At 40.6% G+C, this 140752-nt stretch overlaps 1 protein-coding gene, 1 long non-coding RNA gene and 1 other non-coding gene across 4 annotated transcripts; 2 read left to right on the top strand and 1 right to left on the bottom strand.

Moving 5' to 3' along the window:
* The first annotated feature begins 37362 nt into the window (after positions 1–37362).
* On the top strand, positions 37363–135136 carry TRIM33 (tripartite motif containing 33). 2 transcript variants are annotated; one of them, XM_028502696.2, is made up of 20 exons: positions 37363–37929; positions 74705–74823; positions 75221–75365; positions 75530–75662; positions 96673–96789; positions 99976–100090; positions 102982–103128; positions 103562–103679; positions 104967–105241; positions 105845–106009; positions 109124–109321; positions 117009–117141; positions 118574–118637; positions 120892–121051; positions 122164–122513; positions 124909–125032; positions 126662–126736; positions 128381–128533; positions 129999–130049; positions 130129–135136. In XM_028502696.2, exons 1-20 carry the CDS (start codon positions 37404–37406, stop codon positions 130339–130341), a joined length of 3381 nt encoding a protein of 1126 aa, XP_028358497.1. In that variant the 5' UTR covers positions 37363–37403; the 3' UTR covers positions 130342–135136. The 2 variants fall into 2 exon arrangements, with proteins under 2 accessions (XP_028358497.1, XP_028358498.1); XM_028502697.2 differs by lacking the exon at positions 129999–130049.
* Positions 96799–98805, top strand: LOC118498142. The gene is made up of 2 exons (XR_004900662.1): positions 96799–97451; positions 98261–98805. It is a non-coding gene; the product is annotated as an uncharacterized LOC118498142 (long non-coding RNA).
* Positions 125122–125252, bottom strand: LOC114489277. The gene has a single exon (XR_003683846.1). It is a non-coding gene; the product is annotated as a small nucleolar RNA SNORA44 (small nucleolar RNA).
* Positions 135137–140752: the final 5616 nt, after the last annotated feature.

Below are 140752 nucleotides of genomic sequence, written 5' to 3'. Positions count from 1 at the left end.
ACTGTAATGGCATAAGCAATAAAATATATTTTTAAAAAATGGGAAACTGGAGAAAGCAGTATATGAAGAAAATCTACTTTGTTTTGTAAGAAATACACCCTAAAAAATACATCAGAGAAGTAAGAAGATATTATAGCTATAAAATAAAAAGATGCTGTTTTATTAAGGAACATTCAAAGAACAAAACAGCTCTTAGAACTTAAAAAGCATGGTAGCAAACATTAAAATGCAGTAGAAGTTAGGAATTAATGTTGACAAACTCTCCCCAAAGTGGAGCCAAAAGGCAAAAATGGAAAATAGAAGAAAGAAAAAATAGGACTAGTCCAGAAGTTCAAATAATTTGAGATTTAAAAAAGATAGAATCAAAACAGAAGGGAGGAAATCTTCAACAAAATAATTCAGAATTTCCTAGAACTGAAGGATATGAGTTTCCGGATTCCAAAGCCCTAACGCAATGGGCAAAAAGAAACCAACTCCAAAGCATATGGTTTGTGAAATGTTGGAACACCAAGGACAAAAAGAAGATTCTTCAAGATCTGGGGAAAGGGAGTTTGTTACATATTTTTTAAAAAAATCAAGAACCAAATTTTTGAGGCTTCTTTCTGTCAACTCCGATAGCTAGAAAGAACATAATGGAGCAGCGCCTTCAGAATTTTTAGGAAAAATTCCCACCCTAGGACTCTCTCTATAGAGTCGGATTGCACTTAAGTGTAAGGATGGAATGAAGACATTCTCAGCCATGTAGGATTTCAAAAACATTTACTCCCTGAGTATCTTCTTTTTAATTTTTTTTCTTTTTTTATTGATTCCAGAGAAAGGGGAGAGGAAGAAGAACAAAAGAAAGAAAAGGAGAGAAACATCACCTCTCATATGTGTCTTGACTGGGGACAGAACCTGCAGCCCAGGCACGTGCCCTGCCCAAGAATCGAACCCATGATTTTGCCGTTTGGGGGACAGTGCTCAACTCACTGAGCCACACCAGTCTGGCCCTAAGTATCTTTTCTTAAGGAGCTACTGGAGGACGTCCTCGTCTGAGCCAACACAGGAAAAACAGAAGGGTGCTCTCCCAGGGGGAGGGGGCTCCCAGGATAATATCCGTACACTCAGTGGAGGGCAGCCCCATCATACTGGAACAGCGTGACTCCTGACACAAACATTCTGAGAGCTGGCTTCACAAAGACACTCATCACCACTGTCCCAGCTTTTTACACTGAGCAGCAGAACGCCCAGGGGACCGTGTCCCACATTACAGGAGTTCATGCCCTGAACTGATCCCTGCCCAATGCGCAGCACCAGCCTGCCTGCATTCTAGCCTTGCCAGAGACCCCAGAACAAGCGCTTGTGGGCATCAGGAAAGCTGAAGCTAAGCTGTGATCCAGAGTGTGTTCCACTTACTATTTCCCAGGGACCTCCTCCAACCACAGAAATACTGCCTTGTGCTGTAGAACTGAATATTTGTGTCCCCCGCAAATTCGTGCATTGCAACAATCCGCAGTGTGATGGTATTTGGAGGCGGGACCTTTTTGGGCAGTGACTAGGTTATGAGAGCAGGGCCCTCGTGAATGTGATTAGTGCCCTGAAGAAAAAAGGCCCCAGTTTCTTATGTCCTTCTGCCAGGCGAGGCCAGAGAGTCTAGGCACCAGGAAGGGGACTCTCATCAGACACCAGGTCAGCTGACCTTGGTCTGGGACTCGGAAGCCTCCAGAAATCAATTTGTGGTTTAATCCACCTCATCTGGTATTTTTGTGACAGCACACAAACGGACTAAGATATCTTTTCTTTTCAGTTTTGATATTAATATGTTATATGTATATTAATCACTTTTCACATCGTTTCCATGTAGACAGTTGTGGTATGCTGAATAATGGCCCCAGAGATGTTCATCCAGGTCCTAATCCCTGGGATTTTACAGATGTGGTTGAGTTATGGTTGATGAGACGGGGAGATGATCCTGGATTATCTGGGCGGCCCAGTGCGATCACAAGGGTCTTTACAGGAAGGAGGTTGGAGTAGGAGAAGAGAGGATGCTGAACTGCTGTCTTTAAAGATGAAGGAATCCCTGGCTGGTATGGCTCAGTGGATTGAGTGCTGGCCTGCCAACTGAAGAGTCCCTGGTTGGAATCCCAGTCAGGGTACATACCTGGGTTGTGGGCCAGGTCCCTAGTAGGGGACACATAAGAGGCAAACACACACTGATGTTTCTCTCCTTCTCTTTCTATCTCCCTTCCCCTCTGTCTAAAAATAAATAAATAAAATCTTTAAAAAAAAAAGATGAAAGAAGGTGGCCAGGAGCCAGGGACAGGCAGCTTCTTGAAACTGGAAAAGGCAAGAAAACAAATCTCCCCTAGAATGTTCTGCCAAAGAAATAGCAGATCCACTTTAGACTTCTGTCCTCCAGAACTGTAAAATCATAAATTTGTTTTGCTTTAAGCCACTAAATTGGTGATAATTTGCTACAACACCAATAAGTGTTGTATGATCGTAAATAATAATAACTGATTAAAATAGTCAACATGCTTATTATGTAAACAATTGCTTATTATAGACAATTCAGACAGTGCAGACAATAAAGAAAATAAAAATTACCCATAAGCCATCTTCTCAAAGATAGCCCCTGTGTGTATCAGAAGGTACTATTTATATTTAGTTCCAGAAAAGCACCTAGTCATTGAAGAAACCCCACATTTCATTTAATTGTAACACAGATTTATTGAATATCATGGAATCAAAAATGAGTAAGATGTTCTAATGGGAGCCCTGGCCAGGTAGCTCAGTTGGTTAGAGCATCGTCCCAATACACCAAGGTTGTGGGTTCTAGCTCCAGTCAGGGCACAAACAAGAAGCAACCAGTGAATGCATCAATAAGTGGAATAGCAAGTCAATCTCTCTCTCTCATCAATGAATAAAAATGTTTTTAAAAAAACATGGACTAGCCCTGCCTGGTGTTGGTCAGTGGATTGAGTGCCAGCCTGTGAACCAAGAGGTCACTGGTTCGATTCCCAGTCAGGGCACATGCCTGGGTTGCAGGCCAGGTCCCCCATTTGGGGGCATGCAAGAAATAACCACACGTTGATGTTTCTCTCCATCTCTTTCTCCCTCCCTTCCATTCTCTAAAAATAAATAAATAATATCTTAAAAAAAAACATGGACTAGTGGGACACTTTGTAAACTTATTTATGCGTGGAAGTTTATAATTCTGTTTTACCTTGCATTAATTACCCTAAGGAGTAGCATTAATTACATTTGATCCTCTTTGCTTCCTTCATCCTTAGAATGTACTTCTGCATAGTGGGACTATATTTTTAAGTGACAGAAGCTAACTAAAACAGTCTTAGGCAATAAAAAGCTACTTATTTGTTCGTGTAACTCATAAGGACAGAGGCTGCAGTTGGCCGCAGGGTCAACTAAATCCAAGAATTCTTTGTCATTTTAATTGTTTTTCATCTCTCTTTTTCTGTCTCTGATTTTCTGGCCTATTCTGTCCTCCAACAGAAAGGTTCCCATGTACAACAGGAACCAAAGCCCCAGCAGCCTGAGATTTACATGGCCCCACGTTAGCCCTCTCAGAGCTAAGCAGGCGTGTCAGAACATACAGCACAATTCAGGAGAAGGATTCGGACTGAGCTGATTGGCCTGGCCCAGGTCACGTGCCTGTGGTCTTGGTGGCAGAGTACTATAGTGGGCAGTTGACTGGATTTGAGTGATAACTCCCCACAGTGAGATGGGGATGGGGGTGCCACAGCCAAAGGAGAGAAGTTGTGCAGATAGAAATAGCAGATCTATTATACATCGAATGCTGTCTAGGTTAAGAGATAACCCCTTGCACTTAGCTAGCCCGGTATGATAAGCAGTTCTCCCACCTACTCTCCATGATGTTTTTCTTTTTCTTAAAAAATATTTTATTTATTTCTTTTATAGAGGGGAAGGGAGGGAGAAAGAGACAGAGAGAAACATTAATGTGTGGTTGTCTCTCTCACACCCCCTACTGGGGACCTGGCCTGCAACCCAGGCATGTGCCCTGACTGGGAATCGAACCAGCAGCCCTTTGGTTTGCAGACTGGTACTCAATCCACTGAGCCAAACCAGCCAGGGCCATGATGTTTTTCTTTACAGAGTAATGTGTACTAGACATGTTATATTTATTATGATGTAATTTTGGTAGTGGAGAATTGGGATGTTTTTACTGGTCTGTTTTATCATTAAGCTGGGAAATAGCCATAAAAGTCTACAGCTCCTAACTTTGCTGTCGTGATTTGTTGTAAGATCAAGGATTAGTAATTTGGTATTAACAGTATGTCAAGATCTGAAGTTTTTACTGACTTTTACATTATATCATACACATTCAAGTTTATCTCTTTCGTGACTCTCTCATTTGGTTGGATTCGTGTATGTTTTTTGAGAGGAAAAGGGTTAAACCCGGAGCTTACTCTCTCATTGACTTATTGTAGCAGAAACTACTTCATGTTCCTGTAATACACGCTATTCTCTTCTATAGTAATAGGAGTTTTAGCGGGGCATGTGGCAGTTCAGCTGAAAACTTATGCCCTCATTTCCCACCCAATCCCGTGCGTACACCTCGTGGGCAGGCTGTGTCCAGAGAGCTAGGAGCTGAAGTGTCATGTGCAAGTGGCAAGTCATACCCTTAGTTTCCACATTTTACCAGCCAGGAATCTTGCACCTGGGTAGTGATGACTTGCTTAGCATCACACCATAAATTACTGTCAAGCTAACATTAGGAGATAAGGTGGCATATGGACCAAAAAGAAAAAAAAGGATACTGTGCTGATAATGATGCGAACAATATGCTTAGCGTTTATTTTACTTAAATGATTAAATAGTCTGTCTGTTCACAGTGGCAGTCAATTTCCATTTTAATGAGATCTGGATACAACATAGCAATTTATAGTCATTAAAGTGAGATTTTACTGTACGGTAAAAACCATTAACACCAACTGCAGTGTTTTGTGTTACCTTAAGTTAAACTTTTTTTTCTCAGAGCTGATTTTCACCATCATAAAAATAATTAATTACAAGAGAATGGCAAACCAGTTGAAGAGAATATTTAAAAAGACACTAGTAATATTAACTTATATATAATTTGCTACAGATAGAAAGGCTTTTAAAATAGACATCAACATTTTGTTAAAACCAAATTTTGTTCGCGTGAATACATAATCCCAATGTGCAGAAGTCAGAAATGAAATGCAAGGCACTGCAAATGTTTCATTATATCTCAATAAGTGAAAAGGCGTACCTTAAATACAATAGGAGAAGGATAGGTGTTCATACAAAACTTTCTTTTTCTAGATCTTAAAAAATTCTGGTCAAGTCATTCGGTGTGGATTTTAAGGTTATGTAATTCAGGACAGTGAAAAGCTCCCCTCCATCTGACCTCAGTGTTCCCCTCTTTTTCCATACTATGCAAAAAAATTCTTTCAAGGGAAAAGCTTGTATACAGCCTAGAAGACAGCTTTCATTTTTTTACTAGCTATTATTATTATTATTCTGAGAGCTGATTTCTCCTATATTTGCTTTTTTTAAAGATTTTATTTATTTATTTTTAGAGAGGGAAGGGAGGGAGGGAGAGAGAGACAGAGAGAGAGAGAGAGAGTGAGAGAGAGAGAGAGAGAGAGAGAGACATCAATATGCAGTTGCTGGGGGTTATGGCCTGCAACCCAGGAATGTACCCTGGCTAGGAATCGAACCTGGGACACTTTGGTTCCCAGCCCGTGCTCAATCCACTGAGCTACTCCAGCCAGGGCTTATATTTGCTTTTTTAAAAAATTTATTAAATTTAGTGGGATGACATTGATTAATAAAATTGACATAGGCTTCAAGTATACAATTCTATAAGATGTCACCTGTAGATTGCATTATGGAAAATAACTTTCTAAAATTGACTTCTGCTTATGATTATATATGTTTGGCTTTTGCTTATAATTATAATCTTTTTTGAAAAGATTTTGTTTACTTATTTTTAGAGAGAGGGGAAGGGAGGGAGAAAAAGAGGGAGAGACACATTGATCCGCTGCCTCTTGCGTGCCCTCAGCCAGGAACCAGGCCCACACCCCAGGCTTGTGCCCTGACCAGGGATTGACCAGCAACCTTTGGCTCTACGGGACAACGCTCAACCCACTGAGCCACACCAGTGGGGCCAATTATAATGAACTCTTAACCACTCATTAAATTGGCCCTAAGAATATCTACTTAGCCACATTTTAATGTTTTTGCCTTGCTTTACATCTTGTACTTTTCACACTAAGTTTGAAGTTATTCCCTTCAATCCACATTCCGCTATGCTCTCCTACTTTTAAGAGAACTGCTTACCCCTTGCAGTATGTTCGTTTGACCATAGAGGGCACAAGGTGACTAAAAAGTTCAAGAAATGAATTCAGTGCAGCAATTCATAGTACCTGTCTGCTCTTCAGACCATGACTTCGGAAAATGCAGATGATTCCTCTACTCCGGTGTTTCACACATTGAAGGATCTTTCTGGGTTTGTTTTTTTCTCTTTTTTCCCCCCAGAATTTAAATTCAGTCTCATGTAGCCTCCACTTTCATTGTTAAAAATATAAAGGGCACCCAACTCACCAGAAGAGTGTAAGATGATCAACTCGTCCTGCTACCAGGGGTGTCCAACCCGCGGCCCAGGACAGCTATGAATGTGGCCCAACACTAAATCGTAAATTTACTTAAAACATTATGAGATTTTTGTTTTCTTTTTGTTAGTGTTTGTGTATTTAACGTGTGGCCCAAGACAACTCTTCCCCTTCCATTGTGGCCCAGAGACGCCAAAAAGCTTAGACACCCCTGTAACTGTCAAATTCACGCTTTAGAGGTCTGCAAAGAAGCAGAGTTCTACCTCATGCAGAATAGCAATTACCTCTCCACCTCTATTTCTCAATAAAACCTCGATTTCTTTCATCTCAATTTGTAACAAAAAGTGAGCGACAGTGGATACTGATGTGCTCCACTTATTACAGTTTCTTTTGCACTATTTTGTTCTATTAAAAAACGCACACACCTAAAACGAAAACAAAATCATGTTGCATGTAAATTGTAATTTTACAATTGTTGAAAATGCAGACAGTATTCCAATAGCACAGGAAAAACAGATTCGAAAATGAGAAACCATAACAGCATAAAACAGTGAAAAATGGTAGTAGCACAACTAGATAAAATTTCATCATGGGTAATAATACAAATTTCCAGTATTCTTCCGCATCCACTGAACTGAATCAATTATAAAAAGGGGTTTTGAAGAAGAACCAGATATCTTCAGACATTAGAGCTTTCTGGTGGAGTAAGAAAGTATGGTAAAATGAGCACATCTTCTTATGTTAATACCAACTAATCAATTGTAATTGGCATAATTACTACTTTGCTATTTTCTCCTAGTATTCATTATTGCTGAATACATAATTACAGCACAGGATATAATTTATTCTTTGGCAATATGTCAATTACAGACCCGGCTTTCCATACGTTTCCCTTTGCAGAGTCTGCGTTAGAAAGAGCACCGCGGAAGCCCCTCCGACTCAGGGTTCAAAGCTCGAGCATCTCAGTGAGGACTGGGTGTTGCTTGTTTCTAAACTACGTCTGTTGATCTTGTCCAGGAAGGACATTCTGAGAAACAAAACATCGTAAAGATACAGCGGCGACATAAACCACCAGCAACGCCGATGGCAATCTCTCCAGTCCCCTTTCCATACCACTTTCTTCCCTCAGAAAGCTGCCAGACTGGTCGTTAGCTTAGCAAGATAGTTTGCCCGGGTACTTGGAGGCCACAGACCCTGAGGCGACCATTCTACCAGTGCTAACCACCTTACAGGTGACTTTAGAATGACAAGGCTTTGTTGCCTGTTTTTAAATGCCAAGCTTTAAATTTCTGAATTTTATTCATGACGCTTTTAAACGGAAGGAGAGGAATGTGCTTAGCTGAAAACCATCTGGTAGCGTAATGGGTGGTGATTTTTTAAAAAAATGGTGCTGAGTGCAAAACATATAAAAATAAGGCATTTTGGACAACTGAAAAACAAAACAAAACAAAAACAAATGGTGGCACAGCTTCTTTGTGACCTGAAGCAGCAGTCCATGAAATGTCCAGCTCTTGGGTCAACCTGTGCAGAGCACCTGGGACCTGCACGTGTTTTATTGTACGAGACACCCAGCAATTGCTCCGTTAGCCAAGGGTGCATCCTGCCAAGACAGGGCTACCACCGACCGACCCCATCATTTCCTTTTGGTTGGTGTTCATTAGCTATACTTGGCTGTTTGTGGCTACCCTCTCTTCACACCTGACCTGGTGTACATTGCCTAAAGGGGTATGTGAGTTTAGGTCCTGTGGGTTTTATAAAAGGTTACCTTGGTGTTTGAAACTGCAAAAGGCAAAGAGACATTTGCTTTGAGAACAATGGCTCAAAGCAAACTCTGCACTCACCAAATTTTCTGCAATTAAATTGTTCAGGAGCAGAGAGGAGAAAAGTTGAGTGAAGATAAAATTAGCAGGTGTGTTGCAGTTTGGCGCTCCAGGGAAAAAGCCCTGAGATGGCAATCAGCATACAGGAAGTTGGTTAGGGAGAGTTCCCGGATTCACACCTGTGGGGGAGTGCAGGAAGAAGGCCTGGGCTGGAGGAGAACCTGAGCAAACCAGAACCGGGATGCAGTTGCAACGAAGGCCTCGGTCATCGCTCCTGGGAGCTCTGCTGCTGGGGTGTCCTTTCTGAGTCTTTCTGAACTGGGGTGGGCTGGCCGGGCCTTTGTGAACACCGGTGACTGGAATGTGCCCTGCTCCTGCTGTAGTGGCGTGACTTTGGCCAAGGCGACTCTCTCCCGTCGGGGGCGAGTTCCAGAGAGGGGCTGAGCTGAAAGTTTCCACGCTCTTACTCGGTTAGAAGCTGCAGTGCTTGAGACCTAGGCAGGGAGTGCCCTGGACAGCACACAACGTAATTCACTACCGTGTGAGATGGGCAGTGGGAAAACTGTCATGGCAATAAAACATTTTGGGCAGTAAAAATGGCTGCAATCAAATGACCTGTGTCCTGCTCTGGCTGGTGTGGCTCAGTGGAGTGAGTGTCAGCCTGTGAACCTCAAGGTCGCTCCTCGATTCCTAGTCAGGGCACATGCCTGTGTTGCAGGCCAGGTCCCCACTTGGGGGTGTGCGAGAGGCAACTGATCCAAGTATCTCTCTCACACTGATGTTTGTCTTCCTCTCTTTCTCCCTCCCTTCTCCTCTCTCTAAAAATAAATTTAAAATATTTTTTAAAAATGGCCTGTATCCTGTACTTTATGTACCGTATATCACACACCGGCCCAAGAATCTACAGTAACTCTACTGCTTCCACGTCACTTCGACACTCCATCCTCTGGAGTATAAGACCCACCACAATCTGCCTTACCTTATGTAGCTAAAACCCCATTTCCCACAAATTTCTAGCTGAGACCTCGAAGTTCAGCCAAAGTAAGTGGACTCGCATCTTTATTTCTGTTCAGGTTTTTCCTCTTCTCTAGTTAAGTCCAGCCCGTCCCCACGCTGTCTGTCCATGAAGCCTCTACACACACATTACTGTGCTCTCCCTCCGTCTCGCATTGGCAGCTGTCGGCTATGCCGCAAAGCTCTCCCCTTAGAGAGGCTGTCTGTCTCCGGTGGCTGTGTGAGTGTGTGTAGGCGAGGGTCCCAGTGGATTGCAAGCTCCTCCAGAGCAAGGGTTGCACCTTGTGCCTGTCCACGCTGGCGGGCAGGTGATAGGCGTTAAATAGACACAGAGGTTTAGAGACAAAAGAGACTGCGGGGACCACTTAGTCCAACCTAATTTCACGGATGACTTAACAGAGGCTGGGGAGCTTATGTTGTAATCTGCCTCTTAACTCCCACATTCCTTTGTTTGTACTTCTTTTGTGGTATTTATGGCTTTCTATTTTTATGTTTATTATTTTCTACCTGTTGTACCAGTCGTCATCCGTCCTTTTGTAAAATACTCCTCTCCTTCCGCCTGTTGCTTCCACTCGGCATTCCCAAGGGTGTCTATTCCCATAGGCCACAATTACCCAGATGGATGAGCCGGGTGACTCACTAATCTGTTATCGTTGGCCCAGGGCAGTCCCTAGGCGCCCCTGCCTGGGTGTTTTCCCAGATTCTCAGACGCAGCCTGTTTTAACACCTCCCCAACCCATACATTCTGCTGGCCACCTAGCCCTGGCCGTTTTCTTTGGAAATGTCACACTAACCCTGAGCTCCCTGTTTTCATTGCATCTTGTCAGGAATTCAGGTCCTCCTCGTCTCTGAATGTCGGGAGGGAGCTTCTTCCCTGCTCTCCTGGTCAACACTCTTTTCCCACTACTTCTCCCTCAGGGCTGCTACCAAGCTAATATTCCACCCCCCAAAGTTAATCTATTCATGCATTCCTTTCTTTAAAAATCTTTATTTGCTCTTTGTTACCTATAGTTAAAAACTAAACTTGGCCCTGGCTGGCGTAGCTCAGTGGATTGAGCTCGGGCTGCGAACCAAAGCATCGCAGGTTCGATTCCCAATCAGGGTACATGCCTGGATTGCAGGCCATGGCCCCCAGCAACCTCACATTGATGTTTCTCTCTCTCTCTTTCTCCCTCCCTTCCCTCTCTAAAAATAAGTAAATAAAATCTTAAAAAAAAACAACAACAACTAAACTTGCTCTGGTGGGTGTGGCTCAGTTGGTTGGAGCATCCTCCTGTAAACCGAAAGGTTTTGGGTTCGAGTCCTGATCAGGGCGTGTGTGAGAGACAGGCAATCAACATTTCTCACAGCAAAGTTTCTCTTCCTCTCTTTCTCCCTGCCTTCCCCTCTCCTTGGGTGAGGGTTTTAAAAAATACATACATAAATTTTAAAAAAATAGTTTTCAAAAGCAAAACTGAATAACATGGCATACAAAGCTTCTCAGAGAAGCAGGTAGTGAGCCCACCTGTGGTCCGACTTCCAGGAGTGAACTCTGATCGCCACGCACAGCTCTGCGACCTCAGGCAAACTTACAGCTCTGCGACCTCAGGCAAACTTATGTATTCTTGGTGCCTGCGCCCCATGTGAAAACACGTGCACAAACATGGAACCTGTCTAATAGGGTTGTTGTCAGGAACGCGTGAATTAATACACACCCCGTGCATACAACAGTGACTGGCACGGATTAAGTTCTGCTATGATTTCTAAATCTAAGGCAAGTTTTCTTTTAAGTCTCACCTACCAATTCAAGAAGTAATGGCCGTTTCATTATTCTCCAAACCCACCGTGACACACTCTTTCGTCATTTTGTCCCTTTCCGTATGTTTTTTTCCTCTTCTTAGAATACCTCCCTCACTTGGCCGCTGAGGAATCTGTGTTCATCCTTCAAACAACAGGTCAGGGGCACAGCCTCACCGCAGCCTTCCCTGCCCCCTCCTCCATGAGGGGGTTACATTCCTTTTCGTCTATGTTCTTCTTTTTTTTAAAATATTTTTATTTATTTATTTTCAGAGAGAGGAGTAGGGAAGGAGAAAGAGAAGAAGACAAACATCAATTGATTGCCTTTTGTTTGCCCCCAAATTAGGACCCGGCCCATAACCCTGGCATGTACCCTGACTAGGAATCGAACCAGTGACCTTTCGTTTTCACAGGCCATGCTCAATCCACTGAGCCACACCAGCCAGGGCCAGAAGAATTTTAAGTACAAAGCATGCAGCTGTCCTCCACGGGGAGTTGTCGAGATAACACTCCTCACGGCAGCAACGTGCGACCTTCACGTAGAGCACCGCCAACCAGTGAGGTTCACGCACGCTCTGGAGTCCAGAATTTTCACTGGGCTCAGTTATGTAAACATGGCTGACTGTCTGCAGGGCTGACCTTAGTCTCCAGCTGCCCTGGAGGTGGAACTGATGCTGCATGGTCTAACCCTCCCCTTCCCCCCATAAATCCCACTGTTAGCGTAGAGCAGCTGGCATGGTACCCAAGGCCTCTGGGTAAACAAGACTCCCTTATCTGGCAGGACATTCCAAGGGCTTAGAGATGACCTCCCAGGAGCTGGGGACAAAGGTCAGGCCTCTCTTTGGGAGGGGTTAACCCTTCAGTGCACAGACAGGATGCCAGGAGGTGAGGACCACCGGCGTGTCCTGGAGCCTGCCCACCACGCCCACCCCTCAGAAAACTTTCCCCACAGGAGCTCCTGATCAGATTTTTAAGTGCCTTGTTCTTTTTCTCTTCTTGAGGGCCTCATTCTAGTCTCCAATATAAGAGGAAGGCCAAAACAAACCATGAGGGAAGAAAGAATTAACTATATTTTATAACTACACAGTATATGGAATTAACGGAAACAGACAATTCAGGTAATAAAACTAAACTTAACTAAATTAAAAAGACAACCAACCAGCCCTGACCGGTGTGGCTCAGTGGGTTGGGTGTCACCCCACAAACGTCTCACAAAACGAAGGGTTACTGGTTCAATTCCCAGTCAGGGCACATGCCTGGGTTGCAGGCCAGGTTCCTGGTCCCGGCATATAAGAAGCAACCAATCAATGTTTCTCTCTCACATACATGTTTTTCTTCCTCTCTTTCTCCCTCCCTTTCCTTCTCTCTCTAAAAATCCAAACAAATAAACAAACAAACAAACAAAGTAAACCCTACAATATCACCTCAGAGGTGAAATATTGCACCCATAAAACAAGAGAAGCAAAGAAGATAAGAAAGAGCCCTTGAAGTTAAAACATGGTAGATGAGCTAAAATTTTAAAGCGTAATAAAACTAAGGGAGATTGGGGAGGGGAAATGTGTGTGTTCTGGTGTGTGTGGAAGGAGGTGAGGTATGTTAGCTAAATCCTCATCATCCGAAGTTAGTAGTAAACCAGCAGTAAACTGGCGGGTTTGGGTTTTGTAAGACCAGAAACTTACACAGTTTGAGAGGTGCCCTTTAAGAACAGTAATGCAAAATTAGGTATTCGAAGTTAAAGATGAGACCTTGGAAAGGGCTTGTGAAAGAGAAGGACCCTGAGACTGAAGCTTTATTAGCTTCACAATAAATCTCCCTCTGTGGTCAATGAAAAACATATAAAATTGGAAAGCCAAGGAAAAAGAATTTTAAAACTTTAGAAATACAAGATAAATACCAAAGGAAACATCTGGAAGTGTGGCATGCAGCAGACACAATAATGGCTCCTCAGAGATGTCCACGAATAAACGCTTGGGGATGGCGAACATGTTACATATTACACAGAATATGTCGCATTGCCAATGGAATTGAAGCTGCTAATCAGCAGACATTAAAATAGACACATTCTCTTGGATTTTCTGGGTGACCCGGTGTAATTCACAAGAATCTTTTTTTTATATATATATCCATGTGCAGTTGCTGGGGTCTGTGGCCTGCAACCCAGGCATGTGCCCTGACTGGGAATTGAACCTGCGACACTTTGGTTCACAGCTCGTGCTCAATCCACTGAGCTACGCCAGCCAGGGCAAGAATCTCTTTTTAAAAGATTTTATTTATTTATTTTTAGAGGGAGGGAGAAAGAGGGGGGAGAAACAGCAGTGTGGGAGAGAAACATCAATGGGACCCGGCCTGCAACCCGGGCACATGCCCTAACCAGGAATCAAACCAGCCACCTTTCAGTTCATAGGCTGGTGCTCAGTCCACGGAGCCACACCAGCCAGGGCACAAGAATCTTTTAAATGTGAAAGAAAGAGATAAAAAAGTCAGAGTCAGAGAGAGAGATTTGAAAACATTCTACTGTTGGCTTTGAATGTGGAGGAAGGGGCAATGCACCAAGGAGTACAGGCGACCCCTAGAAGCTGGGAAAGGAAGGAAGGAAGTTTTCCCCCAGTCTCCATAGAGAAGACAGCCCTGCTGGCACCTTCATTTTGGCCAAGTGAGACCCACGTCAGACTTCGGACCTCCAGAACGGTAAAAGGACACACCTGTGTTGCTTGTGTCACTGAGTATTTGTGTGGTCATTTGTCACAGCGGCAGTAGGAAAGTGTTACGGGTGGTAAATATTTTCACACTACATTACTTTACATAGAAATCACACTTAGACTTTAGAAGATTTTAAGCAGAAGCCAAAACAGTAAGAATACTGGGGTTTTTCCTAAGTTACTAAGAAAACTCAATTACCAGAATACTGTACTTCATAAGCCCTGTAATAAATTAAGTTTGTGCTGAACTCTAACGAAAGTAGGTGTAGTGATATTTTTAAAATCACTTTCGTAATTTTTAAATCACTTTTTATCATTACTCTATTACAGTTATCCCAATTTTCCCCCTTTGCACTCTCCCATCTACCAGACCCCCTGCTCCCACAGTCCATCCGCACGCTGTTGTCCCTGCCCGTGGGCCACTCACACAGGTTCTCTGACTCGTCCCTTCCCCTTCTTTCCGCCATCCTCTCCCTCCCCTCCCCACTCTGGTCACGGTCAGCCGGCCCCATGTTTCCGTGCCTCCGGTTCTATTTTGCTCATTAGTTTTTGTTGTTGTTGTTGTTCATTAGATTCCTCTCACAGGTGAGAGCATATGGTATTCGTCTTTCACTGTCTGCCTTATTTCATTTAGCAGAATATCCTCCAGTTCCATCCATGTTGTCACAAAATGCAGGAATTTTTATTTCATCCTGTTTGTGCTTTGGATCCTAGTGTCTGATGTTCTTAATTCTCTATTTTTCTCCCTAGAATCTCCCATGGCAAAGACAATTGAATTTATTTGCGAAAACACACTTCCGGCAAGATGGAGGAATAGGTGGACGCACCGTACCTCCTCGCACAACCAAGAACAGAACTACAATAATTTACAACAATGATTTGCAGTCATAATATCAGAACTGTCAGAGGATTTATCTAAATGGAAGTCGGACAGCCAAGAAGTTGAAGTAAACCCGTACATCCAGACTGGTAGGGGACGACGAGCCCAGCGAGCGGGCACGGGGCTGGTGCGGGTCGCAGGCGCGCGTAGGTCGGGGGAAATTTGTCGCAAAATCGGCGCAACAGCAAGCTGGGACGCAAGAGCGCAGTGGTGCAGTGGTGCAGTGGTGCAGTGGTGATCCCTGAGTACGCAAGCAGCGGCTGGGGGAATCAGTGGGGCAGCGATTGTGGACCAGGGCAGAGCTCACGGCCCAGAAGCCCAGGGAAGTGTCTGACTCCAGGAGAACGGAAGGGTCGCCATTGATCCCTCCGGTCCCTGCTCCCGCCCCTGCCCCCACATATAACGTCACAAGCTAGCGACTGGGGCGCCCAGCCCCGGTGAACACCTAAGGCTCCGCCCCCCACCGTAACAAGAGCAACCAGGCCGGAGAAAAAAATAAATAAGTAAGTAAAATAATAGGAGAGACAGGGAAAGACATAAGATATGTTTCCAGCAGAACAGATCAGTCCCCCAGGACTCATCCTTTTGAGTGACCAAGAAATAGCCAATCTATCAGATGCACAGTTCAAAACACTGGTGATCAGGAAGCTCACGGAACTGGTTGATTTTGGATCCAAATTACATGAAAAAATGCAGATTACCATAAAAGGGATGCAGGAAGACATACGGAGGAGAGCCAATTGTGAAAGGAAGGAATCGGAGTCTCAAAACAACACAGTGGACTGGAAGGAAGATAGAATCAACCAAGCAGGAGAGCATGATGAAATAAGAATTCAAAAAATCGAAGAAAAGCTTAAGACCATCGAGGACACCTTTAAACGTTCCAACATCCGAATTATAGGGGTACCAGAAGGGGAGGAGCAACAAGTGGAAAAGTTATTTGAACAAATAATAAAGGAGAACTTCCCCAAACTGGCAAAGGGAACAGTCTTCCAAGAAATCCAAGGAGCGCAGAGAGCCCCAAAGAAGTTGGACCCAAGAAGAAACACACCAAGGCACATCATAATTACATTAGCCAAGGTAAAAACGGAGGAGAGAATCCTAGAAGCAGCAAGAGATAAGGGGACAGTAACCTACAAAGGAGTTCCCATCAGACTGTCAGCTGATTTCTCAAAAGAGACCTTACAGGCAAGAAGGGGCTGGAAAGAAATATTCCAAGTCATGAAAGACAAGGACCTACATCCCAGATTGCTCTATCCAGCAAAGCTCTCATTTAGAATGGAAGAGAAGATAAAGTGCTTTTCAGATAAGGTCAAATTAAAGGAGTTCATCATCACCAAGCCCTTACTTTATGAAATGCTAAAGGGACTTATCTAAGAAAAGAAGATAAAGAAAAGACATGTATAGTAAAAGGACAGCAAACTCACAATTATTAACAACCACACCTAAAGCAAAACCAAAAGAAACTAAGTAAACAACTAGAATAGGAACAGAACCACAGAAATAGAGGGCACAAGGGGGGGCTAGCAGTAGGGGTGGGAGGAGGAGAGAGGGGGAAAAGGTATAGAGAATAAGTAGCATAGAATGTAGGTTGAAAATAGATAGGGGGAGGGCAAGAATAGTACAGGAAATGTAGAAGCTAAAGAACTCATAAGTATGACACATGGACATGGACTAAAGAGGGGGAATGTGGGTGGGAGAGGGGGCACAGGGGGGAGGGGAGTGAAGGGGGAAATGGGACAACTGTAATAGCATAATCAATAAAATATATTTAAAAAAAAAAACAGGCAGACAAGAAACTTGAAAAAAAAAAAGATACTATTTGGGTGTCTGCCTGAATCGATGCTTCCAGAAATGCAATTCTTTGATACCCAAATAAATGCATGTTGCCTCTCAAAAAAAAAAAAAAGAATTTATTTGCTAAACCAGTTCATTTTCCTCATGAGCATCTGAACAGAGTACATTTCCCGGCGGATCTTTCCACTAAGCGCGGCCACGTGACTAGTTCTGCTCACCTGCCTCTCCCTTCTCAAAGGTCTTAAATGTGCGGGTGGCTACTGTATGAAACCAGCCTGAATGCATCCCCGTTCCCAAATCCTGCATGCCTGCCCTGCACGGCACTGAGATCCGAAAGAGGAAAAATACATTTTTACTTAATTGGGCTCAAACTGAGAATTTTGGGATTGTTATACCAGGTAGCCTGCTCGAATGTATATTCCAAAATTTTCTCAGTCTTTAAAAATATAGTATCTACATATATACCTACATGTATATATCTTTGACTTATGATTTCTGTATTAGTTAAAACTATATTTAGCTATAAGTTACCAGAAAACCTTCTTAAATAAGAAAGAGGTTTATTTGTTTATTGCTTATAGTCCAGGATGGCATTAGGACTTTAAAGATGACATCAAAGAAACAGTCTTACCCTGGCTGGTGTGGCTCAGTGGATTGAGTGGTGTCCTGCAAACCAAAGGGTCACCGGTTCGATTCCCAGTCAGGACACATGCCTGGGCTGCGGGCCAGGTTCCCAGTTGGAGGCACATGAGAGGCAACCACATGTTGTTGTCTCTGTTCCCCTTTTTCTCCCTCCCTTCCCCTCTCTCTAATAAATAAATAAATAATAAGTCTTTTTTAAAAAATAAGGTATACTTAAGAAAAAAAGAAGCAATCTCCTTCCGTCTTCCTGTTCTGCTGTCTCACTAATAGATGCTGTGCATCAGATATTCTATACCTTGCAAGTGGGAAGGAGGGAAGGGAAGAAGCAGCAGCCACTTTCCACTTGAATCTCATTACCCAGAAATTAGTCACATGGTCACACTTAACAACACGAGGGCCCAGGAACACAAGCCTCTATGTTAGACTAAGGCACACAAAATAAGGGTTTGCCATGGAGGCTGAGTCAACCAACCTATGTATCTGCCACTACTTCCTTTTTATTTTCATTTTTAAAAATTTCTTGTTGTGTTTTTTCCATTACCATTCATTCCCCTTGTAGTCCCCACCCTCTGACTACTTCCCTATGTGTGAATGGACAAGAAACTAAAGAGCTAGCAACAGCATTTTTCAAAATTATTAAAATAGTTACAGTAAAAGCAGCCTATTTGTGAAACAGGAGCCAGGCCAGAAGAAAATTTAGTGGACTGTGTTGTACTATGAAGCGGCTGTCTGTACAAATTATCGCACCACGTGCCTCTCCCTCTCCCTCAGGTCAGCAATAGCGCTCTCTCTAGCTAGGAAGCTGCCGGTTCGTGCTGCGATGTAGCCCAGTTTATAGCCACCAACAGACAAAGTCAGTTAGACCTGTTCCCCCCGCAAACACAGCAAACCACACAGTATATAATAGGGTGACTCTGTGGCCTGGTTTCCCCAGGACCATAGAAGTGTAATTATGACTAGCATTCCCTTCCATTCTCCAGTGCGTAGCTTAGATGATAAATGATACTCTTTCCCTTATATCTAAGGAAGGAGGGCAAATGAGTTGTTCCACGTGGGGCTGTTAGTAATGACCTAGAAGGGGTCAGTAAAGACTTTGCTTTCTGGAGAGGAGCAAATCACACTAATGTTTCCTTGGAAACCCTCAGGACTTCCCTTGCGCCAACGCAGAAGATCAGAGGGCGATCTTCAGTTCTGACATTCCCGGTAGGCATAGAAAAAGTCAAAATTTCTGTAGACTTGGAAATCCCCGTTCCTCTCTGTTCTTTTCTTCTTATCATTCAACTTTGATACTACTTTTTTTTGTTAAGAACAGCTGACAGAATTTCCCGCAATTTAGGCATAGTTGGGGGTGGAGGGCAGTGAATGAGCATGTAATAATATAGACGTTACAACAGAAGGAAAATCTTAGAACTCCATAAATTTGGAAAGCATTGTGTCTGTCAATGTCTTTTATTAAATTCTTCTCCAAGACACAACTAGTCCACTGTACTCTGAACCGTATGTATTATTTAACAATGTTACAACAAATATTCTATCTCCGAGCGCTCGCCCAATTATTTCCTTAGAAATCCCAGTGCTATTTGTTTTCTTAAGTAAACAACCATATATATTAATTTTAATATATAATGACAATTTGTTGTACCTCTTAACTTACACAATATGGAAACACATTTTTTCTTCATGTCTTTGTATTCAGTACAACACTGGATAATATCTTCTTTTTTTTTTAACAACTTTTTTTTTTAAGATTTTATTTTTTTATTTATTTTTAGAGAGGAAGGGGAGGGAGATAGAGAGAGAGAGAAACATCAATGTGCAGTTGCTGGGGTCATGGCCTGCAACCCAGGCATGTTGGGAATCGAACCTGCGACACTTTGGTTCGCAGCCTGCACTCAATCCACTGAGCTACGCCAGCCAGGGCTAATAATATCTTCTTGGACCATGTGATCTGTGACAAATGATATCACATTTTATTTGTATAACTTTTTGATTACCAGTGTACCTTAAACATTTTTATGCACTTAATGGCCATTTAAGTTTATTCTTCTATAATTGGTTGGTCATGCTTTTTATCTGTTTTTTACTGAATGCATTTTTTTCCTTAATTTTGAAGAGTTCTTCCCATACTAGTGTAACTAGTATGATGGACTCCACAAACTTGAGGTACAAATGTGGTCAGTTATAGCTGCCAATTTTCTCTGTAAGAGTTGATGCTTCCCACTCATCTTGTTAGAAGTGTAGTTTTTCCCATCGTGGGTTTTCCTTCTCTCCACTGATTGCCCAAGAATCTCAAGGGGGCTTACTTAGTCCAAAGGGCAATAGAGTCTTCTTCTAAATGCCAAACACGGAGAGTACTGAAACTGGCGTTCATTCAGTTCTCCTTTGCCACTGGGCCTTTGCACATCCACTCAGAGTCTCAGCTTCAGATCTTGGTAACCGGAAACTGGGGTCTTCATCCCCTCTTTCCTATAAGATAGTGGGTTCCTAAGGCAAACTGATCTACCTCCTCCCCAATGGCCAGCTGTGCAATACTGAGGGTGAGGCAGATTTCCTGATTCAGAAAGATACACACACACACACACACACACACACACACCCAAAAAAAGTTTTGCTAGAACCTTCCGGCAGGACAGTGGGTGCCTTCACCAGTTATGTTTTCATAACTAAGACAGCCGCTCAGTTGACTCTGCACAGAACAAACACCATCCTCACCTGTTGAAATGTTTAAAATAAACAAAAAAAATACTCTTATGTTAAGAGCTACAATACTAATCCTTTATAATGTACACTGTATGTATGTTTTTGCAGTTGTGGGTTGCTTTTTAGTCTTGCTTATTTTTTAATTAAAAATATTTTGGGGGAAGGAATGTTATACCTATTTTCAATTTTTTATGTAGTCAGGTGTACAGCCTCAACTTTTATTTCTGTTTTAAATTTTTAAAAAAAGATTTTATTTATTTATTTTTACAGAGAGAGGAAAGGAAGGATGAAGAAAGGAGAGAAACATTGATGTGAGAGAGCTATATCAACCGGTTGCCTCTTGCAGGCCCCCAACTGGGGCCCTGGCCCGCTATCCAGACATGTTCCCCGAACAGGAATCGAATTGGTGACCTTTTGGTTTGCGGGATGATGCTGACCCACTGAGCCACACTAGTCAGGACTCAAATCTAATTTTCCTTCTGCTGCAGATGACTAGCCAGTTGCACAAACATCACATTAGGAGTCCAACTCCCTCCCAGACAGGAAAAGCTAAAGGAGTTCATCACAAGAAATGTTAATGGGACCTCTTTAAAAAGAAGAAAAAAGATAAAAAATATGAATAATAAAATGGCAATAACCACCTATCTATCAACAAATACTCTAAATGGAAGTGGATTAAGTGCTCCAATGAAAAGACAGGGTGGCGGGATGGGTAAGAAAACAAGACCTGTGCATGCGCTGTCTACAGGAGACACCTCAGAGTGAAAGACACACACACAGACTGAGAGTAAAGGGATGGAAAAAGGTATTTCATGGAAATGGAAGCAAAAAAAAAGGAAGAAAAGTTGGTGTAGTAATACTCATGCCAGGCAAAATAGATTTTCAAATGAAGACTATAACAAGAGACAAAGGACCCAGCAATTCCACTTCTGGGTAATTATCTGAAGAAAGCCAAAACACTAATTTGAAGACATTTGCACCTCTCTGTTCACTGCAGCAGCAATTACAATACCCAAGATATGGAAGCAGCCTAAGTGTCCACTAATAGATGAACGGATAAAGAAGAAGTGGTACATCGCCCTGGATGGTGTGGCTCAATTGGTTGCAGCATCCACCTGTAAACCAAAATGTCGCATGATGCATTCCCAGTCAGGGCACATGCCTAGGTTGTATGTTTGGTCCCAGGGAGTCAGGGAGAGTGCGAGAGGCAGCCCACTGATGTTTTTTTCCCTCTCTCCCTCTTTTCCCTTCTCTCTAAAATCAATGCGCATGTCCTTGGGTGAGGATTAAAAAAAGAAGCGGCACATATAAATGATGGAATATTACTCAGCTATAAAAAAGAAGGAACCTTGCCATCTGCAGCCACATGAATGGACCCGGAGGGTGTAAGACAGACAGAGAAGGACAAATGCCTTTTGCTTTCACGTAGACATGGAATCTAAAAAACAAAATAAACGAACAAACAAAACAGAAAGAAACTCATAGATTCAGAGAACATTTTGATGGTTGCCAGATGGGAGGGGGTTGGGGGAATGAGTGTAAAAAAGGAAGGATTAAGAAGTACTAAAGGGTAGTTACAGAATAGTCATGAGGATGTAAAATACAGCATTAGAAATATAGTCAATAATATTGTAATAACTATGTGTGCTGCCAGACTAGGTTTATTGGGGTGATCATTTTGTAAACTATGTAAGTGTCTTATGACTATGTTGTATAACTGAAACTAATACAATATTGTATGTCAACTGTAATTTAATAATAAAAAGTTATTCAAAAAACAATCTGACTCTTCACCAAGATTGAAACTATCCCTTTGTCACATTCAGGCAGTTCTCACAGCAATTATTCCAAAACTTTGCCACTGTTTCAGCCCTTATAAGCCACCATTCTGACATTCTTGGCAGACCACTCTTCAAAAATACTGAACTCTGTCAAAAACCCCTTTAACTTTTGCCACGCCTCCATTCTTCACATGCACGCAGACCACCGATTTTCAATCATTTTCGTCTCCCGGCACACGTAAACTAATTATTCCAATTCTGTAACAAACCAAAAAATATATTTTTTGCAGGTCTGACAAAAAAACTTAGGTGTAATTTTGATCCAGTCATATTGGATGGCTATTGTTGTCTTGGCTGTTGTCATTATTTATTTATTTATCTATTGATTTGAGAGAGAGAGAGACATCAATCTTCATTGTTCCATTTATTTATGCATTCATTGGTTGACTCCTGGCATATCAGGATGAGCTACCTGGCCAGAGCTGTTGTCGTTTTTTTATTTGACAGTCTGAGAGAAAGGAGGTCACTGTCCCTGACTCTAGAGTCAGGCATTGCACGCTTTAAAAATCCATCGGCGTGTCCGAGTGCAGCGGCGCGCTGCCGAGAATCGCTGCCGCAGACTGCTGCCTGCCTCCTGAACGGGGCCTGGCCCGCATCTTCTGTAAGTGGACAGAGAACAAGTCTTTCAGACTTTGAAGGCCAAGAGACAAAGTCAAGGATATCATATAAAAGATATACCATAAGAAGAATGGATTTTTTAAGGAATAACATTTCACTCAGTTGGGGTTCAAATCACTTGCAAATATTCATCCACTAAAACCATCTTCCCTCCTGAGGCCATGCAAAAAGCAGGCCAGATATGGCTCTTGACCTTGAACATCTTCCCTCAGTCCATTAAATGAGTAAGAACTGCCCCACAGGCGTCCCTCCTACCCCCCCAGGGCCACTTCCAGATGTCATTTCTTCCCTGCTTTGCAGTGACACTGACCATACGTGTACTTAGGGCTTCTGTTCCAATCCCAGACCAGCTTCCGGTGATTCATTTGTGTATTCACACAATGAAAAGATCACAGGATAAGGGGCAGAAAATATGAAACTAATTCAAAATAGGTAGTAATTCCTGTTTGACCATAGTATGTTTACAACTAAAGGAAGTTATAAAGAACAGCCTCTAGCAAATACACACATTTCTCTAACAAATATAATACAAAATATCAAAAACATTAAAAAATCATTTGTAGTTAGTTTTAGTATCCAAACACATTTTTTGCCCATCACTCTAGCTTCCCTATTTTTATTCTCATTTCCTTGTTGTTGACTTACAGATGTCTTTCCTAAGGACACATTGTCTGCAGAATGGTGACTCATAACACAGCAATGGGCTAGGTACGCAGAAAAAGCCAACATTTAACAAGTAAAACCCCATGTATCCAAAATACAAACTACCAGTGGAGTATTTATTGTGTTAACATTGCATTGACTATACTGGAAAGTGCTCCAGATGGTAATCCCGGAGCCCTGTCCTGAAATTCTGATGCTAAAAATAATTCAGAATTCATTTTATCACCTGTTGAACAGACGGCTGCATTTATTTTTTATTTTACCTTGAAAACATTTTTGGAAGTCATCTCAAGCAGACTGAAGCGATAAGTACAGCGCAAAACATTTCTTCCCCTCGCTCGTTTGAGAGCAAACAGCAGCTATGATGCCCCATCATTCCCAAACATTTCCGTATATTTTCTACAAACAGGGAGATTCTCCGAAATAACTACAGCACAACCAGCAAAATCAGGATACTGAATTCGTACATTTCTACTGCCTCAGACCCCATTCAAGTTTTACCAGTTATTCCAGAAATGTCCTTTGCTTCAAAGCACATTTACCATTTTAACTGTTTTTAAGTGCACAGTTTGGTGGCATTGTGCATTCATACTGGTGTGTGACCATCACCACCAGCCGTCTCCAAAACGTCCATCTTTCCAAAATGGAACTTCATACCCATTAAACAGTAACTCACCATTGTCCCCTTTGCCCAGGCCCTGGCAAACACCATTCTGTTTTCTGTCCCGATGAATTTGACTACTTCAGGTACTTCACATGCGCAGAAACATGCAACATTTGTCCTTTTGTGTCTGGCTTATTTAGTTTAGCACAGTGTCCTGAGGTTTCATCCACTTTGTTGCACGTGTCAGAATTTCCTCTCTTCTCCAGGCCGAGTAGCACACCGCATTGTGTTCATCCATTCATCAATCAGCGGACACTTGGGTTGCTTCCAGCTCTCAGATACTGTGAATGAAGGGGTTCAGAACAGGTCTCCTCAAGATGTGCCACTTTTTAAAAAAGTACTTTTTTGATTGATTGATTTTTAGAGAAAGGGGAGGGAAGGAGAAAGAGAGGGAGAGAAACATCAATGTGTGAGAGAAACATCGATCTGTTGCCTCTTGCATGCCCCCAGCTGGGGACCTGACCCACAACCTGGGCATGTGTGCTGACCAGGAATCAAACAGGTGACCTTTCGGTTCTCAGGCCGGTGCTCAGTCCACGGAGCCACCCCAGCCAGGGCAAGATGTGCCACTTTGGCATAAGGATTATTTTGAGCTCAAAACAATCTTGTCCCTGCAGGCTCAAGAGCAACTTTACCTCTATGTTAAAGAATTTAAATGGAGGGCCTTGCCCATACTTAGAGTTATTGCCAGAAATAAATTTTTATGACCTATGTATAGGGCAGGACAAACATCTAATCACTGAGTATCTGCTTTTCTTACCATCCTGTGAATTACCCTCTCTCCTGCCTGAGCCTCAGGCCCCATCCCACTCCTTGGCTCCAGACAACATATAGATCTCATTTTGCTTTCTGTCTTCACACCTCTCCTGTACGTGGGGTTCCCATATGTGTGAAGTTAAATTTATTTTTCTTCTGTCAATCTGTCTCAGGTTGATTTGATTATGAGACCAGCTGAAAGAACCGTTGTTTGGTAAATTTTTTTCTCCCCAACACGAATAATGCTGCCGTCAACATTGGTGTATGAATACCTGTTTGCTTTCAATTTTTTTTTTTTTTGGTATATGCCAGGGTGGTATTGCTGGATCACATAGTAATTTTCAGTTTCATTTTTTGAGGAACTGCCACACTGTTTTCAGAGCAGCGGCACCAATTCACCCTCCACCAGCAATGCACAAACGTTTCTATTGATACTTCATCGCCACCACTTCTTTTCTTTTTTAAAAATGATAGTCATCTCCCCTGGCTGGTGTGGCTCAGTGGATGGAGTGCCAGCTTGCGAACCACAGAGTCCCTGGTTCGGTTCCCAGTCAGGGCACATGCCTGTGTTGTGAGCTAGATTCCCTGGTGCAGGGCACCGGGTCATGCAAGAGGCAACCACACATTGATGTTTCTTTCTCCCTCTTTCTCCCTCCCTTCTCTTCTTTCTAAAAATAAATAAATAAAGTCATAAAAAATATACTATATAAAAATGATAGTCATCTTAGATATGAAGTGGAATCTCATTGCGGTTTTGATTTGCGTTTTGTCATTTCTTCTTAATTTCCTTCAGTTTAGAACAGTTTCTCAGTTTTTCCTTGAAATTTATGACCTTTTTTGATACTTTTGATACTTTTGATACTTTTTGATACTGAAATTTATTGATACTTTTGGGGGGGTTCCCTCAAAAGAAGAGTGGCTCAGGCAGAAGTTTTGTTATCACACCCATAAATTCCCAAATCGATGTTCCTGATCAGTAGGTGGTGGGTGATTCAGCAGCCCAGCCCTCTTCCGTCTTGCAGCTTTGCCATCCTCACACATGGTTTCCAAGTGACCTTGAAACTGTTGCAGATTAGAAACGTTATTTTTGTAGAGTATCTCTCAATTTGTTTTTTCTGATGTTTCCTCACAATGAGATGCAGGTTGTACAATTTTAGCAGGAGTGTAAAAGAAATGATTCTGTGTTCTCATGGCATCCTAACACAGTGTTAATTTGTGTTATTACTGGTGACTTACATTCAATTTCTTAGCCCTGGCTGGGTAGCTCGGTGGGTTAGAGGATTGTCCTGATACGCAACAATTGTGGGTTCTATCTCCAGTCAGGGCACATACAAGCAGCAACCAGTGAATGCATCAATAAATGGAACAACAAGCGTCACAGGTTCGATTCCCAGTCTGGGTACATGCCTGGGTTGCAGGCCATGACCCCCAGTAACCACACACCGATGTTTCTCTCTCTCTCTCTTTCTCCCTCCCTTCCCTCTCTAAAAAGAAATAAACAAAATCTAAAAAAATCTTTAAAAAATAAAATAAACAAACTTATTTTAAAAAAATAAATGGAACAACAAATTGATGTTTTTCCCTCTCTAAAAGTCAGTAAGTTTTTAAAGAATTAAAAAAATTCAATTCCTTGATTAAGGCAGTGTCTGCCGGGCTTCTCTACTATAAAGTTCACTCCTTTTCCCTTTGTAACTAGTAAATATTTTGTGAGCAATACTTTGACATACATGTAAGTGTATAAATGAGATAGGAAATCATGCAAATATATAAATGTTGAAGCTATGTTAATAAAACTTCCTCAACAAACTTTTAATTTATTCACTTGTTTTTACTAGTTTGGATTCATAGTTTTCTATTGTAGTCAGTGGCTTGTAATCTACTCCTATCTTTATTTATTATGATACTCAAGTTGATACATAGTAAATACTTTATTTATTATGATATGGTCCCGATTTGGCTTATGAGAGCCCAATGACCTTTTAATGTGTCACCATCATCCCATGAGGATTTCCTTACTTCCTGCAACAGCAGTATACTCCAGGCTCATCTTGTATTTTCCCTGCCCTTGCCTGGGAACCAGCCATTTCACGGAGGGGCTATAGTTCTTTTTAAAAGAGAAGGTACTTAGAAGCCAAGCTCTGGCCAGCTGCATTTGTTGCCCTTGGGGTACTGTTGCTCCCAAGCCTGCCTGCTGGTGGGCAGGCCTAAGAAGTATACGTATTTACATACACATTGATACACACACGTGTGCTTATGGCATATAGATTATTTTGAGCAAAAGGCATTTCAAAAAACGGCAGGTGCAAGACGAGTGCTCTGACTTCCCTTTTTCTTCCTGAAAACAGAAGATGAAACTCCAATGTGAAAGATGCCCTCCCCGTATCAGGAGGAAGAACCATTTTATCGCCAGACACAGGGAGTCAAGGCTGAGAGAATTCTGTACAAACAGACCTCAGGAAAATAATTCTTATTTCCCTTTAGTCCCCCATATATTGTAGTTGCTTTTCCACAATTGCCTCTCTTTCACCCTAAAGCCCTCAGGCTTTCTCACTACTTTAGTTCTTTACTTCCTTATAAGAGCTTCCATGTCACATAAAACTTTCTTATTTAAAGATATTATTTATTTATCTTATTTATTTATTTATTCCCCTTTTAGACAGAGGGGAAGGGAGAAAGAGAGGGAGAGAAACATCAATGTGTGGTTGCCTCTCCCACAGCCCCTGCTGGGGACCTGGCCTGCAACCCAGGCATGTGCCCTGACTGGGAATTGAACCGGTGACTTTCTGGTTCACAGGCCAGTGCTCAATCCACTGAGCCACACCAGCCAGAGCTCATGTCACATAAAACTTAAATAAAATGGTATGCTCTTATTCTCTTAATCTGTCTAATGTCAATTTAATTCTCAGGCCCAGCCAGAAACCTTAAGAGGGTAGAGTGAAAGTTTTTGTTTCCCCTACACATACAAACACATTGTTGACTGTATTTATTTCTGTAACTATCTCTTGTATTTTGACACCCATGAGGACAAATAAATACCTCAATTCCAACCCAGCACTGCAGTGTTCATTCTCGTTTTCTCTTTGCATATTTGTAGCTGAGGAAGTGTCGGGAGCAAATACTTCACGATCTAGTCTTCCCTGTAAATCAGCCCTTGACTTCCCTCCAGGCTCTATGAATCAAAAGTGCGGGGCCACCTATTACGGATGCCAGCACTCCAGGTAACACTGGCACCAAGGAGTAACGATGAGTCAACCCAGGTGACTCTGCTGTTCACTCAGCTTTTATTAAAAATGCAGATTGGATCCAAATCTGTAATAACCTAATAACACTAATTATCACTCAGAAACAATCCGCAATAACATCACACAAGAGACCTGGGGGATAACGAGCCCGACTCCCAAGACTCCAGATCAGAGGCCGGGTCTGGGAGGCAGCCAGTCGGCGTCTTGGAGGGCAGATTCCGAGACAGCTTTAGGGTCAGCCGGAGAGAGCCGGGTCAATCCCAGCAGCAGCGTGCAGTGCTCTCCCTCTCGGTTGCCCTTCTGAAGGCCGTGGCTTTGCTATTCTTGTAGGATGTAGTGCTGCATCAGCCTTTGATGAACACGTGTTGTCTTGTGCGACCTGGATAAGCACATGTTGATTATGTCACTCCACTGTGCATGCTCTGAGAGGGCAGTGTTACCCCTCAGATAAGTACACATTGTCCATGTCACTCCACCGTGCATGCTCTGAGAGGGCGGTGTTACCCCTCAGATAAGCACTTGCTGTCCTCCACGTTGTACTGTGCATGCTCGAGGAGTCGCACTATCCCTCCGAGTCATCGCTCCACTGCGCATGCTTCTGAACACGGCTCCTTGGTTGACAGGACTGACGCCATCTTAGTTCAGTCCTGCTCTCCACAGGGAGGTACTTTGTTTTTAATTGTTTGCTTGTTTGCTCAATCTACCTGTATGTCAACCATCGCTTCCCGCGGCAGTCACCTCCCACCCTCTGTGGGTGCCCTTCTTACCCTATTAGGGCTCTGACATGTTATGAAGGGTCTTGCTTCTGCACTGATACCTTCCTTAACCCCCTGGAGTTACCCCATGCTGGAATACACCCCCCTCCCCCATCTCAAAGCTGTTCTCCTAATGGATGTCTTCCTCACCTCCTCAGGCTTTAACATCCTTCACTGGGCCTTCCTCCTACACAGATGCCTTTCTCATCCATCTTGGGCTCTGATACCAGGCCCAGGCCATCCCCCTGTGCCTGGCCACCCTCCTCACCCTGATCCCGCCACGTGCTGGGTGCCCCCTCCCACCCCACGTGGACACCCTCCTTACCCTGCTCTGGCTTGGACTGCCTGTACTGGATACCCTCCTCACCCTGCTTGTGCTCTAAACTCCTAGATGGCCCACCTTGCAATGCGGAAGCCTTTCTCCTCGCCCTACCCAGATTCGGCGCCCTGCATGAAGACGACCCCTGTCTTTTCGGGGACACCCTGTTCCATCTCCAACTCTCTGCTGTGGGCCGCAGCTGCCCTCCCTGCCAGGCCTGGGTACCTACATTGTTGATCCACATTCTGGCTTCTGGACTGAGTTATTGGGGAAAGAAGAAGAGCTTAGTGACTATTTTTAATATTTATCAGTTGTAACAGCCAATGTTGATTGTCTTCTCAAAAACAATTCTTCCCACATCTTTTATTCCTTGCAGCCAAAGGAATTCTAACTGCCCAACGAAACTTACAGATGCCCCATTCTCTCTGGTTACACCATGCTTCTTTCTCAGAGGCTGCAACCTTTTCCTGCCCTTCGACGTCTGAACCACAAAGTTACCTACATCTCCACAGTGGTCTCCTTTCCCACAGTTTTGAGGCGGTGATATTCTTTCTTTTATCTCATCTGTGTTCTGTTCAGTACGTCCTATTTTCTCCCAGGTGCTCAGGGAGACTGCTTTGTGAATAATTTTACTTTCTCTATCTCCACACTCGGGATTATTGTTAATTCTTTCCTTTAAGCAGAAACATGATTAAGTCTCTCCCATCTTATTAACGAAATAAACCCTCCTCCAAACATTTGGATAAGTATCAGAAAACATGTACTATGTGCAAATGTTTTGATCCAATAATTCTAAGAATCACTTACTAGTTTATCAAATATGTATGGGTACCTTAGTACCAGGCACTGGAACAAAATGGTAAGCAGAAACCTAGCATCCCTTGCTTTCATGGAACTTAACGAGAGAGACAAATATCAATCAGATAATCACACTAATGAATGCATTATTGCAAACTGAGACCTTAAGGATTAAATGAAATATTATTTACTCACATTTGCTGGTCCCTATTCCAAACTTTTTCCTTGTATTAATTTAATCATAAAACAATATAATATATGTATAGTTTTATTATGGCCACCACTATTAAACCCACTTGCAGACAAGGAGACAGAGGAAGAGAGAGGTTGAGTAACTTACCCAAGGTCACACAGCCAGTAAGTGCTAGAGCTGGAATTCAAACCCAGATAGTCTGGCTTCTCGCAAGCATCTATGAAGGGCAGAAGCAGGGATCTATGAGGACATTTGACAAAGAAACCTGATCTAGACAGGAGCTCTCTGAGGAAGTACTGCTTGAGCTCAGACCCCAAGTCTGAGTAGGCATGAACTTTGCAAAGCAAGTGGTAGTAGAGAGAATGATCATTCTAGCTAGAGGACAGAATGTGCAAAGGCCATGAGGCAAGAGGGAGCATGGCACTGTGAAGAATTAGAAACAGCACAGCTTGAATGTAGAAAGCAAGGGGAAGGTGGGATATCACGTAACTAGAGAGGTATCCAGGCCAGATGAAACAGGGTCCTACAGGTGGCTGAGGACTTTCTTTTCATCGTAGGAGCTGGGGAAAGCCACGGAGGTGAGGGTTGAGGGAGCAGGGGTCAGTTTCCCTTTGGAAAGGTTACTCTTATTGCAGTTTCCACAGTGCATGACTGCAAGGGGGTCACAGCGAAGGCAGAGGGGAGGATGGTGGTACCTTGAGGGTTGTAAATTGACTTAGGGTGGTGATGGTGGAAATAGAAATGGAGGGATTTGGAGAAATATTTAAAAAGTCAGATGGGCAAGACTGCGGACTAGGTTGGATATGTGGGGTGAGAAGTTTTAGGTTTCCAGGGTGACGTCTTCCTATATCCAACCTGTCAAAATCAGTTAATTTATGTTCTTAATACCTTTATTTCTAGAAAATAAGTGAGTGGTAACACTTTTCATTGAGATGGGGAGTGTGAATGAAGATGAGGAGATTTGGGGAGAAGATTAGTGAGTCTTGGATGTGCCGAGTTTGAGTGCCTTTGAAATGAATACTCCCGGGGCTCTTCTGCGGCCCCGGCGAGAGCTGCTGTGATAGAGTGACGGGCGGGGCGGGGAAGCCCAGCCGGAGCGGCTTGAGGACCAAGTGGAATGTGCGGAGACAGAGACCGAGAGAGAAACAAACATAATCGGAAAAACAAGATTTTATGTTCATTTATCTTTATTTATTGTAGCAAGAGATATCAATCTAGGTTTCTGATAACCTAATAGGAACCCTTTGATTTTATATATTAAAAACTTTTCACAATAGGTATACTTATTGAATAAACAAGTCTGTTTTTAAGAATATTCAGAATAAATAATCCTAGACCTGCAAAGAGTTATTCATCGCGATACTGTTTATAATAAAACATTGAAAACAACCTTGCTGTGTAATAACAGACAGCCACTATGTTACAATACACTCACATTATGAATGCTGTTTATTGTCTAAATTGGGATGTATCTCACTGGTTGCCAGAATCAGAAACATGTGTGTGGAAGTAAACTGCACACTGCTGTTCAACTGTTGTGCTTGCTGGGATGACCCATGTGCCCCTGGACGGTGTGAGCGGTCCAGAAAAGCCGAGAGTTAGCCATTACACCCAGCGCTCCGCCGTTGCTCCTCTTGTCTCGGGGAAAGCGGTTCTCCGACTCGGGCTGACCACACAGAACCCGGAAGGCCAAGTGCACTTTGCACAGCATCATAAAATGCTGAGAAGTGAATTCTATTACTTTCCCTATGATTTCCTTTTTAATGATCTTAAGTCTTAGGATCATGTAATTTACAAACTTGTGATGTCATATCTCCTCTACTTTAATCCTTCTAATGAGGTGGCTAGAACATCCTTACTAATCACACACATATAGTTCTACAGGTTCTTGGAGTTTTGAATAGCTGTTTAAAGACAATCCTGAATTATAATTTTGACTTACTTAGCTAGAGAATACTCAAAAGCAAAGACTAACTTGCTATTGTATCTTGTCATGTTGACTTTTAAAAGCACCTGACTGTATAGATTATCTATACAATGTGAGAAGTGTTAAATATTCTTTGATAGTGTACATATACCACACTAACGTGCCTGTCATTAAGTAAAAGGCAACGTTTTAGGTACAGGGAATTTTAGATTGGCATAGGTAAGACCAAAAAGATAAAGTGGATATTGCAACCTTATCTTTAGCTCTTTTACACCAGAATGAACACAAATTGAAAAACAGCTGAGTCTTGCTCAGTTCTATGAGACAGTGAGTGGGTTTCCCCAGTATTTAAATATTATCTACTTATACAACCAATTACATCAATCTAAATAGAAAACCAGTGTATAGATTTTGAGATGTCATTCACTGTCTTTGTGAAAAGTTGAACATTACTAATCATGTCCAATCATATCTTTAGAATAAGAAAATAGTGATTGGTAGTATTTGCTTAACTGGAAGTACTATCGATATTTTAAAAGCTAATTATATCAACTAAGAAGAAATAAATCTTATTTCTTCTTAGGAGAAATCAGGACTGCCTGGTAAAAATATTCTATCTGCCCTTCATGATATGAATTTTTGTGTATGAGGTCGACATAATATGTAACACATAAAAGAATTCAAGACATTCTTGTTTGAAACAAATAAGCCAATGGTCCATGGTTACTCATGAGCACTTGGAGATAAGTGATCAAGCCTGCCCTTTCTGCCTGCTTAATGCCAGCAAAGATCATTTTTGTTCCAGGGAGGTCCTTCTTGGGATTTTCTACACATTTCTTCTCAGGTGATGCCTTTTTTCTTGTTGGTGTGAGTGTAAGAAAATCCAGGGGACTGACCTATCTTCTGCCCAAACAGACCATTTCTCTTCTTCTCTCATTTTAAAGTGTATATTTTTAACCCTCACCCAAGGGTATATTTATTGATTTTAGAGAGAAACATTGATGTGAGAGAGAAACATAAATCTGTTGCCCCTTGCGTGCTCCCTGACTGGGGATGGACCTGGACAACCTGGGTACCAGTATGTGCCCTGACTGGGGGATCAGACCCCTAACCTTTTGGTGTATGGGATGATGCTCCAACCCGGCCTCCTGGCCAGGGCCCGACCATGATTTCTGGTGCTTGCCTTCCTTTTCCTGGTGTGGCACCCGCCGCACTTCAGAACAGAAATCTTGCCCTTTTAACATCTCCCATTTCCATTTTGCTCTTTCAACATGTGTGTTAGGAAGGTCCCTGCTCTATAGCTGGACATCCTAAGTCCAAGGACACATGCACCTATGTACCTGTGCTCAGAGAAGTGAACTTGAAATCACAAAATGTCACCTCTATACCCTCTGGCCTCATCCACACCTGACTGCAAGTATCTCACATTGGTAGAAATGCCCCATGTCTCATCTGCAGCTCAGCATTCCTCTGCTGGTCCTCATGAACTCTTCCGCTCCTGCTGTTGACTGAGGTTGCTCCACCCAAGAGTTGCAGAACGGGCCTTACTGTTGCCAACCTCCCACACCCAGTTGATGGATTATGCTCTTACCAATGCTCACCTGTTTCCCTCCTAGTTCTCCTTCTCTTTTCTGAACAAGAGGGAAAGTTCCTTCCACTTCTGGTTACTAGCAATTTCTAGGGGGTTTTCTCCATGGCACAGCTGCTAGGTGCCTACTGATAGCTCTCTCTTTCATTTCAGAAACGTGTTTTTCTCATAATGCTCAGGCAGGCGGGTTGGGGTGAAAGATAGCCTGTGTCAGGGGAGTGGCTGGATATGGCCTCTGTAACCACTGCTCATTTCAGCCCATCTCTAAGGTGCTTTTGTTTCTCTCTCCAGTTCTGGCCCTCTCAGGGATCTTCAGGTCTTCTTTTACATACATTTCATGTTTACCTGATTCCAGGTACTGATAGCATTTTACAAATATTTTGTCAGAAAACCTTGAGGTGGGTCCTACTAGTAACAAATGCTCTTTGACAAATGAGGAAACTGAGGGAAGTTAAATAAGTTACCCTAAATCACACAGATAGCAGGTGGTGGTATGAGGCTTCAAACCTGTAATTTTGCCTTCAGAGCACCGATTCACTAGCCACACCACGCAGTCTCTCCACCACAGATTTATCAGTATATCAGCTGCAAGAATGACTTGTTTCTCCTGCAAGATTTTTGGGCTCCCACTGCCAATCAGGGATGTAGCTAGGTACCTTTTAACACCCTAAGTACTCCACGACAGTTCAATTCCAGGCACTGCCTTCTCAGAGCTCACGATAAAACTGCATGGCGGAAAAGGGGCTAGTCCTCTCTATAAAATTATATGGTTTTCAAAACCGTTTTAATCTAGATTTTATTAAAGGCAAGCAGTAGTAGGCATCAAAAGGTTAAGAAAAAATTCAAAGATTTTGATTGAGGAGTTCAGCCCATTAACATTTTTTTGCAAAGTCAACTTGGAGAAGAGCATTTGCTTCTTATTAAATATGCTCCATCTTTTTCACCAGCTGCCCAGAAGCCACCCTGGTCCGATCAACCATGATTGGATTAGCAGCCTAACTGGTGTTCCTTCTTCCACTCTGACCCCCGACAAGTGACTTCTCCAGGAAAGCCATAGTGATTCTTTTCAACGTTGAGTCTTTGCTCAAAACTGACCCAAGGGTTCCCTTCTCACTCAGCATCTTAAAACTTGGGAATGAGTACCTTGGGTACTCCAATGGGGAAAGTTTTTCCAAGGGATACACAAGTATGTATATAGCTATAGTTTTTGAATGTAGTGTTGTTTTTTTTTAAGAGTTTATTTATTTTTTAGAGAGGGGAAGGAGAAAGAGAGAAAGAGAGAAAGATCAATGTGCGGTTGCTGGGGGCCATGGTCTGCAACCCAGGCATGTGCCCTGACTGAGAATCGAACCTGTGACACTTTGGTTCACAGCCCATGCTCAATCCACTGAGCTACACCAGCCAGGGCGTGAATGCAGTGCTTTTGTCTATAAAAATGAAAAGTGGAATTGCTACAGGACCCTGTCTCTTAGTAATTTTGTATACACCCATCTCTACATGAACAAATTGGGGAAAAACAAAAGTACCAGCCATTTCATTAAAACATTCCCAATAACACTTTACTTTTATGTTTTTTTATTTAATAAAACATAACATTTTTTATTATGTACCTTTAAAATGGTTGCTAGTGTTTAAGCCACTTTAGTGTTTACTTTCCCACTGGGTAGATTTAAAAGTAATGTAACAATTTAAAAATGTTAATACTGCAAAATGGTGGAAATTGCACTCTGCAACTATTTAGACTCATGATGAAAATTTTAGAGTCAAGTTACAATGTTTGAAAGAAGAAAATATTTTTTCCAAGTTTTAGCCAGCAACCCAGGCATGTGCCCTGCCTGGGAATCGAACCGGCGACCCTTTGGTTTGCAGGCCAGCCCTCAGTCCACTGAGTTACACCAGCCATAGCTCAAAGTTCTTTTCAAGGGCATAAATGTTAAAAAAAAAATTGAAGACCATTTCTGTGTATGACCTGGTCTCCTCAATTCTCTTATCTCACGTTGTACTACTCTTTCCCTTGTTGCAGCCACTCCCACCATACTGGCTCCTCACTGTTCCTCTAACAGTCCGAGTATCTCTGTCTGCCTCAGGACCTTCCCTTAGTACTTACTGTTTGTTCCTCTGCCTCGCACACTCTTCTGCAACAGAGCTACAGGCTCACTCTCCTATCAACAGAGGCTTTCCCCAATCATCTCTAATTGCTTTTACTCTGCTTATTTTTCTTCATAGCACGTATTACTTACTACCTGGCATAAGTTTATTTTCATTCTTCTCCCATTAGTGTCAAACAAACTCAAAGAGTTGGAGGCTTTGGCTAGAAATAAATGATAGATTTATTCAAGGGTCTTAAGGTTTGCAAATGGGAAGCACAACTAGGAAAAAACCAGAAGTGCTCTGAAGAAGAAAGAAAAGTTGAGTTCTTATAATAAGAAGTGAATGCTTGCCCTGGCTGGTGTGGCTCAGCAGATTGAGTGCTGGACTGGGAGCCAAAGGGTCACCAGTCCGATTCCCAGTCACGGCATATGCCTGGGTTGTGGGCCAGGTCCCCAGTTGGGGGCACCCAAGAGGCAACCACACATTGATGTTTTTCTTCCTTTTTCTCCCTCCCTTTCTCTTAAAATATCCCCCCCCCCCCCAAAAAAAGTGCATTCTGGAGTATAATGAGTCCTGTGTTCTTAGCCCTAAGATTGGTCCAGGATGGTTATCAGTCAGATAGATGTCAGGCAGTCCACACTGATGAATCCTTCAGGGGGTTATCTGGAGGTCTGATGAATATCCAGGCATTGCTGCAGGACTGCAACGTTCAAAAGTTTACATTCCTAGGCTAGTTAAAACAAGAATAGACCTAATTGATTTTAGTAATTTAGTCTTTCACTCCATTCTTCATTATGTGGAAACTCCTTGAAGGCAAGGACCTTTTTTGTTCTCTGCTGTTATCTAAAAGTCTCTAAAACACTATCGATACATAGCAGAGGTCAATATTTTCGAACAAACAAAAATGTTTCTGGGTGATTTCCCTTAAGGATTTACGCATCAGCCCAAAGAGTAAATTTTTGGGGGAACACTGTCAGAACACAAAAGCACTTCATGATCCCAACATAAAAACAATTGCTGCATTACATAACAATCCCCAGAGTACTTGTTTCTCGAATAAAGACAACCTTTCTGAAAGCTTGTTACCAACATTGTTAGGGCATTCGTAATCCCTAACATTGGTGACTCCGCAAACTGACGCACATAGCAATCAGACCAAGTGACTTTTCAACATCCTTCAGCTTCCCCACTTCCTGATGCAGGTCTGGGGTGTGGTCCTGCTATCTGTCTCTCTAGCTCGGAAAGAGCCCTCAGTTGATTGGTTTTCTGATACGAAGCCACGTCTGAGAATCAGCTACCTTAAGAATCTAAACACAGCTATAAAAGAGTTTCTTCCTCACCAGGTCTTTTGAGTTTATTTCTGGTAGGCCTCCAGTTCAAAAAAAGCAAGCAAGCAACCCCCTTAACTGCTCCCCTGAGGAACAACCACTCAAGGGAACGCAGCCGGTTAAAGCAGAGAGACCCAGGAGGTCAGCACCTCGGAGCCGGAGGCGCGGGCATCCGACCGTGCAAGTGACGTCTCTGCGGAGACCCGCCCGCGTCTGGGGACCTCGCCGCCCGGGAGACGCTCGCTCTGCGGGAACCAGTTCTGGCCTCCTACTCGCCATCCTTTCCACTCTTCTCCCAGCTCGACCTCCACGTCCCAACTCATAACCACCCCCAGCCAAAAGTAGTGCGGCGCCCCATGCTTTCTGGCTTTTAAAGCCAGCTGAACCACCGCGCCGCAACGCAAGCCGCGGGACCGCAGGGCGGAGGGGCGGCGAGGACAGCTTCGCAACCGCGCCCTGAGTTCCCGCCTCCCTCTGAGGACGTCCTACGTACGTGCGCGCGCCGCGCCCGCCCCTCTCCCACAGCGCGACGCGAGGGCGGGGGCGCCGCGTGCGCGCGCGCTCTCGTCCGTTCGTTCGCTCGCTCGCTCTCGGCGGCCGCTCTTCTTGCTGCGGCTGCGGCTGGGGCTGGGGGCGGTGGCGGCGCGGGCGGCGGGCGGCGCGGGGCGGTCCGGCGGGTTCAAAGAGGAAAACATGGCGGAAAACAAAGGCGGCGGCGAGGCTGAGAGCGGCGGCGGGGGCAGCGGCAGTGCGCCGGTAACTGCCGGGGCCGTCGGGCCCGCGGCGCAGGAGGCGGAGCCGCCTCTCGCCGCGGTGCTTGTGGAGGAGGAGGAGGAGGAAGGCGGCAGGGCCGACGCGGAGAGCAGCGCGGCCCGGCCCGACGACGGGGGGGTGGCCGCGGCCTCCTCAGGCTCGGCCCCGGCCGCTTCGGCCCCTGCGGCCTCCGTGGGCCCTGCGGTTCCCGGGGGGGCGGTATTGACGCCGGCCCCAGCTCCAGCCTCGGCTCCCGCTCCAGGTCCTTCCGCGGGGCCGCCTCTCGGACCTCCAGCCTCGCTCCTGGACACCTGCGCGGTGTGTCAGCAGAGCTTGCAGAGCCGGCGTGAGGCGGAGCCCAAGCTGCTGCCCTGTCTTCACTCCTTCTGCCTGCGCTGCCTGCCGGAGCCGGAGCGCCAGCTCAACGTGCCCATCCCGGGGGGCAGCAACGGCGACATCCAGCAAGGTGAGCTGGAGGCCCTGCCGGAGGTCTGGGCTGAAGGGGCTTGACGGGGGCCGAGGAGGAGCTGGGGACGGAGGAGGTGCTCGGGCCCGGGGCTGCTCCGAGCGGAGCGGTCTCGAGGGTGGTGAGGTGAAAGACACGGCCCCTGGGACAGTTTCCAGAGCAGCTGGACCGCCGGAGATACGAGGACGGTGGAGGGAGGGGGTGCCAGCTGCGGGAGACTGGGGGAGGGGACATCGCTCCAGGGGAGGTTTGTGCGGTGCGGATACACGCCGGGAAGGCGTGGACTCGGGGAGGGCGCAGGTTCGGAGAGGAGAGGGGTCTGGGAAAGGGCTGGTGGGAAGCGCTTCGGGTGGGAAGGCCCAGAGCTGGGAGAGGTGTTGCGGAGGGAGTAGGTAAGAGATGAGGGCTGTGAGGGGGAATTGTCCTAGTGGAGAGGACTTGACCTGTTCAAGACTAGAGGGTAGAAGGACTAGGGATTAAATAGAGGAGAAAGGGCATTGGAGACTTTGGGGTTAAGAGGAGGCGTCTGGTAGAAAGTAATTTTAAGATGACATTGGGAAGGAGAAACTCTGGTAGGGAAATAGCCCTGAGAGGCCTGCATGGTTAGGGAAAAATACTAAGGTTTAGGGGTGAAGGAGAAATGAACTTTGAAGGGAATTGGAAATTCGGGAGAGCTGGGCCTGAATTTCAGTTCACTGTGCATTAATGAGCCCCTGGTGTTCCGGACACTGTAGGATTGAATGAAATTCTTATTGAGCTTATTCACCGTCTAAGGGAAACAAATACAGAACCTATAGCAGTAGAGGTGGGTGCTTGCTGCAATGGCGTGGCGCAATCTAGAGAAGGTCAGGGAAACTTACTGAACAGAACACCCTTGGGCAGGTTTCTTGAAAGGTAACTCACAGGGCACCTTACGCATCCCTGCATTTAAGGGATGTGTGAGGTGATTGGTGGAAATCAGGTTAGATTGAGGGCAATCCCTTATCTGAAACCCTTCTGAGTAGTTTGGAAATATTTCTTCCTGGTAAAGTCTTTAATGCCCCAGCAGGGTCTGGGTTAACAACACATCATCAAACACAATATTTCTGTAGTGAAACATACAAATATCATGCTAATAGGGTAGACAATAAATAGCCTTCCACAATTCAGGGTGGGTTTTGTTACAAATTTATGAAAAAAATTCACAAAGCTTTTGAGGTTAGGAGCTGCAAGTAATAAGGGTTTGTGGATCTGCACAAAAGCATTTGGGATTTGTCCTGTAGGGTGGTGTATCCTGTGCAGTGTAGACTGAAGGGAATTCTGAAGCACTTTGGCACATTGAAGGGTAGAAGAAGGCTAGGCTGGAGGCAGGCCCAGTTAGGAGATTCCTGGAAGTAATCTAGGTGAGAAACTAGGGGATAGGTAGTGAAGGGCTGCTGTCCTGTACTGAAGAAGGAAGCATTTTGCTTCAGGGTAATGGGATTGACTTTGGGAGACATATGTGAGTTTAGATGTTTACTTTGTCACTTCCTGCTTGTGACTTGGACAGATTAATTTTTCTTTGTCTAAGTTTTCTCTCTCGTTGGTGAAACAAGGACAGAATTACCTTCCTCATGGAGTTATTTCATTGATAGAATAAAGTATGTATAGTGACCAGTACATGATGATTATTAATGAAATGGCAGCCAATGTATTAGTAGTAACTAATTGTAAGTAGCCATGGTAATGGAGATAAGAGCATTGAGAGTTCCAGGCTTTTAAATTTAATTATTTATTGCTTTTTGAGAGGGCAGGGGGGAGAGTTGTTGTTCCACTTATTGATGCATTCATTGGTTGCTTCTTGTGTGTGCCCTGACGGGAGATGGAAACTGCAACCTTTGTGTATGGAGTCGACGCTGTAACCAACTTACCCACCCAGCCAGGGCCTGGAGTTCCAGGTTTCTTGTTGGATGAGTGGCAGTGCTGTTAATGCAAATAAAGTAATTCAGGCACAGAACAGGTTGTGTGTGTGTGTGGTGGGGGGGGGGTGATATAATTTTTCAGTGTTAGATATTTTGGTTTTCAGGTATTGAAACATGCAGGAAAGGATGGTAAGAATAAGGGAAGGGCTTGATTGATGGCGAAGATAGTAAACAGTAATGGGCGTATAGAAGGCAGATAATGGGTGTGCAGGTAACTGCCTGTGGCCTCATGAGTGCAGTAAGACATTTGGGATTCAGTGTTCTTTTGGGAACCTGGATTAGGTGAGAGGTTTAGAGGGAGCACAGGATGAAAATTGGGTTTCACTGCTGTGGCGGAGGGACTGAGGTAATGCTGTTGGCTCTCTGATATTTGTGCAGGTGAGAGAATAAGTCTGTAAATTCCCACTTCATTTCTCCATCCTTTGTTTTGAAGTAGGAGAAATAAGTAGATGGGTGTAAGTACTGTTAGTCTTGAGGAAATACTGCACTCTGACCAGTATCTAGAACAAGTGAAGTCTGGCGGCCACCATGTTTTTAGGCAAGGAGTTTAGAACATAATGTTAGTATTAACTCCTGCTACCTCTTTTGCTTTGCTCTTTAAAAAAGTGAGCATGCTCTTCTGGAAGAAACACTGGATTTGGAGTCGGGGAACATAGTTCTGCCACTTGCTTTCCGGTTCCCTCAGGTTCATAATGTTTCTGTCCTTCAGTTTATCTCTCAAATGTAGCTAATAGTCCTTCACTTACATCTCACTAAGTCAAATTAAATAATACATGTGAAAATGCTTGTGTAAGTTGTGAAATGCTTTGCAAATGCAAGGTTTTATTGAACAACTTGTGGTTCCATCTCTGGTCTGGGAAGCCAGAGCTGGTAGTTTTTCATCTTAAGTGGCTCAGAAACAATGACAGGTACGTTTCCCTCCCTTCTGACTGACCTTCTTCTGTCCCCCTAGCACACCGAAGTTGTTCACGTTCTTTAGCTGATCCCTGTAGATAGATGGTTCTCCGAGTGTAGCTTCTGGACCAGCAGCATCAGTATCACCAGTGATCTTGTTAAGAATGAAATTTTGTGCCCGCTGCAGGCCTTCTGAGCAGCGGTCTGTTTTAACACGCCTCTAGGTGATTTTGATGAACACTGAGTAAGTTCTTGAGTGAAGGGCTCCTCACTTCACGTGTTGCCTCCTGAGAAAGGCTTTTTCTGAGTACTTTTTTCTTTTTCTTAAATGCTTTATTTTTCAAGAGAACTAGTAGGGTTGTAGCAAAATTAAGAGGGAGGTATGGAACTTTTAAATGAAAATTAGAATCTTCGAAAACTTTATCTGCTGCCATGAGCTTGACAACTTCTCAGTATATTTAAAGGCATTTATGATGAGATTGGTAGTGATAGCACTTTTTTTCTGGAATATTGTTTGGTGAAGTGTTAACATAGTGAACTAGTATTTTCTAGATGACCAAAATGCATGATATTACAAAATCACGTGTAGAAAAAAGGTGTAAAGTGCAAAATAGACCAGTAGATTTTAATATAAAAGAAGTAAAAGGTATCAGTATGGTTTGACGTTCCACACTGCAGCAGACATTTAAGAAATAAATACGCTTTTTGCCCTGGTTGGTATGGCTTAGTTGGTAGGATGTCGCGGTTTGGTTCCCAGTCGGGGCACATGCCTGAGTTGCAGGGTTGGTCCCTGGCTGGGTCTCCATCGGACTCATCCGGAAGGCAGCTGATCAGTGTTTCTCTCTCACATCAGTATTTCTCTTCCTCTCTTTCTCCCCTCCCCTCTCTCTCTCTAAAAAAAAAAAAAGAAAAATAAATACACTTATATATTTTTATTATATCCAAGAATGGCCACATATTTGTCCGAAAAGGCTACTAAAATACTTTGCCCTTTTCTTAAATACACAGCTGTGTGAGGCCAGGTTTTCTTCGTATTCTTCAAATAAAACAACCCATCACAACAGATTTAGTCATCTATTAAAGCAGACATTAAAGAGAGATTTAAACATTTTAAAAGTGTCTCTCTTTATTAAAAAGACACTTTTTTGTTTCAGAAAATATAGTTATTTCTAATATTTAAGCAGGTCATGCATTTATTTTTAAATAAATTAAAACAATATTTAATTTCAAATAAAACTATTAACAAATTGAAATGTTTTTTAAAAGATTTTATTTTTAGAGAGAGAGAAGGAGGGAGAGAAACATCGGAGTGTGGTTGCCTCTCGCGCACCCCTTGGGGCCTGGCCCACCACCCAGGCACGTGCCCTGACTGGGAATTGCACTGGAGACCTTTTGGTTCACAGGCTGGCCCTCATTCCAGTGAGCCACACCAGCCAGGGCAACAAATTAAAGTATTAATGAAATATTTTAAATTTTTTCTAATACTGTACATAATGATGGGTAAAACCCATCTAAATAAAAGCTCTTGGGGATTCTCAATTATTAAGAGGAAAAGAAGGATTTTGAGATGAAAAAGTTTGAGACCTGCTCTCATAAAGGACAATCCAAAAACGATAATGTAGAGTCATTGGGAGGGTGGTCAGACCGTGGAATAGTAGAAGGTTGCAGATTTGTACATTTAGAGTTCTTCATCTTGGGGTACCCATTACAGTTTATAAAGAGCTTGCTAAAAAGAACGTAAAGGTGGAAAAAGTGCTTAATAACTGGTTGACCTTTTATAAATTCCTCACTGTAGTTCTTATTCCCCCCTACCCCACACATTAAGACTGGTTCACTGGGTTGTATCATTTTACTTTTCCTGAGTCCGAGATTGGAGGTTGAGCTTATAGTATTGGATAAATTAACCTATGTTTCTTCTGTGGCCACAAACTACCTACTAGGGAGTCAGCTTCTAGAATGGACATTGGTCCCAAGGGAAAGAGGGGAAAAAGACCAAGGATGAATGAATATAAGTAGATTATTTTTAGAGAAATATTTGAAGTCTGTGCTTTAGTGATGGGTAAATAGCATGAATTAATGTGGTACTAATAAATAACACTTTTGAATGCTGATTATATGTGATTTATGTTGCTGCTTCTCTGAATTGCTTGTCCCTGTGTCTTCTATTGTTTTTTAGCTTGTTTATATTTTTTGTTTTGATTTATAAGGATTCTTGGTAAGTCCCATATACTGATCCTTTGTTAGTTACGTAAGCTGAAAATTTATTCTGAGCCTACCGTGGCTTGGTGTGGTAGCTAGCCTCCAGATGCCCATGTTCCTTCCTCCTGGTATTCACGCCCTTCTGTAGTCTCTGCCTACAGTGACTGGCTGGTCTGGCCAAGAGACTACGGCAGAATTAACAGTGACTTCTGAGGCTAGGCCATTAAAGGCATACAGCTTTACTCTTAACTCTTTGGATCCTGTGTTGTCGGTAAAAACAACTGCTATTCCAGCAGTCCTATAAAAAAGCCCATGTAGAGAAGAACTGAGACGTTCTGCCGACTTCCAGCACCAACTTGCTAGCCATGTGAGTGAGGCACTTTGGAGCTGGATGGATCCTGTAGCATGGTCAGGCTCTCAGATGACTGTGGTCCTGGCTGACACCTGACTGCAACCTCCTGAGAGGCACAGAGACAGAGCCACTTGCCAAGTCACTTCCAAATTCCTGACTCTAAGAAACAGAGCTAATGAATTACTGTTTTAAGCCACTAAGTTTTGGGGTAATTTGTTACGTAGCAATAGATAACTAATACACTTGACTTTTTTTACTCTGTAGAGCGTTGTCTTTTGGTATATGACAGGTGTATTTTTTTTATTAACCCCCCCCTCAATTTTTCTGATTTTATTGTCTGTTATAAAGCTACAGGAAACTTTGTAACAGGCATACCTTGGAGTTATTGCGGGTTTGGTTCCAGACCACCGCAGTAAAGCGAATATCACAAGTTTTTTGGTTTCCCAGTGCATTTACAGTATTTACACAATACTGTAGTCTTTTAAGTATGCAATAGCATTGTGTTTAATAAAGCAATATACATACAGCTTAATTAAAAATACTGCTTAAAAATACTAATGATCATCTGAGCTTCAGTGAGTTGTAATCTTTTGCTGGTGGAGGGTCTTGCCTTCAATTTGTAGAAAAGGCAAAATTTGCAAGGCACGGTAAAATGAAGTCTGCTTGTGTTCATTAAGGTAATTTCATTCCTCTCCATGTATACCTTATTCATCATCGAGATTATTTTGACTTATATTGACTTTTTGCTCTTACACATTTTAGAATCATCTTGTGAAAGTTCATTAAAAAAACTTGTCAGTATTTTTGTTGGAATTGCTTTGCATATATAGATAAATTTGGGAGAACATTCTTTCTTTACAGTTTGGTGTCTGCCTATTCATTAACATTGTATGCCTTACCATTTACTGAAATCTTCTAGTTTTCAATATTATGTAGCCTTTTCCCCTAGAAAGTTCTTTCACATCTTTTTGAGTTATTCCTGTATACACAGGGTCCCTGACTTTTCCATAGTGTGACTTAAACGATTTTTCTACCATACCATGGCATGTAAGCAATATCCATTTGGTAGAAATTGGTCAGGCTAAGCTATGATGCATGGTAGATTAAAAGCATTTTCAACTTAATGTTTTATACTTACAGTGGGTTTATTGGGACATAACTCCATTGTAAGCTCAGGAGCATCTAGGTGTGTGCCCTGACCAGAATCAAACCAATCATCTTTCAGTTACAGGCTGATGCTCCCAATCAACTGAGCCACACGGGCCAGGGCTGTACTTTATGTTTTTACTTTTAATGTAAATGGTTTGTCTCAAACTACACTTAGCTGTGTTTGCTTTGTCTTCTCATTTTTCATTTTACATTTTAAATATCTAAAGTATATTAATTTTATATTTGTATTTGATAATTCCATCATCTGAGGTATTTGAAGTCTTATTTTACTACTTCTAGTTTCTGCCTCATCTTTTTTTCTTAAAGATTTTTATTTATTTGTTTTTAGAGAAGTGAAGGGAGGGAGAAAGAGAGGGAGGGAAACATCAATGTGTGGTTGCCTCTTGCATGCCAGGTATTAGGGACCTGGCCTGCAACCCAGACATGTGCCCTGACTGGGAATTGAACCAGAAACCCTTTGGCTCATAAACCCATGCTCAATCCTCTGAGCTGTACCAGCCAGGTCTAGCTTCTGCCTAGTCTTGATCATGGTATGGTAGATGGTGTGTTCCAATGTTTTATAGATTTTGTTGGTAATCATGTTTACCAGGACTTTATGTATGAATCCGGTCAGCTGGTTTGCTTCCAAAGAGTGTTTTGTCTTTGCTTCTTTCAGGTGCCACCAACACAAAATCACTGAAATTAAGTTTGGTTGGTCTTTCTTAGAACTGGCATAGGTTGATTTAGGGTTTACTTTGTAGGCTGGCCTGTGTTTGGAAATTCTCAGGAGGGAAGTTCTTTCCTCACTCTGAATTAAGGCAGTGACAATTTTATTTCTGAGCTATTGGTCAGATTAAAAAAAATTTACTACTTTTATTTGCTTATGCACCCTTCTGAGAGTGTAATTCGGGCCTGCTTTATGAAGAATCGTGGTTCTACCTACTTTGCATAAGCTCTAGTCTCCCACATCTTCTCCATTCTCGGTTCACTACCCTGTTTGCACATCCTCACTGTTGCTGAGAATAAAATTTCTGAGCCTTTGCATTTTCAAAGTTCTCTTTATTTTACTCTTCTGCTTAAATGATAGTAACATGACTGAATATGAAATTCTAGGTTGAATGTATTTTTTCCCTCAGAGCTTTGAGGAAAGCTCTCTTGCAGAGTCTCAAAGAAATTAGTATTGCCAATACTAGTCTGATTGTTTTTATTTACTCTTCCTGGAACCTTTTAATCTCTTTATCCTTGTTCTGAAACACAGTGATGTGCTTCTATTGATTTGTTTTCCCCTTCCATTGTTTTTAATAGTTCACTGTTTTCTGTTAGTCTTGTGATCTTTGTTTGTAGTAACACATTTTAAACTTAAAAATTTTTAGCCCTTACTGGTGTGGCTCAGTGGATTGAGCGCCAGCCTGTAATGGAAAGGCCGCTGGTTTGATTCCCAGTCAGGGCACATTCCTGGGTTGTGGGCCAGGTTCCCGGTTGGGTGCATGTGAGAGGCAACTAAACTTGTGTGTGGCATACATTGATGTTTCTCTTCGTTCTCTTCCTCCCTTCCCCCTTCTCTAAAAGTAAATAAATAAAATCTTTAAAAAAAAATTTTTTTATAAGGATACCCTTCTTCCCTCACCCTCCACATCCCCCCAGACACTTTTGGAACTGTTTCTGTTTTGAGGTTGGTACTTTTGAGTTCATACTCTCTCTCCTACCTTTTCTCTTCTGTTTTCCTTCTCTTTTTGCTTTCTTATTCAACTCACATTTTGAAAATCTCCTTGACTTTGTTTTCTAATCTTTTTTTCTTTTATGCGAATTTTTTTGCTCCTTTTTGAGCTTCCTCAACTGTTAGATAATCCTTGTACTCACCCATTTGAGTGAGGCAAGCAAATGCTGATTGGAGGCTTTGTACTTGTTTATGGTTGAACTTCACTTTAGATCACTGAGGGGGGTTGGCAGACTGAGGCCCATGGGCCAAATCTAGCCTGCTGCCTGGTTTTATATAGCTTATGGGATAATGATTTTTATATCTTTAAACGGTTGAAAAAATCAAAACAATATTTTGTGGCATGTAAAAATTATATGACATTAAAATCTGTGCTATAAATAACAGTTAAAAAAAGATTTTATTTTGAGAGAGGAAGGGAGGGAGAAAGAGTGGGAAAGAAATGTCAGTGTGAGAGAGAAACATCAGTTGGTTGCCTCTCATACATACCCTTACCAGGAACAAACCCACAACACAGGCACGTGCCCTGCATGGGAATTGAACGGACAACCCTTCACTTTGTGGAACGATGCCCAACCATCTGAGCCACATTGGTCAGGGCCATAAGTAACATTTTTGGGACACAGCTATGCTCGTTTCTTTATGTATTATCTGTGACTGCTTTCATGTTGCAATGGCAAAATGAATAGTTGTGATGAAGACTGTATGTGGTACTCATTGCTTTGCACTGCGTTTTGGCGCACTAGAAATTAAAATGATGCGGTAATAACTTAATAGACATATATGTATGGCTGTAGCATGACATTCACGAAAATATTTTAATGTTCGGTGCATACCTATCATTCGAAATAAGAAAAGTGAATTTCACATCCTGCTTTTAATGCACAGTGGGGTGTGAGTTATTTCTTTTTTGAATTAGTTGGCAAAATGTTTATTACTCACTTTTACTATAGTTCTATATAGCTGTATATCTACTTGTTTACATAACAGTACAGCATATGGACAATACCAGATTAAGTACTAGTCATGATATTCCCAACTCACAGGAAAGCAATGGACAGAGAAATTAGAAAATTTAAAATGGATTATCTCATCACAGCAGACTTTGTTAAAAATTAAAAAAAAAAGAAATCAAGGTTAGTTTTTGCATGGATTATTTGTTATCCAGGCAAGGAAAAACTCTTCAGTGATGATGAGTTAATTAAATCCTCCCAGTTAAGTAAAACATTATCTTGTCCAAAGAATCTCATCATTCTTATTAGTAGATTTGTATTACAACAATATTTACTAGATTATTATTATGAATTTTGTGAATGAAAGTTGGAAGTTTCTTTTCTTTTTTACATCCATACCTACACAGTACTCTTGATACTGTCTTTGCCCACAAAGCAGAAAATACTTACTGTGCTTTCTGATGCCAAAGCCTCACATTGACTGCCAGATAAAAATTCTAGACCACTGTGGCCTGTCATCCCACTTGTGGTTTATTAGAACGCTAATATCCAAATTAAATATTTTTCTCTTTGCTCTGGCTGGTGTGGCTCAGTGAATTGAGCACTGGCCTGCGAACCAAAAGGTTGCTGGTTTGATTCCCAGTCAGGGCACATGCCTGGGTTGCAGGCCAGGTCCCAGTAGAGGGCGAGTGAGAGGCAACCACACATTGATGTTTCTCTCCCTCTCTTCCCCTCTGTCTGAAAATGAATGATTGACTGACTGACTGAATGAATGAATGAAGATGTACATGTGGCCAATAGCACATGAAAAGATGTTGAGGATCACTAGTTATTAGAGATGTAAATGAAAACCACAAGATACCACTTCTTGGTTGTTTCTAATGAAAAAATCAAAAAGTGTTGGCAAGGATGTGGAAAAATTAGAACCCTTGAACATGGCTTGTGGGAATGTAAAATGTGCTGCCATTGTGGAAAACAGTTTGGGTGCACTGCATTCTGAATAATTATTGCTACAGAATGAGATATGTGAAAATGGTAAAAATGCTAAACTTTATTTTGCCACAATAAAAAATACTTTAAAATTGTTTTCTCTTCTAGAGATTTTAAAACTATATAGAATCATTTCTCATTATTTGTGGTTCTGTGTTTTAGAATTCACCTACTCACTAAAATTAATATGTAACCCTAAAATCAATCATTGTGGCATTTTTTTATTTGTGGGCATGTGCAAAATGGCAAGTACTTGAGTCACCCAATGCATGCCTTCCCAGCTGAGGGGGAGCAAGGTGATGCTCTGCCTTCCCTCATCTCTCATGTTGGAAATTAATACCCTTCGTATCTCTACTTTGTGCCACGTTTTTCTCATTTTTGTACATTTTGTTGATTTCACTGTTTAAAATGACCAAACGTAGAGCTGAACGTAGAGCTGAAGTGCTGTGTAGAGTTTCTAGGTGCAAGAAGACTATGTATACTTTATGGAGAAAATACATGTTAGATAAGCTTTATTCAAGGCACTTACATTGTTACTGGAATTACAGTGCTGATGGCTTGATTTCAGTGTTAGTAAATCTAGAATACATATTAAATTGTGTTTAAGAAATACACATAAAAAAGATTATATTTGATTGGTAGATGAAAATGTGCCAGTGTCTTGCAGGAACCAACCTCGAATTTCCCCTAGTGATGGTTTAATATCTGCTAATTTATATTTTGTAGCAACTTAATCAAACATAACTACTGTAAATAATGAGACCTGACTGTATGTAAATGCAAATAAAACCCATTTTTCTATTATGTAAATAGCCACATTTAATTTTTTCATTTAAAAATGTATCTTGGAGATATTTTGTTTTTTGTTCTGAAATCTATTTGATCTTAGTATAGCTGTTCTTTAAAAAATATGAGGACTTTATTGAGGTGTAATTCACAGGTAATACAGTTCACACAATTGAAGTGTACAGTGGTTTCAGGTATATTCACAGAGTTGTGCACCCTCACACAGTTCCGCACTCAGTTGGTGCTCCCTCCCCATTTATCCACAGTACCCTCTCGCATCACCACTGATCTGCTTCCAGTCTCTTACAGATTGGCCTTTTCTGAACATTTCATATAAATGGGATCGTAGGCGGTCTTCAGTCACAGGCTTCTTTCATTCAGTACAGAGTTTTCAAGGTTTGTATATGCTGTAGCACACGTTGACACAAAATTCCCCCCCCCCCCCCCAAGATTTTATTTATTTATTTTGAGGAAGAGGGGAGAGAGGGAGAGAAACATAGATTGGTTGCCTCTTGTATGCACCCTGAGTGGGGACCGAACCTGTGACCTAGTTGTGTGCCTGACTGGGAATTGAACCGGCGACCTTTTGGTTTACAGACCACACTCCAACCAACTGAGCCACACTGGCCAGGGCAGGTCATCATTCTTTTTGGGCTTGAATAATATTTTGTTTTGTGGTTATACCACATTTTAATTATCTGTTCATCAGTTGATAGGCACTTGAGTTTCCCCCTTTTTTTTTACTATTATAAATATGCTGCTATGAATGATTTTAACAAATTTTTGCATGAACATGTTTTCACTTTTATTATGTGTATGTATGAGAATGGGATTTCTAGTTTGTATAGTAACTGTATTTACTCTTTGAGGAGCTGCCAGACTGTTTCTCAGAGTGGCTATACCATTTTACGAGTATGTTCCTATTAGCAACATGTCCCAATTTTTCCATAATCTTGCCAACAGTTGTTATATCTTTTGTATGGGTGCCATCCTGGTGGGCATGAAGTAGTATCTCATTGTGGTTTTAATTTGCCTTTTCTTGATGGCTAGTGATGTTGAAAATCTTCTCATCTGCATTTTATTTGTATTTCTTTGAGGAAATGGAACTTGACCCTCTAAGCCTTTCACCCATTATCGAAGGATTTAAAAAAAAAATAGTTTACTTATTTTTAGAGAGGGGAATGGAAGGAGAAAGAGGGAGAGAAACATCGATGTGAGAGAGAAACATTGATCTGTTGCTTCTTGCATTTCCCTGACCGGGGACAGAACCTGGAACCCAGGCATGTGCCCTGACTGGGAATCAAACCTGCGACACTTTGGTTTGCAGCCCACGCTCAATACACTGAGCTACGCCAGCCAGGGCTAATGTTGCACAAATATTTTTAATGCCTTGCTATTTTTTAAAAACTTCTCTTTTATTGTAAAAAAAAATATGTAAGAAAATTTGCCATTTTATTCATTATTAAGTGTGGAACTCATTGGCATTCATTGTATTCATAGAATTGGCAGCACAAAAGTTGTGCTGAAGTCCTATTTCAGTGAAGTCCAATTTCAGTGAAGTACAGTTTATTTTGTGTGTGTGCATGCTTTCGTGTTTGATACCATATCTAAAAAGCCATTCCCTAGCCCCAGGTCGCAAAGATGTACTCTTATATTTCCTTTTAAGAGCTTTACAGGTTTAGCTTTTACACTTGGATCCATGATGTAGTCAAGTTAATTTTTTGTGTAAAATTTGTATGTGAGGGTAGGGTCCAGCTTCATTATTTTGCATGTGGACATCTAGTGTCTCAGCACCAATTTTTGAGAATACAGTTCAGTTGACTGTTCAACAAAGTGAAGATTAGAGGTACTAACCCTCTGCCCTTGCCTTTACCCCCACTGCGGTTGAAAATCTGGGTATAGCTTTTGATTCCTCCAAAACTGAACTACTAATAGCTTTACTGATAACATAAATAGTAGGTTACACACACTTTGTATTTTATATGTTTTATGTGCTGTATTCTTATAATGAAATAACCTGGAGAAAAGAGAATGTTAATAAAGTAAGTCATAAATAGAAAACACACTTATAGCACTGTACTGTATTTATCAATACTGTAAGCTTACAGTGTCTTTACGAGATGAATTGTCTGTCAGTATCTACATCCACATTGTCTTATGTTGTAGAAAACACTGTAGATGCTATATGTACTACTAGACATCAAAAAGTGAGAAGATAATGTGAAAAAGATATTCCTGTTTATTTACAGGTGTAATAATTCATGCATTGGTAATGAAAAAGCAGCAATATGATTGATGGTAGCCTAGTGTAATTGATATAATTGCTTCATAGTAGTAAGGAACTCTCCAAATAAAAATTACACATACATTTATTGAAAAAAAGTACACATTTAAATGGACCTGTGCAGTTTAAACGTATGTTGTTCAATGGTCAGCTGTACTATTCTTTCCCTGTTGAATTGTCTTAGCACCCTGAGTGCTAACTTGAAATTTTTATCTCCGGACTCTCAATTCCATTCTGTGGATCTACATGTGTCTCCTTTTGATTGTAGCCAATTATCTTCCTTACTGTAGCTTTGTATTAAGTTTTGAAATTGGGAGCAAGTCTCCTCCCCTGCCCCTTTTGTTATTTTTCAAGATTGTTTTAGCTATTCTAGGTCCCTTGACTTCCCATATATGTAAATTTTAGCATCAGCTTGTCAATTCTATAAAAAACGTCAGCTGGGATTTTGAAATCATGTTGAATTTGTATGTCAGTTTTGGGGACTATTACTATTTTAACAATATTAAGTCTTCCAATCCACGAACATAGGATGTCTTAACATTTATTTAGGTCTTCTTTATTTCAACTGTGTTTTTATAATTTTCAGAATATATATTTTACACTTTAAATTTTTATTTCTGAGTATTTCACTCTTTCTGATGCTTTGTGAATGAAATTTCCTTAATTTCATTTTTTTGGATTATTTCTTCACAGTTAGTATTCTTTCACTGCATGAAACTGTAACTGAGTTTTGTACATTGCTCTTTTATTTCTCAACAGATTCTGAGGATTAGGAGGTCAGATGTTTTCAGAGGGCCTTTACTCTGCCTGCTGAAACTGAGAGCCGGTCCAGCTTTCCCATGGTGGCTGTTTGCGCGATACATCTTTCCCACCTGTTTACTTTGAGCCTATTTATATACTGAATCTAAATTGTGTCTTTTGTAGACAATGTATAGTTGGGTCCTATTTTTCTTTTAAATCCATTCTGACAATCTCTTGTCTTTTGGTTGGGTTGTTTAATTCATTCACATTCACTGTGTTTCTGTCTAGTTGTATTTATACCTGCCATTTTGTGTCCCCCCGCATATGTCTGATATCCTTTGTGTCTTCACTTTCCACTTTCGCCTTTTGTGGTACAGATCTCCCTGTCCCTGGGGCTGCCAGGTTTGTTTGTTTTTTTATTAGTAACTTCACTGGGTCATTTTAGTGAGGTCAGGTTTATTTTTCACTGTAGTTGCCGCAGCACTGTAGTGTGAAGCCTCTGATGTCTCTTGTCAGAAGGCATAACCTTGGACATGAGTGGTCACCCTGGAATACTATGGTTTTAGGAGGGCTCATTTCCTTGATCTGTGTTGAGTTCTCTGCCTCTGTGGGCATCACACGGAGCTGTTAGGCTCTGCTAATGGTGGTCTGGTTACTCTGTTGTTTTTGACAGTTTTATGGGACATAACTTTTCCAGGCTGTTGTAATTATATTCAAACTGCTGTCAGAGGTAGTTTTTGAAGTTAGTTTTTGAGGTTTGTTATGATCCTAACAGGGCCTCTTTTTAGGTTCTTTGGGTCTGTACAGTAAGCTAGCTAGCCTGTGGTTTAACTTGTTCTCTTGGAGCTGCTAGCTTCCTCTTGTTCACCACCACCGTTTTAAGAATGCAGTTAGGTTAGAACTTTTACATACTCTTCCAGATCAGTTCTCTTGGAAAAAGCTTCAGCTCTCTTTCTACAGTCTACCTCCCCCTCTGGGCAAATTCTCTGAGCCACTGCTCTGGAGCTGTAGGTAGGGCCAGCGAATGACTCACTTCTTGCTGTGCTGAGGGTGCCGGCTGAGGTGCAGGAGCCTCTGGTCTTACTTGCATCTCCTTAGGCATGGGACCTCTGCCCTACATGCTCGTGAGCCAGTTGCCCCAGTATTCTTGTCCTGTTGTACCTGGGGGAAGGAGCTCCTGATTTCTTGGCCACAGTGCCTTGAATTTATTAGCTTTTGCAATCCAGAGCTGTGTGAGATCAGAAATGCTAGTGGCCTGCCACCTCTTGGGGACTTGGACCTGGTGGGAGAGGTCTTTTTGGCCATATCTACCTGAACTGTTGTTTTCTTCATGGTGATTTGGTGGGGAGGGGAATGGGTTGTGGCTTAAGTCCCACAGACATTTAAAAAAAAAAGATTTTATTTATTTTTAGAGAGAGGGAAAGGGAGGGGGGAAGAGATGGAAAGAAACATCAATGTGTGAGAAACATCAATGGGGCTTCCTGAACACCCCCAACCGGGGACCGCCTGGTTTGCAACTCATGCATGTGCCCGGATTAGGAATTGAACTGGCGAGCTTTCAGTGTGCAGCCAGCCCTGTGCTCAGTCCACTGAGCCACATCAGCCAGGGTGACATTTTTTTTAAACCAAGATTTAGTAAATTTTCTTGAATAAATTGTCTTAGGGTAATTGTCTTTTCTCATTAATTGTAATTTTTCTAGGTTTTGATATCACAGTGATTTTTGAGTGTGTTGAATTTTGGTTATTGTATCTGTTACTCAAGGTCCTGTTTCATCTTTTTTAGTAAGCAGTCTTCTTGTTGAAGACACGTTGACTGGCCAGGTGGGTGTGTATGCTCAGCTTCTATTTGGGCTCTGCTGATACTATACCAGCAAAAGTGAAGGCTGACTGTCACTGCCTTGTTGTAAGGGAATGAGAGGGAATTGAAGCTCCCCCTGGGTTTTTCCCAACAAAATTGGATACTAAGACAACTTTGTTGCATCTAAGCTTGGTTCCACTGAGCCCCTCTGACACCAGGGATGGAGGAAGCAATAGGGATGACTCATGCCAACTTTTTGCTGCAGGATAGGAGAGGAATCGCAGCTCCCTCGGGGACCTTAGCATTCCAGAGAAGGGGGTAGGGAGTGGAGTGATGACTTGCCCAGGCTCCTACCACCTGTTCTTTTTGTTGTTGCTAAGTTGGGGTAGAAGAAGTTCAGCTCCTAGGTGTTACCCATTGATAGGGAGGGGTAGGAGGGGTTTTTGTGTGTGTGTGTGTGTGTGTGTAGTAGTTTAGGTGTTAAAAATAATGTTGGCTTAATTAAAGTCTCTTTTATTTAAAATCATGGCAGTGGAGGCCCTGGCCAGGTAGCTCAGTTGGTTAGAGTACTGTTCTGATAAGCTAAGGTTGTGTGTTTGATCCCTAGTCAGGACACGTAAAAGAATTGACCAGTGAATGCATAAGAAGGTGGAACAACAATTTGTGCTTGCTCTCTTTCAAAATAATTTTTTAAAAAACATGGCAGTGGAGATTCTGAGGATCCCCCCTCTCCTTTTTCCAGTGTTACTGAGATATAATGGACAGAATTCTAAGATGTTGATGTTTATGTCATGATTTGGTATACATATACATTGTGAAAGAATTCCTCCCATCTATTCAGTGAACACGTCCATCACCGCACATATTTTATTATGTCTGTGCTGGTGAGCACATTTAAGCTCTACTCTTTAACAGAAGTCAAATACGCGATAAGGTGTTACCAGCTGTAGTCGCCCTGCTACCCTTTACACCCTCAGGCCTTGTTCCCCTCACAGCAGAGAGTTTGTAACCCTCGTCCCAGCCTCTTCCTATTCCCCATCCTCCAGTCCCTGGCAGCGACTCTCTCACTCTGTTTTTGTGAGTTCAACTTTTTTTTTTTAACTTCCACATACAAATGATACCATGCAGTAATTGTCTTTGTTTGGCTTATTTCACTTAGCATAATGTCCTAAAGGTCCATCCATGTTGTTTGCAAGTGGCATTGTATCACTGTATCCGTTTATCTCTTGGTGACGTTCAGGTTTTTGCCATGCCTTGGCTATTGCGAATAATGTCACGAGTGTGGGAGTGCAGTGTCTTAAGCGAACACTTAATTTTAAAAATTGAAGCGATGATCAATACAACTTGCTTTTGCAAATGAAAAAATTATAGGTCAGAGTGTCTTAGTCAAGGTTATTTAGCTAAGATGTTCTTCCTCCAATTCAACTTTTATAAATAAGACATGGAAAATATAAATGGTTATATAGTGACAACTCAAAATCACAAATCTCTAAAATATGAAATAGTAATTACATTATTTAAAACTGTTAAATTATTAAAATTTAAAACACCATAATGGCCAGGAAGATATTAAGAGTATAATCTTGTCAGGTAGGCCATTACTTCATAATAAGACATTACATTACCTTATTCAGTCTCAGTTAAGTCGAGTTTTTGTTTAACGTAACTGCCTGTTCTTGAATGGCTCAGATGCACCTCAGTCTCACCACGTCTGAAATTGACTCCATCTCAGCAGTTTCTATACCTCTTTTCATAAGCTCTACCTTACTGCCTAATCACTGTCATTTCCTAAACCAGAATCCTGGGAATGATCCTCGTTGCCTCTTCTAAACACGTCTCTGCCTCCCCTCTGTAATTTTCTGGTGACATTTTGTTCGTGATGCTTTTGTCATCTTATGTCCTTGGTAACAGGGCGATGTTGGCCTCTTAAAATGAGCTGTGAAATGTTTCCTTCTCTGTTTCCTAAAGAGTTTGTGTATGGTTTACGTTATTTTTCTCTTTGAGAGAATTCACCATTGAAACCAGGTGGGCCTGGACTTTGTTTTGTAGAAGATGTTTAATTACGAATGCAGTTTCTTTACTTGATGCCAGTATATTCAGTTTCTCTATTTTTTCTTCTTGAGTCAGTTTTGATAATTGATGTTGTCTAGGAATTTGACTTGTTATCTAACTTGTTGGCTTAAACACATTCACAATATTGTCTTAATACTTCTGCTATCTGTAGGATCTATTGTTTTAAATCCTGTGTTTTATTCTTGCACTGTTGATTTTGGTAATCTTTGGTCTCTTGCCCCTCCCTCCCCCTCCCACCTTCCCTTTCTTTTTTAAAAAGGTTTTTTTTTTTTATTTACCTAATTTTAGAGAGTGGGGAAAGGAAGGGAGAAAGAGAGAGAAACATCTATGCAGGAGAAAAACATCTATCTGTTGGTTAACCTGCAACCCAGGCCTGTGCCCTGAGCGTCAGGCAGCCTTTCACTTTGGAAGGACGTCCAGCCAACTGAGCTACACTGGCCGGGCTGCGCCTTCCCTGGTTGTACCTTCCTGGTTGTACCTTCTCCTCTGTCCTGTTACTTGTGTGTCAGTTTGTTGGTCTTTTTGAAGAACCATCTTTGGGTTGCACCCCTGCCCCCCACAATTGGTAACTGCTCTGATCTTTATTTCATTCTATTCTATACAGATTTGATTTGCTGTATTGAGGGGCATGTTCAGATCATTGGTTTTAGACCTTTGTTGTTGTTGTTTAAAGCTTTAAAGCTATAAAATTTCCTCTAATCCTGTGTTGTCACATGTTGGCTAATGTCCTGTTAGTATAAAAATTGAAGCTAAGTAAAATTGGTTGAGAACCTCAGTCACTGAAGTCACATTGGAGGTGTGCTGTAGTATTGTGTCCAGCGGCCACCACACTGGACGGTGCAGCGGGAGAAAGTTCTGTTGCTCCTAAGCACTGCTTTCACTGCATGCTATGACATACATGTTAGTTTTAATTTCTATTCATTTCACGGTATTTTCTCATATCTTTGTTATTTCTCCTTTTGCCTATTGGTTATTTAGAAGTTTGTTTAAATTTTTAAATATCTCGAGCTTTCCAGATTTGCTTGTTTTTTTTCTAATTAAATTTAATTCTGGTAAGAAAACAATGTATGACTTAAAGCCTTTTCAGATTATTGAGGTTTACCTTTTTTAAAATTTTTATTTTATTTTAATTTTCTTAGGGAGAGGGAAGGGAGGGTGAAAGAGAGAGAAACATTAATGTGTGGTTGCCTCTCACACCCTGTACTGAGGACCTGTCCTGCAACCCAGGCACATGTCCTGACCGGGAATGGAACCAACATTTGGTTTGCAGGCAGGAGCTCAGTCCACTCAGCCGGACCAGCCAGGGAGCTTTGTCGCAGTTAGCATAGGAGTTGGCAAACTATCATTTCTGGAAAGGACCAGGCAATATGTACTTTAGGCTTTGTAGGGCACATAAGATCTCTGTTGGTCTTTGTCCCTGGTTCCTGACAGAGAGCGTGTAAGGCTGGGTGATAGGAGCGAAAGGAACATACTTTGTCGTCCATAATAAGCCCCTTTTCGCTGCACTGGAGGCAAGCCTTCTAAGAACATGACTCTTAGTGGGCCTCTGGATACCTTTCTTTTTTTAAATTAAAACCATCCAGTAATTGTTCCACTTCTTTATGCATTTATTGGTTGGCTCTTGTATGTGCTGTTACTGGGGATTGAACCTACAACCCTGGCATATAGGGATAGTGCTCTAACTAGCTGAGCTACTCAGCCAGGACCTGGTTTCTCCTACCAGAGCCTATCTTCAGGATGGGCTCTGGTAGGAGAAATCAATCACATGATTAGAGGTTGGGGATAAATGTTTCTGGACCTCTAAGGTAGGGAGAGGGGCAGGAGATTGAGTTTGATCGTGCCTGTATATTGGAACCTTCATAAAAAACTCTAAGCAGTGAGGTTTGGAGAGGTTTGGATCTGTGAAGACATCTGTGTGTGGCGAAAGTGTGCAGTGCCTGGATAGGGTGTGAAAGCCCTGTGCTCCTCACTCCTCCCTATACCTCTCCCAATGGATGTCTTCCATGTGCCTGTTCTGGAATTGTGTCCTCTGTAATAAACCAGTAATAGGAAAGCACTTTTCCTTGAGTTCTGTGAGTTGGTCTTGTGAATAACTGGACTTGAAGAACGGGTTGTAGAAACCCCCTGAATGGTGACTGGCATCTTAAGTGGGTTCTGTCTTTGAGAACGAGACTTAACACGTGGAGTCTAATGCTAACTCAGAGGTAGTTAGGATCAGAATTGAATTGTAGGTCACCCGCTTGGTGTCAGAGTGGGAAAAGCTGTGTTGGAAGAGATACTAGATATTTGGTGCCAGGAGGAAAGACACCTGATAGTCCTTTAAAAGTAAAAACTAATTCTTAGTTGGTGGGCCATACAGGAACATACTGCGCCTGATTTGGCCTGTGGGCCTTAGTGTGCCCTTCTCTGGACTGAGGAATGATCTGTCCTGGAGAATGTTCCCTTTGTGCTTGAACAGAATGTGTATTGCGTGGTTTCCGAATGCAGTGTCCCTGTGTCAGTTGTGTCAAGTCGGGTAGCATATCGTTCACAGCTTCTGTGTCCTTGCTGGTACAGTTTTTGAAAAATCAGTTCCTGAGAGATGACTGTTGAAGTCTTCAACTGAAATTGTTGAATTTTTCAATTTCTCCTTTAATATATTAGTTTTTGCTTCGTGTATTTGTTAGGTGCATAGACATTTATAATTTTCACTCATTCCTTACGTATTCACCCTTTAACATACAAAATGTTTATCTTTGTGAGTAGTAATGTTCTTCATCTGAGAGCTTCCCCCACCCCCCATGTTAGTACAGTCACTCCGTCTTTCTTATGGTTACTGTTTTCAGGACGTACCTTTCCACCTCCTTTTACTTTCAACCTGTTGTGTTTTTGAATCTAAAAATGCTTATTTTGACAGCATATAGTTGGATTTTGTGTTTTACCCAGTCTAATAATATCTTCCTTTTTATTGGAGTGCTTAGTTTATTTATATTTAATGTAAGTAATGATATGGTTGGATGTAGGTTGGCCATTTTCTACTTGTTTTATAGCTGGGTCATGTCAGTTTTACTTTTGGCCCTATGCTTTACTAAGCATTTTTTGTTACCTAGTATTTTTAGTGTATTTTAAAATTTTCTCTATAATTTGGATTTTCAGTTTTTGCTATAGCAATTGGAGCATGCTTTTATCACAAACCACTTCTGGGTAATACTGTATTAATTTTCTTAAAATATAGCATCTTGCTCTGGCCAGCGTGGCTCAGTTGGTTGAGTGTTGTCCCATGAACCACAAGGTCGCCAGCTGGATTCCTGGTCAGGGCACATGCCAGGGTTGTGGGTTTGATCCTTGGTTGTGATGTTTGCAAGAGGCAACCAATCAATGTTTCTTTCTCACATTGATGATTCTCTCTGTCCCTTTCTCCCTCCCTTACCCTCTTTCTGGAATCAATTTTTAAAAGTTAAAAAATAAGCCCTGGCTGGCATAGCTCAGTGGATTGAGCAAGGGCTGGGAACCAAAGTGTCCCAGGTTCGATTCCCAGCCAGGGTACATGCCTGGGTTGCAGGCCATAACCCCCAGCAACCACACATTGATGTTTCTCTCTCTCTCTCTCTCTCTCTCCCTCTCTCCCTCCCTCCCTTCCCTCTCTAAAAATAAATAAATAAAATCTTAAAAAAAAGAGCATTGAATATCCATGCTCTTTATAAAAAAAAAGTTAAAAAATATATAGCATCTGTGTTCCACTATTAGACCCATCACATACTCTGTACTGTTATTGTTGTTATTCTCTTTATGTTTAAAAAATTATCAATGCATCATTATGATTATTGCTTTAAACAATCTCATGTTGTTTTTTTTTTTTTTTTAAGAAATTCAGAGGAAAAATAGTCTTTTATGTCTTCCATATCAATTCTGGTGTTTCTCATTTCCTTCCTGTGGACCTGAGTTAGTCTGGTTTCAGTCCTTTTTAGCCCGATGGATCTCCTGAAGTATTTCTTGTGGTATAAACACGTGACAGTCCCAGTTTTTATCTGTGGATGTCTTTATTTTGCCTTCATTTTGAAGAATATTTTTGCTTGATATAGAAGTCTTGGTTTATAGTCTTCTTTCAGTACTTTAATTATGTTGTTTAATTGCTTTCTGGCCTCTCGTGTTTCTGATGGAAAGTCAGATGTTAATAGTATTGTTGTTATCTGTATGTGAATTATTTTTTTCTTGCTTTCAACTCTGAGTATGATATCTTTAGGTTTGATTCGCTTGGCATTTATCTTATTTGGAGTTCTAACTTTGGGATCTTCAGATTAATGTAGTTTATGAAGTTTGGAACATTTTTGTCCATTCTTTCTTCACTTTTTCCACTCCTTACTCACCTCCTGGGTCTCCCATTACATTTAAGTTGGAATTCTTGATGTGAGCTCAGTGGACTCTGAGGATCTGTGTCTTTTTTAGGTCTGTTTTCCCCTTTCAGATTGGATACTTTTAATTTATCTATTGAACCAAAATGTGTAATGAAATTTTTATTATGGACATTGTATATTTTAGTTTTATAGGTTGTTACTATCATTTTTAGTTCTTGAGACTTTCTATATGTTGAGGTACAGGCTTCGTATTTCGTTTTATGATTTGAAATGTTTCTTTTAGTTTTGGAAATATTTATAATAGCTGTTTTGAAATCTTTGTCTACTAATTATAGTCTCTGGACTCACTTGATTAGTGACTGATTTTTCCCCCCTGAGATTAGGTTACACTTTTTTTTTTTTGTTTCTTTGAATGTTTCCACAATTTAACATCTAAGATAATGTAGCAGCTGTGAATTCTATTTTACATTTCTGTAGGTTGTTGGTAATTTTTTAGTAACTTGTTTAGACTTAAAGTATGGAATCTCATCTTCTGTACAGTATATGGGCTTTTTAAAAAAAACTGTTTGGCCTGGCCTCCTGGGGGTTCTCCTGTGTCTGCACAGCTTGGTGGTTAGCCAGTGCATTGGGCAGGAGTTGTGACTGAGTATCTATCCTTATACCCACTAATGAGTGATCTTTGTGGTTTTGGAATCACATTCCAAGTTGCAACCAGTTTTTAGTCTCACTTGGCCTTTAGTTTTTGCTGGGCTTTCTTGGGTCTCTCTTTCAGTTGGCTAGGTACATGCGGAGAATTTTATCATAGTCCTTCTGTGACTCGCTCGTTTTAAGTATCTCAATTTTCTGTTGCAGTTGCTGCTTGCTCTCTAACTGTGACCTAACCTCAGGACAGCAAAGCTCTTCTTTTCCGAGATACCTACTTTTCACTGGCAAAGCTTCTGTTTTCACATGTGCTCTCCTCCCCCAGTTGATTCTCCCTCATATGGCGGCAAAGCTGCCGTTTTTATGGTCAGTCCGTATTCTGATAAACTTAACTGATCTTGCAGATCAGACAGTCTGGGTGGGAGTAGGGAATCATAGGATCCTTCTCAGGCAAAAAGGCCAGTGCTGTACCTCCTACTGTTTTTACCCCAAACTCGCGCAGTGTTTGTAGAATAAGCACTTAGCATTTTGTCTGATAGTAGATGTTTCCCACTTCCCTGAAACAGGTGGTTTTCGTGTGTATGTGTTTGTGTGCTTGTGCGTGTGTGTGACAGTTTCGTCTAGTTTTATATGCGTGCTTTGAAGACGGGATTTGCTTTTTATTCTTCCATTAGTTGAAGTTGGCTAGCTGTTACATTTTTCTTTTTTACATTAATTTTGTTGTCAAATTATCTTTTTAATTTTAGTATTTTAGAAAAATAAGTAACATCTCAAATAGTCTACATTTTCTTGATCTGCATTGTCTTATACTACTGCCACTAGTCACTTGTGGCTAGTTAAAATATCCAGTTTATTAAGTTGCACTAAGCCCCACACCAGGTGGTCGGCGGCTGCCTGGTGCATTGGCTGCTGCAGGTAGAGCACATTTTCTTGTGGGAAGTTCCATTCATTACACAGCGATGCTTTAAAAACCCTTGATACAAATAGTAACTAATAATAGATAACATTTTCTGAGTACTTAACTGTGTCAGATACTGCAGTTATTAATATACACAGTTTTCCAATACCCCTTGAGATGTAGATACTATTATTATCATCCCCATTTGTCTTCAGACTCCAGTGTTAAAGAACTACTAACCCAAAGTCACGTAGCTCAGAAGGGGATGGGCTTGGAATTTATATCTAATTTGTCTGGTTTCAGAGGATGTGTCATTAATTATTTTGTTGGATTTGCCTTTTTGATAAGTGATGCTTGGTTTCTAACTTAAATTGAAAAGGTTTTTAATGTTTTGGCCATTTTTGAATGCTGTTTGATTTTTTTTGGTAAGTGATTCTTTTCATATTTAAGTTGTTTGCTTTTATTTCTGAGACTTTTTATTAACATCTGAATTTTATCATATGAGGAAGGACCCCCCCCAAGTCCCCAGAATTTACTTAACAAAAAGTTATGTCTTTATTCTTACATGTTTAAACTTCAGCCACCTTCCAAGTGCTCTCCATTTAATGCAATACACCTATCAAGCCTTTTTTTCCCACTGCTCAAAATAGTTTTTGAACTCGTCAATTTTGATGTCTGTTAGTGCTTCTGCTGTTTTTTGTTTCACCTCTTCCACATCAGCCAAGGCATTTCCCTTTCAGGTCTTTTTTCATCCAAGGAAACAAACAAAAAAAAAGTCACTCAGGGGTGAGATCGGGTGAATAGGGATGGTGGGGCACAGAGTCCTGTCATTTTTGGTCAAAAACTGCTGAACATTCTGATTTTGGACAGGTGTGCTCATACCTTACCCGTCATAAATTTGGCACATGCATTAAACAGTCTTTCAAACATTCGCTGAAGCCAGTACAACCTTTCACAACAACGTTGGCTGATACAGGTGGTTCCTAGAACAGTCATCTAGTGGGGGAAGCCTCCACTACAAGGGGCCCACCCTCAGGAAGGTAATTCTGGTTTTGGGGGGGTCCTTCCCCTCTTATGCCACTTCAGCATCTACTTATATAACCATGTAGTTTTTCTTCTGTAGTTTTTTTGGTAGGATGATTTTATTAATATTTCTGCTGTTGACTAATTGAATTCCTGATGTAAAACTTGGTTGACAGATTGCAGGTTGACTACCAGTATTTCATTCATAAATATAGAAATCAATGTACTAGAATGTGGTCTGCAGTTTTCGTCTTTTGTATTCTTTGTCAGCTTAAAAGGTTTTTTTTTTTTTATCCTCACCAGAAGACTTTTTTTATTGCTTTGGGGGGTGGAGGCCGTGATGTGAGAAACGTTGATTGGTTGCCTCTCGTATGTGTCTCAGCTGGGGATTGAACTCACAACCTGGGTATGTGCCCTGACCAGGAATTCAACCTGAGACCCTTTGAGCCACACTGCCCAGGGCAGCAATTGAATTTTATGATGTGCTTTGGCATGGTTTTATTTAGAGGTGTTATCCTCAGGGATTACTGAGAGTCTTACACTTTTGGATTATTGTTTTGTTCAAGTTGGGAAAAAATTTAGCCTTTTAAAAAACAGTTTTCTGATTATTTTTAGTCATTTACTGGGACTCCAGTTACACATACAGATGACCCTTGAACAATACAGTTTTAAACTGTGAGTGTTCCTTACATGTGGAGTTTTTCAATAAATACAGCTGGCCCTCTGGTCCTTACTGTTCATGGGTTTCATATTTTTCTTTATTGATTTTATTTTTATTTATTTATTTTTTAAGTTTTTTTTTTTTTTTAAAGATTTTATTTATTTATTTTTAGAGAGGGAAGGGAGGGGGGAGAGAGAGAGAGAGGGAGAGGGAGAGAGAGAGAAACATCAATGTGCGGTTGCTGGGGGTTATGGCCTGCAACCCAGGAATGTACCCTGGCTGGGAATCGAACCTGGGACACTTTGGTTCCCAGCCCTTGCTCAATCCACTGAGCTATGCCAGCCAGGGCTTTTTAATTTACTTTTTAAAAACATTTCATTTATTTTTAGAGAGGGAAAGAGAGGGAGAAAGAAAAGGAGAGAAACATCAAGGTGTAGTTGCCTCTTGCACACCTTCTACTGGGGTGACCCACCCTGACCTGGCCCCACAACCCAAGTATGTGCCCTGACCAGGGTTCAAACCAGCGACCTTTAGCTTTTGCAGGATGGCACTCAACTAACTGAGCCATACTGGTCAGGACAGTATGCATTTAATTTGATCTTTCAAACTATCAATTTGCTTCTTTAGGAGTTGCCAGTTTTTCTTTCCTTTTTTTTCAGGTCTTCAGTTTTTGCAAATGTGGAAACCATGTTTAATTACAGCAGAACTTTTTTTCTTATATTTGTGATGTGTATTCTGACTATTTCTGAGAGTTTTCATTACTTTTTTTTTAAGATCTATTTATTTGTTTTTAGACAGGGAAGAGAGGGAGAGAGAGAGAGAGAAAGAGAGAGAGAAACATCAGTGTGTGGTTGCTGGGGGCCATGGCCTACAACCCAGGCATGTGCCCTGGCTGGGAATCTCATTACTTTTTTTTTTTACTCAAGTTCTCTTTTGTTTCTGCCATTAGTTCTGCCTCATTAGGAGCCAGTCAGCTGGTCAGCCACCTTGGTCTCCCTGAAGTTACTGAACCTCTTCAAATGGGATATACTTGTTCTTTGCCTGTTAGGAGTATAGCTCCCTTTTTAGGGTCAGGTTTGGGGGTGGTTGTGTGGTGGTTATTGGTGAACCAGTAGACCATGGAGGACATGATAAACTTTGTTTCGGTGTCCCTGTACTGAACGTGTTTTCACATTAAAGGCCTTATCCCAAGAGCAGCAGAGCCTTACTGTTTCCCTGTCAGCTAGTACGCTGGGATTGGGGCAGTCTGCTCCCGGGACTTACTGATGGAGCTTATCAGTGCAGAGTTCAGGTGGACCCCCAAAGGATGAAGTGAATGAGCAGATGCAGTGGACGCCAGTAGCCATCGAATCCTGGGTCTTCATGGTCATGGCTCTAGGTTCTGCTGGGTCTTTTCAGCTCTATACCTTTTTCCCTCATAAAAAGAGAGAAAAGAAAACCTAAGTGCATTGAGGTTTTCCCAAAATCACATGTGTAGATAACGCAAACCGGAGCTCTCTGTCCTGTGAACTAGACCCACTAAGATGCAGCCTTCTTGCAGTTTTGAATTAGAGCACTTGATTTCAAGAAGCATTTGAATTCTTGAAGTTTCTGGTTATATCACATTGTTTTTACCTGGGTTAGTGAAAAATCACTTATTTAAATTAGATGTTCAGTACTTTTTCTGTGAAGGACTGGATAGACATTTTAAGCCTTTGTGGTCCAAATATATCTTCATAGCGTTTTCCTTCTTCCTTTCTTCTTTCTTTTAAAAGTATAAAAATCATTCTTAATAAATTACTGGCTGAACTGTTTATTATTGTTTAAAGTTGCATTTTTTATAGCTAGCATGCTATAACCTGTCCATATCACCAATGAAAAAGTGTATGAAATACTTTTACACAAATTTCCAGTCTGAAAAATCTTGGGTACTTTATTTTAGATAATGCTGTGTATTGGAATTACATTAATATATTTGATAATGAACTTACAGTTTTCTGACTACACAGGGGTTCTGAATTTTAATTTAAAGACTGATATATATTTAGGAATTAAGCTTAAATACCAAGAAGAATACCAAAAATACCAAGGAGCTTTATGATAACATCCACACCTAATGCATTTCCCAAATATGTTTTGTTTGTTAAGTTTGATAATGTGTCAGGTCTTGTATGTTTATATGTACACGTAAGTGGCCATATGTAGCTCTGACTTCATTTAAGCCAGCTTTATATTTAGTGGTAAAATTGACTTGTGGAAATTTGCTGGATATTTACCAGCATAGTTTTAAATACATTACTATATGGTGTTATTCTGTAGGAGTTAAGCCAATTTCGATTATACATTAATTTCAGTTTTCTATATTATATCCAGTTTTTCCCTGCATAAAGCAGTATTCTTTATTCTGCATCTGATAGAAATCATTGTCTCTTCCTTGTTTTGATTGCCAACTTTTTCTAAGAATGGGCAACATTCAACATTCCACATCTCCAACTCCCCTATTTTTTTATTTTATTTATTTTTATTTTTTTATTTTAATCATTGTTCAAGTACAGTTTTCTCCCCCCTACTCCCATTCCAGCCCACCCACCCAACCCTCCCCCCTTCCCCCCCACAACTCCCCTATTCTTAATACTAAAATCTTTCTGCTGCTATCTCCAGTGCTATAAAATTTCTGTAGAAAAGATCAGTGACCTATTGCTTCATAATCTGGTTATTATTTCTTTGTTTTCCTCTTAGCAAATATATACTGCCTCCTAGGTGCCTGTTACTGTGTGCATGGGGAAAGGAACAGCAATGAACAGGAGACAGGTATGCAAGGAGGAAGGAGGAATTAGCCTTGGGAATGCTGATACTTTTCTAACTTGGTGCTCCTGGTACTACCTGATAAAATTACTATTCTCTTCAGCCTCTTTTTCCAGTTCCCTGGATTAGTCAGTTCAGACTTTCAACACTCAGCTCATTCGATTCTTGCTCTCATCACTTGATCTGGCTCCCTACTTAAGTAAGCAGAGACCATAGGTATAAATTCCCCTCCACTCCCTCTTCCACCTTGAAAATGTATCAGTATTTTTTTCATTCATAATTACTTTCTAGTGGAAAGGAGAGGGGAATTGATGATTGAAGGTTTTAGACTAACTGATCCAGAGTATAGGAAAGAGAAGCTTGAGCTGAATAGAAAGATTTTTAGATCATACTGAGTCAACTGACATTTAGAGGTTGTGTGCATTTCTAAAAGTAAATTGGTTGAGTGATGAAAATTCAATCATGAGTGGTTAATGGAAAAAGTAGTTGACCCCACTTGATTCTCATTTATTTCAGAATAAATGTTCAGTGTTTGTGTACCATCTTTTGATGTGAAATATACTCGTGATTTACATTTGGAACTGTTTGAAATCTGTCTCTTAAATCTGGAGAGCTCCTTTTCTGTTTGACTTGTAAATACGGGTGTGCTGAAGGGTGCTGTCCTTGATTCTGTTCCCCCTCACTCATCTTAACTGGGCTTTAGATTTGAACTACTTGCAATGCTGGCAGTTCGCTCTGGAACTACGCTAAACATGATCTATCTAAAAGTTACTATGTTCTGGCTAAAATTGCTTCTCTCTCATTTTGTGTAATTGTGTAATTGTCCGTGAATTACTCACACCAGAAACTTGGTAATCGTTTAGAATGTGAAATGTTTTTCCTTGCTTTAACTGCCGTGTCTCCATCATACAGTCATCATCAAGTCATTCGATTTGCCTCTAATTTGTTCTTGATCTTTCTTTCATGACTGCCTTAGTTTAATCTCTTATTTCATTACTAATGGACCAGCCTTTTAACTAGAGAGCTGGTGCAGCATAGGTTTTAAGAGCAAGGGCTATATATTCATATATCATAGTTTCAGATCTTGACCCTTCCCCCAACCATTATTTTACATTGTCATATGACCTTAAGATTGTCACCTGAGGTCTCTGAACCTCAGTTTCCGCGCTTTTGAAGGGGTGATAGTAACTGAACCTACTTTACATGGCTGTTTTATGAGGACTAAATGAACTAATACATATAAATTTCTCAGTGATATTGCACTGATGGATCTTACAGTAAAACCTTGTATTGATTCAAATTTAGATATACTTTGACCACGATTGTCTCCTCATTCTCAAACAGGCAGGTTAAAATTTTTCCTGGAGTAAGGACAGAAGAGCTGAGTTGAGCAAGGTTGGGTTGGGAAACATCAGAGAAGGGACGTGGGTGACAGAGTCCCTGTGTCCCGGTGGTTCTGAGCCAGTTTTTATGAATCAAATGGGGAAAATGGCCAACTAATGAGAGATTCCTGGAATTCTTGCTGATATTTTATAACTGTTGTTTTCAAAGTGTCATCCTTAGAACAACAGCTTCAGCCAGGTGTCAAACTACAGTCTTAGTTTGTGTTAGTCTTAGTTCGGCTGGCAAAGAAAGTTTACACACAGTTATTTCGCTTTCCAACAACTGACTCCATTTTATGCAGTTGCATTTTGGGGCTTCATGTATTTTGTCAAGGAAGAGTTTTATCTTCTTTTTAATTAAACTTTTATCTCAGTTGTCTCTTCATATTGTAATTAGAATGGGTTTTTTCAAGCTTTAGTTAGAACAATTATTATTATTTTTTTATTTTATTTTAATCATTGTTCAAGTACAGTTTTCTCCCCCCTACAGAACAATTATTATAGTTTGATATATTTCATTTTTACTTCCCAAATTAATATGTATATTTACTTTTAGTCCATGCATATTTAGATATCAACATATATTATTGATGCCTTTGCTAATTATTTTTAATATTTAACTTCTAAATATTTTTCCATATTCTTAAGGTAAATGCTGGATTGAACTGTATAAAGTTGCTATATTTGCAGATCAGAAGTGATCTACTGTTGGTAGTTTTGTTTATTTTTAATCCTCACCCAAGGATATATTTACTGATTTGACAGAGAGACAGACACACACGAAGAGACGGAGAGAGAGGAGGAAGAAACATTGATTGGTTGCCTCCCGTACATGCCCGACTGGGGATTGAACCTAGAACCTTCCGTTGTACTGGATGGCATTCCAACCAGCTGAGCCAGTTTTATATAGTTCAGCTCAACGCTTTATTAGTTTTTACAACAGTGAATAAAACTGTTATAGGTCTGAAAACTGAATTTTCTTTTAGACTTGAATAATAGTTTTATCAGGACATAGATTGCTAGGTTGACTGTTATTATCTCTAAAAACTTGGAAGATATGCCTGCTACCTTTCGGTATTTTTTTACTGATGAGGTCTGTTGTTAGTCTTGACTGTCTTCTGGTGCTCACAGTTATGAAGAGTTTGTGCTCCATCTTGGCTTTGTTTAGGTGTGGATTTATTTTTAGTTATCCTGCTCAGTACTTGAACTGCAGTTTGAGAACTCATTTATTCATCTGTGCAATTCTCGGCTATTATCTCTTTAAATTGCGCCTGTGCCTCATTTCCTTCATGAGCTTCTAGAACTTCTGTTTGACACATGCTGGAGTTTCTCATTCAGTTCTTTAGCTTTCTTCTTGTTTGTAGTTTCCATCTCTCCTTATCTCTGCTAAATTCTATGTGATTTCATCATATTTATGTTTTACCTTCGTAATTTTATTTTCATTTATCTCTTGCTTGCTGTTTGTGTTTTGAGTTTATTCATTGAGTTTGTTTTATTTTTCTTTGATTCTTTTTCATATTTACCCATTTTCATAGATGGTTGCTTTATAGCCCTGAACATTTTACACATATTTGCAGTGTTTTTCATACTGCTTCTGTGATTTTAGGTTGTTACTTTTGGTTTATCGTGTTTGTTGACTCACTCTAATAGTATTGGTTTTTTAAAAAGATTTACTTATTTTTATTTTTTTAATTTTTTAAATTATTTTTTAAAAGATTTTTATTTATTTATTTTTAGAGAGGGAAGGGAGGGAGATAGAGGGAGAGAGAGAAACATCAATGTGCAGTTGCTGGGGGTTATGGCCTGCAACCCAGGCATGTACCCTGGCTGGGAATCGAACCTGGGACACTTTGGTTCCCAGCCTGAGCTCAATCCACTGAGCTACGCCAGCCAGGGCTAAGATTTACTGATTTTTAGAGAGGAAGGAAGGAAGAGAGGGAGAGAAACATCAATGTGTGAGAGATACATGGATTGGCTGCCTCTCGCATGCCCCCAACTGGGGACCTGACCTGCAACCCAGGCATGTTCCTTGACCAGGAATTGAACCGGCGACCCTTTGGTTTACAGGCTGGCACTCAGTCCACTGAGCTACACCAGCCAGGGCAAGATGAGATTTTAAATAAGAACTTGAACTTAGGGCCGAACAGAGAAGAGAAATGTTGGCTTCAGCCTTGGGGAAGATGACCAGTATTCTGGACTGGATTCCTTGGATTCCTTCTGGTTTATAGTAGATTTACTCCCAGTTTTTCATTCGGTGTTTCTGAAGTCTCAGCAAAACTGGTGTCAGGACATGAAGATGCAGAGCTGGAGGTCACATCCTTACTTGAACGTTCCCTAAGTCATTAACCACTGGACAGATTACCTGTTTATTTATTTGAGAGGAATGGGGGAGGCACACATACACATCGATTTGTTGTTTCACTTACATATGCATTCATTGGTTGCTTCTTGTATATGCCCTGACCGGAGATTGAACCTGCAACCTTGGTCTATCAGGATGATGCTCCAACCAACTGAGTCACCTGGCCAGGGCTGTACCTGTTTATTTGAAAAGGATGTAACTTGGGAACAGCCAGATGGAAGAGTTGTATAGGGCAAGGTATGTGGGAAAGGGTCCGGAGATTCCATGCCCTCTGAGTGTGCTGTACCATTCTTTCCCAATTTTCCCAAGTTCACCAGCCTGGAAGTTCCCAGACAGGCTTTTCCTTAGTTCCTTGACTTGAAGCTTCCTTCGGTATACTGTGCAGATAATATAAACTTTGGTTATGTCTTTATACATAAAGCTTGTTTGGTGTTCTGACTTCTTGTGAATGCCTCCAGGGATGACATGGACTTGACCCTGTTGTATGTCTTTGTTGAGGGACTTTAGTTATTTTTTACCTGTAAACCTTTGTCCCATTCCCAACAGGGGTACTGATGACCCCTGTGGCCTACTTGCATTGGTGCCTCACCGTTTGGGTTTTGAGTTTTTGAAAACTTTTTTGTTTCTGGCACTTGAAAACTTTGCCTCCTTGGGTGCAGATTACATATTTGTCAAACTACGCTTTGTTATATTTTAGCCATTTCTGTGTTTGAGTTGGAGGTCAGGTGGTCTTTCCACATCTGCTTAGTCTTCCATCTTGAGTGGAAGTCCACCAGTCAGTTGACTGAAACAAAGTCCACTTAATACTCTGGAGATAAACTAGTTTGTAAACTTGTGTTTCTGGCCTTTTAAAAAGTCTCCCTCACTCCCCATCCTTTCCCATAATTACACATTTCGGTAAAGTGGCATTGAAAACAAATTAATCTAATAGACATGAATGGGACTCTCAAAAGTTGACCTTTGAAGTAATGAAATCAAGTCCAGGAACATTATACATAAAAGTGGTCAGAAGCTTGGGCTCTGGATTTGGGTTTCAGTTTTATATAATCTTCAAAACTCACCATGACAAATAGCACCGAGAGAGATTGCGTCTGGAGCACACTCATCTGATCTGCATACACTTACTACGATGACATACTTGCCCATAAATTCAAATGGTAAATGGCTCTCACTTTCAAAGTAAACTTTTTTTTTAAACATGTTTTTTTTTAAGATTTTATTTATTTATTTTTAGAGAGGGAAGGGGTGGGGGGGAGAGAGAGAGAGAGAAACATCAATGTGCGGTTGCTAGGGGTCATGGCCTGCAACCCAGGAATGTACCCTGGCTGGGAATCGAACCTGCGACACTTTGGTTCCCAGCCCGTGCTCAATCCACTGAGCTACACCAGCCAGGGCAAAGTAAACTTTTGCATTATTTTTAAGTTTATCGGTAAATATGGAAGCAAATAGCAAAAAGTTGCCTGAAGAAGCTTTAACTCATTTTGTCTTAGTGGTGAGACACCTTGGGTGGGTAACCTGGGTAACCTGACGTAAATACTTACCATAGGGGTGGGGTTTGCTGATGTCCACAGACTTTTCTTCTTTGTGTCTCTCATTGGGACTTCTTTAATGCCACAAGTTTCTGAATTAAGCTCCTGTGAAAATCTTTATGGCAGATAAGGGTCTTTCTCAGATGTATTCCCCCAGTCCTTTTGTACTCTGGGTTGGGTTTCTTCTGCAGTGTTCAGCTATTGTTTTGCATCTGTATTTCTTGAAATTGCTTGAATACTGATTTATGTGCCTTGCCCCTTCCTCCACCCGAATTTTTTGGATATTGTGTTTATCTTCTAAATTCCTTAATGTTATTTTAATGTGTATTCGTATTGAGGAAAAGACTTTGTGTTGTCATTTACTGTGATGTCAGCTTGCCAGATTAAAGTAGAAATTTTAAGAATCTGAGAATTTACTGAGTTCAGAAATACCCCAAAACAACTGGAATGACTTGCATTAAATCACTCACTCACACAGGTATAAAGGATACTTTTACCTGGATAATACTTTTAATGGATAATATTGAGTGTTTTCTTGCTCAGAACAGAATGTCTCTCTATCTTTTGTATCCTTCCACAAAAATATTCCTTAATTTAGATGTTGCAAATTTCTTAATTTTTTAAATTATATGTATACATCAATTTATATGTAAAATTATAGTTCTTTTTTATAGTCTCCTATTTTTAAAAAATCTTTATTTAAGAGAGAAGGGAAGGGAGGGAGATTGAGAGGGAGAGAAACATGGATGTGAGAGAGAAACATCTATGGCTTCTCCCATGCACCTGGTGGGGGACCGAACCCACAACCCAGACATGGGCCTTGACTGTGAATTAAAATGGTGACCTTTCACTTTGTGGGACTAGGCCCAACAAACTGACCCTTGCCAGCCAGGGCTAGCCTCCCCCCCCCCCCCCCCCCGCCCCGCCCCCCCATTTCTGAACCTAGCACCTGCTGTTCTTGGTGTGCATGTTGTTTTATCCTTTCTGGTTGAGTTCCGGATCCCCAGGACCACCTTCAGGGTCAGTGATTGGCTAGGACTCTCAGGATTCAGAAAAACTGTTAGACTCAGGGTTATGTTTTATTACAGTGAAAGGATACAGATTAAAATGAGCAAAGACAAAAGGTGCATGGTGTGAAGTCCAGGAGGAAGCAGGAACAGGCTTCCAAGTATCTCCTTTCAGTGGAGTTGCACTGGGAGATACTTAATTCTCCCAGTAACATTGTGTTCGTACGCAGGAGTACTGCCAACCAGAGAAGCTCACCTGAGCCTTCCCGTCTAGGGTTTTTGTTGGGGGAGGGGGTCAGTCACGTAGGGGGTGCAGCCTTCACAGAATTGTCACCACCTGCTTGGACTCCAACCATCCCCAGAGGTCAAACTGAATACAGCATGGCCCAAGGTCTCAGGTATACAAAAAACACTCTTATCAAGGATAATATTCCGAGTCATCTCCCAGAAGCCAGTCAAGGGCAAGTGTTGAGGACAGGCTTCCTAGGAATGTGTAGAGCTTGAGGAACGTAGGCCAGCCAATCAAACTCTAATCCTTGCATGTTAGTAAATGAATGTTAACCCTTCAGTGCCACCTCTTCAGCGAGAACTTGCTGGGTTCACTGTGAGAAGCTGATGGCTCCCGTACTTCTGCTTCTACAACTGCATATGCTTATTTCCTTTGTAGTTATATTACGCTCTTAGTTCTTAAAAGGTTTTTGACTCAAGGCATCTCAAGTGTAAAAATACTTACATTCTTTTTCCCCTTCTCGTCATACCTTTGACTTGAAAAATTATTTTTATATTTTCCTTTGAGCAAGATCTTCGTATGTATTTTGTGTTATAAAAACAGTGTTTTTTCAAACATACAATTATACAACTTGAGTTTGTTTTAACAGTGTGCATGTGTCTACTGGGAGAACGATATGCGTACTTTTAGAAGGACATTTTATCGATGTTTTCACTTTCCATTAGAATTACTGTATAAGTTTCTGTAGTTTGTGTATTCACAACTCTTGGGGACTCTTGCTAACATTCTAGTCTCTTTCTGGTGCTTCCTATAGCTGTGCATGATATAAATGGTAAAAACTGTAATCTAGTCTTGAACCCTTTCTTGAAGCAAGGATGTGTCATTTATGCTATATCCTCAATTTTATGGCTGACACATACAGTTATCTATCAGTTTGCCGTGTTGACTGTTGTGTTGTTTTTTAGTTCTTAACTTGAACTTCTGTGTGCTACCTCAGCAGGCTTATCTGTTTTTACAGATGCTAGAACACTAGCCGATTAAAGCAGATGATTTTTCTTTCCACACTAGCACGAATTTAAATAGTTCTGAACCAAGTCAGAATTTATAAGATGATAGACTGTGCCATAAACTTGGGGCCTTAATGCAATACATTTATTCTCTTACCTGTTCTGGAGGCTAAAAGTTTGAATTCATTTTTTTTCTTTTTTTAAGATTTTATTTATTTATTTTTAGATAAAAGGGTAGGGGGGAGAAAGGAAGAGAAGCATCATTTGTGGCTGCCTTCTGCGGGCCCCCAACTGGGGACCTTGCCTGCAGTGTGGCCTAGACTGGGGAATCAAACTGGCGACCCTTCGGTTTCTCAGGCGGGCACTCAATTCCACCGAGCCACACCAGCCAGGGCTGAATTCATTTGTACTGGGCTGAAGTCAAAGTGTGTTTCAGAGTCAAAGTTTTGTCAACAGCTCAGACTCTTTCTGGTGGATTTGAGAAAAGAATCTACTTTGTCATTTTTTAGCTAATAGTGGCTACCTGCATTTCTTGGTTTATGGCTCCATCTTAAAAGCTCCCATTATCAGTTGTTTTCTCCTTTTTGTGTAATCTAATCTTCTTTGCTCCCTTCTTATAAGATTACTGGTGATTGCATTTAGGGTCCTTCAAATAATCTAGGACAACATTCCCATCTTGATAGCCTTCATTTAATCACACCTGCAAAATCTTTTTGCTGTGTACAGTGACAGTGACAGGTTTTCCAAGAAGTAGGACCTGGATATCTTTTGGGACCATTACTCAGCCAATTACATATTATAATAAAGACTCACTTTTAAACTTTTTTCCTCTCTTTTTTGCATATTAATGCTTGCTTTCTCTTCTGAATCAGAGTATTGTTTTTTATCCCTAATGGAATAACTCAGTGGGTTATTTTACTCAGTTCTCAATGCTCATTTCTTTGGTCTTGTCTGTTACATATTGATTGAGTAGTTTTTGTATGGGCATCATGCACAATTTTCCTGAAAAATAGTTCTTAATGTTATCATTTTGTGTTGTAGTTGGTGTAATACGGTGCCCAGTATGCCGCCAAGAATGCAGACAGATAGACCTTGTGGATAATTATTTTGTGAAAGATACATCTGAAGCTCCTAGCAGTTCTGATGAGAAATCAGAACAGGTATGCTTCTTAATTTTTCTTTATATTCCTATCTTGATATCAAAATGCAAATTATTAAAAAAAACAAATTGTTAAATAAATTAGACTAGTTCTGCTATAGTTTCACCTTTCAAATAGAAAATAAAGGGTATCTTCTGCATCTGCTCAGATCTGGCTAAATGAGACAATAGACCATTACTGAAAAATTGAAATTTTGTATTCTGAGATTTAGATTTTTACCTACCTGAATGTTTGATCTGGAAGGAAAAGGATTTTGTCAAGTTAAATGGTTAACAAAATAATTTTATATTAGGTGCAGTGAATTACTGTATTTGGAAGCAAGTTACTTTTTACTTTTTATTTTGTGGATCTCTGTTTTGTAAATTTAATGTAGATTAGTATTTATTTCCTCTTTTAGGTATGTACTAGTTGTGAAGACAATGCAAGTGCAGTTGGCTTTTGTGTAGAATGTGGAGAGTGGCTATGTAAGACATGTATTGAAGCACATCAAAGAGTAAAATTCACTAAAGATCACTTGATCAGGAAGAAAGAAGATGTCTCAGGTAAGATAGAAGCAGTTTTAATGATTACTATTAATCTCCCTCTTTTGCCCCTATAGCATTTCTGCGTGTTCTTTATAAGCTTTGGATACCAGTATCAATAAGAATTGTGAACGTTAGACAAAAGTGTTGTTTAGTTTAAAAATATATGTTTTATTTTACTACAGAGTCTGTTGGAGCATCTGGTCAGCGCCCTGTTTTCTGCCCTGTACACAAACAAGAACAGTTGAAACTTTTCTGTGAAACATGCGATAGACTGACATGTAGAGACTGTCAGCTATTGGAACACAAAGAACATAGGTACAGAAATCATAATTGCTTATCAAGAAATATTATAAAAATCCTTAAAAAGTTCTTATTTTTCTTCCTAAAGCAAATATTTACTCCATATTTTTGTTTGTTAGCATTTTGATTCTCAATTTTGTATATTTCTTAAAATATGTTTTTGATAAGTTATTTAATGATTTCCACATTCATATCTAATAGTCTTATGATTTGTTAAAAATGTATTATAAGAGTTTGGGTTTGTGAGAATGGAGTTGTATTTTTTTTGTTCTGCCTTGGTTCAGGTGAACTTTTTTCCCAGTACTGTGGTATTTAGGCAGTGGGCTGTCACCTAAAACAGTAATATTCCCCTGAGTGTGGATAAATGGTACCCATTTGAATAAAAAAGCATAAATATATCAATTTCATATTAGATATTACAATGTGCGGGAAAACTAGAGATTTATAAGTATCTAAATAAGCATAGTTACTAATCCTTTAATAAATAGCTTAGTATTTCACCTCTGTTATACCCACAGAATTCAATAATAATTCACTTATCACTACTCTGTTACATTGTAGCTGTTCTGGAAATGCACTGAAATGTCTAGTTAGTTATGTAACAACATCTTCTAGTAATTTTCCCAGTTGCTATGACATCTATTTATTACAGTTAAAAAGATGGTCTTGCTTACCTATATAGCATTTTCTAAAGTTTTTCTTACAGTAGTTCTGCTGACTTGATGGAAGTAGGTTTTATGAACCTCCTGTCATAAAAGAGTAGGTCAAGTTGATCAACCACTCTTAAATGTGCTTCACTGTAAGATGTCGTAGAGCTTTGGATTTGTTAGAGCCACTGGAATTCATTTGGAATTCTCCTAAAGAGGAGGGGATGCCTTAGTCCCAGTTTGTGCCAGGCACTTTTCTGAATGCCGTGTGTTGGTGTAATTCACACCAGCTGCCCACGAAGTGTTGGTGCCAGTAACACGGCTGAAAGGAGAGGGAGCTCCCAGGAAGCTTCAGTGATCTGCACAGGGTCTTGCCATGCGTGGCGGAGCCCGGGTTTGCACACAGGTGGTCCCGCCCCACGTCTGCTTCGGCTCTGTGCTGCCTCTCTCCCGTGTGGGATGCAGACTGCGGTATGCGAACACACTACGTGGAGCCTCTCAGAGTTGACCGTATACAAAGGCAATGCCCTTTGTCCTTTTTTCAAGGCTGCTCTTACTGTTTGACAGAGCATTTGTTTAGAAATCTACTTAAAATTTCTGTATTCTTAATTTGGCCCAGAATGTTTCATTTTGGCTAATGTTTTACTTCAGGTTACTAATTTTGTGGCTGCCATTACCTCAGGGCCAAATCTTACTGTTGATTGTTCTATAACAATCTCAGTAAGATGTTAGATTACCTTTCTCACAGCTGCAGTCAGATGTTTTGAGAAATCTTAAACTTACGGGAGCTTTTAAAATTGATGGCGGAAGCAAAAAGAACAGGAAGATGGCATCCTTTTTCTCACGAAAGAATAGCTTCAACCACCCCTCTCTCAAACTTTAACCTTGATCCTTTTTACGGTTAAAGTGAAAACAGCCATAAAATTGAGGATATAGCATAAATGACACATCCTTGCTTCAAGAAAGGGTTCAAGACTAGATTACAGTTTTTACCATTTATATCATGCACAGCTATAGGAAGCACCAGAAAGAGACTAGAATGTTAGCAAGAGTCCCCAAGAGTTGTGAATACACAAACTATAGAAACTTATACAGTAATTCTAATGGAAAGTGAAAACATCGATAAAATGTCCTTCTAAAAGTAGGCATATCATTCTCCCAGTAGACACACATACACTGTTAAAACAAACTTAAGTGTATAACTGTATGTTTGAAAAAACACTGTTTTTGTAACACAAAATGCAAACAAAGATCTTGCTTGCTCAAAGGAAATACATAAAATCAATTGGGCTTGTTCAGTTCTAAAAGTAGGTGGCAAAAGTGATTTAGTTTTCCTTACCTGTGAATGTCAAGGGTGACTTTTGCCTAGGTTATTTCTAAGAATTTCACCAGCTTTAGCAGATTCTTGGACCTATTAATAGCCTCTGTTAGTCGTGTGTTGCCAATGCATTGAAGTCTTCACTTTCTGATCCTGTGATCTCATCGATACAGTGTAGTATTATACTCAGGACCTGCTTCAAGTCCAAATCCCTTCTAACCAAATTATACCAGTAAACTGGTGAATTGAAATAACCCTGCGTCAGTATAGTATATGTAAACTGGGATCCTTCCACAGGAAGGAAAATTGCTGCTGGCATTTTTGTTTTGGGGGATTGAGGCATAGAAGAAAACATTTGCAGGATCAGTCACTGAATTCCTTGCTCCTTTAGCCTGCTATATGTTTTTTTGTACTGTGGAAACTGTATCGGGGACTGGTGGTGCTCTGGTGGCACGACTGTATTCAAGCTTGAATAGTCTACCGTTAGTCTTGGTGAGCTGTCCACTTCTTCACAGGCTGCAGAGGGTTGTTACTGTACAGGCTTCTCAGATTGTTGTGGGATTTTGCAGTTACATGGACGCACCCATGTAAAAGTGTTTCCCTTAATTATAGTATTTACTGTAACCTAAGTCAGAGGCAGTAGATGAATATCCTGATCTTCATAATGCTGATCCGGCATGGTTTACGTAAGAAACGTGTCAGTCACATCCTCTGGGCGGTTCCACTTGCCTTTTGTTGGAGAAGGCCAGTCATCTATTTCAGGGTAGTCAGACTTTACAGGGGCTTTTATTCCATCTCTCAGGCTAGTTGTCCCCTTAGGAGTGACCTGCTCTGTGTCTGAATTATGTATAACCTTACCTGTGGTTGTTCCCTAGTGAGCTGTGGGTCCTGCATCAGCCCCAGACATTGCTCTTCTATTCTGCAGCGTTCAGAACCAACGACACTGCCTCTGACTAATCACTCTCATAATATTTAGTGAAGGTTTTCCTTCAGGGAGTAGACAGTGTCAATCCACAAAATGAGACAGATGCTTTGCATATACTCTCTGGTGCCATTAATTTCGTGGTTTTGTCCTTCCTGGACTACTTTCTTGTGACCAGAGGTAGTAGAGGTGCTGTCTCTTTTCTCAGCATAATTTTTGCCTTGGAAGTGGCCCCGAGGCTAGTGGCTAGAGCTCAGACTGGCTGAAATCTGAGTGACTATGACCAGCGTCAGGATCTGTCCTAACATACTATTTTCATTTTACCTCCGGTGGATAACAGTAATCAAGGGATTACATAAGTAGTTTGTTTCTTACTAGTTTGCACCTCCTTATTTATCCAGTGATTCAGCTCCTAGGGAGTGGGGTCTACCATTTCTAAATTCCATCGGTAAGTGTTCCCCATTAGTAACCGTGTTACATACCATGAACGACTAGGTAGTTAGGAGTCAAAGGTTCATAAACCCCTATGCCCTCCTTCTTCCTCTTCCCAAACCACATGTTTCAGTGAGTCGGGTCATGCCAGTGAATCCCACTGTGATGTCAGCTATGAAGTGAGGAAGCAATCCACAAGTCTCCCCTAACTTCTGACACCAGTTGTAGGTTTGGGATTTCCCAAGACTACCTTCAGATTCGATAATATGCTAGAACTCACTAAAAACCATTAGGCTGATATTTGCGTTTATTGAAGTGAAAAGGATACAGATTATAATCATCCAAGGGAAGGATGCATGGGGCATAGTCTAGGAGAGTCCCAAGTGTGCGGCTTTCAGTTGCCTTCTCTCATTGGAATTCTGGATGTAGTTAACGTCTCCCAGCCGGGATGTGTGACAGTATGCTTGGGTATTGCCAACCTGAGAGGCTCACCTGAGCTTTGATGTCCAGGATGTTTTTTGGAGCTTTGTCATGTAGACATGGTTCACTGTCCCCGTAACTGACCTGTCTCCAGCGCCTCCTGAGTTGAACTGATACCTTGTGACTCAAAGCCCCCACTATAGATTATTTCCTTAGCATGGGTCCCAAAGCCTCAGGTAAACAAAGGTACTTTTATCAGGCGTAAGGTTTTCAACAAGTGTTGAATTCTTAATCGTCTAAAGCTGACGAAGCTATTAGACCTATTTTAGAAGGCGTCGTCTAGACTGCCCCCATGGGGCAGGCAGAGAGGGTCCTCACTCTCTGTCCACCTTCTCAGTCCCATTAACTGTTGTTGGGGGCAGGATGGAACCTCGAGGTTTGGGGTGAGTTTGCTTCTCCGGAAGTTACGGTCATGCGTAAATCTGCACGTTCTAAGACCACACAGTTCTGGCTCTTCTATCCTCATCTGGGGTGAAGACATTAAGTTGCTGGAACTACAATTTCTTCCCCATGAACAGATTAAAAGAGAACTCCGCAGGCCCTACCCCTCTTTACCACCTACTTTTGTTCTCTCTCCATCATTATCTGCTCTAAACCTACTAGGGCCGCTATTAACATTATTACGTTCTTTATTCCTGTCACCCAGGAAGAGTCCTGCACTCCTAGGTGCCTCCTTATCTGTGATACTTTAATTCCCATGAGGCTCTGCATGTGACAGTTTGTCTTCTCCCTGCCAGTCTGTTCTCTGGGATTCACGGTTTGTTATCAGCAGGATCTCCATATACTCTGTCTCCTTTGATCCTTTTCTGTACTCGACTGCAATGGAAAAAGCTCTAGGACATTGCTTCCCCTTCTGCCCTCTTAACTGGTGGCTGGATTTTCTTTGATATCCCATGTGTCAGCGGGCCTGCAGGCATGAGGTCCATCTTCTATTTGTTACTTTTTAGACCACCCTTCCTCCCTAAAAACTTCTAAATTTTAATCACATATCATTACTCACATACCTTGTTGGTGTTGTCATATATTAAAAAGACCTTGGGGCATCCCACATCATGTCTTAAAGATCTGAATTCCTAACTCAGTGGTAATCTGTGGTCTACTACTACTGTCTTCATTCCTACTGTGGTGCTTTTAATATTTGATCCTTCAGACCCTAGGCTGCATGCTCTGTGAACTCCTTTCTAAGGTGGTTTCATTTACATTGCCATTCACACCCATGTCCATACACTACACTGTGGCATTTCCAAAAAGTTCTTTTCAATTTCAAACATTCCTGTCTGTGATCACATTTATCATTCTATCTTATTCTGTTTAGTATTAGCCCTCCACATTTATTTGCCACACAGTGACTTGAATTTTAATCCACTGCTAATATGCCTTTCCTTTCCTTCATTTCTTTCTGTTCTCACTTAACCCTTTTCCAGTTTAATTTCAACACTACTCCTGTTCACTCCCTTGGCATTTAACCTTGACTCCTATATCCCACTTGGTTGAACTCGCTTGGCAAAACCACAATCATGATGAAACCCAGCTTCCTTTTTATCATGCTTTGCTCATGCAGCTAATGACCATCACAGGAGAAAAAAATGCGTAGTGACACCATCTAGTCTCATTTTTGGCTGGTCTGCTTATCTCAAGTAGACCCTACTGTTCACTGGCAGTCATACGGTGTGTGCACGCCTTTTCCTGTCACATGTGCGGGCACTGCATCCTCAGTCCTCACTCCCAGATACCGACATTGCGTTCTACATCATGGGAAACATCGAGGCGCTCAACAGAGAACTTGAACAGTTTCGGTCTGCCACGTCTACTTACCTGCCAAGCACCTGCACCCCCATTTCTCCATTTCTGTTTGTCACCTTACTTGAACTCTCTCTAGAAAGCCAATTTCTCCACGTACACACTTAGATTCTGTCTCGTGTAGCCAACGACATTGCTTCTGCAGTTTGGCCTTTTCTGCCGATGTCAGTTTCTCTGTCTTTAGCAGTTATTCCTATTGGTATTTTGGTATTCTGCTATTTTTTTTCCTATCTTTAAATACAAAAACACCAAACCTTTTCTTTAACCTACTTTCTCTACCAGCAGCTGTTCCTACTCCTCTTGGCTGCAAAACTTTTTGAAAGGATTGCTTATAGTCATGGTCTCCAATTTTTTCTGTCCCGTTTTCTCTTAGATACACTCACACTGCGCTGCCAGCACTCTGCCAGCACTGCTCTTCCAGGTCACCGCCAGCACTGCTCTACTAAGTCTGGAGGCCGTTTCCTGGTCGTCTCACCACTGTATATGTCGGCAACACTTGACATGCTTGATCATCCCTCAGTACATTCTAGTTAGTTGGCTGCCAGGAGACCACCTTTTCTAGTTGTCTTCCTACTACACTGCTTGCTGCTTCTCAGTCTCATTTGCTCATTCTCCTGGATCTCTTAATGTTGGGTGTGCCAGGCCTTAGTCCATTACCTCCAGCTACAGTCCTGCGGCTTTAAATGCCATTCATGTGCCAGTGCTGTCCACATTTATATTTCTCTCTCAGTATTCTGTATGTCTACTTGAGTGTTTGCTTTATCAAATATAACATTTTTTTAAGATTTTATTTATTTATTTTTTAGAGAGGGAAGGGAGAGAGAAAGAGAAAGAAAGAGAAACATCCATGTGCGGTTGCTGGGGTCCGTGGCCCGCAACCCAGGCATGTGCCCTGACTGGGAACCGAACCCGAGATGCCCTGGCTTGCAGCTCACGCTCAATCCACTGAGCCACGCCAGCCAGGGCCAAATATAACATTAAAATTGACCTAACCACCTTCTCCAAACCTTCTTCACCATCAGCCTTGCCCCATCTCAATTTTTGGCCATTGTGTATTTTTCTGTTGCGTAGGTCAGATATCCTGGCACCGTTTTTGCCTCCGTTGGTTTTTCATATCCAAACCCAAATTCATGGGAACACTCTTTTGGCTCCATTTTTTATTCACTGAGTCCAATAGCCAACCTAGAACAGGAGAGGAGATCCCTGATTTACAATTGTTTGACTTAGAATTTTTTGACTTAAAAACTTTGAATTTTGGCCCTGGCTGGCGTAGCTCAGTGGATTGAGCAAGGGCTGTGAACCAAAGTGTCGCAGGTTCGATTCCCAGCCAGGGTAACATGCCTGGGTTGCAGGCCATAACCCCCAGCAGCCCCACATTGATGTTTCTCTCTCTCTCTCTTTCTCCCTCCCTTCCCTCTCTAAAATTAAATAAATAAAATCTTTTAAAAAAAAACTTTGAATTTTGAATTTTGCTCTTTTCCTGAGCTAGTTATGTGTGCTGTGATAGTCTCTCGTGATGTTGAGCAGTGGCAGTGAGGTGATTGTGCCTAAATGTAGGCTAATGTAAGTGTTCTGCCTAATCTTTGAATTCAGTAGGTTAGGTGTATTAAATACATTTTTGACAAAGTATTTCTGACCTACGATGGGTTTTGGGGGACATAACTCCATTGTAACTTGAGGAACATCTGCCTGACACAGGTTTAGACTGTTTCACTCACTAACAGATGTTTATTAATTTAGATAAAGGGAAAAAAGAGGTAGTAGAGCTCCCTGAATATAGGAGTTATCAATTATATGTCTGTATTTTCATAGAAATCTATTTTTAGTCATAAAAATAGTTGAGGTCCCTTTGCGCTATCTCTTAACTGAAGGCCCTTGGTCTTTTAATTGGAATGTTTTAATCCTGTTATATTTAATGTAATTATTGATGTGGTTAGGTTTAAGTTTGCCATTTTTTATTTTCTGTTTTTCTCTTTTGTGCTTTTGTTCTGTTGTTTCTTTCCTGTCATCTTCTAAGTTGAAACTTCTTTTGGTATTTCATTTTACATCCACTTTTGGCTTAAGTTATACCTCTTTTTTTAGTGATTATGCTGCAGCTAATGATAGGCAGCTTTAACTTAAAGTGTATTTAAAATATTGTATTGTTTCTCACGTCAAAATATAGTAACCTTACAAAAGAATAATTTAGTTTATCAAGCCCTTATCCTTTGTACTAATGCCATATCAGTTATTCATGCATACATTATGAACTTTACCTTAAAATGCTTTTTAAAAAAATATGGTTTTAATCCTCATCTGAGGATATGTTTTTTTTATTGGTTTCTTGTTTTGGAGGGTAAGACGGAGAGGCAGAGAGAGAAAAATCAATTGGTTGCCTTCTGCACATACCCTGACTGGGGATTGAACCTGCAACCTTTTGATGTATGGGACGATGCTCTTTGAAGTATATGGGTTACCATTTCTGACCATGTTCCTTTGTCATAGAATATCCTTCAGCATTTCTTGTTTTGTAGGTCTGCTGAAGACTCCTTTCAGCTTCTGTTCAGCAGAAAATCCTCAGTGTAGAAGGATGTTTGTACTAGAAAATTCTGGATTGACATTATATATTTTTTAACATTTAAAAGCTGTCAATACTTTGTATTTTGGCCTCTATTTGTTTTTAATGATACCATTTGTATTCTTCCCTGACTGTTGTATGGTGGCTTTCTGGCCACTTTTAAGATTTCCTCTTTTTTCTTTGGTCTTCACCATTTGACTGTGAAGTTGTATGTGGACATTCCATTCTGTAGATTGTGCGTGTGCTTCACTGACCTTCTTGTGTCTGTAAGTTTCTGGGTTTTTAATCAGTTTTCGGAAGTTGGCCATTACTCTTAAAAAAATTTCTCCCCCGAATTCTTATTGTCTCGTGGGATTCTAAGCACACATTCTGTTAGATTATTTGATTTTGACACACAGGCCTCTAAAACTTTGTTCATTTTTCTTCAATCTGTTTCCTCTTCTTCAGACTTTGTAGCTTTTCATTTGTGTTCGTTTTCACTAACCCTTTCTTCAGCCATCACCCATTGGCTGCCTGGCCCATCCAATGAATTATTTCAATTATTGTACTTTTTTGGAATTTCCTTTTTTGTTCTACTGAAATTTCCTATCAGTTCACTATTAAGAACCTGTTTTCATTTAAATTTGGAAAAAATATGTAATAGCCCATTTAAAGTCTGCTAAGTAGAACATCTGGACTATCTTGGTGTCAGTTTTGTTGCATATATATATATATATTTTTTTTTTAGTCATATTTTGTTTCTTTGAATGCCTAATGAGTGTTTACTGAGATTTGGACATTGTGGGTAATACATTATGGAAACGCTGGATTCTGTGTTCCTCTGCAGACTCTTAATTGTTGTTCTAACACACAATTAAATTAGTAGTTGATTGATTGCCTTGATTTCTGTAAGCTTGGCTTTATACTTTGTTAGGGATGAACTGTGAAAGCCCAGTATATTGCCCAAGCCTCTTAACTTGTTTGGACTCAACTTCTAAACTCTGTTTCTTGAAAGATCATGTGAAGACTTGGTTTTAAGCTTTGTTAGGACAGGATGGGCCTAGGGTAGAACTTTTCCAACTGGAGTTCTTTCCTTTAAGGTGTGGCCTTCTGGTTTCTTAGATGCCTGGTGAACTCGGGTGGAAGGTGAACCGAGTCTCTTCCCTCACTGGCTCAGCTGGAGTTGTGTCTCCCAGAACTGCGTGACCTCTAGGTTTTTTTCCTTCCATTGCCAACTTCATAGCAGCTTATGCCTCATCCTGTGCATGTCCAGCTCAGGCACTGGGTATGGATTTGTGAGGAATTAATTCAGTCTGTATCTTCCCCTCTCTCTTAGCCTCCCACTCACTCCTCAGCCTCACCCTGCAGGGCTCCCTCTGTTCCAGTTCCCTGCTCCGTGGATTCCTGGTGCTAAGTAGTCCCAAACTCTGATTCCTGCTCCTCAGCTCAAAGAGACTTTTGTACTCTGCTTGGTCTCCAGTTCTCTTTGCCAGTTCCCAAGAAATTGTCTACCGACAGAGAGGCAGGGTGACTGTGATACTCTGCAAAGGACTGTAGGATTTCTCCGAAAATGAGTTTAGCAGAGGTTCCCCAGTGACTGAATACAGTTGCCTCATATATCTTCCTCTCGTTTTTTAGTGTTTGGTAGCAGGCTAGCCTGGTGCCTGTTACTCAGTCATGGCTGAGAGTGAAAGTTAGCTTTGCTTCACCTTAATATGTTTTATTCCAGTTGCAATTTTGTATATATAGTTAGAGAAGGATATTTGTGGATTGTTTTTGAGCACCAGTGTGGTTTAAGAGAGAATGGTTACTTAAAACCTAGTATCAGGCATTTTTATTAAAGAGTAAGATGGTTTATAGGCCCACAAACTATGATACTAGAATTCACAAGGCTTTTCCCTCAGCAAAACCAAAATGAATTAACTCTATTTTGAACATAATCGCTGAAATGAACTACTATCAAACCCCATACTCAATAGTGGTGTTCACTTGAATGGAACTACGTAAGTAACATTTCTCTCAAATATTTTCCTAAAGAAACAACTTTTCTTGGATTTAGGCCTTTAAACTAAAAAATGAGTGGATGGATGAATATCCAGGTAGATAATCCTTAATGTATATTAGAGCTACTTAGAGACCTTAAAAAAAAATGCTGATGGCTTTAGTGCTACTCCAGACTGCCTAATAATCTTACATTACATTTTGGATATTAAAAGTTTTTCATAGTTTTGTTTTTATTTTTTATTTGTTTTTTTAGAGGGGCAGGGTAGAGAAGGAGAGAAACATTAATGTGTGAGAGAACCATCCATGGTTGCCTCCTGCACGCCCTCAGCAACCTAGGCATGTGCCCTGACTGGGAATCGAACCATTGACTCTTCAGTTTGCAGGCTGACTCTCGATCCGCTGAGCCACACTAGCCAGGGCTCCAAAGGTTTTTTTATAGTATTTTAAGAATACCGGTAAGTCCCCCTAGGTGTTTCTTGTTTTTTTCAGTAGAAGTTGAAAACCACTACTTTAAGAAAAACCTTTGCCAAACTTAGTTTTGTTTTTCTCTGCAAATTTTTCTAAAGTTGAAAAAGCTTTTCAGATGAAATCCACATGGCTGGTAGAAATTACTTACTATTACTTAGAAATTAATTTCTACTGTCAGTCCTCTCAGGGAGCTATAATTAGAGCTCTGGAGACAGGTCAAGGTTTCTGATCTAAGCATATTGTTTTTGTAAGGTACATTTGTTGTCAGAGCAAAAGCAGCTTATTTATTGAACTTTTACTCAGTATTCATTAAGTTCAGTTCAATAGATACTTGAGTGTTCACCAGGTCCAGGTACCATACTAGCTAATGACTATAAAATAATTTTAAAAACTGAGACTGTTTTTACTATATTGTATTCTTTTAGTCTGTGTGAGACTTGAGATTGAGTATGGGGTTTGATAGTAATTTCAGCGATTATGTTCAAAATAGAGTTAATTCATTTTGGTTTTGTGGGAGGAAAAGCCTTGTGAATTTTAATATCATAGTTTGTGGGCCTATCAAACAAACTGAGTAACTCATAGGCTCAGCGAGTCAGTCGCCCAGCAGAATGACTGCTTTTGTGACTGGGAAGAGAGGAGCTGAGTATGGCTAGGAGCCAGCCTGGCAGAGAGGAGTACCAGGAGAGAGTCTGAGAAAGAAGCATACTATTCAGAATGTCCGTTATCCATTTGGCAGTGGGACATACAGGTTGAGACTATGTTGGTAAAACTGTTGTTAATTGGTAAAATTGTGTCAAAAGTAAAAACCCTGCTGGCTGGTCATTTTCTGTTGCAGCAATGGAAACCTGCCTCTGATCGCCTGTGGTTTCTCTCTCATCTCTGCACGGCTGGCTCCTGTCTCTGAGATGTAGTGTGAATGTCATCACTCTTCCAGAACTCTGTACTGTGTACCATTTAGAAGTTCTTGCCACTCATGTCTTCTCTTATCACATCACTCTATTTAAAATTTTTCTCATTAATTAGAATGGAAAGAAAGGAGAGCACCCTATTTTGTCTTTTTTACTGTAGCATACACAACCTTTCATCCTTTCTGGCAAATAGAAGAATTCAGTGCGTATCCATGCATACTTTTAAAAAGGTTTGAGTGAGGGGGGTAACTCAGAATACAGTATAAAGAATAACTAAAATATCTTTAAAAATCTGGATTTTGGGTATTTAAAAAAATTTTTTTACCTAACTACTTGATAAATGAAACTATTGGGTACTTCATTTAGTTCTGTGAAAAAAAATTTGCTGGGAACACTAAATGGCATCCTGATCCAGGAAAGTTTGGGGCCCTGGTTGGGGCCATTGGTCAGTTGGAGTGTTGTCCTGGAAACCAGAAGGTCACAGGTTTGCTGTCTGGTTGTGGTTAGTTTCTGGCAGGTAGGGGTGCGAATGAGAGGCAGCTGATCCATGTTTCTCTCTTGCACTGATGGTTCTCTCTCTCCCTCCCTCCCTGCTCTAAAAATCAGTAAGCATATTTTCTGGTGAGGATAAAAATAAAATATTTAAATGAAAAAAGAAAGTTTGGAAACATCCTGGCTATAGTTTATCTATTTTTTTTAAATAATAACTTGGGTTGTTTCTAGTTGGGGGAAATGTGAAAAATAAGAATATTTCCTCAGATCTTCTGGGATACATGTGCATGTGTTTCTGTAGGGTATGTATTTGGAATGGGAATTTGTTGGGTTTATTTATTTTTTAACTACAGGTTCAGATTTTTTTTTTGTGGTACAGATTTTCTGTTATATCAGTGTTGCAAAGTTATGTATTTCTATAAACTTCATTTTATCTAAAATTTCAAATTTCTTGATAGCAGTTTTCATGAATATCTTTTTAATGTCTTCAGATTTGCAGTGTTGGTGACCTCTTTTAAATGCCTGGCATTAGCTATTTGTGCCTTCTTTTTTTTTTTTATCCGTCATTTCACAAATTTGTTAATACTAGTGTTTTCATAGAACCAAGTTTTGGCTTGTTGATGTGTACTGTTATATATTTTTTCTATATTATTTTCTGTATCCATCTTAATTTTTTTTTACTTTGTTTGGGTTTATTTATGTTTCTTTTTTCTACCTTCTTACAATGAATGCTTGGCTTACTAAATTTCATACTTTTTATCTAATAAATGGTAATTTCCTATTAAGTATTGTCTTAGCCCTATCTTAGATTTCAGTGTAAGGTATTTTAATAGTTCAATTCAAAATATTTTCTAATTTCCATTGTAATTTCTTCCTTGAACAATGGATAGATTAGAGTGCTGTTGACTCTTGAACAACAACTAGGGGCACTGACCCCCTCTATGCATTTGAAAATCTGAGTGTAACTTCTGACTCTCCCAAAACTTAAACCAGAGTCCACAGGGGCTTGGTTCCAGGACACCTTGTGGGTACCAAATACAGCAGGTGCTCAAGTGCTTTGTATAAAATGGCATAGAACAATGTGGAGAGTCGGCCTTCCACATCCCTGCAGCCCCAACTGAATATCGAAAATAGTGTTCTTAATCTGCAGTTGGTTAAATCCACAGATGCAAAATGCAGAGTTACGAAGGCCAAGTGTATATTTATTGAAAAAAATCTGTGTGATAGTCAGATGCGTACTTTCAAGGGTAAGCTGTAAGGCTTTAATTTTAGCCTCCAAATATGGAAAACATTTTTTTTAAATGGACTTTTAATCTAATTTCACTGTTAGAGAACATGGTGTACATGATTTCTGTCTTTTGAAATTGTTAATGCTTGTTTTATTAACAAATTTGTTTTAGTCTGTCCACAAATATCTCTGTTTTACTCCCATTATTGGAAGATATTTATGCTGTGTGTAGCATTTTATGTATAGTTTGTCAGTTACTTTTGTTTTTGTCGTTGTCAGCACATTGATTATGTAAGCACATTGCCTTTTTCTGTTGATCAGCAAACTTCCTACCTATTATTCTTTTGAAAGTAACCTGTCTTTGGTTTCTGACTGCTTTTTGAGATTTCTCCTTTGGTTTGGTTTTCTCAGTCTCTGGATTACAGTTTTTAATCAGTAATCTCTCCAAATATTACACATGTCGCCTCTTGTCTCCCCTTCTGGAGTTTACGTGTGTATGTATGATCTCCTTGTACCATTCCTGATTTCTCCATGTCTTTTTACCTTGTGTATTTTTCCCATATTTTTTTTTTAGCTCAAAATACAAAACAAAGAGGCATTTTTTTTCTGAGTAATATCAGTTAATGAGTATTCTCTGTAACTATGTGAAACTTCCATTAAAACCCATTGTTGCATTTAAAAATTTTAGAATCTGCCAATCACACTCCCCTTTGTAAAAAATGTTTCATTTTGAGATATGAAATTATACAATAGATTCACAGGGAGTTGCCAAAAAAAAAAAATTGAGGCTCTTTGTCCGCTTTTTGCCTGCTTTTTAAAAAAGTTGCCTGAATGTTTGCCAGGTTATGTTCCATTCTTTAGGTATAGTAAGCAGAGATATATTTTGCTTCCATTGTAGGACCTTTATTTCTTCTTTGTATACCCTTGATTTTTGCTCAGGGTGCCACGTTTCCTTATATATGGTTATTTTAAACTATGAACTTCTCTTTTTCCTTGAAAAATTATTTATGCAAATTTTTGCCTAGAATTACAATGCTTTCCTCAATAAAGGATTGGATATCTGTGCACAGCACTACCAGGTTGGGACCATTGAATTTCTAGAACGGAGTTTTGGTCACCAGATGGTGTGCACTTTGTCTAAAAATCCACATGTGGGTTTTTGGTGTCTGCTACTTCTCAGGGGTCTCCCGTCCTCTCTTCCACAGCATTATTAGAACTTCCCTTAAGTCCTTAGGAGGTGGCGGAGGCGCAGGTTACTCGACTACACTCTTACATTGCGGTCATAGGTCTTTTAGATGTCTGTCTTACAGTGGCATAGGTATGTACTTGTGAAACCATCCTCACACTCAAAGGTAGTGAACATATTTTCCCCCCAAATTCTGTCACTACGGGAAGATATTTTTGCTAACTAATTCTGGGCCTACAGTTTTCTTCCAGTACTTTAGAGATGTCGTTCTCTTCTCTGTCTTTATTCCTTGCACATAATGTATCTTTGTTCCTAAAGCTACTGTTAAGACTTCTTTATGACTGACTTTAAGCAGTTTGGAAATGACAAACTTTAGTGTGATTTCTTTAATCTTTCTTGTGCTTGGAGATGTTGAGCTTCTTAGATCTGTAAATATATAGTTTATACTCCATTGTAATTTCTTCCAATATATTTTTCTTTTCCTTTTCCCTTTCCATTTGGGAATGACAATTATATATTAGTGTTATTAGAGTTGTCCCCAAACTTACTTTTTTTTGCTGTTATTCTCTGTCTCTAGTTTTTTCTCTGATTTTGCCTGGCATTAACCACAGGTCATATGCTATGGAAGAAGAGATAAGTGAATTTGAAGACAACAATGGAAAGCAGCAGCCTGTTCTAACTGAAATCTCACCTAACAGAAATACCAGCTGATGTCACCACGTGCCCTTTGAGATTTAAAGTTGGTTCTTCGTTCTGTTTATGTGGCAATCCTAATGTCTTCCCCAAGCTTTCTCGAAATTTCCACCCTTTAAGGTTCTCATCATGATTGCTTGGAGTTCCCCTTCTCCTCAGCCCTTCCTGGACTCTTATGACCGTTATCTCCCCTTTATTTAGAGCTTAAGGAACAGAATCTCGTTTTAAATTATTCTTCGGAACACTCTGTCTGTGCATAGTAAGCTTTTGTTGTTGAAGGATTGAGGTTTTATTTTGTCACAAAGGAAACAATTTAAAATTACTGCTAAAACTGGCAGTGATAACTAGCATTAAGCTCCCATTTTGCTTTTGTAATCAAAGTACTATGCTTATTATTAAGTGCTTTGTGTGTTTTGCTCAATGTAATTCTTAGAACAGTCCTGTAAGATAAATATGGTTGTTTCATACTTAAGGACTTAGACATAGAGGGTTGTTCAAATCATCCAACTCATACTATGAAGATAGTTATATACTACTAAAATAGTCATTAAGTTTTTCTTTTTTTTTTTTTAATTAACTGGTGGGTTTTTTTTTTTAAGGTTTTATTTATTTATTTTTAGAGAGGGAAGGGAGGGAGGGGGAGAGAGAGAGAGAAACATTAATGTGCGGTTGCTAGGGGTCATGGCCTGCAACCCAGGCATGTGCCCTGACTGGGAATCGAACCTGCGACACTTTGGTTGGCAGCCTGCGCTCAATCCACTGAGCTACTCCAGCCAGGGAAATTTTTCTAAAGATTAAATGAGAGTGTGTGTAAGATATTTATTAGTAGAGTGCCTGAAAATACAAGTTCTCAAAACAGGCTAGCTATTGCTAGCTGTAGATTGATAAATCCTTAGATAAAATATTATGTTTGGGATTTTCAAAGTAATCTTGAGGATACAGTGGGTGGATATTTTGACAAAATTGGCTATAAATGAATCCTTTTTGAAAGTAGGTGAAAGGTTTCATGGACTTGAACCTCTATAATGTATGTTTGAAATTTTATGTAAGTTTTAAGTGAAATACCTGAATTAAAAAAGAAACTGAGTCAGAATTACTATTTTATTTTTTGATACACAATTTGGATACAAACTAAGATGACTTATTGCCCTAGGGGTGCCAGAGTAAAATCTTACCAATTGTGTATATGCTGACAATTACTAAGAATAATACTACTGTAATTACTTGGCAAGAATAGTAGAATTCGTGTGCAGCCTAGGACCTGATAAAATTCTAAATGTGCATTCAGAAGCTATAGCTCTTAAGTTATTAGCTAAGTGATTCTCAGCCTTTTAAAAAATAATCCTTTTATTATTCATCGCACATTATTTACCTCTGACAACCAGATTTTCAAAATTTTTTTAGCAAACTGCATTAATATATTTCTTTTTCTTTCTTAAAGATTTTATTTATTTATTTATTTTTTAGAGAGGAAAGGGAGGGAGGGGGAGAGAGAAAGACAGACAGACAGACAGACAGACATCAATGTGCAGTTGCTGGGGGCCGTGGCCTGCAACCCAGCCAGACATGTGCCCTGACTAGGAATCGAACCTGCGATGTTTGGTTTGCAGCACTGAGCTATACCAGCCAGGGTCTGCATTAATATATTTCTTAATAAGAAAAAAGCATCTAAGCATGGTGATGAATTCTGTTCAAAACCAGAATAACTCAGTATATTATACTGAGTTTCTATAATTCTAGCCAAAGGCACAGAAAGCCTTACTTTTAACCTGTCCTGACTAAATCATAGGGCTATATAACTTTTACTTAGGTATTTTTGAAATATTAAAAATAGCTCATTGTGCCCTGGCTGGCGTAGCTCACTGGATTGAGTGCGGGCTGGGAACCAAAGTGTCCGAGGTTCGATTCCCAGCCAGGGTACATGCCTGGGTTGCAGGCCATAACCCCCAGCAACCGCACATTGATGTTTCTCTCTCTCTCTCTCCCTCTCTCTTTCTCTCTCCCTCTCTCTCCCTCCCTCCCTCTCTCTCTCTCTCTCCCCCCTTCCCTCTCTAAAAATAAATAAATAAAATCTTTAAAAAAATAGCTCATTGTGATTAAGAAGACTATGCTAAGAATCACTGCTTCATATGTAAGATTAAAATTTAAGAAACTACTTTCATGTGTTTACATATTAATCAGACTTACGCTTAATCTGTTTATTGGTTATGCATTCTCCCCACTTCTGAAGTATTTCAGTTATAATTTGGTTAGTTAGAAAAGAAAATTCAGTGTTAGTTTATTCTGTTAGCTAAGAAAATCAGAAGTAGGATGCAGCCAAAACTATTTTCCTATTACTCCTTTTTTTTTTGCAAGCTCCAGCTAGTGTTTTTCTTCTAATAATACATTTGAATTTATTCAAATGAACAGAGACATATCTGATCATCATTTTGCAGTTGATATTTTGATGGTTCACTATTATTTATTATCTGAGTCCAACTTCAACAAAACAGCTCTTTACTTACCTCCTTTCAGAGCTTTGCCTTCTTTTCCAAGGCCTTTAAAATAGCAAATGGCTTCAGAATTATGTATTTGTGTCCATTCATATTTTTTCCTTCAATGAAAGTACCTTTCTGCCCTGGCTGGCATGGCTCAGAGGATTGAGTGCAGGCCTGCAAACCAAAGGGTCCTGGTTCAATTCCCAGTCAGGGCACATGCCTGGGTTGCAGGCCAGGTCCCAGGTCCGAGGTAGGGGGGTTCAAAAAGCAACCACACATTGATGTTTCTGTCTTTCTCTGACCCTTCCCCTCTGTCTAAATATAAAGAAAACTCTTTAAAGAAAAAAGAAAGAAAGCACCTTTTCTGCGAGTTTGTTTATCTTGAAAGCTCTTACTCATTTTTAACATCCAGCTCGGTTGTAAACTCCTGTGTAAGGGAAGGAGATGACGCACACTTTCACCTACGTGTGTTCCTAGTGTGTTTGCTGCGTGTTCACGTGAATGCAGCAAAGATATTTTTGGAAAGAGGATTCTAAAACATTTATTTTGAGGGGAAAAGAGAAATGAATTTGTAAAGATTAAACTTCTCAATTAAATATTTGTGAAGTATGGTTCCGGTTGACTTTTCTACCAGTGCTTTTCTTTTTGTGCTGGCATAATCAAATTCTGCATCCAGAGATCTTTCTTCCTCACAATATAAAGCTCATTAAGTCAAAAGGGTTAATGTGGTAATATCATATTCCTACTTTATTTTTACAAATGTAACAAAATTATATTTTGGACCCGGAGAAATTATGGTAAACGAATGCTGCTCTTCAATGAAGGAGCAGTCCTTGGGTCACCTCCTTAACAGTAGAGCCTCTTTTTTAAAAAGCTTTTTCAATTAAGGTGCCCCCATGTTTTCGTGCTGTTTAATTAATATCTAATGCAAATTATAATGGGTAGACTTTACAATATAGGCAGGAGTGTTTTTTGCTTTAAAATATTTGTCTTAAAAATGGTTAAAAAAAGGGTAAATTTTTAATGTCTGTTTTGCTACAATAAGAAATTCTTACTGCACAAAATAAAAACCTCATTGCCAGATGTTCTTTGTGACACCGATTCCCATATTGCTCTTTACTTCCATCTCACACTACTTATTTTTCCTTTATCTCTTGAACCCCACCACAAGCAAGCGTTTTTAATGTTTACAACTCTATCACCTTTCCTCCTGTATTTACCTTCACTGAGACTCTCACTGAAGCCCAAGTACCTAGATGCTCCTAGTCTTCCTCTTCATCTCAGTTCCTGCCTGTAGTGATTTCGTATCCATATAGACAATTCTAACTTAGGTAGTAGCTTGAGTTCTGCTACCCGTCCTGCTTTCACTCTGCCTTAGCCAGGCATTCAGTTTTTAGGTTATACTGTGGATCTTACCTGAACTCGAGCCATATGAACTCCCAAACCACCAAGATGCTGATCTCTCTGATATAGTTTGTTGTTTAAGCTTATTTGTTTAGCTGTACCAACTGGTTTTATACCTTGATTACTCAGCTGAGCTACCATCATAGATTTCTAATTGCTCTTCCCTTCTCCCTTCTTCAGACCTGTCTTTTGCATTTTTGTCTGATGATTGTCCTAGAATGGGTATGTGATTACTATATCTTGGTTAGAATTCTTCAAGGGTTTCCCGTTACTGAGAGAATGAAAATCCAAAAATTAGACTCGTTATACTCAGCCCTTCACAGTCTGTTCTCAAGTTTATCAATCATTGTCTCATATTCTGACCTTTGCATGGTTTTCTTTGGCTAAATTGAATTATTTATAGTTCCTGTGTGCCTTTGTTGTGACTTCCGTGTGAAGCTTTCCTTGGTGGTGAGACAGAGTAAGGCAGCGCTCCTGTTGCAAACCGGACGGGAAGTCCATACAGAAAGTATCCAGCCATGTAATACGAAAAATAGAGATACAGCGCAACTATGCCTCAGCTCCCTTCCAAGTGGGCACCATGGGGCCTCACCCAGTTCTCCTAGTCACCTTCAGCTGCCTGTCATATTTTCCTGAATCTCATCGATGATCTGAAATTTCTTTTTTTGCAAAGGTGATTTTAGCTTTGGGAAAAGCCAGAAGTTGTAAGGCGGGACATCTGAGCTGTAGGGCTGAGTCACCTGGGTGATTTGATGTTTTGCCAAAAAACTGCAGGAGATGTGATGCAAGAGCAGGTGTGTTGTTGTGATGAAGCTGCCAGTCACCAGTTGCCCATAGCTGTGGCCTTTTGTATCATCCCGATAGTATTTGGGGAAGAATGTTCGAGCTTAACACAAAATTCGATGCAGATTTGTTGTTCTACTTGCTCAGTCATTTTGAATGTTATGGCCACACAGTGCACATGCTCACTCAACAGAGTCTACCGCCCCCCGCTGACTAGTACAGTGAAGTCATCATTGTCCACGCATGCACATTCCTGTCCACTCTCCTTGGCTGCCAGGTTACATCGATGTCATGCAAACCGTTCTTGTTGTATTAACAACGTCTGGACTTTTTCTGGGCAGACCTCGTATACCTCCATCATAGCTCTTATGAGTGTGCTAGCTGTCGTTCTATACTTGTGCTGATTTATTTTGAGCATATGAACAATAATAGATATTTTTAATCCATGTGTTCCTAGCGTATAGAAGAAGCCCCAGAATATTTGTTGACTTAATGAACAATTTACACAAAGGACATGAAACTAGCAAAGAAAATTATTCTACCTTTTTAGTAACCAATGAACTGTAGTCTTTACTATCAAGTCTTAATTTTCACTATTATAATACTAGAAAATCTTAACATACATCACTTATGTTGATAGTTACAATAAAACTGATTTCAGTGATTTTTTTCATTGATAAACTCTTTGGAAAAGTTGGACAACATAAAGTATCTAGAACTGAAGAAATATTTTAAGTGGTGATTATAAAGACCAAATAAAGACTAAAAGTCAGGTGCAAAATTGCATGTACATTATGATTACAGTTGAATCTAAAGATGCATAATAAAAGACTGAGGAATTATATATTACAGTGATAGCAATTTTATAATGTTGGAAATATGGATGGTTTTCTTTTGAAAGTATTTTCTATGATGTGGTTGTCTTGCGGTATAAAATGTATACAACATATGGCAGTATTAGGATTTTTTTTAAAAAATTTAATTCTGAATCAAAATTCTAATGTAAAGAGCCAACACTTAAACAGTTTTTAAGTATTTTTTTTAATCTTACAGTGGCTTTTCAATATTGGGTCCAATGGGGAGGGACTGGTAGTTAAAAGTTGATATGACACAAGGTATGCATGGCTGGCCTAGAACGTTGATCATTTAAGTAAGGTTTCAGGATTTACCCATGCAGCAATGCTTCATTTCCAAAGTCTTCATCATAAATTTCCTGTTTTAAATATCATTTTTGTTTTGGTTTTAAGGTACCAGTTTTTAGAAGAAGCTTTTCAAAACCAGAAAGGTGCAATTGAGAATCTACTGGCCAAACTTCTTGAGAAGAAGAATTATGTTCATTTTGCAGCTACTCAGGTGCAGAATAGGTAAGTGTGTTACCATGAAGCTATAATTTCACTTTCATGATTAAACATGGTCCAATTTAAATGTTTTTCTTTTCATGTTAAGCATATTAAAATATTTTGGGGGAGGGATAAATGGTATAAGTTTGAGTTTATATTTGTCAATTAAGTAAAATTTAATAGACCAACATTTTGAATAGTCTTTTAGGCTGGATACATCTTTGACTGTTTTTATAATTAGTAAGACTCTAATCTTGGTAAGCCTTAGTTAAATGTGGAAAATGCAATTGATACATAGAATTAACTACAGACTATTGAAGACACAGAATAGAGGAGAATGTGAAGAGTGGTGGACAAATTTATTTTCTCATATGTAAAACAATCACTAAAGACTACTTTTTAGTTGTGTTATTATAAGGTGAATATATAACACAGTTTCTGGCACATAGTAAACTCTTAAATTTTGATTTTGATCTGATAAAATTCTATTGATTTTATCAGTAACACAATGAGTATTAAAAAATTCTATATTGGTTCATTTCTGAATTAATTAATTTTATTGGTAAAATAGGTGGGAGTAAGTTCCAGAAGTGAACAGATTGACAAAACGAGGACCTTTAACGTAGGAAGACAAGTACTCGGAGCTGGCATAATTAAAGCGTGTGTGTTCCTAGAGGTAGGGATAGGTGTTGGGAACCGCCCTGCCTGGTATCAGAAGCTGTAACCCCTGCCAAGGCTAAGGCTGAGGGAATGACCTTGGACTGTAAGTCAGCAAGGAGACAAAAGCTTATCTCCCTGGCTCAGGAGCGCTGCTTCTGCTCCTTTTACTTCATCCATATCTGGCCCCCAATGCTTGGCCGGTTAGCCAATGACGAGTAAGATTCCCCAAGGGGGGAATGATCTAAGACAGGCACCATCATGTGGGAGGCCCCCAAGGAAGGACTTTGGGGGCTACAGCAAAAGGGGGTGATGGACCCCTGCCCCTCGGCTTTGACAAAAACTGAGTCCTCCTTGTCTGCGAGAAAATCTCCTAATCTCTTGGCTGCCTTACTTCCCTTGCTCCACCTAAGCCTGAAACAATGACAGAGGGTGGTGCAGCCCTGTGCTGGAAAGGGCGGGCTCCCCGGGTGATCTGGCCTAAGAAAGAATATGTAAAATCCTGTGAAACCTGCTTTGTTTAGAATGCTCTCAATTAAGTGATAAGGGTCCAAGGAAGAAGTAAGTTTGTTCCTCAGAGTTTTACAGCTCTTTAGCTATCTGACCCTGACTCAAAATAGGCCCTCAGACTTCTTTGTTACCTGTTGTTTGATCCTTACTTCCTGGTAATGATTAATGAGCTTTACCTGAATTCCGGACTCTCTCCACTAGAGAGAGTGTTCGTTTCATCCCTATTTCTCCACAGGACTCTGTTGTCCGTGTGTATGTTTTTCTCGTGTTTCGACAAGCCATCTACAGTGTTCCGCGGTCACTGCCGGTTGGTGGCCATGACAGATAGGGTTAATAATGTTTGTTCTTTGGACTCACAGATAATAGATAATACTTTCAGAATATTACAGTTAACTTATGATTATTTAAAACCAAATTTCACATAGTACTAAAAATATTAAGTAGATGAACAAATGGTACATTATGAGTTAGAAAATAGTATATATTGAACAGTAAGGTGGTAGAATTTTCATTCTAAGAAGTTGCAGGTGTATGTGAATAACACTAGTTGTGGACGGTTAGGTTCTTGTGTATGTCAGGGTGTTGTGGATGTGTGACGTGTTGTGGGTGATACTGGAGACAGTACCTGTCTCCTCATAAATTACATATGGATGTCTTTTTCAGAAAGGATGGTGAGTTGATGCATGTGGCAGTCTTATATTTTTGCCTGTATGTTTTTTATATATGTTCCTGAATCTGTGTGGAGAAGTGGAACAAGAAGTTTATGTTTTATAAGATTGCAAAGGATTGGAAAGATTGATGGTTTCATCTTCAGAAAGCCTTAAAAAAGGGTGTTAAAATCTCTAATGTTACTTTCCTTTTTAGACACATTTTTTGATGACCTGTCTTTATTTTTTAATGTACATTCATTTTTTTTCTTCGACATGGTTGAACACGCAGTAGGCATTCCTAAGTCCAGTGAGAGTCCGACTGTGGCTGTTCTCTGCTTTGAGCATGTTTGATAATTTTAGTTTTAGCAAAATCATTTTGAGTCCCCTATGTCTTATAAGTAATCAGAATACTCATTTTTTTAAAAATGTTTTCCATTGACTTTAAGGACAGAATTGAATAAAATTTTCAAATAAGTTTCCAAACAAGTGCCGATATATAGACAAAGGAGGGAAAACTATATTATTATGATTGAGTGTGTTAAAAGTTACTCGGATTTGATCTTGGCAAATTAAGGTCAATTTAGGGGTTGAAAGTGTGGGTTATATATATAGTTTGTACAGAAGCAGAGTGTATAAAAGTTGTGAAGGCTTCCTTATTGTTGTTTAACATTTTATTTATTTATATTGGTGGGATTTCCCCCTTTCTAATTTGTAAATAACAGAGTATCAGCTATTTCATATTTGCAACAAAAGCTTTTTTAACCACAGTGGAAGCTTATATCTATTTGTAGAACATCTAATAGCTATTTTAAAAGAACGGATTGAAAATGTTTTATGCCTTTAACTGTATACAATAAGAAACCATTTTGAGAAGATCTATGAAAGGGGTATGTTAGGATCCATGTGTGAAGTGGTTAAGTTATAAATGAAAATTAATGCCTCTAAGCTTAATTCCTGCTATTTGAAAAGATAATTATTGGTTGCAACATTGGGTATTTTTTGCACATTGTTACTGAAAAGAATTAAGATTAATTAGAACCAGTGTGCCAGAATCGATACTAACCAGCAATTGTTGATGTCAAATGTCTGTATAATATGTTTGTCATAGGAACTAAAGGAGATTACCATCTAGATTAATAAACTGGCCTTTATGAATTTAATTTAAAATGACTGAATATTTAAATATTTAATCCATTCTTTGTCTATATATATATATATATATATAACTTGTTTTGACCAAATTGAGTGGTTAGGTCTGCTGAAACATAAGTTACACATTTTGACAAAGGTTTAATTTTAGTTGCTTGGTTAAGTGCCCAATTGGATGAATTTCTGTAATAGTTGATGATTTAGAGATAAGTTGATAACCCGATGATGCATTTCTCTTATTCAGGATAAAAGAAGTAAACGAGACTAACAAGCGAGTAGAACAGGAAATAAAGGTGGCCATTTTCACCCTTATCAATGAAATTAATAAGAAAGGAAAATCTCTCTTACAGCAGCTAGAGGTACGGTTCAAAGCCAAACTCAAAAACTGCTTCTGTTACTCTTTAGCTGTTTTTAATGTTTATTATTGAAAGCTCTTTTAGATTGGTTGTGGGGGACAGGGAAGTAAACTACAAAATCTTTTTTCATGTGCTGTTGGAAAATGGACCTTTTTTTTTTTTTTTGAGTTAGTTACTTTGCCCCACAATTTAATAGCACTGATTTTAGCTGTATAAATTAGGAAAGAGTGTTGTTCTCTTAGGAATGAAAGAATTATTACTAAAATGTGATGTAAATGCAGACAAGGCTGACCCATCACATTGGCGTCCCCCCTTTCCCAATTTAACTTTTACCTGCATATGAACGTATACTGGGAGCCTGCTTGAATCATTTGCATGTTTCACTTTATTTTAAAAATATTCCGTAGTTTTGTAAAAATGGCTCATTTTGAAATTTGTAAATTTTAAACTTACTGATAGTTTTGTTATATTAGGTCTTTGTTTTGCATATTTGAGATTAATATGTAGGTGTAAATTTCTAGATGTGAGTCCAGTCAATTTGTGAAACCCAAATTAAGTTTTAATCAAAGACGCATCTCTGCTGACTACACTTGATTGGTTCTCAAAACTTCGTGCTCTTAAGTAGGCTTAGATGATAGGCAGTTATATTTTCTGCACCACTGAATAACAGCAGTTTAAAGTACGTGAGTAACTTCATTACTATTAACCTCAGATTTTCCATAGCAGATTTTTTTCTGTTCCATTTTTTTTTTTGTAGAACACTGGAGAAATATTAGACACATAATTACATACAAATTAAAGAAATTATGTTAGCGGTAGTGTCATTTCTGATTTCATTTTTTCATTGAGATACAAAAGTGCTCTAACACATACTGTTTTCTTAAAAAATAATTTCTCATTTTTAGAGAGAGGGGAAAGGAAGGAGAAAGAGAAGGAGAGAAACATTAATGTGTGGTTGCCTCTTGTGGTCCCCACACTGGGGACCTGGCCCACATCCCAGGCATGTTCCCTGACTGGGAATTGAACCAGCGACCCTTTGGTTCCCAAGTTGGTGCTCAATCCACTGAGCCACACCAGCCAGGGCTGTAACACATATTGTTAAAGTTGGTGGTTTTTTTCCTGTTATATATCCAGCCAGTGGCACTTAATCCTGATAGATTTTTGTTTTCAGAAAGACCCTTCTGATAGAGAGAACACTGAGTATGCAACTGTTTTTGATGTCTTTTAACTTGCTGTAAATACAGTTTAACTATAGGTCTAAAATAATGTTTTTAAACCATTTCAAGAACTATGGAATTAAGAGATGCCTCGTAATGCTAAAATACACATAAATACCATACATTATTACCATATTATACATTATTACCATAATAGTAAGTTTGCCACACACTCCGTTGCTGATAATTTAAATAACAGATGTTTTCTAGTGTAATGTGTTCCAAAACTTTGTAAAATAGAGTTTTTCCTAGGTTTTATAAGAGGAATGATTTCCAGTGAAGTTGTCAAACTTTTCTCAGCTGGATACTTTTACTCATTGATTTACATTATAAAATGAGAAACTTGTTTCCTTAGGGAAAAAAATTGTCCAATAAACCAAGTTGACTGAAAAGGGGTTGAGAAGGAAGTAGATGGGTTGTTGGGTTGCCGGACCCGTGTCAAAGCGCAGCGGGCGTCACCTCTCCTTTCCGAGGGCCGTCCTTCCCAGAAGGCAGTTTGTCTTTCCTCTGTAGCGTTTCTTCCGGGTTACTCTTTCCTTCAACCCTCACTCACTCACTCACTCACTCACTCACTCGTTCTTCATGAACTTGCGTCAGATCAAAAGTTCCCCTAACCTCTACTCTTAGAGCTCTAAAATTCATCTTTCTCATTTTGTCTGAGTATTTAAAAGAAGAGATTTGAACATCCGCCTCATGCCATGCCAGGAGGGGGCACTGGTAACAGGAAGTTTTCTTTGGCCTGAGAAGTATAATAAGTTAAGATTATATAATGTTATTTCTAAAGGTCAGCTTATTATGCCGTAGACTCCATGTAGTGGGTTAGCCCAGCAATTTTCAACCTCTTTCATCTCATGGCACACGTAAACTAATTACTAAAATTCTCTGGCACACCAAAAAATATATTTTTTTGCTGATCTGACAAAAAATAAGCATAATTTTGAATCATTCGTAACAGATGGCTATTGTTGTGTTGGCTGTTGTCATTTAAAAATTAAAAAAAAGTTTCTCCTCACTCAAGGACATGCTTATTGACTTTAGAGAGAGGGAAAGGAAAGGAGACAGAAAGAGAGAAACATGGATGAGAGAAACATTCATCGGTTGCCTCTTGTACGTGCCCCAAGTGGGAACTGAACCTGCAACCTAGACATGTGCCCTGACTGGGAATCAAACCTGCAGCCTTTTGGTTTATGGGACAACACTCCATTCAGCTGAGCCACACTGGTTGGGGCATGTTGTCATTTTTTTACTTTGACAATCTAAGGGAAAAGATGCCAATGCCCTGACTATAAATGGTCAGATATTGCATGCTTTAAAAATTTTTGCAGCACACCTGTTGGAAATTGCTGGATTAGCCTAACAGAAAGACACTATCTTTAACACAGACATTTCATCTTTTGAAGGAAAAAAAATATATAAGTAACATTAATTTCTGTATATGGAATGCCCTTTTTAGCCTGGAGAACTAAGTTTAGGTCCCAGTTTTGTGAGTGATTTTTCCCTTGATTATTGGCTCATTGAATAATGAGGAGCTCATTAACTTATCCATTTTTAGCTTCTGTTTGTACTGTTCCCATTTTAAAAAAGAAATAGACGCACTGTGCTCATTTTCAATAGAAATCATGACTTGATTTTTTTTTTCATATAGAAGTCTTTGGTGAATCTCTTGTTCTGTTTCAGAATGTTACAAAAGAAAGACAGATGAAGTTACTGCAGCAGCAGAATGACATCACAGGCCTGTCCCGGCAGGTGAAGCACGTTATGAACTTTACAAACTGGGCGATTGCAAGTGGCAGCAGCACAGCCTTGCTGTACAGCAAGCGACTGGTGAGACTCATGGGGTCTTTATTTTTAAGTTGGCTTTATGATACATTTAGTGAACTGCACCTGTTTAAAGGGTAGATTTTGAATTTTGGCAGATGTAGTCACTACCACATCAAGACATAGGAAATCTCCATCACCCACAAGTTTCCTCGTTCCCCTCTACCCCTGGCCCTAGGCAATTATTAGCTGATTTCTGTCTTTTCTAGAATTTCATGTAAGTGGATTCGCACAGTATTCTATTTTGAAGATACCATCATCAGAACGGCAGAAATTCAAGCATGTGCATTTGATTGCTAATGTAGATAGTCTTTCAACACTGATACTGTCTCTTTTGAGACTGGCACTATGGGGCTACATGAGCTTTTATGTCTTTATCTTGTATGTTTTTTCAAGTGATACTTAATTTTAAGACTAATGTGAATTTTTTCCCTTTAAGATTACTTTTCAATTGCGCCATATTTTGAAAGCTCGTTGTGATCCTGTCCCTGCTGCTAATGGAGCAATACGTTTCCATTGTGATCCCACCTTCTGGGCAAAGAATGTAGTCAATTTAGGTGAGAAACAATTAGTTTTATGAATATAACTTGAAACACTGAATTAGGAGGAGGAAGCATCTAAAGTAAACTTTAGATACTGAAAGTTTTTTAACTTCACTCTGACATATAAACTTGGAAAATATGTTTTTCATTGGAAACTCACTTGGACTATGTTCATTACATTTTTAAGAATGTTGAGAGTCTCCTGTATAGTTTTAAAAAATGTGTATCATTCTAAACATTTCCCCACATCTTTTAAATTGACATTGGCTGTCTCACATTGAAAACTCAGCAAACGGGTCTCCACTCTCTGGAAGAACTTGTGAGATGCTTAGTAGTTTGTATATAATTATACCGAATCCTCCTCTAGAGGAGGGTGCCCAGGATGCTGATGTGTCTGAAAGGCGTGTCCTGAGGATTGTTGGAAGGGTCAGAGTAGCTTGTTTCACATGGAAGAGAAATGGACTTTGCTTTTGTCACTCTGCAGTGTGGGACTAAGGACCACCAGTGAAGGTTATGGGACAACAGACCAGTTGCTTGGCTTGTGCTAAGGCAAAACCCTAAAACTTAGAGTTGTGTACAGATTGTGTAAACTCACTTATAAAGGAGCCAGATCCTTACCATTGGAAGCTGTAAAAGCAGAAGTGATGGCCTTCCGTAAAAAAGTAATCTTTGTGTATGTTCCAATTTGGCTGTAACCTTAGATCAGGCGTCAGCAAACTGTTTTTGAGTGGCATGATAGCTAAGTTTGCTTTTTACATTTTAAAGGGTTGTAAAAACAAGGTTTGCCGCTCTACCTTGTATCAGACCTTCCTGAAATGTCCTCCTTTTAGGAAGCAATGGGCTCTGTGAGAAGTAAGGAAGATTGTCATTTCTAAGGACATATTTCCGCGGAAGACAGCTGTGTAGCATTGTAGTATCCTGCCCTGCATATTTTGGCAATTCAGAGGCACATGAAATCAGCAATTGTAATCTTGAGTGTTCTTGTATCTTGTCAGAGGAGAACTGATTTGGATGGACTAGATGGGCCTCCTCTGATAACGTCTCTTTTAGCTCTTCAGTGTTCTGTACGTGTATGTAAATAATATATTCTGAATAATCAAAAGTCAACTATTTGGCTTTGAACTATACTAGGTTTCCAACCTCTGTCATCTTTTAAACCTAGCTCCCATCCCTACTGTACTGTTGGAACCTTTGAGTTCTGAGAGTTTTCAGAGGAAAGGGGAAAAGATAATGATTAATCCACAAAGTGTAGATGACTTACTTGATTAGATGCAAATCATTCTCATTTTTTAAATCTTTCAGGTAATCTAGTAATAGAGAGTAAACCAGCTCCTGGGTATACTCCTAATGTTGTAGTCGGGCAAGTCCCTCCAGGGACAAACCACATTAGTAAAACCCCTGGACAGATTAACTTAGCACAGCTTCGGCTCCAGCACATGCAACAGCAAGTGTATGCACAGAAGCATCAGCAGTTGCAACAAATGAGGATGCAGCAACCACCTGCACCTGTAGCAACGACGACGACAACAACACAGCAGCATCCACGACAAGCAGCCCCTCAGATGTTACAACAGCAGGTGAGTATTACATCACAGCATTACTGCTGTAACTGGCGAATACCTCAGGACTACACGCTGTCCCCTGTAGATGAGTAACACATTTCAAAGTGACATGTAGGGAGAGAGCTCCAAGGTCAGAGTTAAGTATTTGTTCTGGGTACGGCAGGGTAATTGTGAGGAAGGACAGTAAGTAACCATGGGAAACAAAATTAATTCACTAGTACACAAATGTTGTTGTTCTTCCATACCAGACCTTTGTTTTGTATGTGTGGTTTTGGGCCAAAGAGCCAGATTATTTTTGTGCAATTTCTAATACATGCTTTGGGCTTTTGTTAAAACCATTCCCATTCTTGTATCTTTCCTTCCTTCCCCTCCCCTATCCAAATCAGACCTTAATCCAGAGTTGGGTAAGTTAATGCTTTAAACACATAGAAACCTTGAGAGAAGGGGCTTTCAGGCTACAGATGAGGAGAATGACTTACTCACTTTTTAATTTATGTATCCCGACTGAATTATTTTTAGTTTATGTATCCTGACTGAATTATTTTTACCATAACATTTTATGATTGAAATACAAATTTATTAAAAACATTATATAAATGCCATTTCTGCCCTTTGTAGCCTCCTAGGCTGATCAGTGTGCAAGCGATGCAGAGGAACAACATGAACTGTGGATCTTTCCAAGCCCATCAGATGAGACTAGCTCAGAACGCTGCCCGAATATCAGGGATACCCCGGCACAGCGGCCCTCAGTATTCCATGATGCAGCCACACCTCCAAAGACAAGTATGCCTAGAGTTCCATTTGTAAGAATCATACAATTTTAAAACTAAAAGACACCATTTTTCTTAATCACTTGGTGGGAGGGTCATTGATACCTTTGAGAATTTGATGAATGCTGTGTATCTTCTTGTCCCAGAAAAATGCACGTAGATAATAACATTTTGTATTTAATTTTAAGAGTTCATTTGATGCCATTAAATCTTTTATATACTCTGGATTTAGAACCTTTAATCTAGTCCACCCAATTCATTTTACAGAATTAAGTAACAAAGGAGCTCATTATTTGTCCACAACCACAAGATACAATGGTAAAATCAAGATTAGAACCTTAGTTTCCTGAAATTGTTTTTTTGCTCTTTTAAATGTGACGTTTTGAACCTAATACATAAAAAGGACTTTAAAAACAAACGTGTGCTATTAATTTTTGTTTTTACTTCTCTATACATACTATTGTTCTTTTCAGGATATAGTTATGCCTATCCTTAAAAATAAATGTATTTAGAGACACATTTTCTAGTCTTTGCCTGAATAGTATTGTAGATTATATAAGAGACGGGATTTTTAAGATTTTATTTGTTTTTAGAGAGGGGGGGGAAAGGGGAGAGAGAGAGAGAAGGAGAGAAACATCAATTGGTTGCCTCTCATAAGTGCCCCAACCAGGGACCAAACCCGCAACCGAGGCATGTGCTGTGACCAGGAGTCAAACTGATGACCCATCTTGCTTTGCGGCACAGTGCCTAAGTATCTGAGCCACACTGGTCAGGGCAGAGACATGGTTTTGAAGTGAAGCTACTTTTACATGGGATTTGTAGTTATAAAAGCATGCAGGTCACTTTTTATCAGAGTGATGTTTCTTTAAAGACCACCAGAGTGACTCGGAGGCCTTGTCAGAAACACCTTCAAAGCCATGCCCGCTCCGAATCAGAATTTCTAGGCGAGGATGCTCAGAAATGTGTAAGCGCTCACTAGCTCTCTTGGATCCGTCTGTATACTAAAACGGACAAATACCGTCTTCTTAGAGCAGTGTGCCCTCAGCTTTTTGGGCCAGGTACTTCTGGAAAGGCTTTTGAAAAATATGTGCTCCCTCACGTTTGAAGATTGACATTTAAAAGTTTCATTGTAAGTTTAACTGTAAATAGTTGCAAGGACACGGTTTGTTTCTGGCATACTGTAAATACATAAAGTAAAACACAATTTTAAAAAAATTATTTATTTTTTTATCCTCACCCGGGGATATTTTTTCATTGCTTTTACAAAGAGAGCAAGGGGGAGAGAGGGAAACATGGAATGGTTGCCGTCTGTAAGCACCCCAACTAGGTATAGAACTCAAGAGCTAGGTATACTCCCTGACCAGGAATCGAACCCATAACCTTTCGGTTCTGGGACGACGCCCCAACCAACTGAGCCACACTGGCCAGGGCTAAAACCTTTATTTTATTCTAGTGAGTGAATCCACTGGAGTCCCAAATACCATGGCGAACTCTTTCTCTTTTTTCTAATTCTTCACCTGAGGATATGCTCATTGATTTTAGAGGGAGGAGAAGGGAGGGAGAGGCATCAATAATTTGCCTTCTGAGTGCGCCCTGACTGGGGACTGAACCTGTAACCTAGGCATGTGCCCTGATGGAGAATTGAACCTGCAGCCTTTTGGTTTACAAGACGACACTCCAACAACCGAGCCACGTCGGCCAGGGTGCACAGCCTTTTGAAAGTCAAGATTTTACATTCCCTTCTTTCCTGGAAGTTGACTATCTCTTCTATTAATTCCTCTATAGCATTTCATCTTAATATGTATATTTGTTTGATAAAGTTATAAATCAGTCTTTTAGAATTTTTCTGTGGAAAAAATGTCTTTTAATTTAAAAATTCTTAAATTTCTAGTGATGGTAAGGCTATTATTAAACTTTGGCTATCTTTAGACCAGATTTTTATTACAATTATTCCCATACAATTATTTAAACAACATACATGTTTACATGCTTGAAGAATGTTAGGAAACAAAAAGTAAAATTCTTGTAGATCTGCATTGCTTTGTGAGGGAAGTGGAACCTTTCCCCTCTTCCTTTCCAATTGTATATGTTTGTATGCCTGTTACTCGCTGTTGGAGTAAGTCAGTTCAACATCAATTTTTATTACTAGCTTGTGTGTGGGTTTTTTTGTTGTTGCTGTTGTTTTTGTAATGCTTGGGAAACTTGTTCACAAAAATACGTATCTGGGAATTAAACGAGTATTTCTTAGTTCTTTGGACATTTCCTAGGTTATCAGAGCTTCAGCTCACAATGAGCTGTGAAAACTTTTTCTAAAATCTTATCAGGTCTTTATCTTAATTTTTGTTGCTCATCAAATATCAGAACCCACTTAAAGATTAGTTACTCCAGTTTTGGAGCGAGGCACTTGATCAGCAGCTTGACAGCCTCGTTGTACCTTCGCTTCTCTCTCTCTTCCCCCGCCCTGCCCCCCAAACCCTGGGGCGTTGTGGTAGATGAGATTAGGAATAGGTCAGAGGTTTGCTATTAAAAAAAAAAAAAGATTTTATTTGTTTTTAGACAAAGGGGAAAGGAGGGAGAAAGAGAGACATCACTGTGTGGTTGCCTCTGATGTGTTCCCTACTGGGGACCTGGCCCAAACCCAGGCATATGCCCTGACTGGGAATCGAACCAGTGGCCCTTTGGTTTGCAGGCTGGCACTCAATCTACTGAGCCACACCAGCCAGGGCTGATTACTTTTATTTTTAAAAAGACAAAGACTCAAAGAGGAACATAGACAGAATAGTGGTTTTCCTGGTGTGCTGTAGGAAAACTTAACTTGGTGGTTTCCTGTTACATACATCTTTGTTCTGCGTAAGACCATGTTATTACCAGACTGACAGGTTGGAAATTATTGCCAAGTCTGTTTTTTCCTAAATACTGCACAAAAATGAATAGAAAAATGAAAAGACTTAACTTAGAATTACAGTTTTTTACCTGTGTAAGTTTGAGAGGACTTGCTTCTTTGTTTCTCAACTATAGGTATCAGATACTTGTATATCCTTCCTAAGTTAAAACTGGTTGTCAGGGTATATTCCTATTAGGATTATCTTGGCCGATTAAGTGATGATAACACTTTCTTTCCTAACAGCACTCAAACCCAGGGCATGCTGGACCCTTTCCTGTTGTGTCAGCACACAACACAATCAACCCGACCAGCCCTACCACAGCTACCATGGCAAGTGCAAATCGCGGCCCCACCAGCCCGTCTGTTACAGCAATAGAGCTGATCCCCTCAGTTACCAATCCAGAAAACCTTCCATCGCTACCAGATATTCCACCCATACAGGTTGGTATTTAAGTTGAATGAAGGATTTCAAATCTCATGTTCATTAGGGAATTTGAGTATATTTTTCTGGTCATTTTAAAATTTAGGCAAAACGTTTTTTGAAATTTCCAAAGAGTTGGTTGTATTTGAATTTTTTAAAGTTACATGTACTAAAACTAGCACTCCTCAATATTTTTAAGTTATAAGATGTAAACCACTTATCTTTCTCTCACCTGCCAACAGGTAAACCTTCAGTTAGGTGAAGCCCTCCTTGTGTGGTTTGGATCCAGAGAGGAGACCCAGGACCAACATGTGGTCGAGTCTTTGTCATTTCTGTTAGGTTCATTGTGCAGACAGGCTGGACCAGAAGGGAGAGCCTGGTGGGCTAGGTGTCAGGGGTGCCTGGGGTGTGCTGCAGCAGGAGGGCGGGCGAGGGGAAGGGAGAGCCTGCGGGGTCTCTGAGGCACGCTGCCCCTTTCCCTGGCAGCTTTTTACTGAACAAAGGTCTTCAGTGCTTTCTGTAATTTTGCTAATTCATTTGATTCAAAAACATTTTGTATTTTTAAACGTAAATATAACCTTCAAAGATTATACCGAGCTGTATCCTCATGAGATGCTGTGGGAGCAGGGTGCAGTGAGACTGCTGAGTCACTGGGGCCCTGACTATCAATGGCCGATGTTGAACACTCTAGTATTTTTGATGGGTTTCTAAGACTTAGTTTAAGGGATGTTTCTTTAATTCCAATGTTGTTTCAAAACCACTCATTCATTGTAAATTCTCTTAATCTGATTGCTTTCCTGATGTTAAGGGGGATCTTTATTGGCAGAGCAAATTGTAGTTGTGTTGGTACTGAGAGTTCTGGACTAAATATATGGAAAATTTTGGAGTATATAAATAAAATTGCTAAGTTATAAGTTTACAATTTACAAAGAACTTTGAGTATCAGAGTTTCAGTGTATCAGTTTAATACTTGAAATCATTTCATATATGTAATATCTCTACTTTATGGATGACAGTAAGAAGTTAGTGACTTTCTCAGAGTTACCCAGTAAATGGAAACGTTGTAATAGAAAGTGCAACTCCTGATTACCAGTCCAGTTCCTCCCCTCCTGTTCGTAGAGCTAGCAGGGAGGTAGTTTGGGATTGGAGGCCTGGAACGGTATTAGTATTGAGAGGCCTGGGCACTCAGAGAAAGGTATGTAAGTGTCCAAGGAGTCAGTCATTCACGTTTTACTAAGCACTTACTGTATGCTCAAGTCCTGGGGCATTACCAATAAAAAGATAAATAAAACTTGGTTTCAGTTCTTAAGAAACTTGCTAATGTCAAACTTAACATAATTTGCTAGGGTCACTCTGGCCTTTGGTCCAGTTCTTCCTCACACAGACCGAGTGCTGGAAGTGCAGGTGCTCCGCGTCCTTGAGAAGTGGGACATCCCGGGGGAAGTGGGCTCACGTGGCACCTTCCTCGTCATCTCGCCCAGGAGAGCTGTGCGGTCAAGACAGAAAGCTCGGTGTGCGTGCCCTCCCGTGTTCAGTTTGTAAAGTGGGTCGGAGACTAGAGGCCATGACTTCACCGAGGAGCTCTTTCTTCCTTGCACACATCTGACCTTATTTTTATTTATAGATTTGTGGAAGTATCATAGGCTTTTAAAAATTGAGATATAATTCACATGTCATAAAATCCAACTTTTAAAAACGTACAGTTTGTTAGTTTTTAGTATATTTCACCATCACTACTGTGTCCAGAACATTGCATCACGCCTGAAAGAAACTCTGGACCTGTTAGCAGCCACTTTCCATTTATTTCCCTCTCCAGCCCGGAAGCCACTCATTCCCACCGCAGAAACCACTCGTTCCTGCCTGTTCCTGCCCAGGGCTGCACCTTTGTCTGGCATTGTTTCAGGCTAAGTCAGGCAGGGAAAGTAAGGCAACCAAGAGAGTATGCATTTCCCTGTTCTGGACATTTTGTATGACTGAGGTTATATGTGGAGGGGCTCCGCTTGCAGAGTGCCGCCCCCATCCACCACGGATGAGAATAAGTCTACCAAGACATAATATGCTTGGGGAGGAAAGGTGGCCGATCTCTTACAGGAGAAGGGCCTTGAGCCTGTTCCTCAGTGGGCTTTTCCTGAGCTCAGTTTGCACAGGAATACAAGTAAAGCTCATCAGTCATTGTCAGGCAGTAATGATCAAACAATAGATAACATTCAAAGAACTATGAGGGCTTATTCTGAGTCAGGGTCAGTTAGCTAAAGGTCCATAAACTTTGGGAAACAAGCTCCTTTTTATGCCCGGACCCTTATTAGAAAATTGAGGGCATTCTAAGTAAAGCAGGTTTCACAGGATTTTACGCATTCTTTCTTAGGCCTGATCACCCCTGGGAAACACCTGTTCCTGCCCAGGGCTGCACCGCCCTCCGGCATTGTTTCAGGCTTAAGGCAGGCAGGGGAAGTAAGGCAGCCTAGAGATTAGGAGACTTCTTGCAGACAGAATGAGGACTCAGGCTATGTCAAAGTTGAGGGGCAAGGGTCCATCGCCCCCTTTTTCTGTAGCCCCCCAAGACATTCTCTGATGGCCCCATCACAACCATGTGTGTCTTAGGTCACCCTCCCTTGAGGACTCTCACCCATCATTGGCTAACCAGTCATCCGCCCCGGGGCCCAACCAGGGTGAAGTGAAGGAGGCAGAGGCAGCAGCCCAGCTGGGAAGACAAGCTTCGTCTCAGTGGCTTATGGTCCCAAGGTCTGTTTACTCAGCCTTAGCCATGTGGCATTACAGCTTCTGAAACCAGGCAGGGCGGTTCCCAACAACCATACAGTACGTGGCCTTTTGTGACTAGCACTTTTCACTGAGCATAATGTTTTCCAGGTCCATTCATACCATAGCATGTGTCAGTATTGAATTCCTTTTTATGGCAGACTATTCTGTTGTGTGGATGAATCACATTTGCTCATACATCAGTTGATGGACGTTTGGGTCTCCACATTTTGGCTGTTAGGAGTAATGCTGCTCTGAACATGTGAACGAACACAGGCTATCAGCCCTTGGTGCTGAATTTCTGGGAATGGAAATTCAGGGTCCTAATGTGAGTATGTTTGTGTTTTTGAGGAACTGCCAAACTTGTCCACAGTGTCTGCACCATCTTGTATTCCCAGCAGCAGTGTGTGAGGGTTTCTGTTTCTCCACATTCTCACGGCCGCTTGTTACTGTCACTGATTTTTGAAAGGAATTAGAGGTGTTACCACAAAATGACAAAGTAAGAAATAGTTCACCATATGAACCAAAAATAGCAAAGGAAGCAAACCTGTTATCTCTGGAAGAATCCCTTTTCTCCTGTCCTGTAGTTGCCATGGTGCAGTAAAAGGACACCTGGGGGGAGCTGTCCCAGCGGAGATGAGGCAGCGTTAATTATGTAACACAAACGGGCAATAAACACAGAGATGATTTTGGATATTTGCTGACATATCTTAATACTGATCATTATGGCCACCCAGTATAGAGTAGAATTTGATTTAAGTAGAATTCTCTCAACTTGAATTATTTTTATTTCACTCTACTACATAGTGATAATGCATGTTTGTAATTTGACTTTAAGGGAATATGTAATGAACTTGAATACTTTTTGAATTTACAAATGAACATTAGATTCTGTTCCTAATATAATCAACAGATGTATTCTAATGATTTTCATATTTTTGTAGAGAATTTTTTGTATTTGGCATATTGGTAACTATTTGGATATTATATTGGATATTATAAAATTTGGGGGAAACTTTCTGATAATCACATGCAAAGTTAAATATTATAGAGTACTCATTTTTATACTATGTCCAGCATTGGCTAAATTAGTCTTTTCTTCCATCTTTGTCAGAGTGATAGATCAAAATAATTGACTTCGTTTACACTTGTTTTATTTGCATGGTTGGTTGTCTTAGGCTCACTGATGCTTGTATTTCTTTCATGGGTTGTCTTTTTCCTTTTAATTCATAGAAATTATTATATCATACACGTTCTATACAGTTATTCAGGGAGCTCAGAAACCATGGCTTAGTGAGGAAGGGAATTGTTCTTCTAGTGAAGCCTCTGACTTGACGGTGACTTTATCCGCGTCTAATGAAACCTGGAGGCGAACGCTTTGGCCAGCATTTCCCTGTTGGGGACAGCAGTTTCCGGGAAGCCCTCATCCTTTGGGTTCGCCTCTTCCTGTTCACTCTTCCAGCCTTCAGGTCGTCTCTCTGGCAGAGACACAGACTGCAGGCGGGACAGTGTAGGAGAGTGGGAGCAGAGGTACGTAACGTGGGACCTCCGTGTCTGTTTTGAATCATTCCCTCTTTCATGCTTAGGTGAGACGGGCCCAGCTTCCGTCTGTGGCTTATGTTAGTGCAGTAGCTGCCCCTCTTCACACGTCCTCCAGCAGACTGTGGTTGCAGCACGGGGTTCTCCAGTAATTAGAGTTTACAAGTAAAGCCACGGCCAACAGCTGTGTCCAGTGGGCACGCACAGCTCCCAGTCCACCTTAATTGTCCCTCCTGTTAGCCTGTAGCCTGCTCCCACCTTCAGCCCGTCATGTCACTGACATGCAGCTCTCTGGGGTATTTAATGAAAAAGATGTCGTTAATGAGAAAGGCCTGTTTACTTTTTAAAAAATTGAGGTGTAATTTGACATGAAACATTATATTAATTTCAGGTGTATAGGGATTGGGTATTTGTATACATTTCGAAATGACTGCCACAATAAGTATGGTGACAGTTACCATCTGTCACCATACATAGTTGCAAAAGTTATGTTCTTGTGATGAGGACTTGTAAGATTTACTCCCTTAGCTTTCAAGTATGGTATTATTTGAGTGTTGCCATCTGTAGTCACTGTGCTGTATGTATTACCTCCCTGTGATTTATTGACTTTATAATCAGAAGTTTGTATCTTTTGACTCCTTGCACCCATTTCACCCACCTGCCTCCTCTTCCTCCTCTTTTCTGTGTCTGTGAGTTTGTTTTGTTTTGTTCATCAGACTCCACATACAGGTGGGATTGTGTAGTCTTTGTCTCTTTCTATCTGACTTCTTTTATTAGCATAATACCCTCTAGGTTCCTCCATGTTGTTACAAAAGGGCAAAATTCATTTCATTTCATTTCAAAATTTCATTTTTTTATTGTTGAGTAATAATTCCATTTTGTATGTATACACACTTTCTTTATCCATCCTTCTGTTGATAGACATAGAGGCTGCTTCCATATCTTGCTTGTTATTAGTAATGCTGCAAGGAACACAGGGGTGTGTATCTTTTCAAGTTGGTGTTTTGGTTTCTTCAGATAAATACCCAGAAGTGAAATTGCTGGATCGTATGGTAGCTCTATTTTTAATTTTTATGAGTAGTCTCCACAGTATTTTCCATAGTGGCTTCACCAATTCATAATTCCACCCTCAGTGTACAAGGGCGGGTTCCCTTCTCCTGCTAGCACTAGTTACTCACTACGAGTTACTGATGATAGCCATTTTGAGGTGTATGAGATGATTGATAGTTCATTAGGGTTTTAGTATGCATTTCTCTAGTGATTAGTGATGAACAGTTTTTTCGTGTCTGTTGGTTATTTATATATACATTTTAGAGAAATGGCTAATCAGGTCCTCTGCCCATGTTTCAGTTGGATTGTTTGGGTTTTTTGGTGTTAAGTTGTATAAGTTCCTTATGTATTTTATATATTAACCTCTTATCGGATGTATCATTTGCAAATATCTTCTCCCATTTGGTAGGTTGTCCTTTTGTTTCATTCTTGGTTTCCTTTGCTGTGCAAAAACTTTTTAGTTTGATATAGTCCCATTGGTTTATTTTTTGTTGCTCCAGCCCAAGGAGACATATCCAGAAAGATACTGTTACAAGTGGTGTCAAAGAGTTGACTGCTTATGTTCTCTTGCAGGAATTTTATGGTGTTGGGTCTTACATTTAAGTCTGCAAGCCATTTTGAGTTTATTCTTATGTGGTGTAAGAAAGTGTGGCCCAATTTTATATTTTTCTGCATGTGTCTGTTTGATTTTCCCAATACTGCTTATTGAAGAGACTGTCTTTACCCCATTGTATATCCTTGCCTCCTTTGTTGTAGATTAATTGACCATATAGGCAAGAATTTATTTCTGGGTTCTCTGTTCCATGGATCTGTATCTGTTATGCCAGTACCATACTGTTTTGATTATTGTAGCTTTGTAGCATAGCTTGATATCAGGGAGTATGATACCTCCCACTTTGTTCTTAGAATTGGGCTCTTCAGAGTCTTTTGGGGTTTTATATAAATTTTAGGATTATTTGCTCTAATCCTAATTGTTTTTGAATCCTGCAACTTCACCGAATTGATTTATTCTAACAGTTTTGGGTGGAGTCTTTAGGATTTTCTATCTGTAATATGTCATCTGCACATAAGGACAGTTTTACTTCTTCCTTTCCGAATTCGATGCTTTTGTTTCTCTTTCTTTCTTAATTACTCTGGCTAGGACTTCCAACAATATGTTGAATAAAAGTGGCAAGAGTGGGCATCCTTGTTTTTTTTTCCGGATCTAAAAGAGCTTTCAGCTTTTCACTGTTACATATGTTGTTAGCTGTTGAGCTGTAGTTCATGGCCTCTATTATGTTGCAGTGTGTTCCCTCTATACCCACTTTGTTGGTCATTTTTGTTGTAAATGGATACTGAACTATTTCTAGGAGGATCTTGTCTGTGGTATGTTTTGAGATGCTTTATTCTGTTCATTTTTCTGTCAGCCCAACTCTACCTTGGTATATATATTTATAGCTTCTTCTAAGGTTTCTGCTTTGATGCCATCTTTTTCTGTTTTATAGTCATGAAAATCGCTGTGTACTTTGGGAGGGGAGGAAAGCAAACAGTAAATGCATGTGTTGAGTTTTCAGGAAGCATCCTGCCCCCAGTGGGAGAGAAGATGCGAGGGGGCACGTGTAGATCCAGTCAGATCAGTAAGCGAGAAGACGGGCGGTTACTGAAGGGCGATTTGGCCGTCTCTATATGGAATAGTATAAACTTTTACTTGGGATGGTTTTTGTAATTAAATAGTATCGATTTACTATTTCTTACACAAATTTTCTCATTTCATTATCACAGTTCTCAGTGTGGGTGAACGTTTTAAAGACGGGAAGCTGATGTTCAGTTGGAACTCGGGTCCCAGTCTCCGTGGCAGGCCCTCTGGCTGTTTCTCACAGCCTGTCGACACCCGCTTTTTGTGAAGCAGGGGCCCCGTGTCTGGGTCTGAGGGCTTTCTCCTGCGTAGAAACACAACTCGGAGCTTTGGAGTTGGGCATTGACGTTGAATTCCTGTTTGGGTGAATGATTCTGGGAGATCTTTGGAAGTTGAAATAAAGGGAGGAAGATGGGACAGTGGAAAAACAGGGTCTTGCATCAACTTTGAGAAAAGGCAAACATGTCAGGGTGCGTCGGCGCTGTTTTCATAGTAGAACGTAAAGGGCTTAGTGGATTATTTGGGTTTTGTCCTGTTCTGCTGGGTATTTGTTGAATAATATTATTATAGATTTATTCACATAAACTTTATACTGTGTGATTCCCTTAGGGTGCCTAAGGAAGCAACAGGCTGATTTAGATGTAGGATAATCTGTTTATTAGGAAACTGAGCATAAGTGATTATCCTAATAAAATTAATAACTTCTCTGTTTAATCAAAGCAAATTTATCTTTTTTTTTTCTTTAGTTGGAAGATGCTGGTTCAAGTAGTTTAGATAATCTACTAAGTAGATACATCTCAGGCAGTCACCTACCCCCACAGCCTACAAGCACCATGAATCCCTCTCCAGGCCCCTCTGCCCTGTCTCCAGGATCGTCAGGTAAAACCAGCTAAGGTGCCACCCCTGTCTGTTACAAGCGTGCGTGTGTGCGTGTGTTAGGTTCTTCAGAAAAACAGAATTAGTAGAAGCGTGCGTGCGTGCCTGTGGAGGGAGAGGGAGAGGTTTGAAGGAATAAGCTCATGCAATTGTTAGGGCGGGCAGGCCCAGACTGTGCAGAGCAGGCCGCCGGGCTGGAGGCCCAGAGAAGCGTTGCCGATGTCGCCTGGGGTCGAGCGGCAGAGCTCTGTCTTCCTCTGGCGACCTCAGGCTTTTCCTGCTGAGGTCTCTAGCTAATTCAATGAGGCGCATGCACGCTACAGATGTTGATCTTTTTCACTCAGAATCTGCTGATTGAGGTGTTAATCACATCTAAAAAATACCCTCATGACAGCGTTTAGACTGGTGTTTGGCCAAACAATGGGGTGCTCTCTTCTAGCCAAGGGGCTCCCAGAATTAACAATTCATAACACATCATATTTTTCCCATGATTGCTCCTTCTGACTATTTTTTCTTCAGGTAGTCTTGGCAGTCTTTCACTGACTGGAGTGAGATGAATTGATATCTGTAGCGTGTGCAGTCCAGCACTCCAGGGCCCCGCCCCCCAGCCCCGCTGGCGGATGCCATGTTTGTGGGCGCGCTGACCTCCATGTCTTAATGTTTTCCAATCTAGATCTTCAGTCGAAGAGTTCTTGGGTTTCAACCCAAGTCTAACACACTTTGTAAAATAATGAAAAGTGGAAAATTTGTTTTAAAAAAATGAAGGGAAGGCAAGTGAATTTTCAGATTGTAATTTTAAAACAACATTTTATTGGAAACTGTTAAAATGTGAGTAACCAGGTCCATGAGATACAGCTTTTCCAAAATCCCAGTTCTGTTGACCTTCTTACCAGGAGCGAATGATTGCAGCAACTCCCCATAAACCGACAGCGCACAGCGCAGAGTCACGGAGTAGATTTTTCTATGGTAAATTAACTGTTATTTTTTCCTTACTAGAACAGACCACCTCATTATTTCTAGAGTAAGAATAGTTCAGACTTCAGTGTGAGTTTTGCATGAGATGCATCATTAATACATTTTTTGAATCATATAATTTTTGAGGTTTACTGTAATTATTGTAGGACTTCTAAAATAAAGAGTAAATAATAGGAATCTAAATAGTGTACTTATCAGATGACTTGGGCAGGACAGCAAATGGCTTTCTCTGGCCTGCTCACTTGTCACTGGTCGGAAACACAGTGTTGCTGTGAGGAGAATTCTGGGAACGGGGCTCGGCTGAGAGACTGGTTGAGGTCTCCCAACCTGAGGCCAAGCCTGTGTCTGATTTCTGGGAATTTATGAGTTTCATTATAATCATCTTTAATTCTGTAATTAGTAGGTAGAATTCTGAATACTCTTATCTGCATTAATACTCATTTTAACTTATTGGTTTCAGGTTTATCCAATTCTCACACACCTGTGAGACCCCCTAGTACCTCTAGTACTGGCAGTCGAGGCAGGTGAGTATTTCATTATTAATAGCTATATGTTTTCTTTCTTATTAAGAAATATTTCAAATACGTATTTGAAAAAGGAGACTACCACAGTGCACTCTTATGTACTTACCACCCAGCTTCAACAGTTACCAGTTAAATCTTCTCTGCTCCCACTCATTCCCTCTTGGTCTGGATTGTTCTGAAACCAGTTATCAGACGTCTTATTTTACTTGTGACTGCTTCAGAATATATCACTTAAAACATAAGGATTTTAAAATTGCATAGCTACAGAACTATTATCACACTTAGAAAAAAATTAGCAGATAGTTCTTTAATTTCAATAGAGATCCAGTTAATGTTTAGATTTCCCAATTTTTCCCACAAGGGCCTTTAATAAAAAGGTTTCTTTGAACCAGATTCATATAAGCTGTCTGCATTGCCGTCAATAGAGATGTTGAAGCTAGGGTCGGTGTCACTGGGGGCCTAGTGTTTCTCCTGCAGTGTTTCCCCCGCTGCGCTGCGGGGGCACACGGCCTGCTGTGATTTCTCTGTCACCCTTCAGATCAGGGGGTTTGACTTTTGACTAGGTTCGGTTTGGTTTGGGGGAGTCTGGTTGGTTTTGTTTGTTTTGTGATAACAACCAACCATTAGTATTCATTTTCTCTTTTTTAACTAATTGAAAAATGATGTGTTTTAAATAATTGTATTCCTCCCTAGTTTACTATTTTAAACTGTTCCTGTAAAGAGAAACTTTGTCATTATCTATTTGGTTATAGGAAAGGCTGAGCGAATCGATTCTTTCTCTTTATTTACGTATTGTTATAGTAAGGAATTGATTTCCCAGCACCCTCCCAACAGTGGTCAATGAGTCTTATTATTTTTAACTTTATCAATTCATATTTAAACATATTTTATATATTCTCAACCATTATAGATGTGATTTTCATTGATACCTAAAGTTTTCTGTTTTTGGCCTGTCAGAGCTTTTTAAAGTTGGCCCCTTTAGCTGTTTTGTTATAACCCCGAAGTCTCTGAAAGCATCCTTGTTTCTTCTTATCAAATGATGTTCCAGGTTCGTCTTGTACATTCCGGGTGTCAGGCCTAGAGTCCGCCACTTCCCTAAGAACTCTGGTCGTGTTAGTGAGGAGAGGGGTGCTCGGAGGCACTCTCCTAGGTACCAGGGGTGCTCGTTACCCCTGAATTGTTCGCTGTTTCTTCTGCCTTTTTGGTGGACAGCACTAAGGGTGTGTTTAAGACAGAATACAATAGTGTTAACTGATTTTTACTCTCTAGTGTAAATAATGTAGTATAATACAGGAAAGACGTATACCCTTGAGTTTCTTGTATATTATGTGTGCACATGCATTTTTGAAGACTGGTCCTTTTAAACACTTGCTTGACTTGTTCATTATACTTCAAGTTAATGATCAGTATTTTATTTTTTTATTTTAAAATACTTTATTTATTTTTAGATAGAGGGGGAGGGAGGGAGAAAGGGACAGAGAGAAATATCAGTGTGTAGTTGCCTCTTGTGTGCCCCCAACCGGAGACCTGGCCCACAGCCCAGGCATGCACCCTGACTGGGAATCGAACTGGCAACACTTTGGTTTGCAGGCCGGTGCTCAATCCACTGAGCCACACCAGGCAGGACAATGATCAGTGTTTTTAGAAGAAAAGTGTAAATTGAGTGAAAAAACGTTCATTCTTAGAAGTAATACAGTCTTACCAATTATTCACTTTCTCTTGCCAGTGGTTTTGCCTCGTGATCTAGATGGAACTGGTTAGTCGTATGTCATTACATTGATTTCAAATAAGGACTTTCCAGGTTCTTCACTATTTGTTATCCTCTTTTCCCAATCACCTGCCCTGAAAACTTAAAGTAGCAGTTCCTTTGAGGAGGCTTCACGAACTACTGTTGATGTTATTTTTTCACATATTTGTGGGTAGAGGAGAATTGAAACTACTTTCATAGAGAGAAGTGAAGCGATCACCAACACCAGCATTCTGTGCTGTTAGCCTTGGGAAACTGTTACTTTAGACTTTTTACACGATGCAGTGTAAATGCCTCACACCATAATGTGGTGTTTGTAAGGTCCACTGCAAGTGTGATCTGCATTTTTAAGAAGTGGAAGCTAAGTTTATACCGCAGTCCTCCTAACACCACTATAAAGTGTCCTGATCATTTTAAAGTTAATAAATTGTGTTTTCATGTTAACGATGATTACTTTCATATACACCACACAGCCAAATGTATGTGGCCTTGGTTGTTTTTTATTAGCTGTGGGTCATCAGGAAGAACTGCTGAGAAGACGAGCCTTAGTTTCAAATCTGACCAAGTGAAGGTCAAGCAAGAACCGGGGACCGAGGATGAAATCTGCAGTTTCTCGGGCGCCGTGAAGCAGGAGAAGACAGAGGATGGCCGGAGGAGCGCCTGCATGGTACGGTCCCCTGAGCCTGCCGGGGGCCTCCTGTCTGACTGTTAGAGGGACCAGTGCGTCTGTGAACGTTCGTTTGTGTTTGAGCGTTTTCTCGCCTGGTACTAGCCAGATAATCTCTTTCTAATCAGACTTAATCACATTAAGGACTCAATTCAAACGATCTTTTAGTTTGTAATTGGTCAGTATTTTTGCCATGATTCTAAATCAAGTTCTGTCTTATTCTGAATTTATGAATCATCTCAATAGCCCCATTGAGTCTTAGGCCACCAATGGTCCTTGGCTATTGGCTATTGGCTATTTTCCTGGGCCTGTAAGTCCAGGATTAAGGGTGCTGACATGAGAGAAGTTTAACAATCAAAGAGTTCTGTGATGGGAAGATTACCTTTAGCTTATGAATTACTAACCGTTTTGGAGTTCCCAGGTGGAACACTGTAGAGTTTTTATATAGGATGAAAGAAGGCCCAAGTCCCTTCTCTTCGTTTTGATATTTCGATCTTAGTTTTTCTTCCTACCCAGACTTAAGCTTCGTGTTCTCTGTGGTTGGCACAGAAACTTCAGCTCGAGCCCCTGTGTATTGAACGCGATGCATGTAGTTGTAGCAAGCAGCACACTGAGCCTTGGTGTGTAGGAGTGGTATCACCTCTTCATCCAGAACTTAGTGTGGATAGTACCCACCAGACAGGGTAAAATACTCTTTTTTACATTGTTGTAATCTTCCTACAGCTGTAGAATGATAAGTGAGCAGAAGACTATTTCAGAATGCTTCTCAAAAACTAGCAATAGATTCTTGTGGGAAAACTATCATACCACAGTCAACTCTGGGCGGGAAAAGTATAACCCGTGCTCACTCCCAAATCAGTGTGCTTAACTGTTCAGTTAATTTCCTTACTATCTGAGTGAACCAGTGGTAACATGCCTGAATTCACTGTAAATTAACATGGCTAAGTAATTTTAGGGTTAATTTTGTTCCTTTATGTAACAGATGTAATTTCCAGAATAATTTTAACTTAGTCTGTCTGTATATGTGTTGACATAAACTTTAAACACACACACATACTGCAAATAACAGTGATCAAATGACTCTTCAAGAATCTGTCCTTGCCGTGTTGCAGCTGAGCAGCCCGGAGAGCAGCCTGACACCACCTCTCTCGACCAGCCTGCATCTGGAGAGCGAGCTGGATGCATTACCAAGCCTGGAAAACCACGTGAAAACCGAGCCTACAGATACAAACGAGAGCTGCAAACAGTCGGGGCTCAGCGGCCTCGTTAACGGAAAGTCCTCAATTCGAAGCCTCATGCACAGGGCGGCGAGGATGGGAGGAGACGGTAGCAGCAAAGACGATGACCCAAATGAGGACTGGTGTGCTGTGTGCCAAAATGGAGGGGACCTCCTGTGCTGTGAAAAGTGCCCAAAGGTTTTCCATCTAACTTGTCATGTTCCAACACTGCTTAGCTTTCCAAGGTATCAGCGAAAGAATTGACTGTTTGTTGTTTATCTTCATGAGCTAAACCCGCCCGCCCCTCCCGGCCCCCCCAAGAAAGTTATTCAGGGCAGATGGCCTTCTAAGCCAATGCATACATAGTATTTCTGTAACACGTGGGCCCGTTTATTTTTCTTTTGGTGTTCCCTTCAAGAGAAGCTAATAGCTGAGTGATAAAATGTCCAAGATCTAAGTGGAGCACTAATGATAAAAAAATAGATCATTTCCTGGCCTTCAGTTTATACTTTATGTAAACAAATTAGATAAAACTTCAAAATATGAGGGGCAAGGGTCCTTGTGTGTTGGAGAAAGTAGATTTCCTCTTGAAGCTGAATTTTCAAAAATCTATTGCCATTAATTTTAATGGGGTCTGCAGTTAGGATTTTATTTATGAATACTATTTAGTTCTATGGAAACTATTTGAGAGGATATTACCCAGAGTTACTTTTGTAATGTTTGAAAACTCTCAGAAGGCATTTTAAAGAAAAAACACCTTTGTAAAATCACCTTATGTGTCTTGAGTTTTTTAGAAATAGCCTTCTCTTGACCACTGGAAGCGGCTGGTTTGGTGGTAGCACTGCCCGAGGCACCGCAGATTTCTCAGGCCTTCCTTTGATCTGGCTGGAATGTCAGTCAGTTGTTAACTTTGGAATGGACAGTTACTGGCTTATTTAACAGTGAATGATTTGGGGAATAAAATGAGTAAAGAAAGAGCATTGTCCTCAGACTGGGTGGCCCCGTGGCAAGCCAAGGTAACTAGCTAATGCAGCAGACCCCGGTGCGCTGGGCTGGACTTCGCAGCCTGCGGCCAAGCGGTAACCCTGTGCCGTGGACGAGCCTCGTGGCTTTGGGCAGTTCACAGACTCTCGGGCATTACTGTCTGCACCTACACGTGGGAGAGGTCGCTTTAGAAGAGCTCTTTCTCTTCCTTCCAGTGGACGTTTTATGTTCACACAGTCTTATCTTCAGTGGATTTCAGAGACCATAAAACAGTAGTCGTACTTCTTTATTTCAGCCTTTCCCCTTCCTCAGTCCTTTACCCTAGGTTTCTTTTCAAATGAAAGTAAAGCAGTGTTCTTGGGAAAACCCTGCTGCTTTTCTCTCTATAGATGATTAGATTTCTTTTCTTTCTTCCTGTCCACTCCCCTCCCCTTCTCTTCTTTCTCACTGGAGGACATGCTTACTGATGTAAGAGAGAGGGGAAGAGAGGGAGAGAAACATCAATGTGAGTGAAATCGATTGATTGCCTCTAGTATGCTCCCCGACCCAGAATGGAACCCACAACTTTGGCTTGTGCCCTGACTGGGAATTGAACCCATGACGTTTCAGTTTATGAGATGATGTTCCAGCCAACCAAGCCACACTGGCCAGGGCTCCTCTTAGATTTCTGAGAAGCAATAATTTTAGTTGAGTAATACTACCCTTTTTGAAAAATTCATCCTTTTTGCCTTAGAAAAGTGGTAGATATAGAAATAGTGCCAGAATATTTTTCTGAAGAATTACAATTCATACCTAAATCTTAGGAGGTATAGTCATTTGCCAGAGATGCGGTGACAGCCTTCTTTTTCTTTACTTTTTTAGAAAAGAAAAGCATTGGCATTTTGGCTAGAAATTAAGGCTTTTCATATTTTTTTCCTTTGAATAGTAACATCTGCTGGAACATTAGAATTCTGCCACTGAGGGCTTTCTCTCAAAGGCAGATGCTTGGGAAGGGAATGAGACTGTTGGCACACATTAGTATAGTCTCTAGACTTAGAATTTATGTATATACGGTCAGGGTGGGGGGAAATGGAGCACGAGTGACTCACTGGAGTTTGTGGTTTGATAGAAATCTTGATGTAAACAAACCTTAGACTGAGCAGATTTGAAAGATTAGGGGTATGTGTGCATGTGCTTGCACTTGAAGGAGTGTGTGTGTGTGTGTGTATCCTAGGCTTTTGACTGGCCGTGAGAGAAGAATTGTTTTATTTGGCATGTATTGTTCAGTACATGCCGAGAGAGCACAGGACACCTGAGGAATTCCATACCCTGTACTCTTGTCTCGTCTGTGAGTACGGGGCCGTTGTAATTACTGGGGCCTGAGAGTTGGTCTTACGCTGCCAGTACAGGCCTTCAGCTTTGTACTGGGAAAAAAACCCTTTTGAATGCCAAGATGCCAGTTTCATACTGCTTTCTGGTAGGTAATCAATTGAAGAATGACTGGGAAAGTTTTTATCATACAACCTCACTTTATGAGATTTGACCTCCCTCCCCCCAAAAAAAAAATAAGTAGAAAAGAGAGAAAACAACAAATTAGTCTTAACCTCCAGGGAATTAGCTTCTCTAGAGTGAGTTTTGTTATAAAAATACGGACTGATTGCCCGTTTTTCTCCTCAGTGGGGACTGGATATGCACGTTTTGCAGAGATATTGGGAAACCAGAGGTTGAATATGATTGTGACAATTTGCAACATAGTAAGAAGGGGAAAACTGCACAGGGATTAAGCCCTGTGGACCAAAGGGTAAGTGTCAAATAAATTGATGTATTATTGGGGGTTCTGTAGTTGCCTTGCTACACATTTTTAAAATTTTGTTTGTTTATTTCCTGAGACATTACAGGAAAGGCGAGTGGCAACTGCAGGTACTGTGCTGACCTGAGCTGTCAGAGTCTCTCCAGGTTGCTCTGGCATGCAGTTGGAGACCCCATGGCTACAACCAGCCACAGCCCTTGGAAACATGCTGAATTTTTTTTAAGTTTATTACATATATGTAACTTGATACATTTGCATTTGTTAATCTCTTGATCTAATGGTATATTGATGACTTCTGAAATCTTTAGCCTTCAGCTCTATAGACTCTCATATCCAGCTTTCTCTCACTTATCATGTCCCAAGTGAAATCATTTTTTTTAGACAGAGGGTAAGGGAGGGAGAAGGAGAGGGAGAAATAATCGGTGTAAGAGAGGAACATTGACTGCTTGCCAGGAATCAAACCTGTGAACTTGCGCTCTGTGGGACCACACCCAGCAAACTGAGCCACAGCAGTCAGAGCCCCAGCCAAAATGTGGCTGTTCAAAAAGTCATCTTCAGAAAGCAAAAGCAATAAACAAGCAGATAACAACGTTAAAAACTGTACTTCTCCCCCAGTGTTTTACATCATTCATTGACACCACTGTTTACCTCTGTTGCTCAGATCGGAAATCTCTGAGCAATAAAAGAATCGGGAGTGACTGCAGTACTGTTTTCTTTCTTCTCCTAACCTTGACCTCCTGGGACCGCCGTCATGGTCTGTCGGCTGCACTGTCGTAGGCATCTCGTCACTGGGCTCCCCGATTCTGCCCTTGCCCTTGGCAGCCATTCTCTGTGCTTGTCATAGTGTTCTTTTTGAAAACGCAAACAAGGCTGTCACTTTCTTGCCTAAAATCCTCTAATAACTTGTCATCATATTAAAAATGGGATCTGAAATCCTCCCCTCAACTTCAGTCGAATTTCTGCTCGTGTGGTCCGTAGTCGGGTCTCCAAAGACAAAGTGGCTTTCACAGAGTGCTGTGGTTGATTACCCTCGTGTTCGGCTCTCACCGACGTATATACCTACAGAATCCTTTGTCCGCTGTCTGTAAAGAGAACGTGTGTGTTCAGGGTGTACAAACCTAATGTTAAAAGAAGTTTAAGTACATGAAAACCATAAATGTAAAATGCAGTTCAATTTATTTCTGTTTGTGTAAAAAAAACCTCTAGAATCAGATTGAGAAGACTTACACAGATAGTTTTTATTTAATTTTGACCCGGAGTGGAATCGTTTCAAGAAAGGGAATAACAGCCAGCCTGCCTAAGAGAATTATAATGAATAGCAACCGTGGTAATTTATAGATTACCAGGTATAAATTGCATAAATTGTTGTACAGAATGCTGTTTGTTACTTTGCTCACTCCTTTCCATGTGTATAAATAGTTGAGTTGATGATAGGTGAGAACAATGGCCTTCTGTCTCTGATAAGTTCATTTAAAGTAGAGCAGATAGTTTCAAAACTGTATGGGAAACCAGGCAGTTTTATTTGGGTGTATGTTCAGTTGAACGGCTAGGATGTAGGAGGCTTATGGTCAGTTTGTAATAAAAACTTACTAAGGGCTTTCTTTTCTTTTTGGGGGCCAGAAATGTGAACGTCTCCTGCTTTACCTCTATTGTCATGAATTAAGTATTGAATTCCAGGAGCCAGTTCCTGCTTCGGTAAGTTGTTTACCTCAGTGCCTCCCGGGTTAAGAAGTTAGTTAGACTCCTTGTGTTAAAGCTCAGGCTTCTTGAATAATCTCCTTGACCTTTTCAAGGCTCAAATTTTCTTTCCTAATACTATTTCCTCCCTTATTGGGTTCTTTGAGGATTGTATGTGATGACCTCTGTAAAATGTTTTAGCATAGTACCTTTCAAGGTACATACATTTTAAGTATTTTTTATAATCAGAAATTTCAGTAGGGCTAAATGGATGTGAGAGTCACTTGTTAAAATTGAGGTTTGTTTTTAAAGATTTTGTTGCTGTGATGAAAACTTAATGAATTGAATTTCCATGTCCTCTTTTACTTTTAAGATGGATGTAAGGGACACAGGCATAAGGAAATAATCTTGAACCTAGCAGTCAGAAGACAACTTCTTAGTTCTGCCATTAACCATCTTTGTAACTTTGGGAAAATTACATAAATTTTTTGCCTTTACTTTTTAAACTTTGCAGTGGGAGTATTGCACTAAATTATTTCTTAAGATTCTAGTTGTATAATACAGACTCTGTACGTTGGGGAGAAAACAGTCTGTAAGTGTTATTTGAATAAACATGTAAAAATGAATTTCACACTGGCTCTGCCTTCATAAGCCCTCTTTTGAAAAGTCAAGATTAGGAAAAGACTGGGAAATTGGGTAAGTCAGTGCTATTTATTTAACTTAAAGGGGGCCTTTGGAAGGAATCAAGGCTCTAACGTCCCATAGCAGAAGGGACATAAGAGGTGCTCGGTGTGTCACCAACGGGACGAGAATGTGCAGCACACACTTCCTTGTGAGCCGTCGGTTGTGGGACGAGGATACTGCGAATGCCAGGCCTGTTGCGGGGCGTCGGCTGGCAGGCTCGCCTGCTGCAGAGGCCCAGAAAGGAGCTGCAAAGCATGGAAGTCCGGACACGAGAAAGATGTTTTCTGCAGAGTAACCACCTGATGTTAAGAAGTCTGTCTTGTCTTCAATAAAGTTCAGGGACTTTATAGTAGAAAATTACTTTCAAGTAATTATTTTTCATGAACTATTTAAATAGCTTCTCCATGTTCAGTTATTTCCCAAGGATACAAATTTTCGACCAAGAGTAGGGACCAGAACTTTCCAGCATGACCACTAAATGGTTAATAAAAAATTTGGGGGGCGGTTATTATAGTCTTTCTTCTTCTGTTGCTATGTCCAGAGTACTTTGTGATATAAATGTATCATTCTAAAACATACCATTCTAATAATAATATCTTTTGTAACTGTTTTCCCTTTGCTATTTGAAAATAACCTCTTGAGGAAGCACAACATTCTGATGAGCCAGATGTGTCCTTAACATTAGTGACTGGCTAGCCTTGCCACCTGCCTTCTTTCCGAATCTACTTAGTAAAGGTGGAAATTGGGGCCCTTCGCGAACATGGGGACTGCCACCCATTCTGAACATGATTCGTGATATGATCGCGACCACAGATTTAAAGTACATTCACTGTGCCCCAAGTCTGCAAGTAGCTGGCTCAGTGATTAACACATTTTTTTCCGAAAATTCATATGATGTACATTTTCAAATTAAACAATTTAGCATTTTTGGAGAAGCCTTATCTAGCCATAACTGTTTGTGTGTGTGTTTTTTTTAAGATACCAAACTACTATAAAATTATAAAGAAACCAATGGATCTGTCCACTGTGAAAAAGAAGCTTCAGAAGAAACATTCCCAACACTACCAAGTCCCGGATGACTTCGTGGCTGACGTCCGTCTGATCTTCAAGAACTGTGAAAGGTTTAATGAAGTATGTTAGCTTCCAAACTATAGAGTTTCGGGTTGTCAGTTTGTGTTCGTTGGCTTGTTTTGTTTGGGTTTTGCTTTTCCCACCAAGTGATTTTTCTAATTTGATTTAATTTTTTTCCTGCTTCAATTCTGTCAGTAGTAAAATTTTCATCCACAGTTCCAAAGAAGAATGTTTACTATGTGTAATTTGATGTGTATACTTAAATATAGTAAATTAGGAATATTATTGAATATTCCTTCTGAAACAAGTTGAGGGTTGAGATAAGTATAGGAAGGAGTCTGTAGTTAAGTATATTTCATGGGAAATGATTACAGACAGTCTGCGTTGTGGGTGCCTTTAGGAAAGACATTTGTAACGGCGTCCTTCGATTTCATTATTGACCATGTTGTTGTAGAACGTTAAAGTCATAACTAATCTCTGGTGGCTCACTTTAAATCGTAACCCAGAGTATATAATGTTGAGTTTTTGGATCTCAGCAGTGTGTGGCTTTCATTAACTTTGGTTGTGGTTTTTTTGTTGTTGTTTGTTTGCTTTTTAAATGTTCTGAGGATAAGGATTTGTTATCCGTACCTTGAAAAGAAATGTGATGTGTACCTCCTTAAGGGAAATAATTTTGGTTATCTTTGGGAAAAGTCCCTTCTTGTTAAGGAAAATTTTCATTATTATAGAAGAAAATGAAATTGGATAAGAATTCAAAAAATCTTTTCAAGATTAATACTCAAGTCTCATTTATTGTTGATGAAATTTGGGTGCCATATGACTTACTAAAATAAATCATATTGAATTACTAAAATGTACTGATAGCTACCTCTGGAAGCATCTAGGTGACTTTGTAAAATTTTTTAAAAGGTTCTTAATTAGGTTAAAAGTCTAGTCACCTTAATAGCAATGTGCCACAGAGAGCAGAGTAAAACTTCACTCAGAGTTAGATTGATACAGTCCCAAGTTTTTTGTCTTATTTTCTAATCCACCTAGATGATTTTAAGTGAATATGCTTTCATGAACTATAGCTAACACTTGCCAGGAAGAAGGTCCATTTTATCTGCTTTAATAATAAATAATTTATGATTAATAAATTGCATACAGGTGCAGTTCTGATTAAGTGGTATGTTGAAAGTTGGGCGGATTTTTTATTAAAAGCAACATTTCTTCCAGTATTCATTTCACAAATGTATTTCTCTTAAATAGATTCATGTATTTAGACCATTTTTTTTTTTCAGATTGATCTTAGTAATTCGGAATCTGAGACAATTTATTGAGGTTTCACAGTAGCTTTAGTAATAGATCTTTGTAAAGAAAGTGGTTCCATGTTCTATAGAATTTTAGAAAGCACTTATAATCTGGTCATAGCATTTATAATCTGTTTCCCCTAATATGGCTGACTTTTGTCGCCAATCCTATGCAGTTTTATAACTTTAGAAAGGATTATAATTTCCCTTTTTTTTGACTCTGGTATCCTTTTTAGATGATGAGAGTTGTTCAAGTTTATGCAGAAACACAAGAGATTAATTTGAAGGTAAGCTTTTCAGACCATGCAAACTTGGTGAAGGATTATGCATTACCAATAGGTGAATATTCCTGTCTTTTGCTTGCAGGCTGATTCAGAAGTAGCTCAGGCAGGGAAAGCAGTTGCATTGTACTTTGAAGATAAACTCACAGAGATCTACTCAGACAGGACCTTCGCGCCTTTGCCAGAGTTTGAGCAGGAAGAGGACGATGGTGAGGTAACAGAGGACTCTGACGAAGACTTTATACAGCCCCGCAGAAAACGCCTAAAGTCAGACGACAGACCGATACACATAAAGTAAAATGATGTGAACTTAAATCAACTGTTTAAGCAAGGAAAGAAGAGGAATAATGCTTTTTACTGAAGTGTTACTCGAATATCCTGCCTACAGTGGGCACCTCCTTGAAGAAGCCGATAGCTTTTACATAGTATTAGATTGAAGTAATGGACAGAAACACATTCTTGTCAAGAAAGGGGGAGAGAACTCTATTTGCACCATTAAAAGTAACAATGAGAAGCAAAAGTGACACGACACGAAAATCTCTGTCACTAGAGAGAAGAGTTCTGACCGGTAGAGCCGGCAGACGGTGGTGGCTGTGGTGCTGCTGGGTGCAGGGCGCTGGGCGTGAACACCCGAGGGTCACGTCGCTCGATGGGTTGTTTCTTTGGACCATAGTGCACGGTTATTAAAACAGCGTGTGCGCCTCCCCCGCCCGCACACGCACCGGCCTGTTTTCTAGGTAAAGTCAGAGTTGCTCTGACTCCATTTTCGATGTCCGTGCGGATGTGCATCGAATCACACCTTCGCATCGCTTCTCACATCGATGCTCTTGGGCCTCAGTTTTCGTGTTGGTTTGAGATTCAGCAGTTGTGTTTTCTGTTCCTACTTGGAGTCTAGGAAACGTGACCACTGATCATCATTTAATCAGTTTCAGTGGTCTCCTGAAATAAACGTGGTGACTTTCGCATTGCAGATCACATGATTATAGTAATCATTTCCAGAAACGACTTCCCCAGAACTGCACCTCTCAACCCAGCCGCCATGTCAGAGTTATTCCCATGAAAGGCAGAATGTCGGGTTCAAAATTAACCTGGTTTTCTGTGCATTGAAATTTGATTGAGAAGGTGACAACTGGATCTTATCCAGTCTTCCTTCGTATCAGTTTCCTGATAGACCACTATTGGCAAACAGTAATCTGTCAGCTACCAAATGTGTAAAATTTTCTGTACTTCACTTTGTCTTATTTGTAAATAGTGAACGAAAACTTCCGGCAGATCAGCAACATTTGCTGAGCCTGTTTTTTAAGCTAATGTGTATTCTTACTAATGTTCCTATCAAGAATGGATTTGTAATATATGCTGTCTATTTCTAATGTTCACATTCATATTTTGAGGGTCTATGTTATTTTAATAGAGAACAGACTTCTCAGAAAATCTTCAGAAGCAGCTTATTATTAAAACATCAAAATATTGACAGAAACCTGGTAGGGTTAGATTACTCATCTGCCCACCAAGTGGGACGTGTGCGTGGACCGAGGGCCTGAGGGACGAGAAGAGAGCTGTGAGGAAATCCCGAGAACGCGCCAGTTCCCGCTTGAATGAATGGGTGGCGATCCCACCGGCGTCGCGCCCGGAGTTCGGCACCCGGGGCAGACAGACCACCTCGGCTCTGCTTCGTTTTCTCCCCTTCATTTGTGATGCTCATGTCCGAGATGTGTGCTTGGGACTGTGTACATACAGGCTTCTCTTCTGTTGGATTTGAAATTTCAGTCCTGCTTTTGTACGGACCCGTTAGAATATAAAGTGACCAAAATAGAAGACTCTCTCTCCATCAGATATTTTCAGTCATCAGCAGATTCGTGGCAAATTGTTTGCCTTTTAAAAAAATCCAGCTTCAGCAGTTCAGACAGATTACTCAATAAAAGTCACTTGACATGATTGTCTAAGAGGTCAATATTTTTTAGTGCGTATTGAATCAAATAAAGTGCTCTAAAGAAATTATTATGCAAACTCCTTTGGGTTGTTATTCTTTTGTGGACGAGCGGTGGGGTGGACACGAGTGTGATCCAAGCCGTCGGTGGTGTGTGACCGGTGCTGCCGCCGCTGCCGCTGCTGCTGCCCGACCTCGCTTCCGGCTTCCCGTCAGCTTCTCTCTGAGTTTCGTCGTGAGTTAAACCGGAAAAGGTCCCTAACTGTTCTGTTATTTTACTCCGATTTCAAATTCCTATGAAAAGTTTCCTTGTAAGAGGGAGAAAATTGTTTTAAAAGACTTCTGTCTGTGCTCATTTCCTTCTTTCTGACAATATCTGTGATTTTAATTTGTCAGGAGACGTACCTAAGGGCACAGTTTTGGAAAGTGACAAGTAGCAGCATAGCTTTATTTTGTCTAATATTTAATACTTGCTCTTCTCTCTCACAGTTAGTAGATAAGTCATATATATAGTTTCTACCAATGGAGGGAGAAACAGAATTTTAACTAAATATTTATTTCTCAATGTTTGGGGCCTTAAAAGATAGTATGTTCCCTTAAAGACATTTCCATGTTGGATGGGGTTTTCCCTCTTTGTTTTATTTCGAGATTGGTTCTTAAAAAGCCACTTAATTGTCAACCTTTAATGGGCTCCATTTCTGTTACCTGAAGATACTTCGTGCTGCTGAGGAATTACCATTAGCTAACAGCTATCAGTAACCCATTTTCAAATGAAGATGTTTGCTTTAGAGTTCATTTAAAGCTTTTTTCTTGCACACTGATTAACTGATCTAAGCTGTTTCTAAGTTGATCCATTCAGTGCTAATATAACTGTTCAAAAGTATAGAAACTGAAATTGATATTTAAGATATCTGACATGTCTCCCTGTTACGTTTTAAAAAGACAAGCGTCGAACAGCAGTTCCTGAAGGCAGCTTGTTTCCATCTCGGGCACTTGCATTCTTCATTCAGAGGTAGCCTTTTCAGTTTGGAGATGGGAATACTTTCTTAAAGCTTGCAAAGTTTTTGCCTCGTTTCAGTTTCATCTCCTGTCAGAACACCAAGAACAAAGTATTCCTTGGTCTGTTTTGCTGGCCTAAATGCGTGTGTTTTGGTGCTTAGCCGAGCTGATTCGCTGCAGGAATTGCTTTGCAGGGTCAGGCACGTGCGTGCCCCAAACGGTCAGGTTGTAGGCCATGCTCCGTAGAGAAACACCCAGTCCTGACACACAGAAGGGACCGAGCGCTGGCCCCCTCCACTGTCGAGGTTACCCTTTTCAGAATCCACCAGGCACTTTCTGACTTCTATTTCTTAAGGGAATTTTAAATAAAGTTTAAAGTCAGTTATAATTCTCACTTTCTGTGAACGGTTTTTGAAAATTTTTGTTCATCCAAAGAAATGGTGTTTTTAAATAGAAGCAAAAGGTTTACAGTGTGCAAACTGTAGATTTATTAATTACCTCAGCAGGTATCCTGCCATGTAATTGTCAGTGATTAGTGTTAACAAGTTCATAGGTTTAGGTCTCCTGACTCTGCCCTTGGACCGGGGCCCACCAGATGTCACTCAGCAGTCTCTCCGTGTTTCGAAATGGGAGCAGACACCGTGGCTTCCTTGCCCTTGACCTTTTAAGTTCCCTGCCTCCTCCCACTCACACATAACACACGAAGTAACGAAATCTCTCTTGTTAGCCTTGCTTATTTGCATAATCAGCATTGGATCAGTGAGTAGCTTCAGAAAAATCTATCCACCCCAACTCTGTTCATTAAAATAATTAAGTTCTGAATTCATACTGTGATTTCTTCACGTGCATCTGTGTTAATAATCTGCTGAAGGCGATCCACGGCTTTCAAGGGGCACCCCAGTTCGATCCTGTGCCGACCGAGATGTTTTCTTTCGTTTCCCCGGTGCCCTCTCCTCCTCGATAAAGCAATAACACTGCTTTCAGTCCGCTGCCCGAGCACGCCGCGTCCTTGCCCGGACGGCGGTTTTGTAGGGAAGTTTGTATGCACATCACCCAGTCTCTTTTAGAAATGAAGAAAGTGAAATATGCGCTGGAGCTAATGACAATATATTGTGGCGTTTTATTTTAAAAATTGGGGAAAGTTGCATATTTTTTTAAACGTAGGTGTTTGAGTAAAAAAATTGAAGGTACTTTTTTAAGAAAAAAATTTATATGCCTCAGTTTACGTAGACAGTTCAGATTTCCACACGTACTCGGGGATAGAATGGTTTCTGTTACTGGGTCCGAATGCATGTGTAGCGTCGTCCCTTCCGTCTTGGTTCCTTGTGTTTGCCTTTGTGGTCTTTTATATATATATTTTTATTGTATCAGAGAAACTAAACGAAGTCCATTTGGATATATTTGTCATAATCAAACTACCAAATGTACAAAATTAAGTTTAGCCCGCTTGTAGCAAGTGATCTTTAAAACTGAAAATGCTGTTCTTTTAAATTCACCAAATTTGCACGTGGGAGGGCACAGAAGTGATTTCTAAGTGCCACTGCAATCACTATTCCCTTTCGAGTGTGGCCTAAATTGCAGCCTTAGGAATGAAATGGCGTGTCTGGTCTGTCCCCTGGTCTGAAAAATGTAGGCATTCACTATGTTTTCAGTCAGCGAAAGGTGTCTATATGCCTATCAAAAAAGGTTTGTGCGACCTGAAAGCCTGTTAATTTTCTATGTAGAAATACTGTCACACAAAAGGGTTAAATTCATAGCCTTACTAGTTCCTTGCCCCCGGTATTTCAGCTGGTCTCCTTCCCTCATTATTTTTATTACTACTACTACTACCACAACTCCTGTTATTTTTGCACATAGTTAACTTACCCTTCAGTATGATTCTTAAAGAAAAAGTGCTGTTTCTGTGGTATTGTATTCTCTAAATAATCATATTTAATTTTTTTAAAAAAAGTTGCAGTTTCCAATTGTTCCGTTCCTGTGTTTTTTGCTGGTGTGTAATAAAAGCAAGATTTTCTTTTCATGGTTATTTAATACACTAGCTGCCTGTAAATATTTCTTGTTACAATGCTCTGGAATGTGTTGTAGAAGTTGTATTAGATTAGTTTAAATCTTTGTTTGAAAGCCACATTGTTTCGGTTATTTCTATTAAATTAGAAAATTGAAAAAGGTTTCAAATGAATTTCTTTTTTTTCTTTCTCATTGATTTGAGGCTTCATCGTGCAAGTTCACTGGAAATACTTCCACTGCGTGCGGGCGCTGGAGGTAACAGCAGTCAGTGTACAAGGGCTTTAGGCGCGGCGGTGAGGGCGGTGAGCACTGTGATGGGGCGGGCTCAGAGCGGAGCGGGGCTCAGAGCGGAGCGGGACTTGCGGGGAAGGACCTGGCTGTGGAGGATACTGGCTTGCAGTATCCATCTCGGCTGCAGATGTTCGTCGAAACATGCTAAAAACATACACAGAGTCGACCAGGTCCTGTGGGGGCATAGGAACAGCAGGGCCACTCCTCACGTGGGGAGCGCCTCGTCCCCCTCCAGAGAGGCTTTTTATTGGTTTTGTTTGAATAAGAATTCAGGTAAAAGCTCATTACTCATTGCTAGGAAGTAAGGATCAAACAATAGATAACAAGGAAGTCTGAGGGCCTATTTTGAGTCAGGGTCAAAGAGCTGTAAAACTTTAAGGAACAAACTTACTTCTTCCTTGGACCCTTATCATTCAACTGAGAGCATTCTAAACAAAGCAGGTTTCACAGGAGTTTACATATTCTTTCTTAGGCCTGATCACCTGGGAACCCCCCCTTTCCAGCACAGAGCTGCACCACCCTGTCATTGTTTCAGGCTTAGGTGGAGCAAGGGAACTAAGGCAACCAAGAGATAAGGAGATTTTCTCCCAGATGACAAGGACTCAGGCTATGTCAAAGCCGAGGAGCGAGGGTCCATTACCCCCTTTTGCTCTAGCCCCCAAAGTCCTTTCTTGGGGGCCTCCCATGTGATTGTGCCTGTCTTAGGTCGTTCCCCCCTTGGGGAATCTTACCCGTCATTGGCTAACCGACCAAGCATTGGGGTTCAGTTATGAATGAAGCAGCAGAAGCAGCGATCCTACCAGGGAGATAAGCTTTTGTCTCCTTGCTGGTTTACGGTCCAAGGCCACTTCCTCAGCCTTAGCCTTGGCAGGGGTTACAGCTTCTGATACCAGGCAGGGTGGTCCCTAACACCTGGCCTCACACTTTGTCCGTCAGGACGGCCATTTTGTCTCATAAATGGTAAAACAATGGGCCAAGCAGAGAGTGAGAAGGGACTAAAATACACAAACCTGAAAATGGAAGAGAATGTGTGTGTGTTTCAGGGCCCGAGAAGAGCTCGGTTCGGCTGGACTAGAGGTAACGTGGGGGCAGAAGACACTGAGCTGGAGTGAGGAGGGGGGGTCCCTTTTCGGCAGAGTGCCTTGAGAATCATACTAAAGGGTCTGGGGCTTACCCTGAGGGCAGCGAGGAGCCCTCTGCCAAGAATTGGGAGCAGAACGGGGCTTGGAGAGCTGACATAACCCAAGTTGCCTTTTTAGAAGACCGTTTTCACTGTGAAGAATGGGCTACAGAGAAGATGGGGAGTAGAGAGGCAGTTGCTGGCTGTGAGTAATCCAGGTGAGCCCTGACCTAAGCTATCTGGCAGTGGAAATGGAAGGCAGCAGTCAAATCTTAGATTGAGAAAGTAAAATAGACCAATAATAATTGAGGCCGTGCGGTTTCCCGAGGCACATTTTGTTTGGTACCCACGAAAGGAATAAAGAGAGCGGGGGAGGGAGTAGATTATGAGTGGAGAGGGGAGTGAGTTCAGCTTGGAGATGTGTGGCGTTTACGGCACTCACGGAGAATTAGAGTGTGGGTGTCCATGGTTCCCGTGCTCATGTGAAATCCCTGGGCCTCGGGCAGTCCTGTCCTTCGTCCCTCACCAGTCATGCAGTCATGCCCAGCACGTGGTAGGCCTCAGTGATGGTGAGCCACCCGCGTAACAGTGAGGAACTAGGCACAGTGAGGGTGTGCTGCGGCCCGGGGTATGACGGAATGAGAAGAGTAGGATACTTAGGGTAGCAGAGGAGACATTTAAAGAGAACAAAAAGAAGGAGAAAAAGGCCCACGGATTAGTCATGGAGCAAAGCCAAAGAGCTCTAATGGAAGATGAGAAAAAGGTTTCAAGAAGGAGTGTGAGGAATCGGTGATACATCAAGTATTACAGCAAGAGATGAAGTGGAAGTAAAGTGGCCAACGAACTCAGCAACATGGAGCCATACATGACCTTGGTATGGGCTGTTCTGTGTTGAATAGAGTGGGTTAGATGGATTGCGTGGAGACATCCCCCCACCCCCAAGAAATTTGACTTGGGTGGTTTTTCTTTAGGTTATACATCAATTGTGGCCATGAAGAACCAAGTAAAACATCAAACTGGAACTTCAAAATTGTTACCTTCCTAGATGCATGTAGTGTAGTGGAAAAAGCATGGGTTTCGACCATAGGGCAGACTGGTTTTCAAACCAATGACCTGTGTGAACTCAGAGTTTCACTGTATTTGTGAAATGAGGGTGGTCATGTCCAGCCCACGGAATGAATGTGGACACGGACCGTTTATGGTGCAGGGTTGCCCATGGTTCTCAACAGTCCTTTTTCCTAGTTCCTCCTCCTACTGTTGCCGTGAAAACAGGTTAGAAATGTGACTTTTCCCTTTTTATGACGATGAGAAAGGACAACTGTAGACAAGACTTTAAAATGTATCCTCAGCTCTTAAATATGTAGCTTGTCCTTCACTAATTTTTTTAATAATTTTTCACTAATGTAATTGATTCTAGACGCCACAGATTGGGGGCTACAGTGCTTAGGCACGGTGTCTCAAGCAGCCCTTTTCCATACACCTGTGCTCAGGTGGTAACAAATATGTCGCTGTTTCATTCGTAAAGATGTGGCTGTTGGTGACCTGGAAAGGCAATACATAGGGACCTCTGCTTCTGTCAGTATGGCTGATGGCAGCAAGGACCTCGCCTGGTGCTCGGTTAGGTTCATTTTTGAAAAACTTTTAATGTACTGCTGAGCTAGCAAGAAAGAAGGGTGCTCACAGCTCTGCCCGATCACCTGTAGCATTTTCCCCCCAAATATTGGATGTGAATCTAATTATGTAGAATAATTAAATACGTGAAATAGCTGTAGGACATTTCACAAAGACATCTGATGTGGAGTCTTAAAAGTAACTGTCATGTAACACATGGGGAGATGGTATGTACGATGACATGCAATACGTGGCTTAGATTTGATCTTGACTTAAATCCTGCCATTAAAAACACTCTAGGGACCTCTGGAAATTTGCATGAGTTCTTACACGGTGGTGGAATGTGTACTTTCCTTAGGTATGATCCTGGACTTGTGTGTATATAGGAGAATGTCCTTTTTTCTTTGGAGGTGCATACTGAAATGTCTAGGGGTGAAGTGTCATTCTGTTTCCAGTGGTTTGGCAAAGTGTGTGTGTGTGTGTGTGTGTGTGTGTGTGTGTGTGTGTGTGTGAAGTATAGATGTGAGATAGTGCAGATGAGGCAGAATAACAACTGGGATTGTAGTGGAAGGTACATGGGTTTACTGTTTCAAATTTTTGGAGACTTGAAACTCTTCAAAATAAGGTTTAATTGGGGAGAGGGCGTGGAATTAAAAGCATGAAGTCATGAAGTATTAAAGAGAACAGTTGCCACCAATCCTTGTATCATAAATACTGGAATGGGCTACACTTTATTTATTTATTTTTTAAAGATTTGATTTTTTAATCTTGGGAGGGAGAAAGAGAGAGGGAAAATCGATGTGTGAGCGTAACATCGACGGGTTGCCTCTCACACTCACCCTGAACGGGGACCAGGCCCACCACCCAGGCACGTGCCCTGACCAGGAATCGAACCAGTGAGTGACCTTTTCCTTCACAGGATGATGCCCAGCCAAGCTGCACCAGTCAGGGCTGGAATGGGCTAAAAGGAAGGTGAAGGATAGGGCCAGTGTGAGTGTGAAGTCAGAGTGAGATACTCTTCCAAACCTGGGACCTCAAAATAATGGTACACTCTGAGAGAACAAATCCAAATACCATAGGTCAGAGAGGAGAGAAAGAAGAGTGGGTGGAAGAAAGGAGGGAAAATCTCCCCAGAGAATGTGTATCCACATGCTGACACCTAAAACAGGTTTGGAACCAGACTTACTACTGGTGTGGCCAGAGAAATTAAGACTTTAAAGTGGTTTCAGTTTAGAAGTGAGTCCAGGTACTTAACAGAAACAAATGTTAATTTTTTTTCTAGATTTGCTTTTATCTCTCTTTTTTAAGATTAAAAAAAAATTTTTAGAGAGCAGGGAAGGGAAGAAGAAAGAGAGGAAGAGAAACATCAATGTGTGGTTGCCTCCTGAGTCCCCCTCACTGGGGACCTGGCCCACAACCCAGGCATGTGCCCTGACTGGGAATTGAACTGGCCCTTTGGTTCACAGGCCTGTGCTCAATCCACTGAGCCACATCAGCCAGGGCACAAATGTTAATTCTTAAGAAAACACTTTTTAAACCTAATCTCAGGAACTTCACTGAACCTCAAATGTGATCAAAAACAGGTCCTCAGATGCATTCCAGTAAAAGATGCTGAAAGTCAAAGATGAGGATATCGAAAGCAGCAAGAGAAAAGCAATTCCTTCCTTTCCAGGGTATGGGATTCAAAGTTGACTTCCCAATGGTAACAGTGGAGGCCAGAAGGCTGTGGATAAAATACTTAAAATGCTTGAAGGAAAAAATGTGTCTACCAAGACTTTTACATCCAGCAAAGAAGCTGTCTTAGAAAAGTGAAGATGAAATAAAGGCTTTCTCAGATACTAAACACACAGGCTCAGGCTAAAAGCAAGTGACACCATGTAGTAATTGGAATCCACGCCAGCAAAGGTAATTCTGTATGACAGTATATGTGCATATTTCCCCCTTTAATTGTTTTAAAAAGCAGCTGGTTAGAACTATATGTATTGTTGGGCCCATGCAGAAATGTAATATAGGTATATCGAATTTGCAAATTTATGGAGGTGGGTAGGAGCAAAGTTGTGTTAGCCTAAGGAAATTAGTTGGTACAATAATAATTACAACACTGTATTGTTGGGTTTGTAACATGAACGGAAGTTTATGTGTAACAACACCACAAAAAGGAAGTGGGAATGGAGTTAAATGAGTTATGTCCCTGTGTGGAATTAGCCTAGTATAAATCTGGAGCTGATTTTAATGTATACAGTAAAACCTAGAGCAACTGAAAAAAAAAACCCTCTAAAGTATAGCGAAAATCCATTATAGAAATTAAAGTACTACTTCGGAAGGTATTCACTTAAAGTAAAAGAAAGCATTGAAAGAGAAATAAAGGCATGAGAAAGGCTCGGGACAGCAAAATAAAACCGCAGGCATTGGTCCAACAGCACCAACGTTAAGTAGGAGTGGGCTACACAGCCCTGTCAAGTGGCAGGGAGCGCCAGACTGGATAGGGAGACTGTATCCCATCGCACACCGTCCACAAAAGGCAGAGTTTACGGATGCGAACATACAAGTAGATTGAAAGCAGTGGGCGGGGAAAGGATGTTCTGCAAAGCAGCACCCACAAGAAGGCTGGAGTGGCTGTGCTTTAGGAGAGAAAAGACTCAAGAAAATGATGTGGGGGACAGACATTTTATAATGATGACAGCATCAGTGACATGGGGGAGATTTAACATTTCTAAGCACACTAACAGACCCCAGACTACGGGAGAAACAGCA

Source organism: Phyllostomus discolor, chromosome 14 (genome assembly GCF_004126475.2).
Source record: "Phyllostomus discolor isolate MPI-MPIP mPhyDis1 chromosome 14, mPhyDis1.pri.v3, whole genome shotgun sequence".
Lineage (NCBI taxonomy): Eukaryota > Metazoa > Chordata > Mammalia > Chiroptera > Phyllostomidae > Phyllostomus > Phyllostomus discolor.
Note: the sequence above shows the minus strand (reverse complement) of the source record. Positions and strands in the feature narration are given on the sequence as shown.

What these genes read in the sequence shown, in the direction of transcription:
- TRIM33 (XM_028502696.2), top strand. Translation starts at nt 37,404, where the DNA reads ATGGCGGAAAACAAAGGCGGCGGCGAGGCTGAGAGCGGCGGCGGGGGC. An exon ending in CTCTCTTACAGCAGCTAGAG is followed by an intron (nt 100,091 to 102,981) that starts GTACGGTTCAAA and finishes GTTCTGTTTCAG; the next exon opens with AATGTTACAAAAGAAAGACA. An exon ending in CCTGTCTCCAGGATCGTCAG is followed by an intron (nt 117,142 to 118,573) that starts GTAAAACCAGCT and finishes TATTGGTTTCAG; the next exon opens with GTTTATCCAATTCTCACACA.